A 108,629-nucleotide genomic window follows, 5' to 3' on the forward strand; every position below is an offset into this window, starting at 1 on the left:
TCCCAGGAGATCATAAAGGTAACCCGGACTGGCACTACACCCAGACGATTCCATGGATTGGAACACCTCCTGGACACTGGAAATCAGAACAGATCACACCAGAAAATACACTGTGAAGATTCAGGCTTCAAATTAAATAAGATATAGGTGGAGAGAAACACCTGGAGGTTTTTGTTCCAGGGTGGGAAGGTGTGATATAAACCTCAGTGTTGCCATTTGGTCAGTGGCTCTAAGGAAGGTCAAAGATCAAAGTTGTGGACATACACACCCTTGGTTAGGAAAGATACATATGGGGAAGCTGGGATGCATCCCAGTGGTTCAGGTTACCAGTAAAAATAATGACAATGCACTGGGTTTATGGTCTCCCTTTCCCAGTCCTTGAGACTAGAAATGACCATGTGAAATGCTCATATACCACATACAGTTGACATCATGTGATATTTGTCTTTCTCCTGACTTCTGTCCTTTCCATTTCCATCTACGTTTTTGCTAAAAAAGCAAGAGTTCATCCTTTTTTTTAAGTGCCGAGTAGTCGATTATGTTTCTATACCACATCTTCCTAATCCATTCACCTGTCTTGGGGTACTTGTTTCCATAGCTTGGCAATTGTAAACATCAGAGTGCATATATCCCTTCCAATTAATGTTTTTGTATTGTTTTGGTTATTTTGGTTAGATACCTAAGAGTGGAATTGCTGGGTTATATGTCAGAGCCATTTGTAATATTTTTGAGAAACTCCCACAATGTTTACACAGGGACTGGACTAGTCTACATTCCTACCAACAGTGGACAGTTTCATTTTTATTCACATCCTTGCCAACACTCGTTTCTGGTATTTTTGTCATAGGCCAGATGTATGAGGTGGTATATCTCATTGTGGTTTTGATTTGCATTTCCCCAACCATAAGTGATGATTAACATTTTTTCAGGCGTCTGTTGGGACAGCTGTAGGTCTTCTTCGGAAAAGTGCCTAGTTAGCCCGTCAACACATTTTTGATTAGATTGTTTTCATATCTGAGTTGTATGTATTCTTTTTTTTTTTTTTTTTAGATTTTTTAAAAATTTTATTTTATTTATTTATACAAGCACTGGGTACAGTCAGAAGCGCAGGAGGGTGAAAGAATTCACCAGAGCAGGAGCAGAGAGCAGAGCAGGCAGACTGAAGTACACTGCTGAGGGGAGCAGCAGGCGGCAGGAGAGGTCTGCGCAACATGTGGGACCCTCGCTGGTGTCCGGGGATCGAACCAGCGTTGAAGAGGCTGTGGGCAGCTTCGCAACACAGCGCTCAACCACTGCACCACCGGGGAGGCCCTGTATGTACTCTTCTTAAATGTTGGGTATCAGACCCTTTTTTGGATGGATGATGTGCAAGTATTTTCTCCTATTCAACAGGATGTCTTTTTGTTTTAGTGATAGTTTCTTTTGCTGTGCAGCAGCTTTTTCAATTGTTAATATTCTCGTTTCTCTTGCTCTTGGAGACAAATCTACAAAGACATCACTGAAGCTTATGTCATGGAGTGTTTTGCGTTTTTTCATCTATATATTCTATTGTTTCAGGTCATGTAAGTTTTTTTTAATTAATTTTTGTGTATGGTATAGAGTGGTGTATCTTCCTTCTTTTCACTAGGCTGTCCAGTTCCCCAACACCATTTGTTGAACAGACTTTCCTCTCTCCAATGTGCATTTTTGGCTCCCTCATTGTAGATTAATGGTCTATACAGGAATGGGCTAATTTCTGGGCTCTCAAGTCTATTCCATTGGTCCGAGGGTCTGTTTTTGTTCCAGTACAACACTTTCTATTTGTTTCAACTATTATAGCTTTGTCGTATAGTTTGAAGTTTTCCTCATGTATGCTCTTTGTACACAGGAGCATTTAAATGTTTCAATGAAAGAGTCAAAGGTATGAGACCAAATATTGTGGATTTAAAATTATGACTATCACAACTTGAGGTAAGAAAAATGTTTAGAAATACAAGTCTTCAATATACTTGATGTAACCAATTATATGATCTATGAATGTTTCCTTAAAAATAGTTAGAGAAATTCTATAATCAATGTAATTAGGTATGTTTTAAATACTTTTAAGAATACCTATGACTTCTTAACCCGCATAAGATGCATGCATGCTCTTACTGGCTTTATTTCCCTATTTTTGAATAATACTTCTACATATCTCCATAGAAGTTTGCCATCCATTCATCATTTGTCATGCATTGAGCTAGAAATAGTTTAAAAGCTGTTAATGTTGCTATTGTTTCTATGGTAATGTAGGGAGTCATATGTGCACTTAATTAATCAGATTCGACAATATAAGCCAGGAGACAAAGAGAAACAAAAACAGAGACATGCAAACAGAGAGAGAGGAGTGTGGAGAAACTAAGAGACTGGGACATTCATACAGAATGACAGAGAGGAAAAAAAAGAAAGGATGTATATAAGGCTGAACATTGCTTCTGTTGTTCTTCTCAGTAAATCTACAGGCCCCTGCATGACTTACAGGTTATAATTGGCTCTCACAAAAGTACATGGCCTAGGACTCTAGGTGTCTATTGTATAATTTTTTGCCAGTATTTGTCTTGGTAAATCTGACATAGCACATTCTATATGTAACACAAAGTTTCATTAAATGAATTCTGATTTTTATGGGTAATGTAAGATCATTTTTAACATATGGCTTTTTTATAGCCCACTTTTATATGATGCCTCTCTCCATCATGTGACTCAAACTTCGACCACCCATATTGAGTTTTTGGAGATAATCTGAGTTTTAAACTAAGGATAGCATTTAAACTACCAATGTTAAATCATAGTCTTAACTTTTTTTTAATTTGATCTTTTTTTTTTTTTTTTAAGATTTATTTATTTATTTATTTATTTATTTATACAAGCACTGGGTACAGTCAGAAGCACGGGAGGGTGAGAGAATTCACCAGAGCCAGAGCGGGGAGCAGAGCAGGCAGAAGGACCGAAGTACACTGCTGAGGGGAGCAGCTGGCGGCAGGAGAGGTCTGCGCGTCATGTGGGACCCTCCTCCGGTGGCCGGGGAGCAGCCGGGCATCGAACCGGCGCTGCAGAGGCTGCGGGCAGCTTCGCAACCCAGTGCTCAACTGTTGCGCCACCGGGGAGGCCCAGTCTTAACTCAATATTAAAAAATGTGGCAATCATATTTAGTCTGTGATCAACAAGAACATCACCATCCCTTAAACATTTATTAAAGTCCTTCCTCCTCTCCCTCCTCCTCAATACTTCCATCACTCATGCATTCATTTTACCAGATAAAAATCAACACTTGCTAATTAAGCATTTAAGTTAATTCATTTAACCTGCAAATAAATTCTATAAGCCAGGTATTATTTGCCTCAATTTTATAATAAGAAAATGGGAAAGATGAGCCAGATAGCTAAGGGATAGAGCTAGGCTCTGAATACAGATATTTCTGAATTCAAAGTCCATACTATTTTAGGAAGTTGCTTTTAATGCAAAAAAAATCTAGAATGAACAATATTTTAAAAGTGACAGAACATTGTTTTCAAAACTGTATTTTCATTTCTGTAGTTGGCATCATACTTGCCATTTAAATGTCCTCATTTATAAAGTAGTTTTAAAACTCTTGCATGTATTATTTAATAGAATGTCCATATACTTCTCTGTTGTTGTTATATTTGTCAGACAGCCATCAGTTATGGTTGTGTGTCTGATTGGAAGATCTTTCATTTCAAGAAAATGTGAAATGTTTCCATGGAGATCAGCTTGAGATAGCCCAGTGACGAACTTCTTAGCTATAATTTCACATTGGTTTCTATGGTTTCCAGATAGGGGAAGAAAATGAAGTTGCAGATTTTTTTGTAATGTAAAAGGTTATTGGAAAATAAGAGATACTGCTCAAATTAATGTCATCCCCTTAGGAAAGCAACTGCTGTTACAGCAAAACATGAAAGATTTTATGATGTATGTTATGCACTATGGACTTTTCTATACTTATAACAAATGAGGAACTATCGTGATACTTTAACAATTTCCAAAATTAGCAGAAGTGCCTCATAAAAGGGGTGAATTCATTGTTGAAATCTGTTTTAACAATGGTTACTAATGGTTGACTTGCAATATCCTCTTCATTTTTCTTCCATCACATCTTTAAAGAGGTCCCAAAATGCATCTGTTAAATCAGTAGGACATGTGTGACAAGTGATACAGATGTAGCTATTAATTGTTTATTCCCAAGGTCAGAATTATACATTTTTTTGCTAGTTCTTGTCACTGGTTATTTACTAATCTATAAAGCAAGAATTAGGAAAACCTGGAACTCGTATGCAAATTCCATTCAAGTGGCTGCACACAATTAGACTGCTCAAACTCGCTCTCTCTGGGGCTTATTTTCTAGCCTAACTCTTATCCTTATTAATCCTCCCAATAGTTGTAAGGAGTCACCCCATTTATTTATCAATTTCCCATTATCAGTTGAGAAAAATTCAGGGTCATATTTTCTTAGGAAATATGTGAAATTCGTAATGCCAAAATATATGGATTTACTCTATCTTAATTTTTAAGTGGCTTCCATTTCACCTTATCAACCCATGACAAATTATGTGTATACTTCTAGTCAAAAGGACACATGACCAGCTTAAGGTCTTTACAGGATTACGGTAAATTTAAATGAGGAAAAAAATTCAATCCTTTAACAGCTATATTAACATACAAATATGGAAGCAAGCAGTGGACAAATGTTAATAATTACAAATATTCTTTAAAATAATTGTTATTAAAATACATATGGATACATGCATCTATCTCCATGGCTATGTATATATAGCTATGTCTATATAAATTGATATACACATATGTGCATTATTCTCTCTACATATGCACACACATGCACATGCTTACATAAACACAGTTACACCTAAAGAGGTATTTTTTAATCCTCATTTTAAATCAGAAAGTACCAGGGTGAAGGTAAGAAACAAACTGATATTTTTATATGGTCACTATATACAACATGCTTTCCCTAACCCTGTCTCCTCACTGATATATTTTCTTGATGATTTTTTTCACTCTCACGGTTTTCAAGACAATCTATGATGGCTCCCTGTATTCTGCAGCTCCAGCCAGAATATCAAACCTATAGTATGACTTTATAAAGACCTCTATAAAGAAAGGATAATAGGTAATGTAACTTGGAAGTAAAAGAAAAGCTTCTAAAGTTTAAATCCTGGCTTTGTTGTTCATAACTTGTGTGTTTAAGTTACATGTCACTTTGAATTTCAGTTATGTGAACCTATGACTCCTTGGGACGTTTACTATTATCAGTTGACCAAGGAAGAAATAATTCAGATCTGCTTTTGCAAAACATGCTGGTTAAACCTAAAAACAGACATCTTCAGCAATTTCATTTCAGCCTGACCCTGACAAAATAAAACCTTCCTGGTGGGCAACACTTTAAGTAGTAAATGTACTTTTTTTGTTCTCTCTGGAAAGCGAAATGGCCAGAGGTACAATTCTATAGCAAGTCATGGAAAACAACTAATAGTCTGATAAGCCTGGTCAGAGAATTAACACTATTAGAAAATAAGTGATGAGAAGTTAGGGAACAGATAATGCAAGCAGACTCCTCTAATGGTCAGCTTGGGAAGATAACCATGGCTCATATACTCACCAAAAGGATACTCAGCACGGGAGAATTTAAATAATCAGATGGACAAGATAACCCATTCACATGCCTTTTCTTAGCCACTATCACTCTTTTTCTTAGCCACTCTGAGCTTTCCTAATGTCTCAGTTAAAAGAGATCATGCAGGGCCTCCCCAGTCGTGCAGCGGTTGAGCGCTGGGCTGCGAAGCTACCCACAGCCTCTGCAGAACCAGTTCAATCCCCAGGCACTGGTGAGGGTCTCACATAGCGCGCAGACCTCTCCTGCCATGCCCGCTGCTCCCCTCAGCAGTGTATTTCATCAGTGTGCCTGTTCTCTTCTCCGCTCTGGCTCTGGTGAATTCTCTCACCCTCCTGCGCTTCTGACTGTACCCAGTGCTTGTATAAATAAATGAAAATCTTAAAAAGAAAAAAAGAAAAAAAAAGAGGTCATGCAGCAGGACTGGAGATTATACATGGGCTCAGCGATATTGACATGCTCTCTTCAAGGTTAGTCAAGTCGATAACCTCTGTTGAGCCCTAAATCTACCAAATGGAAAAGCTAACACCACTCCTCCATTTATAGGCATTCCTGGGCTAAAGAAAGGTGATCAGCCAACCATCAGTGCCAGGTTGATTCCACTGAGTCACTTCCATTATGGGAAAAGAAAGCCCTGTATTCACACAAGAACATACTAACCACAAAAATTTCACTTTTCTTCCCTATAAAGAGTTTCACATGATAAAAAAACTGAGGTCTCTAGCCAATGTCCAGGAAGGTCCTGAAGCAAATCATCAGTCATATGAGTGAGTCTGGATGTGGATCCTCCTCAATTGTGCCTTGAGCTGACTACAGTACAGGAGCACTGCACAAGACAGTACTATTTTGATTGCAGAAATGTGAAATCTTTAGTCAGAGACAGTCAGCTAAATCATTTTCAGATTCTTTTTTTTTTTTTTAAAGATTTATTTATTTATACAAGCACTGGGTACAGTCAGAAGCACGGCAGAGTGAGAGAATTCACCAGAGCCAGAGCAGGAAAAAGTACAGGCAGACTGACGATACACCGCTGAGGGGAGCAGCGGGCAGCAGGAGAGAGGTCTACACGCCATGTGGGACACTCACCCGGTGGCCGGGGATCCAACCGGTGCTGCAGAGGCTGCGGGCAGCTTCGCAACCCAGCGCTCAACCACTGCGCCACCGGGGAGGCCCCATTTTCAGATTCTTGACCCACAGAAACTGTGAGATATGAATGTTTGTTGTTTCAAGCCACTGAATTTTAGGGTTATTTATAAATAGGCAATAAATAACACACTTTTGGGGCCTCCCTGGTGGTTTAAGGGGTTAAGATGGAACCTATGAAGCTGTTCGCAGTCTCTGCAGAACAAGTTCAATCCCCCAGCCAGCCAAGGAGCAACCCACATGATATAGTAGATCTCTCTTGGCTTGCCCACTGCTCCCCTAAGCAGTATATTTCGGTTAACCTGCCTGTTCTGTTCCCCACTCTGTCTCTGGTGGATCTTCTCACCCCCACACCTCTGGCCTGTACCTCAGCACTTGCATGCAAAAAGAAATAAATCTTAAAAAATAAATAACACACTTTTGAATAATCATTGATAACTCAAAGTAATAAAGAATTTTTTTTCAGACTAGTAGGGATTTCGAATCACCTAGTCACCCACTTGTTCAATCCATAATTACTGAAGGCCTAATCTGTGTAGTTCAGTAATAGGGAGAGTCATTTAAAAAAAAAAAGTGCCCATTCTATGCTTTTATGAAGTTTTGCACATAAACAATAAATAATAAAATATCTTACATCAGATATTGGCTATTGCTATGAAGTAGAACAATGCGAAAAATCAGGGTAGACTAAGGCCAATCTAAGTAGATTGGTCTACTGCCCTTTAAAAAGGGCCGTCAAAGATCTAAAAAGTCTGAAAAAGTAACAAAAAATCCTAGAAAGCATGTGTGAGTCATACAGGACTGGATAAGTTCATTTCAAGCAGAGAACAAATGAAAAAGTCTTATGAGGGAGTGAAACTGACCGGCATAGCATGTAGCGGGGCTGTATACTTTTACATGGACTTTTGCTTTAACTCTGGAGTGAAATGGGGAGTCACTTGCTTTTCAAAGTATTATAATCATTAATGTTTTGAAAAGTTCATTCTCACTACTATGCTTAAAAAAAATCGCGTGTGACAGGGGCCTCCCCTGGTGGCGCAGCAGTTGAGCGCTGGGCTGCGAAGCTGCCCACAGCCTTTGCAGCGCCGGCTCAATCCCTGGCTGCCAGCAAGGATCCCACATGGCGCACAGACCTCTCCTGCCACGCCCGTTGCTCCCCTCAGCAGTGTAGTTCGTCACTCTGCCTGTTCTGGCTCTGGTGAATTCTCTCACCCTCCCGCGCTTCTGACTATACTCAGTGCTTGCATAAACAAACAAATAAATATAAATAAATAAATAAATCTTTAAAAAAAATTGTGTGTGACAATCTTTTGTGTATGATGCAGGTTTGGGGAAACATGAAATATAAAAGAAGGCAACCGGCTAAGAGGATTTTATAATAATACTGAAAGTATGATAGTTAAGACTAGGAAAGATGAAGAATGTGAAAAGTGGCTAGATTATGAATAGATTTTTAAAGGAAGATTCAATAAGATCTGTAACTAATTTGTAAGGTATGCATAGGTGTATATCTAAAGGATGCCTAGTATAAATCATTAAGCCAGAAGAATATATTCTTTATTGACTGTACTTTCAAATGTTTGCTATTGATAACCCCCTGTACAACCCACTGCTACCGCCTTATTACCAGGCATTGTAATAACTATTTTCAATCACTTTTTAAATGTTTCATATGTATTTTATTTCTTCAGTTATGCTGTATTAAAAAAATAGCATTCTTTACTTAAATGGCAAGGTGATTTGGAAATAATTTTGTGTTACAGCAACTAAGTATGTTACTCATCATTCCATTCTTTTGGGGTGACTCTACCAACAGGGGATAGATTCCACTCTATACCAACCTGCGTGGTCATATACACCCACGCAGCAATACAGAAAACGCTTCCACTGGCCAGCACGGCATTACCATATTTGTCATGAAAATCTGGTGGGCGCTTTGCATGGCTTTGTCTTGCCATTGTTTGCTGAATGCTTCGAATCTTGAGACTTCCTAGTGCATTTCTGGTGAAGGAAAACATCATGAAGGTGTGACTGGATTGCAATTGACTGTAGCTGCTGGTCTATTTCCTAGCAAAGACACCTAGAAAAACAAAGATGGGCAATAATAACTTGTGATCTGTATTCACTTCCTCCCTCTTTGACTGTTTAATCCATACCACCCCGGGACATGGCCAGCACTGTGAGTTCTTGTATCATTAAGCCTGGATTTAAGTCTCTGCTCTGCCACCGACTGTTTATAAGAACCTGGGCAGTAATTTAAACTCTTTTTGTCTCAGTTTTATCAATGGCAAACTAAGACAGTATTATCCCATTCTAAGGAGTTTTGTGAGGATAACTTGATAATCTATAACAACAATGAAAGCCCACAAAAAGTGTTATCTTCACAGAAGATAACACAGGAAGTGTATTCTTCACAGTCATTGACTTGCTCCCCACATAGTCTCCAAACTTACTAGCGTGACTTATAAAGTAGCTAAAATTCCTACCTTGCCCCACTAATCCAGTAGCCTGCCCTGAAACTGGTTTCAGTCAGAATTATAAGGCATTCATAGAGTATGTCCTATCTCCTCCTGCTCCTTTTCTCTGACCTATTAACCCATTTTTTCTTGTTCCTTCTCCTCTAAGTTCTACCTTATGTGTTCCTACAGGTAAAATTCTTTATGTTTTTTAAATTTCACTATAAAAGTCACCATTTCCGTGAGGTCTCCACATTTCCCTAGGCTGAATAAGCCTCCTCTTCTCTTGGCTACTACCCTTCTGATGCTTCTTTTATAGTATTTAACTTTAGTCATTTTTAAAATAGACTTCATTTTTTTAGAGCAGTTTCAGGTTCACAACAAAAATGAGTGGAAAGTACAGAGTCCCCACAGACACCCTGGCTACACACATGCATAGCCTCCCTCTCCTGAGCCAGAGTGGTCCATCTGTTGCATTTGTTACAATGAACAGACAAAGCAGTCCTTTAGCACATATGTCTTATGCAAGTATTTCCTCTATGACTTGTCTTATCGTTTTCTTGAGGAATTTATCTTTATACTCTCCTCTGATAGACTATAACATCTTCAAGAACAAGAAATGTAAGATTGCATACACAATAGCTGACACAAAAACACAGGAAGAAATTTTTGAAATGAACTGAAATATATGTATGTTTTAACCTTATAAAATGTTAAAATGAACACAGAAAACAAGTAAAAAAAAATCATGAAATCATCTATACATGTCATAATAGCCCTAGTCATTTATTTTTAAAGTCATACTGAACAAGAGATGTAGAAGCAGAAACACATGGGGGATTCTGACCATTTCTTTGTGTGAACTGTCAAACACTGCTGTCTCTAGTAATGACACTGTGGTCCAAAGGCCCGCACAACATGGATACAAAAAGGCCTGGGGTCAGTACTTATAGACATAACTGTTCACTAAAATTTGAATAGTCAAAAGACTATTCCCAACTTAGAAAACAAGACCCTAAAGTTCTCTCTCATTTCTTCCAGAGGGTAAAGTGGTATTTTCATCATGACAAACTGGGCAAAACCAAAACAAATGCATTCCTTCTGAGATTCCAAATATTCGGGGTTTTTTTTTTTTTTTTTTTTCCTATTTAGAGGAATCTTCCCACCAAACAGTAGAAAGGTTTTTATTTGAATTGCATTCAGAGAGAATTTTGAGGGTGAAAATGTTCAAGGTATACCAGGTGCAGACTTAATCCAATACAAAAGCACTTGTCCACATATTGCTTGCAGCCCTTAAAAAGGCACATAGCCAGAGAATAATTTGTGATAACAGGATCTCTTGTGGATCATCAACTCATGCCTGCTGCTTTATGACAAACTGATTTCTTTATTCCTACCCTTACCATGTTAAATTGAGACTCAGATACCCTATCTCTAGTGACACTGATTACATCCCTTTGTAGCCTAGATCATCTTTAGCTATTTCCAGATCTGTAAGTTTTTCTTTTCCACTTAACCTGAATTTTTTGGTACCAAGAAGTGTGTCTGACAAGAATTTCCCGTTAGGAACTCCTTCTGTAGTTTGTAGCTAGTAGCTCATCCCATAACAAACAAACTGCTGCCTTTTCATTCCTTTTTATTTTCCTTGTCAGCATCAACTATGCAGTCTCAGTTACTTTAAGAATTATTTTATACTGTTTTTGTTTGCAAAACACATGTAAAAACTAGGTACCCACTGATTAGTAAAATTTTCCATATTACTGAACCCCACATGATTGATACAATAAAGTTTGTGTATTAGATAGCCCTATACCTATTACCAAATATATGAAGCTATAGGTTCTAATATCCATATGAAAGCATTAAAGACAAATTCAATACTATAATGCAGGGGAAGAAAATGCTTCTCAGAGTAGATACTTGCCAATGAAAACAGACTACAAAGTAATGGAAAAAGACAGATGTCTCTGGGTAATAAGAACAAAGTAGAGGTTCTCTTCAGCCTGTGGCAATAAAATTAAAGAAATATTTTCTGAATAAATATAAATAGTTAAAAGAAGCAAAATATCCCAAGAGAATAAAAAGGAAAGATTTATTGTATCATTTATTTTATACAGTAATAGTGAAGCTCAGTTTATGAAAAATAACTAATACTGGACTTCACTCTAACTGCACTAAGGAAGTATACAGATTTGAAGCTTCATTGGCAATGATAATAATTTCAAATCACTAAAGGCCATAAAAAGAAGTAAAGCAATAATGCAGGAAGAAAACTAATATTTATTAAATATGTGCCTATGTGCTAGACATCATGCCAGAATTTTGCATTTCTGCAAAAATCATGAGAGATGGTAATTATTTATCTCCAATTAACATGCAAGAACAAATGAGAGGACAAAATGTGAACTCAAGCCCTCTGATTCTAAATTCACTGCATTTTTCAAGTTTTCTTACGCATATTCAATTAGGAGTATTGGAAACAAAGTACAATCCAGAACGATTACCAAAGATCTTTCATTAACTAAAAATATTTTGCTTCAATTTACTACATATTTATTGAGTGACTGCTGTGTGTCATAGCTGGGTGCCCACAGTACCACCTCTACTCTCATGATGCTTAATGGTAGAATGAAGAAACAAACACACTGCTGTTCTAAGAGAGGAGTAAGTTAGAGATAAGCATAGGATGTCCTTAGTCCATAGAGGAGGGGTACATTTCAACCTAGATTTGTAAGAATACTTAGGTTAGATCATGAAGGATAATCAAGATACAGAAAAAACATTTAATGAAATCAGTGATGCAGATGTTTTTGAAGACCCCTATAGCAAAGAAAATAAAGGCAAAAATAAACAATGGAATTACATTATATTAAAAACACTTTTACACAGTGTAAGAAAGCCTAAGTATACTAAAATGACATCCTACTGAATGGTATAAAATAGTTACACAGTATGCAACAAGGGGCTATATGCAAGGTATATAAAAAGCATATAGAATTCAACAACAGAAAAACCACCCCGTTAACAAATGGTAGCAGATCTGAAAAGACAATTCACCAAAAAGGATATCCAGATGGTCAACAGACACATGGAAAAATGTTCATCATAACTTTTAATAAGAGAAATGTCAAGTCAAAACAATGAGAGTATGAGAATGGCATACACCAAAGGGCCAATAAAAATAAGTTTAATGAAGTTATTTCAAAGTGAAAAAATAAATGAAAAATAAGACCCCCAACAAGAATTACTAAGAGGATGAGGAAAAAGAAACCTCATTACAATGTTGCTAAGAACGTACTCTGGTGATGTCATTTTGGAAAATAATCTGAATTTAGGGCCTCCCTGGTGGTGCAAGGGGTTAAGCACAGCATTGTGAAGCTATCCGCAGCCTCTGCAGCAGAATTCAATCCCTAGCCAGCCAGGGAGCTACTCACATCGCAGTGCAGACCTCTCCTGATTCGCCCGTTGCTCCTCCCCTCAGCAGTGTATTTCAGTCAGTCTGCCTCTTCTGTTCCCCACTCTAGTGAATCCTTTCACCCCCTGCAACTCTGGCCTGTACCAGTTCTTGTATGCATAAATAAATATTTAAAAGAGTAATAATCTGAATTTACCTTAAAAACTAAAAATGGAAATCTATGATCTAGTAATCCCTGGCCAGCGGGGAATTGAACCCATGCTGCAGAGGCTGCAACCCATTGCGCCACCAGGGAGGCCCTCTTCCACAATTTTCTATATGACATGGATCTAGTCAAAAGAGAAGGCTTCCATTCTAAGAAACATATTCTCCCATTCCATACTTTAGAAAGCATAAAGATTGGCAATCAACATTTTTTCCTGAACTAATCTTAATTTTTAAAATGATATTCAGTATAACTTAGATTAATCATGTAATCTAGCTCGGTATATGATTTCTCATTCCAAAATAAAGGGGGTTGAACAATAATTTGGCTGTTCCCAAACATGGCTGATCCTAAGAGTCATCTGGAATCTTTGTCAAAATTCAGATTCCTGGGCTGTAAATCGAACACTGCAACAGAGTATCCAGAGAGCAGCCTGAGAATCTGTATTTTTGTCAACAAAAATATTTGGCAACATTTCAGAACATTAAAAGCAATACTGACACACTTAGAAAGCTAAGGTTTCCTAGACTGCATTACTCAATTGTACCACCTTCATTTCTACCTCCTTTTATTTCTTTTACACTTTTTACAGTTTCAGAATATGGACACAAAATAAGCAATAAAAAGGCAATCTTCTTGAAATGAAAATGCATATAAACTGCAGTGTCACTGGTTCATTTATGTATTTCTCAGAAGACTATGCTGCTCAAGGAGGGATTAAGTGTACATAGTTCAAAGTGTCTCCTATCACAGCTACTTAAAGCCTTCAGCCTTTTCCTAACAGGAAATATGGGAACCCTGCAAAAAAAAAAAAAAATGCTGCTGGTGGAAAAGCTGAACAATGGTTCTATATTCATAGGTAGTATATTCAGGTATCATCTCCTGAAACACTGAATTGATGGATGGTATGGCCATTTGCTTAAGGCTGTGTTATGTTCCTTTATTAAGCTGAAAAAGTTACATAAATGGATACTACCTGAACAAATAAAATGGATTATGGTAGAGAACTGTTACGACAGGAGGGAGAAATAAGAGCTCACAAAGAATTTGTGAGCTGATGCCCTCAAATAGCAAAACTGCTGGAAGAGAGAAGAGATGCAGGCATCTAACTCTTCCTCACATCCTTTCCACAGTCAAAATAGAAATGAACAGATCATTTTTATCCCATACAGAATGCTGAAAGTATTCAATGATGTCTGTCCTGGGAATAATCACAGCGCTTATTCAGGTAACTCCTTTTATGGATTTGGTTGCATTAATTCACGTCACTCATTTAATACCATTAAATTTCTCTGTTCATAAAGTGCTTTCAACTGTACTCATTCTCCCTTTCTCGTAACATGTGTAAGAGAGAGGTTGAAGGTTTTTTCCTCCATGTCACACTGGCTTGACTGTTCAATACTTATTTTGTTTTTATTAAACTTGGTATAGCCAGAAAACATCCTCAAAGTGGATGTGTGTGTTATTTTTTTTACACTATATCCTATTTTAAAGATTGGAAATAGGTGACCTTGTTATTTCAGACAATATGTTAAATGTTAGAAAAAGGGCTGCTGTGGTTATTCTCAAAAGATTTTATATTAACTGTATATCATGATGCCTAGGTTATTGTATAGTCAGGTCCTTCCAGAAGAGTCTATTTCAGTGGATCTGGCAAGTCAAAAAATCTGGATAAATGTACAGCATTTCTCCAACATAATCTTAGGGGGAAAAGAGATTATAGTTATGATAAATTCTAGTAACTTTGAAAACGTCATCTAGAAAATAACATGTAGTCTTGACATACATTAGGAATGTGAGTTACATTTCAGATTTGCAGTTTAGACACTACTCTGGTATAGGGAAAGATTTGGGAGAGAACACTACACAAGTGTCAGTGAGAAATAATGACCTGAGCATGGACAGTTCATCCAGTAAGGTTCCAAAATATGCCAGTCCCATATTGCATGCAGTCATATTTCTGCATGCAATCCATAGCTTTGCAGAACCAGACAATACCTTTGCACAAGTACCTAAAGCTGATAGGTCTTGAGGACCTACCTCATGCCAATGGAACTCTCAGAGCTTGATATAGAAACTAGAATGTGAAAAATTTTCATTAACTTTAAAAGAGGGGCAGTCCATGCTAAGGACTGGAATATGTAATTTATTTCTTAGCTTTACAAGCTTGACACTGATTCCAATCAAAAGTGACTTTATATCAGCATTTCCCAAAAATAGGAGACTATCTCTTAAGTTCTATGATGTCAGCAAGTATTACTTGAAAAGGGGGCTTCAATGTCATCTGACTTTAATAAATATGCATCTAAAAAGTAAATTCTTTACTGAAGTAGTTTCCAAACATCTATTGTGTTAAAAATGTACATAGTGAATTTCTGAGAGGGAAAGCATATGCTGTTTTCCTAACTTAGTTGAACATACCATGCCCGGAGCCTATCTCCATATTAATTCTTTCCAGAACTCACTTCAGGGAACATGAAAGGATGTCTCTGTTTTCAATGCTGTTGCATCATTGTACTCATTTCCAACGTGTTAATAGTTCCAAGGGTCATTTCACAAGCTAAATCACTTCCATGTGGGAACTTTTAACATATGACTCAAAGAGTATAGTGTGTGTGGTAAAGTCTAGGGTATCTTCATAACACTGAATAGCAATTACCTCTAGTTTTCATTATGTGATTCTAATTTCTGCAGTTTTAATATCTGTGTAGATGTTTCTTTCCTCTTCATATCTACCTTTATTCATTAAATGTTCCATGAATAGAAAGACTGGATGATTCTGCAGTGGCCAGTAAAGTTAAATCAATGACCCCTCATTGTATAATTGGAAATGTTCACTTAAATCTTGAAATGAAAACATACAAGCCATGCCGGCCTTTAATCTAAGCATGGTATTGTTATGCTCAGGTAAAAGTAAAGGAGAACATTAAAATTCTTAAATTTCAGATATCAAAGGCATTTTAATTTTGAAAGATATTTACCAAGTGTTTTCCATTTTTCATGAAAACTGTTTCAGCTGTCAACCAGAAACCAGGCTAGTAAAGGTATTCTCCAGAAGTTAATTTTGATCAAACTCCAAATTCAGATTGATTTATGTAGTACTGCAAAACAATCTTTTCTCCTTTTCTTTTCTGAAATCTCCAGATTTTTGGTTTCAAGTTGGGTACTTCTGTCGCCCCCTCCCCCCAACCTCTGCTCAAAATATATCTATAAATAAAATCTTTATGAGTAAGGCTTTTCTTATTGCGATCACCTGGGCAACTTAAGGAGTATTTGCAGAGAAATTCCATTTGATGAGAATAGCACTTCACAGCCCTCTAGTAGTAACTGTGATCACTTTGCAAGATGTTTTACCAAATTCTGTCTCTCAGGATATATATTTTTTCTTTCCACTTTCATAAAATCTTGGAAATGTTTTGAAAACTTTTAACAAGATGTTGACATTTTACCTGTTCTTTATTTCCATTTAGGATTATGTGAAAGTGAAAAGTGAGAAAGACTGGCCAGAGGGGCTAAAACTAATTTTTTTTCCCCCTGTAGTTGCCTCACAAGAAACAGTGAGACAGGATGTACTTTGCCAAACCTTGGGGCAGCATTCCTGCTTTAATGAACTGATATTTCAATTTAGCTTTTCTTTTAAGTTCCTGAGGCAAAAACTCTAGAAGCAAGCAAGTCTGAAAGACGCTACATATGCAATAGAATTAAGAGCAAAGGTTCTTATTTTGAAACCCTAAAACCTCCAATTAGAATTCTCATTTCATGGAGGCTACTTTCAGTTTCTTTTTCTCTATAATTCTATACATCAACAGGGTATTCTTAAACTAAATTAGCATAATTCAGCCATTTGAATATTTGATAATTGGAAAAGTAAAATTTCTTTTTTTTTTTAAAGATAGATTTATTTATTTATACAAGCACTGGGTACAGTCAGAAGCACGGGAGGATGAGAGAATTCACCAGAGCCAGAGCAGGGAGCAGAGCGGGCAGAAGGACCGAAGTACACTGCTGAGGGGAGCAGCGGGCGGCAGGAGAGGTCTGCGCGCCATGTGGGACCCTCCTGTGGTGGCCGGGGAGCAGACAGGGATTCAACCGGCGCTGCAGAGGCTGCGGGCAGCTTCGCAACCCAGCACTCAACCACTGCGCCACCAGGGAGGCCCGGAAAAGTAAAATTTCTATGCAAATAGGTCATAATTTTGATTAATCATATAATCTATACAGCTTAGAACCACTGGTGATGACAGAACTTCAAATTTCTCTATTTTTATATATTTATATATTCTATCACACTCATCAGATTGAACTCATCAGATCTGAAGACCCAAACATGACTTTAAATTTATCCTTTAATTTTTGTAGTATCTTTTAGTCACTTGCCATTTGAGATTTATAGTGTAAACACATGTTTAGAAAAGCATGGGCAGAAAGAGCAGTAAGGGGAGGGCATGGTAAATATGGAGATCTAGTTACTTCTTTCCTAGCTTCACATTTTAATTGAGTAAGAAGTAGAGAACCAAATTCACATATATATTTTTTTATTGCAAGATAGTTACAAAAGAGGCACAAAGATCTAATTATAGAAAACACTTGAGGGACCTGGAACCTCTGCCCTTCTCAAGAATGAGGACATTGAAAAAGGAACAGGAGTGGCCTCCTAAAAGCAATAGAATTCTGTTACCAGAAGAATGTGAACGGGTATTAAATGGGGAGAAGTGAAAACTGATCTGATTACTGGTCCACTTCGAATGGGAATGGACACACAGAGACTCATTAAATGACAGGGAATTGAGGGCTAGATACTCTAATTTTTCCAACTCTAACATTTTGTTTACACACACACACACACACACCCCACCCCACCCACCCCCACCCCTACCCCCGCTTCATATAAATTTACTGCACTGCCCCAGAGAAACAGGGCAAGGAACAATTAAGACTCAAATTAAAATAGGCCCATGTATGGTTTTTCTGGTAACTTTTTCCAGAACTGAAATATTCCTTTCAGGTTTTGTACATGATGAAATGATTCTCTAGAAAATTCTATACACTATATTGTAATATATATATATATTTTTTTTTCTCTTTCTGAAACATGATCCACTTTAGCTCCTATATTGTGATCGCAGCCTGCTAAACACTGAAGTTACACAAATGGATAAAAATGGTCCATTCATTCCAGCAGTGCTCATTAGCACAAGAGAAAGATGGGTAATCATAATGTTTAAGTGTGAAAAGTGATCAGGATGGTATGTCAACAAAATAAGAGACACCTTCTCCATCTGAAGAGCTCAGGGAAAGATTTCTGGAATAATGTGTGAATGAGCTAAGCTCTCGAATGCTCACCGGATGAAAAGGAATGGGGTAGAAAGGTTTATTTAGGACTTTTCTCTAACTATTAAAAGTTAAAATTTAGTTTTCAAACACTTCCTCTTTAAAGGTGACTTTATGTAAAATGATACACAATATCGAGAATCTCCTTTAATGTCAAATTCTTAACAACAGCACATGCAACGTGGCCCATATGCAACATCCTAGAATAAAGCTATTTCTGGCCTTTTGCCAATGCTATAATACATTTTCATTTTGATTTAATGTCACATTGTAATTATAAAATTCTGTTGTTAATATTTCTAAGAAATAATAACAGATAAACCTCAGAGAATACTTTGGATACAAATGTAGGCAATTTATAAGACTAGACAGGCACAAAATAATCAGAGTTAAGACAGGATCTAATTGTGTTTAGAATTAATATTATCCAAGTTGGAGCCATTCCCTGTATTAACTTGAGGATTCATGGACATTTGTAACACCGCTTACAACTTTAAAATTTACATTAAAGAGCAAGAAGAACAGCTACAAAAAAAAAAAAAAATGGAATTAGTACTAGGAAAATAAATAGTGGCCATGCTCCATAAACACCTGCTTCATCCTGGACTGGGCCTAACTGGATTACTAGGGAATTCTCTTAAATATGCCTGCAACTACTGTCAAGAGTCAGTTATCTAAGAGACTACAAATGTTAACTGCCAGTATATTGGCAAAGTTCAAAAATACTGATACAGCCTATACCAAAAAGTTCATGTTGCTAGGATCCTTGCATAAAACATTCATTTATTTGATTGCAGAAAACAATCCCAGAACAATCAGTAACAGCCAAAACAGCAAATTGTATGTGTGAAATGAATACAATGTGAGAATATGAGCACACTACACCATGGAAAAAAAGAATCCCATTTTGGACAACTATTTGACAAACCCTAGCCATTTCATGAATGTCCATCACTTTTCTTGCACTCTACCCAGTTTCCACTATATCATTCTACATAAATAGGTATTACAAAGGTCATTAATGCACTTTCTGTCCTTAAAATGGACATGCTAAATTACTTTTCTTAACTTTTCAATCATAATAACAACAGTTATGCTATCATAGACAACTGCATGGCTCCCAAAGGATATGACTGCATATAAAACCTAATCTTAGTTCCAGGGTGATACATAAAACTACTTTCTTAACATGTCTTCTAAGATAATTCAAATTCTAAGATATTCAATACATAATTCAAAGATAATTTAATTCTGCAAAAGCAATAGGCTTAAGTGTATAACCATGCTCTCCTACTCCTACACTTGGATTTACCAGTATTATCCAACCTAGTAAATATCACCTCCACCCTCTATTTGAGCCAGTGAAATTTAGAAAATCATTCTTGATTATGTAACATTTAATTTTAGATTCTTTTAATTGTTCATCCTCAAAATATCTCATTATCTGTTAACTTATCTTCATCTAAATTTTCTCCATATGGCCCAATTCATCTTTTTTGAACTCATTATCTTATTTTATTTTTTATTGCGGTAATACTGGTTTACAAAAGTATAATTGATAGGTAGAGGATATCACACCTATTCAGATGTATCTTACCATAGTTCTCCACATAAGATTTGGTAATGTTTGTTCTGTGTCTTTGAAGAATGACTGAAACTTTGACAGGGATTGCATTGGATATAGAGAGAGAGTGGGTGAGTCTTGGGTAAGATGGCCATTTTAGCAATGTTAATTCTTCTGGTGCTTGAGCAGAGAATCTTTCCATTTCTGTGTGTCTCCTATTATCTTTTAACAATGTATCATAGTTTACATTGTAAAAGTCCTTCATCTCCTTTGTTAGATTTATGCCTATATATTTAATTCTTTTGGATGCAATTGTATATTGTTTTCTTGGTTTCATTTTTCTTTATATGCTTTCTTTAAATAGTATTCCAATATCTCTGTCAGTCCCACCCCTCATCACATATATATACACCCCCTTTTGCTCACAAGAGATGTTTTTTTTTTGTTTTGGATCCTCTTCCCTAGCTTTACTGACATAATATTGTGTATGTTTAACATTTATAATATGATGGTTTGATATTTTTTTGAAAATGTTACAATAAAGTTTGTCAGTGTATCTGTCACATTATATGCAGTCATATGTAGACAATTTTGGTCAATAATGGACCATGTGTATTGAGATGGTGGTTCCAATAAGCTATGCCCTATAGGTTACAACAACTAGGTTTCTACAATCATATTCTATGACATTCTTACAGTCATAAGTCACCTAACAGCACATTTCAAAGAACCTATTTCTGGCATTAAGTTATGTAATATAGTAGTTCCTGGGGGGGGGGGGAGAGCACTTATTCCCTACTCTCAGCAAATTTGAGCATATAATACAGTACTGTTAATAACAGTTATCACACCCAACACCTGGGTCCAAGGACTTACCTGATAACTGAAGTCTGTATCCCTTAGTGGTTTTGATTAAGATTTCCATATGTAGCAATATGGCAGGTAGATGGAAGCATACATATTCTCGAAACAAAGAATTAGAGGAACCCAAACAAGCACATTTTTTTCCTGAGATATTTTCCCACAAAACTGAACATGAACTTTCCAATTATTATGTTTCTCTATATATGGAAATAAGCAACTAAAGTCCAGACCTGTCCAAAACAGGAAACCTATTTTCCAAACATCTTCAGGAAAAGGGTGGGCCAGAATAACTCACTCTACAGAAAGCTCCAAGAAAGCTAATGAAACCTTGAAACCACCTAGTGGGCACTGGTTGAATAAGGTGATTGAGATTTTAGAACCACAAACAGGCACTCTTGTGGGTTTATAGCCCAATTTCACACTGTGTGGGTAGTGTGAATGACTTAAAACTGAGAATATAATTTAGAGATCTTATACTCACAAAAGTAAGTATCAACTATCTCTAGAAGAAAACACTCCTATTCAAGATCTCAGTAGATTCCCACAGTTAAAAATCTATAGAAAATAGACATACTGAAAACAAGAATACAAGGTAGCACCAACAAGAACCAGAAGAAATGATTGAGAAAATCAACTAATGAGTACTCAGTGTAATTATCAGATACAGTCCCCAGAGTAAACATATTACAAACATTTTTTTTTAATCTTAAAATACAGTCCATGAAAAGGCAACTATAAAGGATGACTAAATTTTTAAAAGAAACTAAATAAAATCTCTAAAACTATAAATAATTTAAATTAAAAATCCACTGGATAATTTAATGGGGGTTAATCACAAAGGATGACAGAATTAGTGCAATAAGAGGGTAAACATGAGAAAATTATTCAAATTCAGCCAAAAAAAAAAAAAAAAAAAAAGAAAAAATCTGACAAAATGCTTTCAATGTGTTCAAAGAACTAGGAGATAAGGCAGAATCACAGTGGTGAGTGTGCACAGCAGCAAATTATAGTAAAATATGCCATTCACCTGAGCTTCCTAGGATATCCTCCTTTTGACCCTCAGAAGCTATTCTGGTCTTCAAGTTCTGGTCACTTGAGCTGGCTGCAAATCAAACACAAGAAAACTTCTTGGAAGGCAGGTGAGTTACTTACATAGCAAGTTAAGTGTTCTTTTAGCAGGGCCTCAGCCCTGCCCCATTCAGAGCCTTTTAAGTGAGTAGAAAAAGCTTTAAAAGGTACGCTATGCCAGCAGAAATCAGAGCTCCCTGAAAAATAGTGCTTGCTTCTATGTGTACAACCTGCTTGTCAGCAGAACCAGTAGCAGGGGGCCACCTAAATAGTAGTATCTTGAGTACAATACAGTTTCCTGCTGTTTTCATGAGGCCAAGGTATCCATTAGAGAGCTGGCATAGCTTCCAGAGGCACATTAGAAATGGCCTTTACTAAATATACAGTCTCCTCTTTCTTCCACATATAGATTATATTGCTTTAATTGATCAATCACTTTTATTGTGTTTTCAGGTCCCAGGACAGGGGGGAGAACTAAACTGTACCTGATTATGATGAGGTGCACTGTTTCTGATGAGGAATCATACATAGAATGAAGACTGAAAATGTATATTTCAGACAGTTTCAGCTTTATGTCTGATAACTGAATGTTTAGTATAGGTATCCCAAACTCTTTGAAACTTGAAGGTTCATTGCTTTGCCCCAGGGAAATACAGATCTCTGCTCACAAACATGATGGATTGCTTTTTATTATGCCCTTCTCAGATCTTTTGAAGTATTAGGGTTTAAAAATCAAGAAAGCCCAGGAGAAATCAGTAATTGTAACTATAGGTCAGAAGTTGTTGGAAAGAATTATAAGAAACTTAAACATGTCATCCATTAAGGGTACCTTACTGATCTCTTTAATCATGACTGTTACATATTAGCTTATTGCCTGTATTTTTAAAATCACCTTGGTGAGTCTGCAAATAATCATATGAACAGTTTGATTCTGGGTGCAGGACTCAGGAAATTCTAGTCTTAGCTCAGCAAGTCATTAACTGGCAAGTTGCAAAATTTCCATGCTTAATTTTTATAATATTTAAATAAAGATAATAATAACTAGTGTAGCCTAAGGAGAAATGACTTGTAAGAGTTTGAAGGAAAGCAGGAATAGATGACAATGGAATACAGTACCCAGCAGAAAATAAAAGAGCTCTTGTCTCTACAATTGCATATACCAAATTTTATTAACAACACCTGCCCTCTGATGTATTCCCACTTATTGAGAATACAAATGCTTTTATTCATATTTGAATTCCTACCACCTATGGAGTAATTTACATATGAAAGTTCTCAATAAATGCTTTCTGAGTGAATGGATTCTGAAATAATTAAGACAAACCAGATAATCAGGGATGGGGTAACATAAAGAAGATAAGGAAATGAGGGAGTCAGTTTTCGTGTTTGTTAAAGGGAAATATATAGAGATGTACTGATACAAAGAGAGATGCATAACTGCTTCTTTCTCTTTTCCTTTCTACAAAGGGTGTAACTCTTGCAGGATATTAGAAAGATAGAAAATAGTTTGCAGTTAAAAATATGGCCAATGTGAGGATGTGAAGAAAAAGGAACTCTCCTGCACTGCTGGTGGGAGTGCAAACTGGTCCAACCACTATGGAAGGCTGTGTGGAGATTCCTCAATCTGCTAAAGATGGAGCTTCCACATGATCCACCAATTCCACTCCTAGGTATTGACCCAAAGGACATAGAAACATTGATTTAAAAGGGCACCTGCACCCCTATGTTTATAGCAGCACTATTTACAATAGCTAAGCTATGGAAACAACCCAAATGCCCAAAAATAGATGACTGGATCAAGAAGATGTGGTACATACACCCAGTGGAATATTACTTAGCAATCAAAAAAGATAAACTCATGCAATTTGCAGCAATATGGATGGAGCTCGAAGGGATCATGCACAGTGAAATAAGCCAGAAAGAAAAAGAAAAATACCATATGGTCTCACTCATAGCAGGAATTTAGAAAACCTAATTAAGGGATCAGGAAAAAGACTTATTATAATAAAGTAAAAATCAACAAGCACCTATAAACCAGAGAAACACTGTTGGGGGTGGGGGGAAGGAGCAGGATCAAAACAAAGGGGGTGGGAATTGTATGGGGACTATAACCAAGATGAAAATGCATACATTGTGCAAAAAATGAAAAATGATGTTAAAAAAATACATAAAATTTAAAAATAAAAAATAAAAAAAATTAAGAATCATCAAAAAATATATAAGAATTATTAAAAAAAAATATATGATCAGGGCCTCCCTGGTGGCGCAGGCAGTTGAGCGCCGCACTGTGGGGCTGTCCACAGCCTCTGCAGTGCGGGCTCAATTCCAGCCGACCGGCAAGAATCCCACATGGCACAGTGGACCTCTCCTGTCTCCACTGCTGCAACCCTCAGCGGTGTTATTTCGTCAGTCTGCCTGTTGTTCCCTGCTCTGTCTCTGGTGAATCCTCTCACCCTCCCGCGCATCTGGCCTGTACCCTGGTTCTCGTATAAGTAAATAAATCTTAAAAAAAAAAAAATGACCAATGATGACACACTCAGGTCAGCCTCACTCACTGAGTAGCCCAATAGCCTACACCACTGATTGCTCTGGAAGACTACCTTTCCAAAAATATTTCCCTTTTCAAACTGTTAGTATGCCAGAATTCTTTTTTTTCAAACATTTGTGGTTTTTTTTTTTTAATAAATTTTATTTTTATATTCCCCATACAATTGCAACTCCCTTATTTTGACCACAATCCCTCCCCTCCCCGCCCCCCAGCCCCCAGAGAGTGTCTCTGGTTCATAGTTGTTTGTTCATTTTGATTTTCACTTTCTTATAGTTATTCATTTTCCTGGTCCCTTATTTAAGTTTTCTAGATTCCTGCTATGATTGAGACCATCCGGTATTTTTCTTTTCATTCTGGCTTATTTCGCTAAGGTAAAGTTGGTTTACATCATTACATCTTTGTGGAGTTGAAAACCTCCACAAATTCCTATCTTAACACCATGCTGATCATAAATGCCCCAATAATCTTTCACCATGCTTCACTGGTCCCCCTCCCTCCTCTACTCCCACTTCACCAGACTCTATTTAGGGAGATGTTGTTATGGTCTGAATGTTTTTGTCCCTCAAAATTCCTATGTTGAAATCCTAAACATCAAAGGTGATGGTATTAGGAGATGGAGTTTTTAGGAGCTGCTTAAATCATGAAGGCGGAACTTTCATGAATGTGGTTAATACCTTATTAAAAAAAAGGCTCCAGAGAGTTCTCTGGCCCCCTTATATAAGGACACAACTACACTGACACAACAAGAAGTCAGCAGTGTGTTACCTAGAAAAGAAATACCACCCCATAATGCCAGGACCCTGAGCTCAAACTTCTACCCTCTTTGAAGTGTTGTTTATGAGCCACTCAGTAGATGGCATTTTATTATAGCAGTCCAGATGAACTAGGACAGACATTTAGCTAGACAATAACTAAACTTAATTTCATGATTCACAGAAGGTTGTACCGTCTATGGTTCTACCTCTTACAGCAACTGGAAACATGTACCTTCTTAATTTCCTCATTCCATTGTTTTCTTTGAGATGACCTGGACATTTGCTCTCGGGTTCTGATACTCTTGGAATTCAAGGAACGTCCATTAATAGTTTCTTCTAGAAAGCTGAATACAGAATTAGCTTATGATTTTTTGTGGCTAATTTTTAGTCAGAAGTTTCATCCTTTTAATAATCGTATCTCAAATATGTATTATTCTCTCCTTAGAAGGTGCATCCAATTTCGCAAGATATTCTCTTTGAAAACCCTACCATCCTTACTGGCTTTGACTAACAAAACATATGCATGTGTATGCATGTGTATTTACACACACACATAAATAAATACAGAGCGGTACAGGATCACACCTCTGCACATATGTTACCACACCACAATCCTCCCCCATAATCCACTGGACCTTCTGCACATTTAGCTCTCCAACTCTCCATTCCCATCCTGCCTGCCACTGCCCCTCTGGTAGCCTCAATTTTATATTCAGATTTCTAGGGTTTGTTTTTGGTTTGTTTTTGTCTAATGTTTTACTTTATTTCCTACATTCCATTATGAATGAGATCATCAGTATTTGCCTTTGTTCTTCTGGTTTCTTTTGCTTAGCAAAATCCCCTACAGTTCCATGCATGTGGCAGCAAAAGGCCAGAGTTTACCTTTTTTAATAACTGAATAGTATTCTATTGTGTATACAGATCACATTTCTTAATCTAATAATCTGTCATTGAGCACTTATGTTGTTTCCATAACTTGGTTATTGTAAATAGTGCTGCAAAGAACATAGGAGTGCATATATCCCTTCAAATTAATGTTTTCTGCATGCTTCAGGTAAATACCTGGGAGTGGAATTGCTGAATCCTATGGTAGGTTATTTTTAATGTTTTCAGAAACCTCCATACAATTTCTCACCGGGGATAGACCGTCTACATTCCCACCCACAATGTATGTGGGTTCCTTTTTCTCCACATCCTGGCCAACACTTGTTGTTATGGGTCATTTAACACGTTTATAATTCATTATCTTATGGTCTAGTTCTTCTATTAATGGTTACTTTATATGATTTTGTACTGAATTTTAAATTTACCTGAGCGATTCCTCAAATTCAGAGAAATTATACAAATTCACTGTCTGACTATATTCAGTACTGCTCTAATGCTCTAGTTTTATTAATTTTCCATATATATGAAAACACTACACACCATCTTTTGTGACATTAAAATGTGATCCTGGAATTTAAAGGATAGTTAATATTTGTCTTTCCCTTATATTGGTACTGTTGTCTAGTTCCCCTAATTTCTTTCTTTTTTTTTTTTTTTTAAAGATTTATTTATTTATTTATACAAGCACTGGGTACAGTCAGAAGCACAGGAGGGTGAGAGAATGCACCAGAGCCAGAGGGGAGAGCAGAGCAGGCAAACTGTGAAGTACACTGCTGAAGGGAACAGTGGGTGGCAGGAGAGGTCTGCAAGCCATGTGGGACCCTCGTCCAGAGGAGCCACAGGGGAGGCCCTTGTTCCCCTAATTTCAAATGTAAAGTATCAGTTGTTGGTATTGATGGCTATATACTTTTTTATTTCTTTTCTCCTGTGTTATATGCCCTACTCCTTCTTCACATTTCCATCCATTTCGAAAGCTTAATTTTTATCTCAATCTTTCCCTTGCTCATATCTTACTGTTGGCAGAAGATGGTAGCTTATAATTAGTTTTCTTGGAAAGAGTGGGGTCATAATTTTTCCTATGGTTAATCCTGACTTCCAAAAGGAAACAATTTAAATATATCAGATACTTGACTACATGTAAAATTTACAATTTCACAATTCAATTAACACAGCAAGTCACTCATTCAAAAACATAAAACAGCTTATATTTACTTTGAAATATAAGTAAAGATGGTACATAGTCTATTCAGTTTTCAAACAGATAATTCATGTACCCTTATCTTTGAAATAAATTTAGGTTTTGTAAATTTTAGTATTCTTATTCATTACAACTACATAATTATCTCAAATCTGATATTATATGTAGTTACTGCTTGATACTTAAAAATAAACTGCAAGTGTACATGGTTTGCTAGACAGATTCCTAAACATTATTTAAAATAATGACTAAGAAAAGACAAGGTATATTCTTTATAGAATAGTACAAAATTGATTTCCAGTATGTTATGAAAAGCATATCTTATAAGACCATATTTTTTAAACTAGTATATCAGGCTTTTTGGAGCCAAATTTTAGTATTATGGTCATATATTACCACAGAATCATCTTTATTCAGGTTGGTGTTCTAATGCAATTGTAAAAAGTCATTGTACTTTAGGATGACTTTAAATCTTTCATCAGGGAAAGCATAATGCCCAGTGTGCAGAATTTTGCATTTCCCTGAAGTATATTACACATACTATGCACTACTTTTATTAGTATAATCTTTTAATGCTCAATGATACATATGTTGTTTCAATGCTTTTGTCTAATTGGATATTGCAATGAACAGCTCCCTGCATTATGTATGGATGTATTCAGGAAGCTCCTGAAAACATCTATTTCTCCACACACAAAGTAAAAATCTGTTATAGCAGCAAGACACATAGAGTGTCAAATCTTTCCATTATTTATGATGTCTGCAATATAGCAGAAGGGATACAATGGGGCAAAAGATAAATTAGAACAAAACTTTTAAGGTAGATTTTGGCTTAATATGAAGAAGAGGATTACAAGTACTAATGTTATCTTACAAAGAAATAGGCTTCCTTAGGAGTAGTGAGATCCCTGTTATGTGAGCTGTTAAAGGATGGACGGTGATAGAAAATACTAGGCAGCACAATGCCCAATATTATTTCCAAGTTCCTACCAAAAGGTGAGATGCCAATAACTAGCAATTTTTGAAAAGACAGAAAAATATTTAATTAAATTGATGTTAAGTATGTATTGATTGTATGTTAGAAACACTTCCATTGCCTACAGATTAAATTATGATTGCCATTTTTCTAACTTCACGAAGCTTTTAGTCCACTAGAGAAAACTGACAGTACACTATTATAGGGAGGATGGAAGGCACAAACCCTTGGTTCTACAAAACTACTGCCTAGGAGACAGAGTCTGTGCTCGCAGCATCACGAATGCAGGGGATCAAACAAAAGATCCTTTTAAAAATAATCTACATGTAACATAAATCAGCAAAATAGTACTGATAGCAAACTCTATTGGATTTAGGATTAATCCAAATATTTTAGCAAGTAATTTTACCAATTTTTCCTTTATCTGCTAAAATACTTATTTGGATTAAACCTAGTGACCATGAGGACTACTAAACAACTTCAAGCTGGAAAGTAGCCTGATGATTTACAAGTTACATGAAGATAGCTGCAAAAAGGGCAGACCACAAGCAAGATGAGCACTGCTATATAATAAACTCAGCAGGAAATGATTTAGAGTTTCACATTTGGCAATGGGAATGCAGAAAAGAGGAGGACTAAGAAATACTAGCCTCTTCTGAATTTGGTGACTGATCAGTTATAAGAAAGATAAAATAACTAATTTCTTGAATTTCTGCCTCCTTTCTTTGACCACTTTATTTCAGCAGCTGGAGATGGTGCAATATAAGAAGTCTTAGGACTTCCTCCATGCCCCCAAGAGATGCTTTTAAAAGGTGTGGACCACACATTTAACTTAAACTCTACAAAAGCAGGGTAGAATTTCTAAGTTCCAGCCCATATGCCCAGGTTTCTCTTGAACAACATACAGTAACTGGTTTCAAGTTAAGTGCCACACAGTAAGTATTTACTTAAGGTGTATCAGGTTCTTTGAAACTGCTACTTTAAAATGAAATATAAGGAAAACAGTACTAGGATAATGTCTTTTGGTTCAACATCAATCAGTGCTTTTTTTTGGGGGGGGGATTTCCATCAACATCATAGCAAAATTACAATTAACAAAATGAAGTTATTACAGGGCATGATATTGATGGTTTTTATTCTTTTAACCTATATAACAAAGCAAACAACCTATAATAGATAACAATAAGAGAGTCATAATTGGTTATATTTAAGTCAACATTAATTTGTTGCCATTTATGCTCTTCCATTGAATGTATATTACATACAAATATTTTTAAAGATGTATAAATACTCCTGAAAAAGAAAAATATTGGATGGTTTCACTTATAACAGGAATATAAGGGAATCAAGTAAGACATCAGTGTAAAAAATAAAAAAAAAGTAACAGTACAAAACACAACAAAGCAAAAACAGACAATTATAAACCAGAGACATACTGCAGGGGAGGAAGAGGGAGAAAGATCAGAGGGAGGGAGAGAAGAACCCAGGAGACCATGGTGATAGTACACGGGTGCCTTGGTGAAATTCTATAGGGACTCAATCTGAGGGGGCGGGGAGAAGCAAATATTGTTAAAATGTTAAAATAAAAAATAAAAAAATTAATGTAAAAATAATTTATTAAATTAAAATAAATAAACAAATACTCCTCCTGCATCATCCAGAGTGAATTTGGTGTATGTGTCTATTTGTAAACTAATGTCATAGAAAACAAATTAGTCCTATATGGAACTAAGGATACTATGGTGGCTTAAAAACACATTTTCTGACTCTGAAAATTATAATTTTGAATTACTACATGGGAGATGAATATGAATCTTTAATACCATTACCCTACTGTTAGACCATTACTCCTGTGCAAAAGACACCATTTGCTAAGCTAAAAGACATCAGATTGGGCTGTATTAACTCACTTAACATCTACATAATTGAAACTCAGAGTGTTTAGTAAATCTCTAATATATCCAAATACACTCTCTTGAAAGTGATCTTTTATTTATCCTCAGGATGATAAGAACAAAGTCTGAGGAAACATGTTACCAACTTAGAAGACTATGCAGTTTCACTGGCGTTTCAGAAGGTAAGACTTAGCTCAAAAGACTAAAAGAAAATGCAATTATCTAGGCAATTTCAACAGCAGATATTTAGTTCTCATACTTTTGGTGACTGGGAAGTCCAGGATCAAGGTGCTGGCTGTTTGAACAAGTTCAGAATCTCTGGAACGCGAACTTTACAGAAGCTGGAATTTTTCACTTATGACTCAAGTCAAATGCATATAACAATATGAATTATCGGTGGGGGAGGGAATCTACAGCACAATAATATAAACATATAATTCAACTGTCTGCAAAAAAGAGAAGGTAAAGGATCTCTTGGCAAAGAAGCTCAGTAGCCACAATATGAATTTATTGGAGAAGAGAATTCACATGACAATAACACAAGGATGTAACTCAATTGGTAACAGAAAGAAGAAGGAAAAGAACCTCTTGGCAAAGTCTGGGAGACTGATAAAGCAGAGCAGACAGGGCTAGCCCACAGCATTCCTGGCAGTCATTCACCCCCAAGAAGGGAAGCGCTACTAATCTAAACAAAGGCTTCCGGACTATAAGAGTAGAGTCCATAAGCATCTGAAATTACCACCATTTGGTGGCTACATTTATACCACTTTTCAGAGGCATATTATCAGGATCATCTATTCATTTTAATTTAGGAAGGTGCTCTAAGAAAGCCAGTTATTTACCTGACCTTGCCTTTTACATGTAATCAGTATCTATGTAAACAAGTGGTTGTTCTTTAATTAATAACTGAAGTTGTTCTATTTCAATTACCTCCACCTTTCCATCAAAGTTATTACAATATCAATATATTTAGCATCTTGATTAGTAAGGATCATTACAGTATCAATGGGTTCCTAATGAGCATTCTCATTCTGACTTTTAGATCACCTTCTTCTTGTCTCCACATGTCAAAGAAAATGAGAGCACTGTAGTTCCCTCTTCCTCTTATAAGGATGCTAATAACACCATGCATGTTTCACCTTTAGTACTTCATTTAAATTTAATTGCTTCCCCAAAGCCCTACCTCCAAACACCATTACAATGGGAATTAGGCTTCAACATATGAAATTTTGAAGAAACACAAACATTCAGTTCCATTCTGCTTCTGTCCCCACCCCGCAGCCCAAGTCCTTCCCACATGCAATACACATTTATTACATCCAACAGCCGCTAATGTCTGAATTCTTTTCCCCATCAACTCTAAAATCTAACATCCAAAGTTGCAGTTAAATATCACCTAATTATATATGGAAGGCATGCTTTATCGAGAGGCAATATCCTCTTCATTAGTGAATCCAGACAAGGTATGTGCTTCTAAATTATAATGGTGGGGCATTATAATAGGACAGATGTCCCATTCCAAATGGAGTGATGGGTCCCAAGAAAGCCCAAACCTATCAAAGAAAATTTCATCAGTACTAAGGGTGAAACATGCATGTATTATTGAAGAGGACATACCTTGTATGATTCAGGCAGTTCTTTGAAAAAGAACTTTTATCCAATGTAAAAACATTCTTTACCCATCTCAACAGAATGCACCTTGAAAGTCTTCCAGCTTCTATCCAAAGCCTCCACTTGTTTAGCTATGTGTGACATCAGTACTCCATTCTTAGTTCCAAAATCTGTCTTACTCAGCTTGAACTGCTATAACCAAATGCCACAGACTGAGTAGCAGGCATTTATTTCTTAGGGTTCTAGAGTCTGTAAAGTAAAAGATCAAGGTGCTAGCCAATTTGTTTCTTGGTGAGAACCTTCTTTCGAGCTTGAAGACTGTTGCCTTTTCACTGTCTTTACTGGAGCATACAGCCTCGGCCTCTTCTTATTGGTATACTCATCCTGCACCCTCATAAACTTCTATCATTCTAATTACCTCCCAAAGGCTCCACCTCCAAATGCTATAATATTTGGGGTTAGGGTTTCAACATATGAATTTTGAAGGGGCACAAACATTCAGTTTTTAACAGTGTGTAAGGAAGTATACAAAAGACCTCAACAATTCATTGAACATTTATTGTGCCTAAAATATACCAGGTACTATAATATAGAAGTGATCTAAACAGACAAATTTCTATAGTCTTATAGCAAACATTCTAATGGAGGAGAAAACAACCAACAAAAATATGTTCTATACAGTAACGGAAATGGTAAATGCTACAGAAAAATAAAGGGGGGTGGACATAGAAACGAAAAGGAGTGTATTGATTTGGAATACAATGTTGAAGAAATGCCTCTCTGAAAAGATAGTATTTCATCAAAGAACTAAAGAAGCTGAAAAAGTAAACCATGTGTCTAACTAGAATACAAGGATTTATTATATGACAGAATTAAAACCAAGTAAAAAATCATCAGAGCACAGTAATCTTCACATATTCCAGAACAACAGAAAGGTCAATGTGGCTGGCTGGAAGTAAACAAGAGGAAGAGTAGGCAGAATTTAGAAAGAAAATAAGAGAAAAGACTAGATCGAAGTATAAGTTACTTTGAGGATTTTGGTCCACTTCTCAATGAGATGGCGAGCTAATGAAGAGTAATAAGCAGAGGAATGACAATTTCAACTGCAAATTTTAAATGTAACTTCTTTTTAAATTTTTTAATATTTATTTATATATATTTTACATCATTGTTCTCTTTTTTCCCCACAGTGTTTGCTTGCATTTCTCAGGTGTAGTCCCCATAGAATTTCCACCACCAATTCACCTGTGCACCATCACCATAGTTCCTTGTGCTCTTCCCACCCTAGTTTTGATCCCTCTCCCTCCACCTCCCCTGCAGAATGTCTCTGATTTATACTTGTCTGTTTCTTTTTGTTTTTGTTTTATTGTGTTTTTTTATTGCTATTATTTTTTCCCTGATCCCTTATTTGGTTCCCCTGTATTCCTACTGTAAGTGAAACCATCGGTATTCTTTTTACCTTCTGACATTTCACTGAGCATACTCCCTTCTAGCTCCAAAAACAGCTTCTGTGTCAAAAGAGGTTATAAATAAGGGAATAAGGATAGAAGCAGGGAAGTTCTCTTTAAATCAAGCAATAAATGATTGTAACTTAGACTAGGAAAGTAGCAAAGGAAGTATTAACAAATAGCATATTGTAAATACACTTTCAGAGCAGAGATAATTTCCTATTGGGATGGGGTAATAATGATGAAGATAGGAATCAAAGACAATCCCATGTGTCTGATACAAGGAAGTGAAAGGATGGCATCCAGCGGGGAGGACTAGAATGTCAGGTAAAAGGCAGGGATTTGGGCTTTGGATATGTTAAGTTTGACACCTGTACTAGTTAACTAAGTTAAAATGTTGAGTAAACACTAGTTAACCCACGCTGGGCATCCATGACACAACTGAGCTAGAGATAAAAACTTGGGAGTCATTTGGGCACATAGATGCTATTTTAGATAGGTCTGCGGCAGTAACATGATTCTTCAAATCTTATTGGATTAAAGTAAAAAATATTTCTCACTCTCAATACTACTTGGTAGCTATGGGTTTCGTGCTCTATTTTCTGCTTCTGTCTTCCTATTTCAAGATCCTGGAGAAAGAACCTTTTCTGGAATATAAGAATCTTGATTCTTATGAAAAAACCAAGACGGCAAGATTGTTGACATGTAAAGCTTTTCTTAGACCTGACATACTGTCATTTTCACTCACATTTCATTGGCCTAACACAGTCAATCACTTGGTCAAGCCAGAGAAAGAAGTAAGGAAGTATAGTCCATCCACAGGGAGACACTGTTCAATGCCAATCACACTACAAAAGGAAAGGCTATGAAATCTTATTATAGGTACCCAGGGAATGAATGACTGAGTGCAACAATGTATTGTCAGATTATATAATTGGATTTAAAATCCCATCAAATAAGTGAATATAGCAATAAAAGGAGAAATTATCAAGACCAAGTCTTATATCATTCTATAATTAGAATGGTGAGATGAGAATAAATAAATGAGACTGGGAAAAAAAAAAACTACTGGTAAAATAAAAAAGCTGAAGAGTATGATTAACTGAAAGTCAAGTATAGAAGGAATTTCAGGAGAAATGGGTATTGTTTTGTTCAACATCAATAGTAAGTTAATATGAACTGACAAATGACTACTGGATTTAGAAATATGGAAGCATTTGGATTTAAACAAGGAAATTCCAAAAGCCAGAGTACAGTGGTTTTAAGAAAATATGAAAGAAATACAACTGGATATAGTCAGTAAAGGTAGCTCATAAAAAATTCTGCTTATACCAAGGAGCAGATAAATAGGCCAGTAACATAAGGAGAATGTGAGGTAAAGAAAACGTGTGTAGGGCCTCCCCGGTGGCGCAGCGGTTGAGCGCTGGGTTGCAAGCTGCCCGCAGCCTCTGCAGCGCTGGTTAGATCCCCGGCTGCTCCCCGGCCACCGGAGGAGGGTCCCGCATGGCGCACAGACCTCTCCTGCCGCCCGCTGCTCCCCTCAGCAGTGTACTTTTTCGGTCCTTCTGCCTGCTCTGCTCCCTGCTCTGGTGAATTCTCTCGCCCTCCCGAGCTTCTGACTATACCCAGTGCTTGTATAAATAAATAAATAAATAAATAAATAAATCTTTAAAAAAAAAAAAAAGAAAGAAAACATGTGTATGGGGGCCTCTCCAGTGGCTCAGCAGGTTGAGCTCAGTGCTGTGAAGCTGTCCGTAGCCTCTGCAGCACGAGTTTGATTCCCTGCCAGCCAGAGAGATACCCACATGGCACGGCAGACCTCTCCTGTTGTGCCCGTTGCTCCCCTCAGCAGTGCTTTTGGTCTTTCTGCCTGTTCTGCTCTCCACTCTGTCTCTGGTGAATCCTCTCACCCTCCTGCACCTCTAGCCTGTACCCCAGCTATTGTATAAATAAAAAATAAATAAAAATCTTCATTAAAAAAAAGAAAATGTATGTATGTGTTTGTGCATATTTAAATAATGGAGCATTTAAATAATGGACAGCATTCATGTCCTCTGATTTGGAGTGACAAGAAAAACAAAGGCCCTTTAGAGAAGGCAAAGAGAAAACTGCTAGAATGAGGCCCTTGAGTAAGAAGGAAAAAAAGATTCTGAGCACAAATGGAGGGGGTGACCTCAGAGTAGGACTTAGAGAATTAGATTTCATAACAAAAATGAAGTCAGAGTATGCGGGTACAGATAACTTCAGTGCTCTCAAGAAGTGCACAGGGTTGGTCATGAAAGCAGCAAGAGATTAGGAAAAGCAGAATATCATAACAGAGCTACACATCACAAACTTTAGCTCCTGGTACAACCCTTATTTAGCCATGTGACTTAAAGCAATTAGCAAACTTCTTCAGGCCTCAGTTTCTTCAATGGTAGTTGGAAGTAATAATGGTGCCTACTTTGTAAAGGTGAAATGATTACACGATATAGCTATCTTTCATTAATAAAATATAGACTATAAGGATATGAACTTCCATCTTTTTTTCCCCTTTTCATATCCCTAGTTATATCCCTAGTGCTTGGTTGTTTAACACTTAGCAGGCACACAACTGAAAGTGAATAACATATGAAAAGTACTTTCATTACCTGGTGTACAGTTAAGTGCTCAATAAACATGACCTATTATTATTATCACCTGTCACTAACTTTAACACCATCTTCATTAATTCAGAGAAGATCCCTTCTTTGACAAAGTCCTTGCTCACCTACAAGAGAAATTTCCTTGTGAAGTAGGTGCAAGATGATGGGAAAGCAGGTATGAGAGGTATGATTTGGAAATCACATTCTGTAATAATCATTTTGTAAATTTCTGGGTTGTTTCTCAGTTTTTATGAACAAGGCTAGACTCTTTCCTATAGCTAGAATTTCTGTTTATATATCTCCTGAAGGGAATTACACTATCTATTGTTCTCATTAATTTTTCATTCTCAATACACAGTAACTGTGAAAATAACATGCATTTGGCAAACCAGGTTATCTTCTGAATTCTCGATGCTATGGATAATTTTCAGTGGGTAAACCTGCAGTTACAGGTAAATGCACACAAATCTTCAGTTTCATTATTTTTCTTGACTAGCCAACCAAATGTTAGTTGACTAGTAGAACAAAGAAAATAAACACTGTATATCAAATTCAATTGTGAGTGACCTACTTAAACAGTTTCCCACTGTTACACTCAAATTAAAAAATGTTCATTTGATGCTAATGTGAGGTGAAGCATATAGAATCAGCAGACATTTTTAAATATAGCTTATGTCTTGCATATTTAATCACATCAGCTGATGATCCATTGAATAATTTTATATATCAATTAGCTCCATCAGCATTAAAATATTTGTATTTTTAGTATTTATTAATTTATCTAGTAATCAATGAAACTAAATGTCCACTGTAAAACATCAATAGTCCCTTGACCTACGTATTTTAAGTGTGAGACTTCCATTCTTTTTAAATAAGTGTTTTCTGTAGTATGCATTGCTCTGATTCAACAAAACACTAAGTTTTTATAATTGCAAACATTTAAAAATACAATAGTAAACATGTGACTCTTGCATTATAGATACTGGAAATGTTTACATTTATTGATAAAGTTCTTTTGACAAAGAGCATGGATTTTTACCAAGAACTCTTAAAAAGAGTTGAAAAGTCATTCTTAATAATCTACAAATGTTTATTGAATAACTGATGCCACTCTCTACAATTCATTTAAAACTTATATGCCAAAGACTATGATTAGAAATTTACTTATATAACACATCTGTTTCTCACACTACCCAAAGAGGCAATGTCATTTCCAAATCACAAACAAGAATTTAGCAAGCTTTACTAGATTAAATGACTTACCCATTTTTAGATGGCTAGAACATGAGATCCTGTGATCAAACACAACTGTGAACATGATCAAAGTCTTTGCTCTATATCTGTGTCTGTCCTACCTTGTTTCATCATGTCCCCAATTAAAGAACAGATTATGTGACTGAAACTTTTAGAAATCCCATTTCAAATTACAGTCCTGTTACTTAAGAATTATGTTTTAAAATTAAGCACTTATAGTGGCAACAGCCAAGTCAGTCTTGAGGGGAAATCCTCACTGTTGTACACACCATCACTTTCATACTCATCCTATTTTGCCACTTCCTAAGTGAACATTCCTAAGTGAATAACTTTTTGGTTGACTTAGGAGAGAATGACTGCATCTACAAATGAGTCATTCTATTTATCTTTTTATGTAGCACTTTATTTGAAGCTAATGAAAATTCATACATGGGCCCATTTCAAGTTTAATTCATGTTTTGTTTGCACATAATATGAATCAATCTCAATTAGCTTAAACTAAAGTAAAAGCTTTAGCTTAAGTAAAAAAAAAAAAATACCAATTCACTTAATTAGAGACGTTGGGAGTGATATCTCTATCAGTTATCAAGTAATTAGACAACATTGTCAGAATTCTGAATTTGTCAGCTTTACTCTTCTCTGTTGTTTCCTCATACTTTCTTACTGAAGGTGGGGGGAATCTCCTGTTGGCAGAGGACATGACTAGAACAATATCATGAACTTATCTTCTACTACCAGTGTCTGCAAATAATATTTCATCACAAAATTCTAACTCACTCATCTTAGGTTATGTGCTCTTCTCAGTCATGGTCAGATCTCAGTAATGTTACAACTCTCCTTAACCCCCTTATTCTTGTAAACAGAGTCTCCTCAAAACCTCATAGTACAGGAGCACAGGAAAAAAGTACAGAGAAGGGAGTGTTGCTACTAGTAAAACTGATACTGTATAGGCAAAAATCAAGATGTGCATTACAAAAATTGCTTGTTTTGTAAAATACATTAAAGATTGAAAAGCTTGGAGAAATAAGTTATGAGACTCAAGCAAATGATCTATTTTTGTATTACTGAAAACCAACTGAAGTTGAAATCTTAACTCTAGCATCTATCAATGTTAACCACAGAAGAATCAGTGTGAGGCTATAATTTTCCTGACCCAATGGATTCCTCACCATAAGAGCTGACTACTTTGCATTACCTTTACTGTCATCAGGAATACTTGCTCATGCACGTAGTATTATGTTTGCAAAATATTAAAGATGATCAATAATTAGTTTATCCTGATGGGATCATTGTTCTAATTTAATTCACACATCACTTTCTTATTTATTTTTTAGCTAAAAGCATTTAAGAAAAATAATTACATGGCAATATGCTTAAGAGAAATGAAAAAAATATTAGCATCAAATTATAAATAAAAATAAATGTAAAAGTATCCCAATCATCTCTCAGATTGAATTTCATTATTTTGAGTTTTCAAACCATTTCAGCATCAGTAAAAGTCACTGAATAATCATAAACTATCATTTTATGTCCTCACCGCTTCTGTTGTTATCTTGTCTGTTTTGAAAAATCAGTTACACTTCACTCACCAAAAAATTGAGTGGGCTGATAGTCTCTGAAGGAAAGTTATACCAACATTGATAATGGAACATCCTACTAAAACTTTAAACTAAAAATAATGTTGCTTTCTTGAGAAACCTCTACTCTTATGGAAAACAAATGAATAGGAATCCAGAAAAATCTAATGCAGCAATTAGTTTGCAATTTCTCAACAATCATCTTTAAAATTCAAATGTCGTCACCAATTTCCATATCTCAAGTCATTTTGCTTTCCAGTCTTATCACATTTAACCAAAATACAATAAAAGCAACACCAAGCATGTTATTAATCAAAGAGAAAGGGGAAAAAGGAGCTTTGATGGGAGAGTTCCTTTATACCTAATCATATGGATGAAGTAGAAGAGGGGCCACCACTACGAAAGGAATGTTACCTCACAGTAAGCATGCCCATGGAAAACATGGCTCATCCATCTATCAATCTGATTAGTCCTTCCCCAAGAATGGAAATAAACAGGAAACAAATTCCACATCTCTATACCTATTTTTCAGGATTGGTGAGAACAGAAATAATGTATGTAAAGTGCCTATCAACACACAATAAACATTTAGTAGATTTAAGTGATTATATCTCTTTGCAATTCAAAACTGCTCATTTTCGTGGCTAAAAAATACACTTCCTTGGATAAAAACGGAAAAAAAAAAATTAGTGAAGATAAAGTAGAGCTAAAACACTCCTGATTTCCCTCCAACCAGACTTAGTCATAACCACTGGTAGAACCTCGGTTTTCATTTTGACAAACTTGTTTATAACATTTTTTGCGCCTAAACATATATTTTGAACATCTTATCAATAGCCAAATCATTTTAATGCCCTTGTATGCAATGTATTTTATTTGAGGACTCCTCAACTGCTGCATATAATGTAGATTCCTTTTTTTCTCTCTGATATATGGTATGTCATAGGCATAAGTGTAGTTAGTGTGTTGATTTTTGTTTAGGGGGAAAATTCTCATTTTTTAAAGATTTATTTATACATAACAAGAGTGGGGGTACAGGCCAGAGATGCGGAGGGTGAGAGGATTCACCAGAGACAGAGTGGGGAACAGAACAGGCAGACTGACTGAAATACACTGCTGAGGGGAGCAGCGGGCAAGACGGGAGAGGTCTGCCTTGCCATGTGGGTTTCTCTCTGGCTGGCCGAGGATCAAACTCGCGCTGCAGAGGCTGTGGATTGCTTCTTAGTGAGGTGCTTAACCCCCTGTGCCGCCAGGGAGGCCCTGGGAAAATCCTCTTAAGTGTAATTGGATGTTATAATTATTTTTCTCATCTATAGTAATCACTTGTTCAATATCTATCTCCCATTTTTAACTGGCAAGTAAATGTCTATTAAGTTAGATATATTTTTTCTCTTCCCTTTCCTAATCTTAATAAGAAGATCTGACTTCATAAGTTTTCCCCTCATGGATTACAGCCTGACAGAGTGAAATCGACTTAAAAAAAAAAAAAAAAAAAACTGTCCATTATAAAAAGCCTAAAACTATTGGGATTATGTCAGATATCCTGGGGTGAAAAGCACTAGTAAGGTGGGGCTGCCTGGTTGGAGAGCTGTCTATAGGCTCTTCTCATAGTGCAAAGTATAGTCTCGCTAAGGATGTTGCCAGACTAAGAGAATATGATAGCAGGATATCACATGTAAGAAATTTGATCCGGGCCTCCCTAGTGGCACAGGTGTTTGAGCACCACACTGTAAAGCTGTCCACAGCCTCTGCAGTGTGGGTTTGATCCCAGCCGGCTGGCCAGCCGGCCGGTGAGAATCCCACATAGCGAGCAGACCTCTCCTGTCTCGCGCGCTGCTCCCCTCAGCAGTGTATTTCAGTCAGTCTGCCGGTTCTGCTCCCCAATCTGTCTGTGGTGAATCTCTCACCCTCCCGTGCATCTGGCCTATACCCCGGTTCTTGTATGTATTAAAAAAAAAAAAAAATTTGAATCCTAGCAAAGAAATCACACTCCACATGTAGAATGGTAGAGTTCTTAGACTCCAAACATCTGCTATGAACTTGAGAAGTATAAAAATACTAGTAACTATGACAGAGGAACAATTGGGAGCCTCTTTCCATCTACTAATCAATGCAAGTTCTTCTTGTGTGCTCTTAGGAGGGTGTGAGAAGCCAATAAAGAGTGATACAGTTGCCCCGGCAGAATGCCTGGCACACTACAGGTGCTCAGTATTTATTGAATTGAAATAGTAAGTAAAAATACAATGATACAATGGGAACAGGCCTCACTGGTGATGCAAAGAGTTAAGACACAGCTCTGTGAAGCTATCCCCAGCCACTGCAGCACCAGTTTGATCCCCAGCCAGGGAGCTAACCCACATGGTGCAGAAGACCTCCCCTGTCTCACCTCCTGCTCCCCTCAGCAGTGTATTTCAGTCAATCCACCTGTTCTGTTCCCCATTCCATCTCTAGTGAACCCTCTCACCCTTTGCACCTGTGGCCTGTACTCCAGTTCCTGTATAAATAAATAAATAAATAAATCTTTAAAAAATATAATAGTAACACTGGTAAGCACTGAAGTAACAATTATGGTAGCATGGAGGAGGCTAGAGACTTTGTTGAAGAGTCAATATCTGAGATGAGAATACTAGGAGGCAGTGTCTGGCAGAGCCTTGATACATGAGCCTGTTCAATAGGACTTCATTAAGCTGCCTAAGGAAGCTTGGAAATGAATTCTGAAAAGAGTCTCACAACTTGCCTTTGCTCTACTTACTCTGTGTTCTCCCATTTTCTTTCCCGGGACTTCAGTCTACTCTAGTTTCAGTGGCTATTACTTATCCAGGTCCTGTCCACCCATGTAATTCCTCCACTTGAAGTATGTTGGCCTTGTTCCTTACTCCATTTCCTTTGGCTGGCTTTTATTTTTTGTTACAAATACATGTATGTATACGCACACACACAAATTTCTGAATCTACAAGAATATTGCTTGCTCACGTACTCTTGTAATTAGGCAGAGAAATATGATTAGTTCTAATGAACAGCTTACGGATGGATATGACATGTGTTGATTTTCATTTAAAAGGTAATTTTTTTTTTAATTTTATATTTTCTCCCACCACTATCCCCTTGTGTTACACTGTCCCTTTCCTTCCCTCTCTCCCTTTTACTCTGAGCCCTCAGGATGTCCATTAATAGTATTTTTTTTTAAAGTGCTTTGAGTTCAAATCATTTGCATTTTAAAATAATCATTGAGATCTAAGTGCTTATTGCCATTTTGGTATGTTTTTGTTTCATATTTTGGTTTGTCATGTTCTTTTTTATTTTTTGAGTGCTTCTTTCTATGTTTTGTTTAGGTTTCATTTCCACTGCCTTTTTGCTCTGTTGTGCATGTCTGGAGGAAGTAACCCTGGTGTCATCACACTGCCACCATCTTGTGAGACTCTGGATGCCTTTCAGATCTAATGTGTATGTCTTGTGATCCTTAGCTCTTTTTCCTTTCTCATTTTTTTCTTATAGTGTAAGAACACTTAATATGATATTTGCCCTCTTAACAAATCTTTAAGTGTACCATATAGTATCGTGAAATGATACCTAAATCTTCACTATATGGCTCTCTCAATTGTAGGTTAGGACTTCAGAGAACAAGGCTTTCAACAAAGTGAGCTGGGGTACATCAACTTGCACATGATGCTTTCAGGTTAAGAAAAAGGCATGAGCGAAAGAGCAGGAAAGAAAAGTAAAGGTAAAAATTGTAGAACAGGACCTCCCTGGTGGCCTAGCGGTTAAATATCAGCATTATCACTGCTCAGCTCAGGCTCACCACAATGGCCTGAGTTCTACCTCCTGCAGGGAGCTAACCCACATATGTGCAGCAGACCTCTCCTTTGGCTCATCCACTGCTCCCCTTAGGAGTGCATTTCAGTAGATGTGCCTGTTCTGCTCTCCACTCTGTCTCTGGAGAATCCTCTCACTCCCTGCACACCTCTGACCTACACCCCAGCTCTTCTATGCAAAAATAAATAAAATCTTAAAAAAATTGTAGAAAAGAATATAGAATAAAGTATCAAATGGGAGAGAATTCCAATATTCAAAGTTTAACATGACTATTATCTTTTGTGTCACTTATAGTGAGTCCAATTATAATCTAAATTGGTACAAATGGAAGCAATGCCAGATATTACATAATCATTAAAAACTGGAAAAAAAACATTTTCATCATGACATAATGAAAACATTATATATAATAATACAATTCAAAAGTTTCCTTTTGAAAGTGTTAATGACATTAATGTGTCCTTGAAAATAGTTATCTTGTTAAAACTATAGTATATTTTAGAATTCAAGGTCCATTTCTCTATTAAAACATCCATCTCAAGTGAAATGGCTACTTTTTGATAGTCAAAAATCTAAAATAAGTTAGAAATTTTAAACAGATTTTTATTTTTTTTAAGAGGCATGTATTTTTATTTATTTGTTTGTTTGTTTATACAAGCACTGGGCACAGTCAGAAGCACGGGAGGGTGAGAGAATTCACCAGAGCCAGAGCGGGGAGCAGAGCAGGCAGAAGGACCGAAGTACACTGCTGAGGGGAGCAGCGGGCGGCAGGAGAGGTCTGCGCACCATGTGGGACCCTCCTCAGGTGACCGGGGAGCAGCCGGGGATCAAACCGGCGCCGCAGAGGCCGCAGGCAGCCTCACAACCCAGCGCTCAACCGCTGCGCCACCGGGGAGGCCCTTAAACAGATTTTTAAACTAATCTGACCTAAAATGGTAATTTTTAGAATCCTTTGAGCCACTAGAATAAGATACCTGATTCTTGCCATTTAATAAGTAAAACTTACTTTAAAACAAAAAAATAAGAGAATATAATTAAGACAAAAGTAATAGGGACCTCCCCTGGTGGCACAGACAGTTAAGCTCCACACTGTGAAGCTATCCATAGCCTCTGCAGCGCCGGTTTGATCCCAGCCGGCTGGTGAGAGTCCCACATGGCGCAGCAGACCTCTCCTGTCTCGCCCGCTGCTCCCCTCAGCAGTGTATTTCATCAGTCTGCCTGTTCTGTTCTCCACTCTGTCTCTGGTGAATCATCTCACCCTCCCCCGCATCTGGCCTGTACCCTGGTTCTTGTATAAAATAAATAAATCTTAAAAAAAATTCTTTATAAGACAAAAGTAATAGCTAATTCACATAATTTCAGGGTAATTAAGTACTACATTAAAAAAGGACACAAAAACATTAATTCAAAAGGATACCTACACCCCTGTGTTTATTGCAGCACTATTTACAATAGGTAAGATATGGAAACAACCCAAATGGCCAAAAAACAGATGACTAGATCAAGAAGATGTGCTATATATATACACAATGAGATACTATTCAGCAATCAAAAAAGATAAACTCATGTCATTTGCAGCAACCTGGATGGAGCTAGAGAGATTATGCTCAGCAAAACAAGCCAGAAAGAAAAAGAAAAATATTGGATGGTTTCACTTATGGGGGAATATAGGGGAAAAAAGAAATTCATGGAAAACATGATTTTATATATCTCTTAGTGAAAAGCAGAAAACTATATTGACCTAAGTCAGCCTGTAAGTGATCCATGGAACAAAATTATTTATCCTCAGGATTGTAGAAAGACTTAGGTGTGGAGGCTACCGGTTCTAACAAGCACCATGCTGACTTAGCTAGCTTCCCAAAAGAGCTGCTTGTTCTATTTTCTGCTTTAGGTCTTATGTTACTGCTCTTGTGTTCTAACTTAGTATCTGGATTCCAAACTTCACAAACTTATTTTCTTACTGGAAAGCAAAATTAAGTTGAAGTTTAGTTAGAAAAACTTTACAGGATTCCATTTCACGGCCTGTGAATCCAATCAACGCTCAAAAATTAGGAGGTTGATTAGCTAGTGTATGGATTATCAAAGCCATTTACTTCTCTTCCTGCGGTTCTCTCTCTTTTGACTATTCAATTGTCTACCTGCAATTCTACCAGATAAGATCCAAGTATAAGAAAGTCCAAAATAGGCGCGCAGACCTCTCCTGCCGCCCACTGCTCCCCTCAGCAGTGTACTTTGGTCCTTCTGCCTGCTCTGCTCCCCACTCTGGCTCTGGTGAATTCTCTCACGCTCCCGCGCTTCTGACTGTACCCAGTGCATGTATAAACAAAACAAACAAACAAATAAATAAATAAAACATGCCTCTAAAAAAAAAAAAAAAAAAGTCCAAAATAAAAGAAAATGTAACTCTCCGACCGGCAGAGAGGAGGGAAACAACACACTAAAACGACCAACAAGAACAAACGCAGCAAGTGGGACTGTGAGTGTGCAGCCACCACACCCCATGAACGGGAGCTGAGGCGAACCCTGCAGGATTCGCCGCGGCGGTGAGCGAACGGCTCCGGGCGCCATTAAAGAACAAAGACCCCGGGAGACGCGCACACAGCCGGGCTGCTGGTAAGCTTGCAAGGGAAAGCAGCGCGCTTGGCGCGCTTGAAAAGAAAACGCGGACCGGGATCCCGGCTGCCCAGGTCCCCGCGCCTGCGACCTAGGCTTGCGGGGAGACGCGCGGAGGTCCTCACTGAGGTGAAGGTCCCTCCTTGAGTAAGCAGGAACCAGGCGCCCAGGCACGTAAGCAGTGCAAAAGGCGCCATTCCCGCGCCACTGAACTGGGCTACAGCCCGCGTCCTGGACCTGAGGGCTTTGAACTGAGACCCGGGGCACGAAATTAGGGGCGTGGGTTCCCCACGACGGTGGGGCACAAGGCAGACACAGCACCCCAAAGCTGTTGAGGTTTACCCTACCATTCCCGCTCTGTTCCCTGTCCCACGGGGTGGGGGGGGCGAAAAACAGCCCCCCAAGGACAATAGGAGAGATCTCTGGCGCCACCTAGAGACCAGGAAAAAAAAGTCACTAACACCCCATAGAGCAGGAAATTTCTTAAGACTGCTTGAAAAAGACAGAAGGCTTCTGGAGGACCCAGTGGCCAGCCGGGAAGTTAGCCCACCCCACGCCAGGCCCCTTCCGACCAGCAGTCTGAGCCCACAGAGGGAGCAGGCACCCACGTCCGGGGCAGACCGGGGGCGCAGAAGAGTGTGCCTGAAACCGGAGGCGCAGGGACTGCATCCCGCTTCGCCATTTGAGAACAGGGACATTTCTTCAGTAAAAACTGCCTAAAACCAGCAGAAAGCTCCCCCAGAAGACAGAGATGGCTCCTGGAAGAGCCAGAGGGGAGCGGAGAAGTTCACCCAAGATGCCAGTCAGTCCGAGCAACACAGTGTCCCAATGCATACGACAAATTAGAAAACAGACAGTAGGGAGTAGAAGAACCACACGCAACCTAACAACTCCTCAGGAAAGAAGCACACCACAAAAAGAAAACCACTCCCCAGATTGCAACGACAGCAACTTGGAAGAACTTCTGAGCCTTCCAGAAAGAGAATTTAAAATTGCCATGATTAAAAAAGTGATAGATCAGAAGAAGGAAATAGAGTCCCTAAAGAGGGAAATAAAAGAAATGCAGGAGATCAAAGAATTAATGGAGGAACTAAAGAACTCTGGGAAAAGCAATGAAAGCAGAATAGATGAAATGGAAGAACAAATAAGTACTCTTGAAGACACAGAAATAAAAAGAACCAAAACAGAAAAGGAAAGAGAAGTACGAAGGAAAAAGAATGAAGAAAGACTTCGGGAACTATCTGACTCCATGAGGAAAGGAAATATAAGAGTTATAGGAATTCCAGAAGGAGAGGAGAGAGATGTAGGAACAGAGAAAATATTCCAGGAGATAATTGAAGAGAACTTCCCAAATGCGAAGAAGGAGCTGAAAATTGATATACAAGAAGCAAGAAGAACACCAAACTTCCACGACGAAAGGAAAAACACAGCAAGACACATAATAGTAAAGCTCCCAAGAATCCAGGACAAGGAAAAAATAATGAAGCTGACAAGAGGGAAGACACAGATAACATTCAAAGGAAAACCAATCAGGCTGACAGCAGACTTCTCTGAAGAAACACTACGGGCAAGGAGAGAGTGGAGGGACATAGTCAACAGACTTCAAGAAAACAGATGCCAACCAAGAATACGCTATCCCGCAAAGCTCTCTTTCCTCCATGAAGAAAGAATATGGACCTTCCCAGACAAAGAGAAACTCCGGAATTTCATTACGACTAAACCCCCACTCCAAAAAATACTACAAGGAATCCTAAAGCCAGAACCTCAGAGGGACGAATAACAACGAAAGAAGACCAGAAAAAAAAAAAAGTTATTAAAAGAATAAATAAATAAAATCAAAGGAAAGACAAACATAATGGCAAATACAGATGCTAACATATCAATATTAACTCTAAATGTAAATGGACTAAACTCTTCAATAAAAAGACACAGAGTTGCAGCCTGGATTAAGAAACAAAACCCAACCTTTTGCTGTCTCCAGGAAACACATTTAGCTACAAAAGATAAAAATAGGCTCAAAGTCAAAGGATGGAAAACAATCCTACAAGCAAATGGGCCAAAAAAGAAAACAGGAACAGCTATACTTATATCAGATAAAACAGACTTCAAACTCAAAAAAATAAAAAGAGACCCCAATGGTCACTACATTATGATTAAGGGGACAATACTTCAAGAAGAAATAACACTCATTAACATATACTCACCAAACGAAAGAGCACCAAAATATATCAGACAACTGTTGTCCTCTCTGAAAACAGACATCAGAGAAAACACATACGTAGTGGGAGACTTCAACACACCACTATCAACAATGGATAGATCAACAAGACAAAATATAAGTAAAGAAACTAAAGCTCTAAATAAGGACCTAGAGCATTTGGGCTTAACAGACATCTATAGAACACTAAACCCAAAAAAACGGAGTACACATTTTTCTCAAGCGCACACGGATCATTCTCCAGGATCGATCACATACTGGGGCACAAGACAAACATCAACAGATACACCAAGATTGAAATCATACCAACCATCTTTTCTGACCACAAAGGCATCAAACTAGAAATAAATCATAAAAAGAAGGCAAGGAACTTTCCTACCTCATGGAGATTAAAAGCAACACTACTGGAAGACCACTGGACTAACGAGGAGATCAAAGAAGAAATTAAAAAATTCTTTGAATTGAATGACAAGGAGGACACCAATATCCTAAATGTATGGGATGCAGCAAAAGCAGTAATAAGAGGAAAATATATAGCAATAGAAGCTCACATCAAAAAACAAGAAAGAACTCAAAGAAACAACCTAATCTCGAAACTCAAAGATCTAGAAAAAGAACAACAAAAAAACCCCAAAACCAGTAGAAGAAAAGAAATAATAAAAACCAAAGCAGAAATAAATGAAATTGAAACTAAAAAAACAATCCAAAAGATCAATGAAACCAAGAGCTGGTTCTTTGAAAAAATAAATAAAATAGACAAACCCCTAGCCAGGCTCACAAAGGAAAAAAGGGAGAAAGCACAAATACACAGGATCATAAATGAAAGAGGAGAAATCACAACGGACACAGCAGAAATCAAAAGAATAATCAGTAACTACTATGAACAGTTATATGGAAACAAGTTCAACAATCTAGAGGAGATGGACAAATTCCTACAACTCTACAATCACCCAAAGCTAGATAAAGAAGAAATAGAACACCTAAACAGACCAATTACAAGCAGCGAAATTGAAATGGTAATCAAAAACCTCCCCAAAAACAAAAGCCCATGACCTGATGGATTTACAAATGAATTCAACCAAACATTCAGAGACGAATTAGTGCCTATCCTTCACAAACTCTTCCAAAAAATTGAGAAGGAAGGGACAATACCAAACACGTTCTATGAAGCCAATATTACACTAATACCAAAACCGAATAAGGACAACACAAAAAAGGAAAACTATAGGCCAATCTCCCTAATGAACACTGATGCAAAAATCCTCAATAAAATTTTAGCTATCAGAATCCAACAATGTATCCATAAGATAATTCACCACGACCAAGTTGGATTCATTCCAGGGGCACAAGGATGGTTTAACATCCGAAAATCAATCAACGTTATCCAACACATCAACAAAAAGAAATATAAAAACCATATGATAATATCAATAGATGCTGAGAAAGCTTTCGACAAAGTGCAACACCCTTTCATGATAAAAGCCCTTGAAATTCTTGGGATACAAGGAACATACCTCAACATCATAAAGGCCATCTATGACAAGCCAACAGCCAGTATCATTCTCAATGGTGAAAAGCTGAAAGCAATTCCATTAAGATCTGGAACAAGACAAGGATGTCCACTCTCACCACTGCTTTTCAATATAATACTGGAAGTCCTAGCCAGAGCAATAAGACAAGAGAAAGACATCCAAGGAATCCAAATAGGAAAAGAAGAAGTCAAACTATCACTATTTGCAGATGATATGATAATATACATAGAGAACCCCAAAATCTCCACAGAAAAACTAATTCAACTCATCAATCAATTCAGTAAAGTGGCAGGATACAAAATCAACACGCCAAAGTCAGTAGCCTTCCTATACACAAACAATAAATCTGAAGAAGAAGAAATCAAAAAAACCATCCCTTTTATTATTGAAACAAAAAAAATCAAATATTTGGGAATAAATCTAACAAAAGAGGTAAAGGACCTATACAAAGAAAACTATAAAACACTGTTAAAAGAAATAGAAGAAGACACAAAGAAATGGAAAGACATCCCCTGCTCATGGATTGGAAGAATAAACATTATTAAAATGGCCATCCTACCAAAAGCAATATACAGATTCAATGCTATTCCAATCAAAATCTCAATGGCATTCTTCAAAGAAATAGAACAATTATAGATGAAATTCATATGGAATCACCAAAAACCCCGAATAGCCAAAGCTCTACTGAAAAAAAAAGAAGGAAATGGAGGCTTCACACTCCCAGACTTCAAACTATACTACAAAGCCATAATCATCAAAACTGCATGGTATTGGAACAAGAACAGACATACAGACCAATGGAATCGAATAGAAAATCCAGAAATAAACCCACAGATTTATGGTCAACTAATCTTTGACAAAGGAGCAAAGACTATGCATTGGAGCAAAGAAAGTTTGTTCAATAAATGGTGCTGGGAAAACTGGGTCGCTACATGCAAAAGAATGAAGCTTGACCACTACCTCACACCATACACAAAAATCAACTCAAAATGGATTAAAGAACTAGACATAAGACCTGAAACCATAAAATACATAGAAGGAAATATAGGCGAAACACTACGGGATTTGCACATCAAAGACATCTTTACAGACACATCACCCAAAGCAGTGATAGTGAAGAGAAAGATAAACAGCTGGGACTAAATCAAATTAAAGAGCTTCTGCACAGCAAAAGAGACAATAACAAAAACAAAGAGAAACCCCACCAACTGGGAGAACATTTTTGCACCCAACACTAATGATAAAGGACTGATCACAAAAATCTGCAAAGAGCTGATGAGACTCAGCAACAACAAAGAAAATAATCCAGTCAAAAAATGGGCAGAAGAGCTAAAAAGAAACTTCTCTGAAGAGGAAATGCAAATGGCCAACAGACATATGAAAAAATGTTCAACATCACTTGTAATCAGGGAAATGCAAATCAAAACTACCATGAGATACCATCTCACACCAGTGAGAATGGCACATATTAAAAAAACTAGCAACAACAAATGTTGGCGAGGGTGTGGAGAAAAAGGAACTCTTCTGCACTGTTGGTGGGAGTGCAAACTGGTCCAACCACTGTGGAGAGCTGTGTGGAGATTTCTGGACCTACTAAACATAGAGCTTCCATATGATCCAGCAATTCCACTCCTAGGTATTTACCCAAAGGACACAGAAACATCAATTCCAAAGAGCACCTGCACCCCTATGTTTATAGCAGCACTGTTTACAATAGCTAAGCTTTGGAAACAGCCCAAATGCCCAAAAATAGATGACTGGATCAAGAAGATGTGGTCCATATACACCATGGAATATTACTCAGCATTCAAAAAAGATAAACACATGCAATTTGCAACAACATGGATGGCGCTGGAAGGGATCATGCTCAGCGAAATAAGCCAGAATGAAAAAGAAAAATACCGGATGGTCTCACTCATAGCAGGAATCTAGAAAACTTAAATAAGGGACCAGGAAAATGAATATAAGAAAGTGAAAATCAAAATCAACAAAAAACTATGAACCAGAGACACTTTTGGGGGGTGGGGGCGGGAGGGGAAGGATTGGGGTCACAATGGGGCGTTTGCAATTGTATGGGGGAATATAAAAATAAAATTTATTATTTAAAAAAAAAAAAAGAAAATGTAAAAAAGTAGAGTATAACAGAAAATAGATCAATACTATGCCTCTTCAATGTGTTACATTAGTGTTGGCTGAAAACCATAACAACAACAAAAAAAAACATAGATTTAAAAATTGGTATTCTGTAGAAATGTTAAAAGTTTATTAAATAAAAAGATATTGTTATCTATCAATTTCATTGACCTACCACAATTTGCCAATACTATGGAAATCCTAGAATGAACTATTTCTGATGGGCATATAATGACTCATGGCATTAATAATGTTATGATCTTGGACAAAAAATGAAATAGGATTATAATTCTTATCCAGCCCAAGGAAAAAATACTGTCATCTAAATGAACCACTAAAGCTTCAATCTTCTGTCTTTCCTCTAACCATTAAGTTGAACAAGGAAAAACTTGCAGTTTTACAGAGTTTTATTTTTTTCCCCTCTGTAAACCTTGAATTAGTTTCTGTAAACTGGTTGGAGGTACACTGTTCGGGGAATTACTTTTGTAGATCCAATTAAAGTGTATCCCACTAGTATTCCAAAAGTTCAGGTTTAGCAAATGTTTCCAATGTAGGTGACACTTCATGGAATTTTAAAAAGAACATGATAGAAGTGAAATCCTCACTGGAATTGCCACTTAGTAACTAAAGGAAATAAAGGTTATTGTACAGTTTTCATCAAAAAAAACTTTTTGTAGCTTTGTTTTAAGAAAGACAGCAAAAATGTATTGGCTTAGAAAATGAGACATTAAAATCAAATATATTTCATGTGAAAAGGTGTAATGTCTGTAACTTTCATGCCTGCCATATAAGCATATCTTTACAACATAATGTCTAATTACAATTTAAAAAAATGAAAATTTAGGCAGGAATAGAGTAAGCAATTTACCTGTGTTAAGTTTTTTGCTATTTTTTTAATGTATTAGCTTATTCAGCAGCTGTTTATTAAGATCAAGTCTAAGATTACGCTCTATGGGTGATTCAGTTTATACTCTAAATGTATGCAGGGGTTTTAATTCATTTGAAAGGGGAAGTTAAACAGCTCCTGAAGAACAGGACTCTCAAGTCTTTTATTCATACATATAACGTGTGCGGTGTTTTGGAATGACTTTTTTTTTTTAATCAGTATGTTTGGCTGCTTCATTTTCAAAACTCAAATTTATGTATACATACAGGTATTTTATTACTTACTGTTGTCCTTTTTCACTGTTACTACTTATATAATAGTTAGGACCCTGCCATCTCAAAGACTACTAGAGCCAACTGAAATTATATTCCTTGACTTAGGTATCTCACTTTATAATACATTTGAATTTTTTTCAACCCATAACTGTTTTATTTATCTCTATCCTCCTGCTACTTCCAACCTCAACCTTTTACTATATCCTGAACTAAATGTGTCCAAGGAAAGCAATACATTAACAGTCTCACTGGGATCTGTCAGGGTAAACACTCCTGAGTGCTGGATGCCTATCTGATAATCTTTTGGAACTATCTATTAACCCCCTATTCTGTTGATAAAACACCTGACCCATTTTGCTTATGAATCAAACCCTAGTCTATTCTCATTTTCCTAATTTTTTTCCCTCCAAAATTTCCTCAGTGAGAGTGGAATTCCAGTTTGAACTCCATCCACTTCAAGAAGGTGCTTCATTTTAGACTCAACTAATGCCTAAAGTCCTAACACTAGGTACTAATTATCCAGGTTTTTAAAAAGAAATAGTATCAGGAAAATACAGAGGATATTTTGTAATATTAATGCTAAAATAGTTATTTTGAACAAAACTGATGATTTTATATAGATGTGTAGATTAAATAATGAATCTTGAAATTTCCATTTGTGTCTTGCTTCACATTAGATAGGATGATCTAGTTAATGACCTTGGGAGGTTCCTCTGGACTACTGTGTAGTTAGCCAGAACCAAGTGCTCTTCTTTGAAGCTGGACTGGAAGCTGCATCATCTCAAAGTGCTGGACAGCTGGTTTTCTGACAATCAGCTACCCATCCATTTCTACCCATACAAGACTCACATTTGTCTTATTTAAAGAAAACAACATAGGTGTTGAAGTCCCTCTCCTGGAATCTAAACCCATGAAGGATACAGTTGCACTCATCCAGGTAATTCTTTCTACATGAGACTAAAAGTAAAGGAGCACTTTTTTTGCTAACCCTCCTGCCTATGAGTTTCAAGGTGCACCCAGTGATGTTTACTGGTATCCACTCAAGCTTTTACTATATAGTACAAGAAAAGGTGGTATTACAGTTAGTAGTTATTTTCAAATCTACTTTTAAATTATATGTCAGTGAAATGAGATAATGAAGTTTAAATGGGTTTAGAATGAAAAACTAACTGAAATCTCTCTCATATTTATCACAGAAACCCAATAAAATGTTAAACCTAACTGCCTGTAACATCAACACCTGTAGCAAGAATCCCTAATGTGTTCTTGATAGATCAGGGATCCTTCTGAATGGCAAAGAACTTTATTTAGAATCTTTTAGGTTCCCAGATTAGCTATGGCATTGACCTTCAGATACTTAAGTAATTATCTAATAAGGGATCTATGATGATCCAAAGGAGATATCACTAAAATACTTTTATTCAAACCAGGTATTTTTGCAAGATAGACTCAAGATCAATTAATAGAATCCCATTCTAGATTCCAGAATACCAAGGAAAATATGATTCATTATTAGGTACTGGAATCTCCAACAGTACCAAATAAACCAAATGAAGTATTCGGCATTGAGGTCACTCAAACCAGATCTTAAATGCTCTAACATTCATTGCTCTCCCTTTTATTAATGAGTTGGACCCACTTTGGAAGTCAAGTTTAATAAGTTTACTAACCTTCACCACCCTGTCTGACATAGCAGACTGAAAATGAGATAGTATTAGATGGTTGAGGGAAAACCCAGACTAATTAATCTAGTACTCTTGGTGCTTCTGAGTTCCCCATTCGTCTTTTTAACTTCTAAGTATTGGGCACACTTTGCCAGGAAGATCAAGCTGCTTTAAAAAAAAAAAAAAAAAAAAAAATTGCCTCTGGGCCTCCCCTGGTGGCGCAGGTATCTGAGCACAGCGCTGTGAAGCGGTACTGCGAGAATCCCACATGGCGCAGCAGACCTCTCCTGACTCGCCCGCTGCTCCCCTCAGCAGTGTATTTCGTCAGTCTGCCTGTTCTGTTCTCCACTCTGCCTCTGGTGAATCCTCTCATCCTCCTGCGCATCTGGCCTGTACCCCAGTTCTTGTATAAATAAATCTTTTTTAAAAAAATTGCCTCACGAGGCTCTGAAAGTATCCCTGTGTAGGTCTCTAGAACTTAAGAACACATATGCTTGCTCTCAGGAAGCAAGGCTGAGACATAGTATTAATAGAGACCGCCCTTCCAATTAGACAGTTTAAGAGGACCTCTTGAAAAACAGCCTAGAAGCATGATTGTAATGAGAGCTAAGTTTGAGGTGTGACTGGAACACCAGGCAGGTTTATCAGTTGAAAACACCAGGACTTAAATGAGGAGCAGAATCCCTTCAGATTAAATGACTGATGGCATTATATTAAGTCATATTTCTGCTGCATATTACATGGGCTAGTCTACTACCAGTTTAAAGGAAGTATGCAGACCTAGACAAGAGAATTGGGTTAAATATGTCTGAAACATCTTCTAAGTCTCCTTCAGTATCCCAAGGACATTCTTATTTAGGTAGTTACTAAGAATTCTTTCATGGAAGGTCAAATGAACATTCGTTTTATAAAAAAGATTGGTTTAGGAAATTCACGCATAATAAAGAACTCTTGCAGTTTTCTAAAAATGCCTCTTTTGGCACACAACTCTAATTATAAGTCAGGGAATCATGCCCCAGCAACATTACTGTCATTTCATATAAGCTAATCAAGGAACAAAGAATGAATGACAGTACTGCAATCTACTTGAGGGATTCTACTTTGAGTTAGTTCTCCAAAGGTTGCCACAAGAGTTTCTTAACCACAGGAGAGGCTAAAAACTAGACTGTCACATTTGCTAAGTGTCTCATGGTTGGGTTATTTTGTACAGAAGGTATGTGAAAAGGAAATTAAAAGGATATGGGACTTGCTTAAATTATCCCCACAACTGTCTGAGTGAAGTTACTGGGACTTCAGGGATTGTTGAACTGAAAAACTTAGTTCTATAAAACTGTGAAAGGAGTATACCTGAGGGGAATTTTGGTTAGACTTTAAAATAAACTTCCTGAGCTTTAAAAATTATCTGAAGAAGTCCTATCTTCTGCCCCCACATGAATATGCCAGGGTTACCTCTAGGTGGTTTTGAATCACCTATGATAAAGGAGATTCTATAAATATGCCTACTAGTACCAGTATCTCTGGCAAACAACTTTCTGTCTCATTATTCTCTCTTAGAAAATCTAAATCAATTTTGTTTTTAAAAATTAAAGAACTATTCAAATGTTATATAGGGGTTCCTTTTAGTCTTTGAGTCCAAGGAACTTAGCAGTTTACAACTTTGTCAAAGGCCCAGAAGTCAGGTCTCTGAGTAGTTTTGAACTTTGCTGGCAATTTCTTCATTCTTGATTTCCTTACACTCCTTGAAAAAAAGGGCAAAACTTGAATCAGAGATTTTGGGGAATAAAATGTCAAGTTGCCCTTAGAAGAGGGTTACTAGATAAAATATTTGAGATATACTTTAATATAAAAATTACTGTTTATCTAAAATTCAAATTTAATTTGGTGATATGTATTTATTTTTGTTAAATTTGGTGACTCTGCTCTAGAATGAACAAGCCTAATCTCAATTAGAATTTAATGTTAGTAGGGAATTTAGAATTACTCTAACTCAAGCGTCCACTGAGTTATAATATTAACAATGAGACTACAATTAACTGGAATACTTACAAGATTGGAAGCTTATTACCTTCTGTCCCAGAACATCAGATTTTCAGTAATTGCTAATGTTTAGCATGACCCCTCTTTCACTGCGCCTATGTCTGCTTTGCGGCAACATTGTTTGCTGGTTCTAAATATGCTATGTGCAATTTAGAAATTCTGTTTCAATCATTTCCTACTAGTTAAAAAGATAGAATTCAAAAGAGACCACAATGTGTCTGACTTCTTGCTTTAGTGTGGTAACTTCATGACAACCATTAGATAGCTAGAATTTTTTCCAATATTTCTTATTACAGAAATATTCCTACTTCTTTCATTTAGCACTTTTTTTGGGTTGTAGCTTATTCTAAGCTCTGTTTGCAATCCATCACAGCTCTGTGGTTAACCAACCTTCCTTTCATCTTTTCTCTGAAACCTTTATTAATAATCTGAGTTCAATTAGAATACCTTTTCCAAAAACATGCTTCTGACCTCTCCATCAAGTATTTTCTTTCGTTAGCATTAATATTTTTACAGATCTCACCACTTTTGAGTCAACGTTCCTTTAAGAGTCTCAGACCGTACAATCGTATCTTTACCTTTTTCCCCACTTTCTTCCCTCCAAATATGTTTAGGGATCATAAATACAAAATGTCTTCATTCTCAAACAACACAGACACTTTCTATGTTCCCAGTGCTTGCTGTTCTTGCTCATTTGCCAAATTTAAGCCAGACTTGTCTGATTTTTTTCTACTTTCCAACAAATAAAGCTATCCACACAAAGAAAGTCAAGTGTTTACTATAATTGACACCACTCCTAATTTTTAAAAACTCAGAATGAGACTTTCTAAAGTTATCTTCCCTACTGAACTACGTTTTTGTGCTACTGTTGAGATCTCTGTTAAGAAAATATCAATATACTCCAGCCAAAAATAATTAAAATGTTGTATGTTAAAGAAAATACTACAAAAACTACCATTAGGTTTGTGGGACTATGTTTGAGATTATAAAATTTTTTCATATCTTATTTCATCTGCATTTCTATCATGCAAAGTAAAAATATGAAGAATTCTTGTTTATTTTTCATGGATGAAAATACTACAAGGCTGGTAAAATGCAAGGCTGCAGAGCTAACAAATGAATTGTTGAAGCCAGATTTAAAAATAGTTAAAATCTAATGTTTAATAATGTCAGTTTTATTTTTCTCTCCTTTTGGACTTGTTTGGTTCTCCATTTATCTTTATGCACTTTCCTCCTTTACTGCCATATTTTCAGCCACTTTGTGCATTTTCATGAATTGTTATGATTTTTACACACTGTGATATTTTTCTGCTTCTATTATTTTAAAAATAAAGTGAATACTCTTCTACAGGGGCCTCCCTGGTGTCACAGGGGGTTGAGGGCAGCACCATGAAGCTGTCTGCAGCCTCTGCAGCACGGGTCCGATTCCCGGCTAGCCAGGGAGATACCCACATGGAGCAGCACACCTTTCCTGTCTCGCCCGCTGCTCCCCTCAGCAGTGTTTTTGGTCATCTGCCTGTTCTGCTCCCGCTCTGTCTCTGATGAATTCTCTCACCCTCCTGCGCCTTTGGCCTGTACCCCAGTTTTTGTATAAATAAATAAATCTTTAAAAAAAAAAAATCTTTTATGTCTTCATGTTACTACTGAATACTTGAAGGAATGGGAAGATAGCAGCCCTTTACTAGGTGTCTTAAACATCCTTATATTTTGATCACTTTTGGTACAAGTCTTTTTCTTCCTCCTGTATCTTCCTAATACTTTACAGAGCATGTCTGCTCGCTCAATAAGGACAGGTAGATGCGCATGCGTGCACGAGCTCACACACACACACACACACCTCCCCTCCCCCTCTGTACCTTTGTAATTTACCTCAGAAAAAATGCATGCTTGATTCAAATTCAATATGCTTGTAACTATTCATCTCATCTCTTTGTATTGTATGCTACATGGATCCATGCTGGCTCTTTATATACTGGTCCTAATTATTCTCTTGCAAAATTTATTCTCTGTTTATTCATGTATATGGTAACAGATATCTGTATCTGAGAGTCGATCTCATTAAAAACAAAATCTTTATGACACAAAGAAAAATGTATATCTAAATTCCCCTATATCCTCCACTAATGTGAGTTACCCCTCAGTAAATTCACTGAACAATTTTATATATATATATATACATATATATGCATGTATATATACACTGAATACAAGACTGAGATTACATCCTGTGATTTCAACAGTATATAAAATCGTTGCACTCATGAATACATATGAAAGAACAAACTGTAGTTTAGTACTCAATGCATTTAAAGATGCAGTCAAACCTTAACTCATATCCCTCCTTTAAACCTCAAGCATACTGGATTTCTTTGCCATTATAAATGCATACTTCATCTTCTCTATCCTCCAATTCTTTACTTAGGCTGTTTCTTTGCTAGAACATCTTTTTTAATTTTTATTCCTATAACATCTATACTTTAATGGACATCTAAATGCCACCAATTTAAAAAAGATTCCACCCTCCCTTAAACCTTAACTGAAGTAATCATGTTATTCTCTGAATTCTAACAGTACATTAGAAACTCTTAAAATGATTTACTGCATATTACAATTACTTAGGTTACCATATTATAATCTCTGTGTAGCCATGACTGATGATTAAATCTTCTTTAATCCTATGCAATTACTAACTAAATATTTTTTGCAAAGTAGGAATGCAATCAAATGTTTAAAATATTTAATATTTTTTGAAATATTATTTAATTTCAAAAATGTTTATATTTCAGAATATACCATTTGCATTAAGATATCTTTCCACATGGAGAAAAATAATCTGCTGTGAAGAAATCATGAAGTTTCATAGTATTCACTAGAAGCAGAGTATTACCTCTCTCACTGTTTCATTTTCACTGTAACTGTTGATGTGTGGAATAGAAGCAGACCTATGTAAGGTCTGCATTGTCACAGTTTATAGACTGAGATCCTACTCTGAATGCTTTCTAGCTTGTTTGTAAGATTCTAAGAATTTTTATTTTAGGTGTAGGTTAGATTCTGGATTTTGCTTCATCTTGTCTTTTATAGCATGACTCAATCTTATCACAGGTTTTCAGGTAGCAGATCATGTGTTGGAAGTTGAAAGACAGACAAGAAGAAAGAATAGAGGGAAAAGAAGCAAATTTTGAACCTCATAAATACAGATTGTTTAATTGATAGCATGTTATTATTCTTTGCTAAATCTATCTTGTTTGGATGGATAACAGAAAGCATTACTAAGGAACTGACACATTAAATTTTTACCAAGAGTCAAGCATTAAGTGATGTTCATGAATCATTTTATTCCCTTCTAACAATTTGTGATACCGGTAGAATCATTATCCCCTCTTTATTGAAATTGAGGGTCTGGAGATTTATGTGCACTTACAAGGTCAATGGCCAAATCAGAGTTCACATTTCAGCCCATCAGTTTCCCATGATCATGCCACTATACACACTGAAAAACTCAAGTATGATGTGAACAGTGACATTTTCACTGGACCTATGTTTCTAGTATCTCTCTGACATCACTTAATTGGGGAGATTTAATTCCTAACAAATTCCATGCTCTATGGGCCTCCCTGGTGGCACAAGGGGTTAAGATGCAACCTACGAAGAGCTATCTGCAGCCTCCAGCATGAGTTCTATACCCGGCCAAGGAGCTACCCGCATGGTGCAGCAGACCTCTCCTGACTTGCCCGCTGCCCCCCTCAGCAGTGTATTTCAGTGGATCCGCCTGTTCTGTTCCCCACTCTGTCTCTGGTGAATCTTCTCATCCCCCACACCTCTGGCCTGTACCCCAGTTCTTGTACGCATAAATAAATCTTTAAAAAAAACTTCCATGCTCTAAATATTCTGAAAAAATTAAATAATAAAAGCATCATCTTAGGTCAAAGAGCAAATAGCATGTTCTCAAATACTTTTCCCTCTTAAAGAAACATGATGAAGTTAAAGAAAAAATAGCACGAAGGGACTGAGAGTCAGGTTGCAAAGTAAAGCTCAATGAATTTTAAAGAAAACCAGGAGATGGGGGGGGAAAAGCCTCAAACTATGGCAACTGAAAGGTCAGATTCTCTAATCATCTCAGTAGATGAGAGTTTTACTATCAAGAAGAGTTGTGGTGTCACCCTATTGAGACCCTCTTCAAATACATATCCCCCCAGCTTCAGAACCTGCTTTGTACATGAGATATTTGAATAATTCTTTGAACCTACACATTTCTCAGCAGAACACAGGAAAAAAGCTGATTAGAAATTCAAATTTTGGAAACATTCAAAACTGCAAAAGAGAGATTTCTTCCCAAAAGAGAGATTTCTCCCTGCCTTCCAGGGAGTCTTATTATGTTCCATAAAAAAAGGATAACTACATTCACATCCATGCCAGAATGGACTGTTTGAAAACATGCAGAATGGTTAGACAAGTGGGAATATGTAAAGAGAAAAATTATGTGAATCCTTAATTATTCAAAGACCTTTTATGTACTTAGTAATCTTAGTTGAATTAACTATCTTATTAATCATTTGTACACCCAGCAGCAGGTAACATCAGTTTGTCATTTTTTAATTTTAATTGCAGGCCTACTGTTTATATAGTACTGCAGTGAACTTAGTAAAAATTGCATATACACAGAAAACAGACTCCTAGACTTCAAGCATCTTTCAACGAAATGGAAAACAATTAAGTACATGGGAAAGTGCTTATTATACTACAAAGGCACACAGGTGCATTATCATCTGTATGAAATGTACCACAGGTGGCATATCAGATCTATCTGTACCACACAGATAGATGTTGCAGCGCGCATAGACTTTGTTTTAATTACGGATTTGGCTGTCTTTTCCCCCCAAATACTGTTTCAAGTCTGAAGGAACCATTATTTCTACCTATTAATGTACACATGGTGTTTTATATATTACAAGTGCTCAAAAACTATTTTTGAATGAATGACAGAATGTCTTTAGTCACTTTGACTTGTTCACAAATCACATGAAATTTGGTCCTTTGAAAAACATTTCTTGTCTACCCTTATTAGCTTCTTTTAGCTAACAAGTAGAATAATTTCTTGTATAATAGAGATAATTAAATGACTAGTCACAGGAAAAAAATGTTAAATGAAGGCAAATTTGATTGGAAGAGCTTGCCAATCCACCTTTATTCATCAGAAAGTCCTTTTCATGGTGTGACTTCAGGGTCACACATCATTCATTCTTTCTACATTTATGTATTAAACAACCACACTATATGCTGAAATTAAAAGAGAAAACTATTAGCTCATTTTTAGGGAGTTTATGGTCAGAGGTAGAAATTCAGTAAGAGCAACAAATAAAAATTACAAGCCACGATTATTTGCTAAAGTAAATTATAACAGTGACAGAAAATCCTTATTCAGTTCCAAATAGGGTTCAGGATGATCAAGGCCAAATTCCAGACCTTTCAATTAACTACACTCATTCCAAAATGCAACTGCAACATTTCTTCAAGGTTGACTGATAGGTATGCAAACTGAAATAACCCATTATCTAATAAGATGTCTTGGGCCTCCCCGGTGGCGCAGCGGTTGAGCGCTGGGTTGCAAAGCTGCCTGCAGCCTCTGCAGCCGGTTCGATCCCCGGCTGCTCCCCGGCCACCGGAGGAGGGTCCCACATGGCGAGCAGACCTCTCCTGCCGCCCGCTGCTCCCCTCAGCAGTGTACTTCGGTCCTTCTGCCTGCTCTGCTCCCCGCTCTGGCTCTGGTGAATTCTCTCACCCTCCCGCGCTTCTGACTGTACCCAGTGCATGTATAAACCAAACAAACAAACAAATAATAAATAAATAAATAAATAAGACATGCCTCTAGAAAATTAAAAAAAAAAAAAAAAAAAGATGTCTTGCCTTTTGCTAGATATAATAGTAGTTTAGGACAGTATCTCAAACAGTAGTCTAATATAAGCTAAAAATTAAAAATTTAGTTTCAATAGTATATCACAGAAAGTCAAGTAGAATTACTACAGCTAAAGCCAAGTAATCTTCAAGTAGGTTTTATGCATAATAAAGTTAGATCCAACACCTTATGCTGACCAGGTTTCTTAAAAAACCATCCCTGAGTTTCATACCTGGCTATTTAGTGGAAGTTCTTTTTAAGTTCAATTCCAATATGGATTTTCAGTTAATTATTTACAAGGTATCATATAAATTCAACAGAAATCACAGGGTAAAAGCCATAAAAAAAGTACTCTGAAAGAAACACCAGAAACAATTTAGTCCTCCTCATCAAAGAATATAATATTAGCATAGATAATGCTTGTAGAACACTACTTTTCTAGAAGAAAACATGAACTCTATTTGGCAGCAACATTTTTTGAAGTTTTCAGTGAATCCCAAACCTAAACATTTTTAGCTTTATGGATTACAGCCTATGTGTTAACGGACAAATTAAGACACAACAAAATAAGCAATGAAAGGTGGTCACAAGTTGCAGTGTTTTTAGTTATATAGGAGCTATACTTGGAATTACCAGACCCAGTAGTAGTTATATATATATTTTTTAACATTAAGCAGATCATTCAATTCCTATGAGCATTAAGTTCCCTAATCTTCACAATTTCAATAGTAGTACTAATGTCACACTTACAGGAAAAAACAGCAAACTGAATGAGCCTAACAGTATATGCTGAAGTTTATTTAAATATGTAAGTTGAATAATCATTTTCACAAATATTTTTTATCAATGTCAAATACTTGGTATTATAGTAGAATATTGGCGGAATCTCTGTTGATCATATTATAAACTAACCCTAGGAAACAGAAATCATACCATATCACATGCCCAAATAGCTGCTAATGTTTAACAGGAATGAGTACGAGTGACGCACAAAGCCAGAAGAATAAGTGGGGTAATTACGACAAAGAAAACAAAAATAAAAATAAAGAGACCTTGCACAGACTAGTTAGCTCCAACTGTTATCAGAGAAATACAATTTTCTACACATAAGGTAAAATACATATCTGCGTATATTCATGCTACTCAACATTTTTGTAATGGTGTGGCCTTATCCTTGTATCTGAGCTTTTATTCCTTTCTTAAATGATAATCTAAACTATGAAGCAATAGCAGTAATACATGAAGGTATTTCAGATTACTTTCTTTCTGGTTACAGAAATTGGTTACAGCAATTCTTGGGAAACATCAAAGGATTATTTCATCATCATGTTTTCCTTCTAAAGAGAATATATTTATTTTTCATGGTGCGTGACATACTGCCAAAACTCATTTTGTTTTAAATTGGTAAAATATGCCCAGGATCATGATTCAGTTTAGTTGAACATTATGAGTAATATTGTCTGTCATTTCACAACAATCCTTTGGTAACTATGGAATAAGTATCATGTTGCCTAAGAATAATCTATTTAAAGTCCTTTGGAAACCTATTTTCTAACTCAGTTTGCATCTACCTTTTCTCTTTTGTAAATACTGTTGATACTTTAATTTCAGGGAAAATTTCAATAGCAACAGATTTATCTGAATACCATCATGAAGTTCTTTGTCTAGAAGATAAAAATTATAGCTATAGGGCCTCCCTGGTGGCACAGAAGTTAAAGATAGCATTATCAAGCTATCACCAGCCACTACAGCATGAGTTCTATGCCTTGCTGGCCAGGAGCAACCCACATGGCACAGCAGACTTCTCCTCTCTCACCCACTGCTCCCCTCAGCAATGTATTTCAGTAGATCCATCTGTTCTGCTCCCCACTCTGTCTCTGGTGAGTTCTCCCACCACCCGCACCTCTGGTCTGCACGCCAGTTCTTATATGTATAAATCTTTTTAAAAAAATAATAGCTGTAAGAAAAGCAGTAAGACTCCACTCTTTACAGGATAAAGAAATTATGAAAGGATTAGAGATATTGTGTTGAAGAAATAACATTTTTTTGAGCTGGATCTTGAAGATAGGGAGAACTCAGACAGTCTGAGATGGAAGAGCAGGATATTCCAAATAAAGAGTAGAGTGAAAGTATAAGAAATATGTAAAGGAACTGCAAATATTTCTATTTACTCAATATATCATATCAAGAAAGTCTTACAAAATAAGAAAATTAATTTGAAGAGCAGATAATAAAGATGTGAACTTTACTATGCACAATTTTGGTAAAAGGTAATGGCATATGAGAAACAAGTTTGGAATGCTGCTCAGTAGCATGGGAAGAGTTTGGAGGAAAAATAAAATAGGGAGCTTAGTTAAAACACTATGACAATTGCCCTATTAAGAAATAGTACGAGCCTAGAAGAGAGGAGATGCTACAAAAATGAAAAGAAGGATAAATGTATGTAGGGAAGATTTTCCAGGAAATGTAAAGCAATTGGGTAAGGAAAATAAATAAAAATGACTTTTTTAGTATAGGTAACTGGTAATATACTTTATTTATTAAAAGGAAGAGGGACAACTGGGAATAAGGAAAAGGAGACAGATGGGGTGTTAATAATCATACATATATACAAGTATCTTCTCCTGGTGTCTGCTAATGTCTGGTCTTTGACCCCAGTTTTAATAGAATTCTTAAAACCCTTGTAATTTTGGGATAGGTAGGAGTGTCTGACACAGAGCTCTAAACTCTAAATCCCTTGGAATTTCCTGGGTGATGGAAATATATTTTGTTGACATGATGTGATTTTTGGTCAGCTCCTGATGGGGACTGGTCATTGGAAAGACAAAATCATGTTCAGAATTTGGAAATTTCAATTTCATTTACCATCTCTGGAGAGTAAAGAGTGACTGGAAATAGAGTTATTATTTGACCATGCTTACATGATGAAGCCTCCATAAAAATCCCAAAAGCACCCAATAGGGAGAACTTCCAGATTGTTGAACACATCAGCACTCTTTGAGGGTTGTCTATCCTAACTCCACAGGCTCAGAAGCTCATGGGCTAGGGTCTATTCTAGACCTTGCCTTATGTACCTACATTTGGCTGTTCATTTATATTCTTTAACATATCCTTTATAAGGAACCCTCAGACACTGTTGGTGGGAATGTAGACTGGTCCAGCCCCTAGGGAAAACAGTACTTTGAAAGGACAGATGTGCTTCTATGTTTATTGCAGTACTTTTTACAATAACCAAGCTATGGAAACAACCTAAGTACCCAATGACAGAGAGGTGGATTAAGATGTGATATATATGTAAAACAGAATACTACCCAGCTATGAGAAATGAAATCTGTCATTTGTGACATGTATGGAACTGGAGGGGATTTATGTTAAGTGAAAAAGTCAGGAGGAGAAAGACAAATACCAGATGGTTTCACTCATATGTGGAATATGGAGGAACACAACAAAGGAATGACACAACTAAATCAAAACAAACCCTATAAATATGACAACAGAATTGAGGATATAAGGGAAGAGCAGTGGGGCTGCACCCAAAAAGGAGAGGGAGCGCAAGGGCTTATGGAAAAGGGCTACAGGTGCTTTGCTGTGGCGTGGTGACATTCATCTGCAGAGGCATGAAGCCATTCCTCTAAATCACATGTATGTTATAAACCAATATTATCTTTATAATAAATCAGCAAAAACAAGCAGTGGTTTCCCTGGGTTCTGTGACTCTAGCAAATTATCATACATGAGGAGGGTGTCTTGGGAACCTCTGATACGTAGCCAAGTCGGACAGATACAGTGGGTACTCTTACTTTTGGGATTGACTTAAGACGTTGAGTGCAGTCCTGTGGGACTGATCCTTACTCTATCTGTGCTAACTCTAGTTAGTGTCAGAATTGAACTGAGTTATAGGACACCAAATTGACAATGGAGAATTGATTAGTGTGGCCACATATTTGGTGGTCAGAGCAGTACAGGATTAGAGTGAAAAAGGGAGAGTTTTTCCTTTTCATTTGTCAGATTTAGAAGACTGAAAAAATATATTCTAGGGATAATGAGTTTGGAGTTTCTAAGAAAACTTCAAAGGGAATGGTCAAGGAGTAATTGAACTAGTTGAGGTAATGTTAGCTGCTGTAACAGGAAAATCTCAATATCAAGTGGTTTAGCATAAAAAAGTTTATTTTTTGCTTTGTGTAAAGCCTAGTAAAGGTATACAGAGGAGGGAGTCTGCTCTATGGAAATTTAGGAAGGTTAGATAAAAAGTTTTAGGATTCTTAACACATGGCTTCCAATGTTGGTATGGGCACTGGGAGGAATATTCTGAAATGAAAGCAAATTCATAAAAAAAGATGACATTTCTGTGGAGAAAATACAGCAAGAGTACAGTGAAAATACAGGCTCCTCAAGATCATATAAAAGAATATACTCTGTTTTTCTTTGGCTTATTTCACTAAGAACAACATCCTCTAGGTCTACCAACATTGTTGCAAATGGCAGGATTTCATCACTTTTCTACAGCTGAACAGTATTCTATTCTGTGTATATTCCACATCTTCTATATCCATTGGTCAATCAGTGGGCACTCAGGATGTTTCCAGGACTTGGCTATTATAAATGATGCCGCAACAAATATAGGGGTGCAAACAGCTCTTCAGATTAGTGTTTTTGCAGTTTTTAGTAAATACTCAGAAATGGACTAACTAGATATTATGGAATTCATTTTTTTTTAATTTTTTGAGGAATCTCCATACTGTTTTCCATAATGACTATACCAATTTATATTGCCACCAACAGAGTATAGGGTTCCCTTCTCTCCACATCCTCTCCAATAATCCAATTAAAAATGGGAAGAGGATCTGAATAGACACTTCTCCAAAGCCAATAGGCACATGAAAAGATGTTCATCATCTTTAATTACAGAAATGCAGATCAAAACAACAACAATCAGATATTACCTCACACCTGAGAATGGCTATTATCCAAAAGACAAGAAACAACAAAAGGTAGCACTTTCAGTATTAAAAAATAATCATGAATGAACCACGCCTTACATTAAAAATAATTTAGACCAGGGGCCTCCATGGTGGCGCAAGGGGTTAAGCACTGCACTATAAAGCAATCCACAGCCTCTGCAGCACAAGTTCGATCCCCAGCCAGCCAGAGAGAAACCCACATGGCAAGACAGACCTCTTCTGTCTTGCCCACTGCTCCCCTCGGCAGTGTATTTCAGTCAGTCTGCCTGTTCGGTTCCCCGTTCTGTCTCTGGTGGATCCTCTCACCCCCTTATCTCTGGCATGTACCCCAGCTCTTATATGCATAAATAAATCTTTAAAAAAACAATTTAGACCATTTGTACTATCTTTGTTGTAATGTATTTCAAGTATAAATATATGTGAACTATTTAACACCTAGATAGATCAGAAAATCACTGCCAAATTTTACTAGATGAGGTAACTGGCATTCCTTATTATTAGATGAAAGTTACACAAAGAATACGTTCATAGAAACCACAGTACTTTATCTTCAGTATGTTAGTTGTTTTCTATTTTTTCCAGGAAGATTAGACTTGTACCATATATGAAAATCTTTAATGCTCTATCAGACCCTGGTTTCCATGCATCAAAGGGTAACCTACTCCATTAATCCTGGGTAGGGTAAAAGATGGAGTATTTTCTGACTGCACAATCATGTCTTGATGCCTTATTGGTATTCAGTGCTTCTCCTAAGTGTGTGGTAGACTGGAGATGGTCAGTCATTATTCAAACCTGCTTCATGAACAGCTTTCCCCTTTCCCCTCATTCATCTGGGAAAATCCTCCATGTCATATTTAGAAGAAATGGTAATGTGCACAAATTTACTTCTGTAGCTGATCTCAAGGCCTGAGAATTCTAAATGATGTTTGGCCCAATTCCAGAAATTTTATTCTACCCTTATTTTACCTTTCTTGGGGCTGTTTGTTTGCTTGCTTCATTTTAAATGTTGTATTTTAGGGGAAAAAAGAAAAAAAAAAACACATCAGGATCAAACACTGGCATTGGCCAATATCCCCAGACTCTGTTTAAATCACATTCTCTAGTGCCTTTCAAAACAAGGACTTATTATAATTTTTGTTTTATTTTGGGACCATTCTCTCATTTTTAACTCCTTTGAGTCTGTGATTTTTATAAATAGCATTCTTACAAAGTCTGCTTTCTTCATAGACTTTGCTGAGAGTCCAAGAGTAGAGCAGACTATTTTTGTGCTCTCTTGAGGAGGCTTTTCCCCAGCCCTACCTCATTGTGAGTTTGTTCCAGGCGGTTGGTTGCTTGATGTTTTGATGTCTCTTCTCTCCATTAACTAAGTCTTGCCTTTCAACCACTGAGCTTCAGTTTCTTGTTTACTGTCTTTCCTGTTATAGCTCTGGGCTTACTGCTTCAGTTTGCATGAGTCAAGAGGATCCTTGGAAACCCCGTGTGTCATCTCCTGCTCCTCCTCCACAAATTGTTTTTCACCAAATTGACTTTCTGAAGAAAAGCACTGGCAATTCAAGAGGTAGACTATATCTCTGGTCTCCTTAATGGTGTTCATTTTACTAATAGCAAGCAGTAGCAAGACTGATCTATAAAAATACCTACCTACACCGTGTCTTTGGAAAGGCATAAAGGTAATTCCTGTTCAGTGTGTCTGCCTGAATCTCATCTGTGATGAGATTTCCCTGATTTCAAAACTTTTCATGTTTTTAGAAAATCTTGATCCAATTGTAACCATATCTTCTATTAACCCTTAGTAGTTTGTTTTTGTTTTTTTGTTTTTTTTCCCAGTATACTTGCTCTGGTGCTTTCCCTATTATCTTGTATGTTATTATTAAGTTTGTGTTTCTGTGCCCCCACGAAACTCTAAGGCAGTTACACAGAAATAGTGTTGCCACCCACGTTGTACATGATGACAGTAGGTCTAAATGCATGGCTACTGTGCTAACAGATATTAAAGGTGGAGAAGTGAGAAACTTACACCATTAACTTCTAACGCATTCATTTACTAACCAGTATCAGGTTATCTAATCAGTTGATTAGATAACCCAAATTAGATATCAGAGATATCTAATTAGATATCAGAGAAAATTAGATTAATTCTCTGATTAGATATCAGAGAAAACCCAAATAACAATGATTTAAATACAATATGCAAATTTTTATCATTTTTATCAAGGGAAGGGAATTATTGGTACCAATTTGGAACTTCAACAATATCATGGCTATAACTTCAGTAATATTCTTGGCCTTGGAAGGTGGCTTCTCCAGTTCTAGTTATCTACCTTCTAGGAATGAGGAGGGCAGAAAAGGCAAGAGCAAAATAAGGCAACATCTACATCAAGAAAGTAGGACTTTCCCAGAACTCCATCACACTCTTATTTCACTGGACAGAATTATAGCAGAATGTCTTCCATAGCAACAAAGAGGGTGGAGAAGATCAAGGTGGTTTTTATTTTGCCTCCACAAATAAGAGGAGGAGAATGCATACTGAGTAAGAACAAGAAATCTCAATCACAGAGAGGTAGTTTGATATATTGAGGAATGTATGAGTGCAAATGGAAGAGAGAGCGAGCTTCACATTGAAGTCAAATGATGGCAGCTGTACCAATCTGTCCACCTGATAAGTGTGAGGCATTTTGATTATCAACTTTAAAGCCTGATGTAAGCATGGGCTTCAATATAACTATTTTTTCATTCAGCCTCTTCACTGACATCATAGTTACCTTGAGCACTTTCTATATACCAGATTCTGTGATACACTGAACTATATAACATCATTCTTGCCCTTAAGCTGCCCACTTTAAATAGAATTTTTTTTTAAGATTTATTTATTCATGCATACAAGAACTGGGGTACAGGCCAGATGTATGGGAGGGTGAGAGGATTCACCAGTGACAGAGTGGGGAACAGAACAGGCAGACTGACTGAAATACACTGCTGAGGGTAGCAGCAGGCGAGACAGAAAAGGTCTGCCGCACCATCGCACCATATGGGATTCTCGCTGGCCGGGATTGAACAGGCGCTGCAGAGGCTGCGGGCAGCTTCACAGCACTGCACTCAACTGCCTGCGCCACCAGGTAAGGCCCTGAATTTTTCAATAAGAAAAGTAAGCACATGGTTTTACAGTGGTCCACTGAAGAGGCACTTAATTGAGACTGGGTATGTACTTGAGAGTGGGAAGTTAATCTGGAAAGGGTTGTCATAGAAGGAAAACATGGAGCTCCACCAAATGAAGTCCAGATGGTATTACTGGCATAGAAAGTTACTGCATAAAGACAAAGGCAAAGAAAGTGAATAGCACTCTGGGATTTACTATTCTTTCAATGAAAAATATTACAGAGCTCAAAAGGTGAAGACAGTGGTAGAGTAGAAAGGTAGGCAAGAACCGAAGGGTCTTTTGGATAATAAAATGTTCAATGATTTTTAAGCTAGTATTGTAATAGGTCCCAGGAAAGGGGGAGGTTCCAGGTTCCCTACCCCACCCAAATGGAGGGTGGAGATGAGCAGAGAGAGAAGAAGATGCAGAGGAGACTGAAGAAGGAAGGAAGCAGGATGCAGAGCCAGGAGGAAACCTGGAGGAGGCACATGGAATGGAGAGACATGTGAAGAAACTGCGCTTGCCTATTGGTCGTGGACTGGGTGACACAGATGTGGGTGAGACCCGTGGGGAGGTGACAATGGCAGCTTTTATCTTGATTTTGATTTTGCTCTTTTCCTTCAGGGCTTGTCTGGTTGTTTCTGACCCTTTTCTGTGGGTCCCCACTGGAAGATCCTTTAGACTTGTGGCAGGATTTGGGGACTTGCTCTAGGCTGATCCCATATGGATGGACTTTTACCCACGAGGGGACGGGTAACTTTGAGTGCTTCATTTAGAAACTAGATTCTTTGCCTTTCCTGTATTGTTTCCTAGTTTTATTAACATTCCTTCCCATTAAAGTCTCATATGTTTTGTGTTGATGTGGCGCATGGCAGAACCCATTTAGAATAGGCAGGTTTGCAGGGTTTGGGATGCCCCTCTCCCTATCCTGTAACAGTATCAGTTCTATGTTTTAGGAAAATCATCCTAGTCCCACTTGGGGCAGTTCATTGGAGAGAGGTAACACTGGAGGGAGAGAATTCAGTTAAAGGACTATTTTACTTCCTACTTGTTCAAGTAAAAAATATGGTGGCTTAAACAAAAACAATATCAGAGGATTTGGGGCAAAAAAAGACAGCTACTCCAGAGATATGAGAGGAGTCAAAGTTAAAAACACACTCATCAAGGGCCTCTCCTGGTAGTGCAGTGGTTGAGAGCTGGGCTGCGAAGCTGCCCGCAGCCTCTGCAGCACCGGTTCGATCCCCGGCTGCTGGCGAGGAGGGTCCCACATGGCGCGACAGACCTCTCCTACCACGCCCGCTGCTCCCCTCAGCAGTGTATTTCATCAGTTTGTCTGTTCTGTTCCCTGCTCTGGCTCTGGTGAATTCTCTCACCCTCCCGCGCTTCTGACTGTACCCAGTGATTGTATAAATAAACAAATAAATCTTTAAAATAAAATGAAAAAAAAAGAACACTCATCAAATGCCAAGTGCTTGCATATGTGTAGTCAACCTGGAGGGAGGTTGAAAGAGGGTAGAAATTAACACAGAAAACTAAGACAACTCCTCTCTTTCACTCATTCACTAATTCAATAATGATAATTCAGCCAGTTGTCTGAAAGATAGTAGTGTGTGGTGTACTGTGTTACTTTGGTCAAACAAAATAATATATACACCTCCTGATATCAGTGCCTACACATTTGACCCAAGCACACATGAATCAACCTCAACAAGAAAACAGTGACTCAGAAACTGAGAAATTTAACAACAACATGCTCTTGAATCATGGTGGAACAGGCTACTTTCTAAAGCAAGAATCAAAAACCAGGGGACTAATATGAAACACATATTATTGAGCAAAGAAAGTTCTCCTCACACCATGTTTCCATGCTGAGTTACATAGTAGCATCTAAAGTACTTATTAATGAAATGAGAAACTTATTACATTGATCTCTGTAGCAACTCAATGATAAAATCTGGTACATAAAATATCAGGAAAAATTCTTATACCATAAGGAAAATTATGCAAGCTTTGCAAAGTCAATCCAAGTAATTAGATACTAAAATAGAAGAGCAAGGCACATAGGAATAGATTATGGTCCCAGATCCAGAGAAAATCAGCATAAATGGGTGCATTATAAGAATGCAACAGATTCTAAAATTAGCTTTCAATTATCCCGTTTCTATATTATGCTTAAAGGTGCCTTAAATTTCACTAACCCAAAATTCTTTGTCATTGCTGTCAGAAGCTCAACCATGCTAATAACAAGAAATCTCTAAAGGCACTGCCTAGTTTTGAAGATTATATAAAATATAAATGCCTAAAAGTAATGTCGGTCTTACTACAAGAAAAACACCCATATTAAAGCATCTACTGTCTCTTTCCAAAAAAGGTTTCTTCTATATATGTGCTTGAGTAGTTGGTTGTTTGCATGCCCCTTTTACAGAAGACATGAGGCTCTGAGTAGGTGTGGAGACTTGTCTAAGATCACAATGCCAGTAAATATAGAAACCAGGTTTGAAACACTAATCTATTTTATTTTTTTTTTTTTTTTTTTTTTTTAATAAATTTTATTGTTATATTCCCCATACAATTGCAGCCCCCCATTCTGACCCCAATCCCTCCCCTCCCACCCCCGCCCCCTAAAAGTGTCTCTGGTTCATAGTTTTTTGTTGATTTTGATTTTCACTTTCTTATAGTTATTCATTTTCCTGGTCCCTTATTTAAGTTTTCTAGATTCCTGCTATGAGTGAGACCATCCGGTATTTTTCTTTTTCTTTTTGGCTTATTTCGCTGAGCATGATCCCTTCCAGCGCCATCCATGTTGCTGCAAATTGCATGTGTTTATCTTTTTTGAATGCTGAGTAATATTCCATGGCATATATGTACCACATCTTCTTGATCCAGTCATCTATTTTTGGGCATTTGGGTTGTTTCCAAAGCTTAGCTATTGTAAACAGTGCTGCTATAAACATAGGGGTGCAGGTGTTCTTTGGAATTGATGTTTCTGTGTCCTTTGGGTAAATACCTAGGAGTGGAATTGCTGGATCATATGGAAGCTCTATGTTTAGTAGGTCCAGAAATCTCCATACAGCTTTCCACAGTGGTTGGACCAGTTTGCACTCCCACCAACAGTGCAGAAGAGTTCCTTTTTCTCCACACCCTCGCCAACATTTGTTGTTGCTAGTTTTTTTAATATGTGCCATTCTCACTGGTGTGAGATGGTATCTCATGGTAGTTTTGATTTGCATTTCCCTGATGACAAGTGATGTTGAACATTTTTTCATATGCCTGTTGGCCATTTGCATTTCCTCTTCAGAGAAGTTTCTTTTAAGCTCTTCTGCCCATTTTTTGACTGGATTATTTTCTTTGTTGTTGTTGAGTCTCATCAGCTCTTTGCAGATTTTTGTGATCAGTCCTTTATCATTAGTGTTGGGTGCAAAAATGTTCTCCCAGTTGTGGGGTTTCTCTTTGTTTTTGTTATTGTCTCTTTTGCTGTGCAAAGCTCTTTAATTTGATGTAGTCCCAGCTGTTATCTTTGCCTTCACTATCACTGCTTTGGGTGATGTGTCTGTAAAGATGTCTTTGATGTGCAAATCACGTAGTGTTTCGCCTATATTTCCTTCTATATATTTTATGGTTTCAGGTCTTATGTCTAGTTCTTTAATCCATTTTGAGTTGATTTTTGTGTATGGTGTGAGGTGGTGGTCAAGCTTCATTCTTTTGCATGTAGCGACCCAGTTTTCCCAGCACCATTTATTGAACAAACTTTCTTTGCTCCAATGCATATTCTTTGCTCCTTTGTCAAAGATTAGTTGACCATAAATCTGTGGGTTTATTTCTGGATTTTCTATTCGATTCCATTGGTCTGTATGTCTGTTCTTGTTCCAATACCATGCAGTTTTGATGATTATGGCTTTGTAGTATAGTTTGAAGTCTGGGAGTCTGATGCCTCCATTCCCTTCTTTTTTTTTCAGGAGAGCTTTGGCTATTCGGGGTTTTTGGTGATTCCATATGAATTTCATCAATAATTGTTCTATTTCTTTGAAGAATGACATTGAAATTTGATTGGAATAGCATTGAATCTGTATATTGCTTTCGGTAGGATGGTCATTTTAATAATGTTTATTCTTCCAATCCACGAGCAGGGGATGTCTCTCCATTTCTTTGTGTCTTCTTCTATTTCTTTAACAGTGTTTTATAGTTTTCTTTGTATAGGTCCTTTACCTCTTTTGTTAGATTTATTCCCAAATATTTGATTTTTTTTGTTTCAATAACAAAAGGGATGGTCTTTTTGATTTCTTCTTCTTCAGATTTATTGTTTGTGTATAGGAAGGCTACTGACTTTTGCGTGTTGATTTTGTATCCTGCCACTTTACTGAACTGATTGATGAGTTGAATTAGCTTTTCTGTGGAGTTTTGGGGTTCTCTATGTATAATCATATCGTCTGCAAATAATGATAGTTTGACTTCTTCTTTTCCTATTTGGATTCCTTGGATGTCTTTCTCTTGTCTTATTGCCCTGGCTAGGACTTCCAGTATTATATTGAAAAGCAATGGTGAGAGTGGACATCCTTGTCTTGTTCCAGATCTTAATGGAATTGCTTTCAGCTTTTCACCATTGAGAATGATACTGGCTGTTGGCTTGTCATAGATGGCCTTTATGATGTTGAGGTATGTTCCTTGTATCCCCAAAATTTCAAGGGCTTTTATCATGAATGGGTGTTGCACTTTGTCGAAAGCTTTCTCAGCATCTATTGATATTATCATATGGTTTTTATATTTCTTTTTGTTGATGTGTTGGATAACGTTGATTGATTTTCGGATGTTAAACCATCCTTGTGCCCCTGGAATGAATCCAACTTGGTCGTGGTGAATTATCTTATGGATACATTGTTGGATTCTGATAGCTAAAATTTTATTGAGGATTTTTGCATCAGTGTTCATTAGGGAGATTGGCCTGTAGTTTTCCTTTTTTGTGTTGTCCTTGTTCGTTTTTGGTATTAGTGTAATGTTGGCTTCATAAAACGTGTTTGGTATTGTCCCTTCCTTCTCAATTTTTTGGAAGAGTTTGTGAAGGATAGGCACTAATTCGTCTCTGAATGTTTGGTAGAATTCATTTGTAAATCCATCATGTCCTGGGCTTTTGTTTTTGGGGAGGTTTTTTATTACCATTTCAATTTCGCTAATTGTAATTGGTCTGTTTAGGTGTTCTATTTCTTCTTTATCTAGCTTTGGGTGATTGTAGAGTTGTAGGAATTTGTCCATCTCCTCTAGATTGTTAAACTTGTTTCCATATAACTGTTCATAGTAGTTACTGATTATTCTTTTGATTTCTGCTGTGTCCGTTGTGATTTCTCCTCTTTCATTGATGATCCTGTTTATTTGTGCTTTCTCCCTTTTTTCCTTTGTGAGCCTGGCTAGGGGTTTGTCTATTTTATTGATTTTTTCAAAAAACCAGCTCTTGTTTCATTGATCTTTTGGATTGTTTTTTTAGTTTCAATTTCATTTATTTCTGCTTTGGTTTTATTATTTCTTTTCTTCTACTGGTTTTGGGGTTTTTTTGTTGTTCTTTTTCTAGATCTTTGAGCTTCGAGATGAGGTTGTTTCTTTGCGTTCTTTCTTGTTTCTTGATGTGAGCTTCTATTGCTATATATTTTCCTCTTATTACTGCTTTTGCTGCATCCCATACATTTAGGATATTAGTGTCCTCCTTGTCGTTCAATTCAAAAAATTTTTTAATTTCTTCTTTGATCTCCTCATTAGTCCAATGGTCTTCCAGTAGTGTGGTTTTTAATCTCCATGAGGTAGGAAAGTTCCTTGCCTTCTTTTTATGTTTATTTCTAGTTTGATGCCTTCATGGTCAGAAAAGATGGTTGATATGATTTCAATCTTGGTGTATCTGTTGATGTTTGTCTTGTGCCCCAGTATGTGATCGATCCTGGAGAATGATCCGTGTGCGCTTGAGAAAAATGTGTACTCCGTTTTTTTGGGTTTAGTGTTCTATAGATGTCTGTTAAGCCTAATTGCTCCAGGTCCTTATTTAGAGCTTTGGTTTCTTTACTTATCTTTTGTCTTGTTGATCTATCCATTGTTGATAGTGGTGTGTTGAAGTCTCCCACTACGTATGTGTTTTCTCTGATGTCTGTTTTCAGAGAGGACAACAGTTGTCTGATATATTTTGGTGCTCCTTCGTTTGGTGAGTATATGTTAATGAGTGTTATTTCTTCTTGAAGTATTGTCCCCTTGATCATAATGTAGTGACCATTGGGGTCTCTTTTTATCTTTTTGAGTTTGAAATCTGTTTTATCTGATATAAGTATAGCTGTTCCTGCTTTCTTTTTTGGTCCATTTGCTTGTAGGATTGTTTCCATCCTTTAACTTTGAGCCTATTTTTATCTTTTGTAGCTAAATGTGTTTCCTGGAGACAGCAAAAGGTTGGGTTTTGTTTCTTAATCCAGGCTGCCACTCTGTGTCTTTTTATTGAAGAGTTTAGTCCATTTACATTTAGAGTTAATATTGATATGTTAACATCTGTATTTGCCATTGTGTTTGTCTTTCCTTTGATTTTATTTATTTATTCTTTTAATAACTTTTTTTTTTTTTGGCCTTCTTTCATTGTTATTCGTCCCTCTGAGGTTCTGGCTTTAGGACTCCTTGTAGTATTTTTTGGAGTGGGGGTTTAGTTGCAATGAAATTCCGGAGTTTCTGTTTGTCTGGGAAGGTCCATATTCTTTCTTCAAAGAGGAAGGAGAGCTTTGCGGGATAGAGTATTCTTGGTTGGCATCTGTTTTCTTGGAGTCTGTTGACTATGTCCCTCCACTCTCTCCTTGCCCGTAGTGTTTCTTCGGAGAAGTCTGATGTCAGCCTGATTGGTTTTCCTTTGAATGTTATCTGTTTCTTTCCTCTTGCCAGCTTCATTATTTTTTCCTTGTCCTGGATTCTTGGGAGCTTTACTATTATGTGTCTTGCTGTATTTTTCCTTTCGTCGTGGAAGTTTGGTGTTCTTCTTGCTTCTTGTATATCAATTTTCAGCTCCTTCTTCACATTTGGGAAGTTCTCTTCAATTATCTCTTTGAATATTTTCTCTGTTCCTACATCTCTCTCCTCTCCTTCTGGTATTCCTATAACTCTTATATTTCCTTTCCTCATGGAGTCAGATAGTTCCCGAAGTCTTTCTTCGTTCTTTTTCCTTCGTACTTCTCTTTCCTTTTCTGTTTTGGTTCTTTTTATTTCTGTGTCTTCAAGATTACTTATTCGTTCTTCCATTTCATCTATTCTGCTTTCATTGCTTTTCCCAGAATTCTTTAGTTCTTCCATTAATTCTTTGATCTCCTGCATTTCTTTTACTTCCCTCTTTAGGGACTCAATTTCTTTCTTCTGACCATTGTTTTCCCTCTCTAGGGACTCAATTGCATTCTTCTGATCGTTGATTATTTTTCCCTTATCATTGTTTTCCTTTATGACTTCTGTCAGTTTTTTAATCACGGCAATTTTAAATTCTCTTTCTGGAAGGCTCAGAAATTCTTCCAAGTTATTGTCTTTGCAATCTGGGGGCTGGCTTTCTTTTTGTGGTGTGCTTTTTCTCTGGAGAGTTGCTAGGTTGCGTGTGGTTCTTCTCCTCCCTACTGTCTGTTTTCTAATTTGCCGTATGCGTTGGGACACTGTGTTGTTGGGACTGGCCGGCATCTTGGGTGGGCTTCTCTGTTCCCCTCTGGTTCTTCCAGGAGTCATCTGTCAGTTTCAAGCAGCCTCTGGCTCCTGAGGAAGCCTTCTGCAGGTAGTCTTTACTGAAGAAATGTCCCTGTTCTAAAATGGTGATGTGGGACACACTCCCTGCGCGTCTGGTCTCAGGCACACTCTTCTGCGCGCCTGGTCTGCCCCGGCTGTGGGTGCTCGCTCTCCCTGTGGGCTCAGACTACTTGTTCGGAAGGAGCCAGGTGTGGGCTAACTCCCCAGTTGGCCACTAGCTCCTTCAATAGCCTGTGCTGGGGTCAAGTCGCTAGGTGGCGCCAGAGATCTCTCCTAGAGCCCTTGGGGAGCTGATTTTCCACCCCGTGGGACAGGGAGCAGAGCGGGGATGGTAGGGTACACCTCAACGGCTTTGGGGTGCTGTGTCTGCCTTGTGCCCCACCGTCGTGGGGAACCCACGCCCCTAATTTCGTGCCCCGGGTCTCAGTTCCAAAGCCCTCAGTTCCAGGACGCGGGCTGTAGCCCAGATCAGTGGCGCGGGAATGGCGCCTTTTGAAACCCGCTCCCCTGCCTGGGCGCCTTGTTCCTGCTCACTCAGGGAGGGCCTCCGCCGTCTCCCCGCAAGCCTAGGTCGCAGGCGCGGGGACCTGGGCAGCTGCGATCCGGTCTGGATCCGCGCCACTTTCCGCGCAAGCTTACCGGGCGGCGGGGGCTGTGTGCTGGTGCTGGTCTCCTCCTGGGGGGCGGGGCTCTCTAATGGCGCCTGGAGCTCACCTCCGCGGCGGATCCTGCAGGGTTCGCCTCAGCTCCCGTTCACGGGGTGTGGTGGCTGCAATAGTTCCTTTCCACTCACAGTCCCGCTTGCTGTGTCCGTTTTTCTTGTTGGCCGTTTTGGTTTGTTGTTTCCTCCTCTCTGCCGGTCGGAGAGTGCCGCCTCTGTGGGCGGGGGAGGGGAGCAGGGTTCTGCGCTTCCCTCCCTTCTCGTCCTCTTTTATGGCAACTTTCTTCTTCGGGCAGTTTGCTGGAGTCGTCCGTTTATCTTCCGTGTCCCAGTTCTCACTGGGACCTGCCGCTTTTCCTCCCTATTAACTTTTTTTAATGGGAGATCTTACTCGCAGCGTCTCCTCGCCGCCATGTTGCTCCGCCCCCGATCTCACTAATCTATTTTAAAATGCTCTGACATTCATGTAACTACCATCCTGAGTGTACAGCTTCAGAATTAGAGAGACAACTTATAGAAGAAAAAGAAAGCCAAGAATAATTCAGTATTATAATGCAACAAATGACCAAATTGAGCACACAGAACCCACTAGAAATAGTTAAAACAATCAAGAGAATTTAGTCTGGAGAAGAGACGGTATATAATATTGCTATTATCAGATTTCCAGAAATGTAGTTTAGAATATCATGCACACTTTCCCTTTGCAAGGCTAGTTTAAATTAATCCTAAAGACTGAAAATTAAAATAAAGACAAAATGCCAGTTATAATACTCTATAAGGATGGAGGTGATTTCAGGGAATCAATAAGAAATTCTATTTATGATTCATGGATGAATTATGATGTTTATATTTTCAAGTTCTATAGCTATGGGAGATGCTAGATTACAAGAAAAAACATTGGATTTTTTACAAGAAAATTTTTTACAAGAAGAAAATCTCAAAATTTGGATTTTTTCACACAAAGACAATATCTGAATTCCCATTTAAAAAAACTCAAAATTTGGATTTTTTTCCACACAAATATCTGAATTCTCATAATAAGTTCATGAGCTTAAAAAAAAACAAATTTATTCACAATTTGGCACTTAAAAAGTTATTACTACCAAAGAATTTGATTATCCTGCAAAATTTTATCTCAGTATAAAACCTCACAGTTACTAAATGATATATTTACTGGTCATTAACTTGAACTGAAGATATTTTGGGATTAGAAATTTCCAAATTCTACTTTCAAGTTGACCACTGACTAGACATAACCATGGATAAGGGCAAAAAGTAAAATTAAATACATATTTCTCAATAGTTGGTTGCATACCATACCATCCAACCTAACCTTGCTTAAAGAGGTCCATCCCCACCTAATAGCAGATCTTAAAAACAATGCCCACATTTCTTATAAACATGATTATACAATCACACCAGGGGGCGCTCTTAACACTTAAATGATGTATGACATTTTTAAACACGTGGTGGCCTCAGCTGGCCAAAATGAAAGATTTTTTTTTTTCTAAGCATACAATACCTTACAACAAGTGCTTATCTTTTGAAAATGTTTGCTGGCAACACATGCAGTTTATTTTGCATCCAACTGCTTTCATTGTCAAGACTACCAAGTTAGTCTATCAAGAACAACATTTCTGGAAACATTTGTCTATTTAGATTGGCATCTATCACATATTCTTTCTATAGCTGAACTAATTTGCAATAGTGAAGAGTGTTTAAGTGACAGTGGCTCACTGTCAATTCTTTTTTTTTACAAAATTTCCTATTAAATCTTTAGCTTTTTTCTATTAAAAAGGGGGGAATCTCTCATCTAAAATTGACATTCATTGTAAAATTCTCATATGAGCAGTAATGGGCCTTTCTATATTTTCTCATTACCTGGTAGGAACTCTGAAATTCAAACGTTCTTCTCAGAAAGTTGAAGATTCAGATTCCTGAAAAAATAATTGGAAAATTAGAGAGAAGCTTCAAGGAAATAAAAGCAAAAGGTAAGCATGGGCTATATTAACCAGATAAAACTGTCATATGCTACTCCAACTACAGTAAATGTTATATACATTTAAAAAAATTAAAATAAAAAATTTAATTCTTAATTTTAAAAATTATACAAGTGATACTTGGTTAAATAAACTTTAAGAAATAACATGGAAAGGAAAGAATCACCAAGTATGTAAAAGTAAAAGGACACAAAATTTGTCTTCCTATGAAGACAAAGGAATTTATAACCTATTTTCAACCCCTGGAGTTGAAATCATTCACTTTTTCCTATCAGCTGCCTTTGTGAATCACCATCCATCAGTGTTCAAACTTAAAAGAGGAGATTCCTAGCCAAGGTAAAACCCAATATGTATGGAGACTAGACAGCTACCTCTTCAACTGAGTTCAGGGAAACAAAAATGGACCTTTCAATTCTTTGTCCCTAAATCAAATTCACCATCATACTGCCTTAAGTCCTGTTGACAGGAACACATTCTCCATTCTATAACAAATGCAAGGGTTTAAAGTGAAAATACACCTGGATAAAATGATACATTTATTTATGACTTTAGACCACAGTATATGTGAATGTAAGTCCAACCTACCCAGAAGTAGATTTTAATGAACCTGGGAGAAAGTAAAAAAGAACATAGGATGAAAAGAGCACAGGTCACAAAGGAGAAAATTCATAGGAAGAGTATGTCAGGAGTGGCGTCACTGCCTATTTTAATCTGTCTTGATGTTTGACATGAAGCAAGTATGAAAAGGTTCATTAAGACAAATGCAATCTTATTTGGTGAGCAACGACAGGTGACACAAACTAATCTGACATTTGTAAAAGTTGTATGAGTTTCCATAAATAGCATTCAGAGAATAGTGGTCTTGGGGTTCCATGTGGTCCATCCTGTTAGAAGCAGGACCTGAGTCAGCTGTTGGAAAACAGTTTACTTCCCACTAGAATGGGAGTAGTTGCCAGAGAGCCATCAAGTGGCCTATATTTTAGATCAGAACAGAGCAAGAAATGTCAAAATTTTTAAAGGTTTGATAAACTGAATGTTAAGTATGAGAAAATAGGAAGAGTCAAGGATGACATAAAGGTTTTTGATCTGAAGGGATAAAGGGGCCGTTTTGTGAGACTTGTGGAGACCATGGTTAAAGCAGGTTCTTGGGGGAAAGTTATTTTGATTTTTGATGTGTGAATTCTGAGATGTTTATCAGACATATCCAAGAAGATCAATATAAATTAAGCAGCTGGCTATACCAGTGGAGACTAAAGGAAAAAACCAAAGACTTTAAATCAAACACTAAATATTAAACTGAGGGTTGTCCGCTCATTGACAATACTTAAAGCCATGAGATAAAGAAGTAATTGCAGAAAGAGAAGAAAGAGGTCAGAGACTAGCCTGTGGTGTGCAGACTTAGGTAGCTTCATTATCCCTGTTTCCTGATGGTCATGCCTTCATTATAACTGCCAATCTCTAGAGTGTGGGAAGGACCAGAAACTTGTTTTTAACTGATAGAACAAATGACAGAATATGGTGACAGGATGTTTATGAATTACATTGTATGATTACATTATTACAGCATATAAAATGGTAACACCAATCTTGCTGGAGTATTTCCCTCATTAGCTAACCTTTGTGAAGCAAGGTGCCATATTCGGAAAACAGCCTCTAGTAACTGAAGGCAGCCTCTAGCTGGCCTCTGGCAAAATGCCCAGTCTCCAGTTGACAAGAAAATGAGTCCTTCACTTATATCCTTAAGAAAATAAATTCTGCCAACAATATCAGTAACCTTGAAAATAAATCCTTCTCTAGAGCATACAGATGACACACAAATGCCGACTGCAGTATTATAGAAGACCCTGTTAAACTGCAGACTTCTGACCCACAAAAATTGTAAGATAATAAATCCACATTGTTTTAAACTACAAGTTTTGGTGATTTACTATGCACCAATAGAAGAGAAATGTAAGCCTCAAGTTACCACAATATTTTTTGTTTGCTTCTTCTGCAGATAACTGTAGTAAGGCATAGACTGAGTCGTATTCTTCTGGGTTAAAGATAAAAGAGGACGGACAACACATCTCTAAGAAAAGGGCACCAAAGGAATCTGTCCTTTGCAGCTGCTCTTCCCTAAGCCTGGAATATTCTCTTACACACACCACTTACCTACCATTCCCCTGTCAAGATTCAAATACAACCTGGTCTCCAGGAAAAGAAAAAGTTCCTTCTACATATAAACTCTCACACCATGCTTTCACATTGTATGGTCACCATTTCCCTATGCTGCTGGTCTGTTAGTAGGGCCAAATGCTCCATAGCTATTTCCATAGCAACTCCCTGTATCTCAAGTCTCATGTTCATGCGTGTGCAGAAGGTTGAGTTGAGGTGTCCCCTTAGACATTCACCAGCACAGGATGTCAGACCACTGGTATCCTCTCTCCTTCCCACAGAAGACACTCCATCTCAATGGTGTGCCCCAGGCCGTTCCTTGCTATTAGCATTAAGTCCAGATCTGGGTATTTTCCAGGCAAGTGGAGATGAAGGCATGGGCCTCCTCCAAAAAAAAAAAAAGTTAATGTCCCTTTCCAGTCAAATTCCAAAGGAACAATCAAAGCCATGTGCTTTTCCCGCTCTACTTACTGACCATACTTTCTCAATGCTGTCTTAGAAACAAGGGTTGTGATGGATGATATTCTTCCAGACTTAAACAGTCATCCAGAAGATAGAAATGTTTTCCAGTTGCTGGAGGGAGAGGCAAATCACTTCTGAGGAGGGAACTGTTCACTAGAGGGAAGCGGAAAGGATTTTCTCTTTTGAGAAGGTGACAAGTCTTCCTCATTTGGGGACAGGTGAAGGGAATAGAGTGTGCCTGTAGGATCCTTCTCCTTTGTAGGTTCTGAGGCCTCCAGTTTTCTGGGAAGAAGTCCCACGTTAGTATTTACCCATCCAACATTTTAGGTTGGGTTAAATTTGGATTCTCTTTATCAGGGGAAGGTTTTATGTTGTATTTTTTTTCCCCCACAGGTACTTTTTGGTTCAACTATTCAATGTTTATATCTGGCAACCCTCTGACCTATTCATTCTCTTTTGATTCTTCTCTTCTCACTCCACATACTACCCTGACGGATCCCATGAATGCCTGTGATTTCAGTCACCATCTATTGACGTAAACTTCGGGCTTTCAAATCTTTACCTCTAGCCCAGATTTCTTTGCTACTTCTTAAGTAGAAGTGAATATTATATGTATTACCTACTTGGATAACCTTCAGACCCTTCAAACTCAATATTTCTGAAACTAAACTACATTCCTCTTCTTCCTCCTGTATTTTTCTCAGCAAATGGCACCACCATCTAACCCAGCTGTTCAGAACTTGGAAATCATTCTTTACTCTTTCTGGTACAGTCATAGCCAATCAATCAAGTCATACACATTCTAGCATAAGCCACAACCTAAATGGTCAAGTTAACTACAATATTTAGAGGCCAGGGAGATATGGAAGGAAAAAAACAAAAAGCCACTAAAACAACAGTGACATAGAGGAGAAACCAAAAGAAATGCATTTCTCTGGAGCTTATCGCCAGCCTCTTCAGAAAAATCTGAAAGAAATGGGGAATATAACCAAAATGAAAATGCATACATTGTGCAAAAATGAAAAATGATGTAAGAATTATATAAAATATAAAATTATTTTTTAAAAAAGCAAAGGAAAGCTGAGTCTGCTGAACTGCTAAAGGCTCATAGGCAATCACTACTGAAAGACACAAGAGTAACCAGGTGGAGGTACCTCCATTGTAGCCTAGGGGTTCTTTGCCTCTTCAATGAGAGATTCTGCATGGAAATTAGTAAGACAGAAAGTGTTTCCATTCATTCACTAAAAATAATAGTTTTTGCATGGAAATATTTACACATTTTTAATTATTACTAATGACATGCCACTATTTTATATCCTCGTTTGTGTTTTCACAATATAGGATTTCTCCCCTCAGATGTGGTCAACCATAAGTTTCCCACCACCCAAGCTCCCATAATCCTCCACCACAGTCCACTGCGTTCTCCTTCCCCATTTTCTTTCCTCCTCCTCCCTCACCCTATTTATAAAAGTCACACAATCAAAAACTATGTTATGCCCTAATGTGATTAATATTCAATCTTTATCTAGATATATATACAGTGAGTATCCCATTTTCCTAAAATGCTTTGAAAGCAATTTGTTCTGTTCATTCAATGAAGATGTATTGAGATGCTGAGCACTTAGTTATACCGAGGAGCAATTGCTTAAAAAATAGACAAGTGGGCCTCCCCGGTGGCGCACCAGTAGAGCACTGGGTTGCGAAGCTGCCCCCAGCCTCTGTGGCGCCGGTTCGATCCCCAGCTGCTCCCCGGCCACTGGAGGAGGGTCCCACGTGGCGTGCAGACCTCTCCTGCCGCCCGCTGCTCCTCTCAGCAGTGTACCTTGGTCGTTCTGCCTGCTCTGCTCCCTGCTCTGGCTCTGGTGAATTCTCTCATCCTCCCGTGCTTCTGACTGTACCCAGTGCTTGTATAAATAAATAAATAAATAAATCTTTAAAAAAAAAAAAATAGACAAGTATTCAAAGTTCCTATTCCTTAAGAATGGTACTATCCAAAATGACATGTGCCTGGGCCTCCCTGGTGGCGCAGCGGTTGAGCGCTGGGTTGCGAAGCTGCCCGCGGCCTCTGCGGCGCCGGTTCGATCCCCGGCTGCTCCCCGGCCACCGGAGGAGGATCCCACATGGTGCGCAGACCTCTCCTGCCGCCCGCTGCTCCCCTCAGCAGTGTACTTCAGTCCTTCTGCCTGCTCTGCTCCCCACTCTGGCTCTGGTGAATTCTCTCACCCTCCTGCGCTTCTGACTGTACCCAGTGCATGTATAAACAAAAAACAAACAAACAAACTAAATAAATAAATAAATGAAACATGCCTCTATAAAAAAAAAAATAAATGTCTAAAAAAAAAAAAAAATTCTAAAAAAAAAAAAAAAAAAAAATGACATGTGCCTTTTCTTTTGTTTCCTCAGTATGCTTTACCTATGTACAGGTATAGTTAAGTGTGTGTCTATATTTTCTCTACCTAATACATGTTTTTACATTTAAGTATATTTACATATACTCTAACATAGCAATACAGTTCTGCCGCTTGTACCATGAGCTTTCCCCAAAGGTTTACTCCATCACCAAGGCTAAATAACTACATGAAATGTTCCTATGTTTCATTTTGCTCAGTTTAGCGCTCTTCATGACTCTCAGTAATGTCCTTGACACTGTGAAGTAAAGGGATGTATGAGATCATAGCATGAAGAGGTTTTCAACTTCTATTATCACTAACAGCTTTCCTTTTCTTTTTTTTTCTTTCCTGCCTATTCTCACTTGAATCTGAGTTCCTCCACTGCACAGACTCCTATTAGTTTTTCACTGATGTAGCTTTTAGTATATAGTATGTGCTCAATAAGCATTAGCTGACTGATCAGCTATTTCCAAAATGAGATGACTTTCATGAAAACAGAAATATGCAGATAGACAAGTGAAAATACACTGTTAAACATGTTAAACTACTAAGAAAGATGGCTCTGATACCGCCTTAGTCTAATGATCTCTGCAATAAATTCTTAGAATTTTTCACCCAAGAAGAAAGCTTTACCTTTGAAATAAGTTACTTCTTTAGTTAGAAATAAAATTACAGTCAATGTCTCTCTAATAGCTCTGAGAAAGCAGAATGCCAAATAAGATTTACAAATATAATTACATTAGCATATTTAAAAAGTTATTGTCTTTAATTCATTAAATTGTTGAGTGAAAACTGGGGGTAAGCATTATGTAGATCCTTTTTATTTAGCTATAGTTTATGTATAGTTATCTAACAAGTATCAAATTATGTTTTATTTTTCATTTTGTCTATATGTATTTTCTAAAGTTTTAATGATATCCTTAATTTGGGTCAGAAGAAAAAAATGTATGTTTTTTAAAGCTCACAAGTTTAACCTCTAAAGTCTAGATCTAGTATTGTTTCATAAAGAAATTAACAAAATATTTATCAAAACTAATTATGTAATTTTATTTCATTAATTAAATATTTATATAAAAGAATGTTCAGTATCTAACCATCATAATAAGACAGAAAAAGCGCAATAAACTAATCATCACAGAAGGAAAGATAATAAAGGCTTGTGAAACCATGTTTTTTGAACAATATTGAAAGTATGGCAAACTAATGATATTTACCGTGCTACTAATTTATGGATTCTGTGAGAAAAAAGGTAAAAATTACATAGACAATATGATCCTAAATTTGTTGACCTTAATATAGTGGCAACAGATCAATGTTTAGGCAGTTAAATACATGAATCCGGAGAAACAGATAATTAACTATTTACATTGAATTTCTCTGAGTGTGGGGTGACAATCATTTTCTTCATGTTTTTATAGTTTTAAAATTTTCAGTTAAGAATGATTTTGTTTAAAAATGAGAAAAAATAAATTTTTTTATATGTGTGCATAATACACACATAAATGTTTATATATGCATGTATATATACACATTTTATATATTTATACGCATGTGTGTGTATAAAGAGTACCAGCATCTGAATTATCTACTTCTTCCATATTCCTACAGATCAGAAAGAAATGAGAATCAGGCAGGGGATGTTACTACAGGATTAGAATTGATTTAGATTTAGATTAGATTTCCTTCCTTAACTAACATCACTTCACTCAACTATGCCTCACTCCACACACACAAGCTTAATACTACACTGAAGGACTGGGACATTGACTTTCACTGCTCAGGGCTACTTTATATGGACTTCAGTATTTCCCATGTTATTCATATTTTCTAATTTTTAACTGCAATATCTAGTTTCCATTCTTTTGTCTCCTCTTCCATACTGCTTCACTCAGCACTAGACATAGTTTTTTTGGGGAAAAAAGAACATTAAAAATTTGAACAGAAAATTTTTCCTTGAAAAAGCCTATTTATCAATCCTTAACAGTCACTCTTTCCATAAAAAGCATGAAATTAACAGTTGAAGCTCAAAACTACTTGGGAAAAAAGTTTGTGTTTTTTTTTTTTTTAATTGAGAAAAAGATCTTGAAACAAACCAAATAAGATTTTTTTAACCCATTTGAAGTCATCATAGCTGAAACATTCTGTTTGATTTCTGTCTTAAAGGAGGCAATCATCATAAGGTGTATTTGCAATGGAATAAGATAATCACTACTGTTAATTTCAGGATTTCAGATAGGTGAAATGGTGAATAGAAACAAAAAAAGAACTGGCACAATGGAGATACAGTTTGATAAAACTGTGTAAGGGAGGCAGAAACCTTTAACTTTAAAAGTTAAACGTCAAGCAATCATAGGTTTAAAAAAACTAAAAATTTTGTCAATACTATACCAGTTCTCACACATGGACATAGTGCAGACCAAAGAAAATAATTACATGAAGACAAGGCAGGTGGTCTTGGTTAAGAATACAGAAGCTGAAGCATCTGATGGCAAGACTGAAATCTTCCGTGCTATCTAACTTTCAACAAGCTACTTTTCTATCTTATATTTCCATACTGCAAGATGAGGACATCTTTTGCAATGTGGCTCTTAGAATAATTTGGGTTTATTTTATATATGTGTGTGTTTGTGTATATATGTATATATACACACATATATTATACATGCTACATATACACTATAAATCACATAGTAATATTAATAAGTATTGGATGATTTGCATTATAGGTAGAGAACATTATTTCAGTGTAATCCATTTTATTTTGTATATAAACATTTGAATTTCTATTTAAAATTTAAACATCAAATTGGAGTCATGAATGCTGGGTCTCAGTAAAGGTTCTATCTCAAGGTAAACTGTGGGCACACCACTTTCTTTTCTAAGTTTCAGTAGTGTCAAGAGAAGTGTATTGGATAAGCTTAATATTCTCTTGCTGCTTTCAAATTTCTATGATCTATATAGCTGGGAGAAAAAAATGTTTTAATACTGCTGCTTACAAAATATTTTCACAGTAGGAATTGAAATAGTAGAACATTTCTACATATTTATATAACAGTTAAATTAAACAAAGAGCTAGTACAATTTCCCAGTGGGAGAGTTACAGAAGTAAAAACTGATCAAAACAAAGAGTTTTCAGAATGTATGCTTAGTAAAGTTTTGGTGAATAGAAGAAAAGCTCTGGAAAACCAAACCTAGTGTTGGAAAAGGCAAAAGGAATAAGAAAAATAACTTCTTTTTTTTAGTATTCTCATCCTTCAAAGTCTCAGAGAAATGGATGCAATATTAACAGATGAAATATTTTCACCTCATAATCTAACTTGTATTTATTAACAATATGATATTGTTAATATCTGTTAGATGCTGATGGGAGTGATAATCTCATCAAGAAGGCTAGAGGAGGAGGTTTACTCCCATGAAGACCATGTAATTGACCAAAGGCTCACTACATTAAGAGTACTAAGGCTCAGGGTGAGATTGAAGCATCTCTTGCTCTTCAAAGGGTACACATTTCAGCGTGACCCATAAAGGAATCAAAAATGCTGAAAGCCCTTGTCTCTTACCAGAAATGTGGCTTTTTGAAATTTATTTATGCATACAAGATCTGGGGTGCAGGCCAGAGGGGCCAGGGTTGGGGGGGGGAGGATGGTGGTGGTGAGAGGATTCACCAGACAGAGTGGGGAGCAGAACAGGCAGATCCACTGAAATACACTGCTGAGGGAAGCAGTGGGCAAGACAGGAAAGGTCTGTTTGCCACGTGTGTCATCTACCTGGCCAGGGATGGAACTCGCGCTGCAGTGGCTACAGATAGCTTCACTGTGCTGAGACTTAACCCCTTGTGCCACCAGGAAGGCCCCAAATGTGGTCCTATCTTTTCTACTAGTTACACTGCCTCCATCTTTACACCCATATTCAGCCTTCACCAAATAAAGCAGAAAACATAAATCTTTGGTAGGTGGTCAATATATTTTGCTATTATTTGTTAGTAGAAGTATTATCATCTCATTCTTTATTTAAACCATGATCACATTCTGTTGGTTAATTTAACAGGGACTAAAATTGATGCCCAGTGGGTAAATAGAGTAAAATATTATTGAATCCAAAGAGAAAAAAAAAATCTTTCAGATTACAATTCACTGTGTACCTGAAATGGAATTGTATTAAAGCATCTTTTAGTCTGGAAACTTCAGGTCATCCAACTATTTTTTTTTTTTTTGAAGATTGTACTTAATTTTTTAAATTAAAGGACTTATTTTTATTCTCTGAAAAACAAATTCAATACATAATTTACAACATATGTCCAAAATCCAATATTTAATGTTTTGTTCAAATAAGAGCAACATATCTGGGAGGGGGATTATTTTAATATTTCATAAAATATACTTAAGGCAAATACACACACACACACACACACACACACACACACACACACTTAAGGCAAAGGCAAAGAGTTTTTAATTGCAATGACAATACAAGAAGATCCCAAAGGAATGAATTGGTAACTAGAATTTCACCCTTGAAATCTTTCTTTACTGGGGATCTACATACACACATATATATTTTTTAATTGTAACAGCTAATGTGCAGAACTGAAAATCACACTAAGTGCAACCTACTTGCTCTTCATTTTATTTTCCATTTCTCTACCAAAAGCCATGTGGCCCACACTGATTCTTTTGTGTTTTTCAGTTCCAAAGAAAAAAGATAGTGTTAGCCTTATTAATTGTATTTCAAAATTAAGTTTGTGTTTTAATATGTAAGTTTTATAGTTATTGATGCATTCCAAACATACATGGTATTTTTTTTGTGTATGTAGACATAGATATCTAATACTTTAAAAATATCAGGAAAATTGTAAACTTGGCCAAATGCTTGCAAATCTAAGAAATGTTTTCTGCAAATTTCTCAACACTTACACTTTGGTGTATTCTCTAAGACCTATACATACAATTCTTCCCCCTTTATTTTTCTGGGGCAGGATTATCATAACTAGTATGGAAACTTTTCTCCAATTCCTGTCCTTGTTTTAAGAACTCTTAAAAGCATAGCATGACAACTTCAGTCTTACACAGGCAACATAATAAGAGCCTTTTGCATCTCTGAGTTAAGTGTCTATTTTTCCTAACACACTATTGGATAAATTATACAATTCCCTGTCCTTGATTACTTCTAAGTATTGATATTACAATTTTAAAAATTGAGAAACCTGAAGCTCCAAGATTTTCAATTACTTGCCCAAGGTTAGACAGCTAATAAAGTAGTGATTCATTATTATATACGCCATTAGAAATATCTGTGTTTTTTTACTTTCTCTTCCACAATAGTATCCTTAATTTTTTGTTAAACAGAAGGTTAAAAGCCATTTTATCTCAATTTCTGGCAAGAATGTATTTTGTTCCAATTATTCCTCCATATATGAAATAAGTTGTTGGGACAAACATGTAGATAAATAATATACAACCACTCCCTTTAACAAATTTACAGTCTTGACTAAAAAGAGCAAAATTGTGCATAACTATATAGGAAAGAAGTTGACTTCTTTTTTCATTTATCTCAACACTTAACTCTTCCATTGGAGGTGAAACCTCCATAAATAGGCAATTAACTTTTAGGAAATTTGGTTTTGTGTCACATGCTATCATCAGTGGCCCAGTCACAAAGATGTAGCACACAAAGGTTACCAAAATGAGGATTTTTCCTAAATTGAGTTTCCAGGTCAAGAGATTTCTTTTTCATGTTGAAATAAGTGTATTGAATGAACTACTGAAATTTTCATAATGCAGACAATGTCTCTATCTACAAGCACATAGTGAGATAAGATTTTCAAAGAGTAATTGTGAAAGGTAAGGATTCAAGCAAAAAGGAAGACTGATAATAACCTTGAACAAGAATATGCACTTTTTTCCAGTGGTCACAGAAAAAATGTCAAAACCACCTGACTTCAGGTAAGCCTAAGGACATTAATTATCAATAGTATAAAAATGACATGGGAATCAGATTCCTTATTTAAAAGTGCATTAAAAATTTTCCTCCAGAAAGATATGAAATAAACAACTATGGAGACCATGAAAAGATTTAGTCTCATAACAACTATAATACTAGTCCACAGTGTCAATATATATTAATATATTGTTATATATTAATTATTTTAATATTAATTATTCATATATGTATTTGTTGTGATCAACCTGAGCTCAAAATTCAGTTTATAAGAACTCAGTGCTGATGGTAGTTACTTACTGCAAAGGAACCCTCATTTATACATAAAAATGTCAAGATATAAGCTATAAAAAAAAATTTAACTAATAATAAATTATATCTCAAACAGGGAATAGGCAGTACCACGAATCTATTTTCAGCCTCCCAGAGAGTAAACTGGTGAAACCAAAAGTTCAATATACGGAAATGCCTTTTCACAGATTTAAGGAACGCTTGATTAAATGGAAAAGAAAACCCTTATGTGAGCATGAAGATGCCCAACTACTGGACAGAACTGATAAATGGTTTAGGGGGAAAAACACAAACAGTTGTTTCATACTCCAGGAAGCAATCTCAGCAACATAAAAACATAACAGGTATTTATTTTTAGCGATCAAATGGAAGCAACCCAAATGCCCAAAAATAGATGACTGGATCAAGAAGATGTGGTACATCTACACAATGGAATATTACTCAGCAATCAAAAAAGATAAACACATGCAGTTTGTAGCAACATGGATGGAGCTAGAAGGGATCATGCTCAGCAAAATAAGTCAGAAAGAAAAAGACCGGATTGTCTCACTCATAGCAGGAATTTAGGAAACCTAAATAAGAGACCAGGAAAAAGACTAATCAATACAAAGTAAAAATCAAAATCAACAAGCAACTATAAACCAGAGACACACTACGGGGGGGGGGGGGGGGGGGGGCAGTAGGGGCGGGAAAAGGAAGCATTAGAGTCAAAATAAGGGGGGAGGTGCAATTGTATGGGGAATATAACCAAAATGAAAATGCATACATTGTGCAAAGATGAAAAAAGATGTAAAAATTATATAAAATAAAATATTTAAATAAAAAAAATTATTTTAATGAATGGCAGGAACTATTAAGTGTGTCTTGCACCTTGAAGCGCTTAATACAAGTGAAACTGGAACGAAGAGAGGAGGGCTTGGAACAAAGCCTCATCCCAATCTTCCTGCTTTTTTTTTTTTCCTGAGAAGCACTTTAGGGATAGATTTTAATGTGCTTTTTCATAGAAAAATATTGTAGTTACCTAACCTAAAGACATCGACAGGAGCGAAAAAAGGCAACAAATTCACTTAAGAAGCAAAACTTCATTCCAGTCCTAGTCAGTTTGACATCTGTCACGAAACAAAAGGAAAAGGCTGCCTTATATCCTTCATATGCACACTACCAAATACCAGAGCTCAGAGCTTCAGCTAAGATCATGTAAGTAAAACTATTTTACAAGGTATATGCCATGCTGGTATCACAAGAGGCAATCCAGTATTGTTTGGCAATTATACCTAGCAAGCAAACAAGTCACACTATCTGACTCTTCCCCATTTCTTCATCAAAGCAGATTAACCTCAGCACCCCACAGGCAGCGTGTACAAAGAAAACAAAGGCAGGATTTGGCCTAGTCAGGGATTCCTGTGCCACCTCTGGGACATGCCTGACACCTAGTTGGAGCTATTAATCAGGCCCAAACCAGTAGGTTGTCAACCCCTGCTGCAGGCAAGGATGTTTAAAATGGAAGTCCTGCTCGCTGTGCTGACACCACCCTTAATGATTCAAACATCTGGAAAACAACATTTCACAGTGAGTATCCAAACTTCCCTGATAAGCAATAACTCACAAGCTATGTATTGTGGATCAGGAGCACAACAGGAGTAGCAAAGTGGTGTCCCTTAGAAGGTGTCTCAAGAGTTCAGTTCTTTCCTTTGAAGCAAAGACTGATTCCTCAGAGGGGTGCCATGAGGTAATATATACTGCAGTTCACCAAGAATTTAGTGAATTTGTTTAGAATTATAGGAAATAAGACACATTTCAATACTGGGTCCTTTGCATTCCCCTACATGTCAATGTCAATTAAAGTATTTTTTAAAATAATAAATTTGTTTTCTAATCACAAAAGTAATTTATAACAAAACCATGATGAACAGGTTATTTACTATAATTTTAAAGATCTTAGATTTATATTTCTTCAGATTACATTTCTCCTTTAATGATTTAAGCTACAATGGTATATATCATTCTTATCTGATGTTGATACTTCCTCCAGTTTCCAATTCTATCTCTTCTAATTCACCAAAAGATATCTGAAGGCAAGTGGCAGTTACTCAACTAGCATTTTATCAATATACATCTATATTTACCAATCATCCATTCATTCATTAACAAACCCAGGGAGAAAGATTCGGTAGAACTAACTAAACCAGGAACTTAAAATAGCCCTCTATTTCCATCTCCACTATACTTAATACCTGCATTCTCTTTTACTAGGAGTTAACATTTCCTTGTTAGGTCTCACCTTGGATCTAGAAGTGTGATACTACCAGAAATATACCATCTGTTCCTTGGATTTATGTCCTGTCACAATCAGCCTTATCATCCAGCCTCTTCTACATTTCCACCAGGCCCGATGCCACAGAGCTATTTTACTCTTCAAATGAGGGGTAATCGTCATACGTATTTATGCTCTCGTTTTCACTGAGTGAGTCTGTTTTCCACTGTAGCTCTGATGTGTCTAAGCAGACTGCCATGGGCAAAGATTTATATTACTTTGGTGTGTCTGCGTAGAAAAGTAGTCTAGGTCTAGACCTACCTTAGTACATGCTGTGTTTTTATAATCACATGGATTTGACTTCTGTTCTAATCCGGGTTCACTGCTGAAAGGTGGAGGGATTTAAATACGGACATACAGCCTTTACCTATGCCAACAGAAGGATGCTGCTCCTAAGCAAGTGGAGCACCGTGACATTAATGATGCTTAATCATTCATCCCCTAAACACTAAGTGCTAAACCAATGACAAGATATTTTAGATTCTGGGAATATACAAAGACACATTAGACCATGTTATTTTCCATACATAACTTCCATTCTCCTGAGAAAGGTAGATAAAAAAGATACTAAGAAAAATAAGCAGGGCAGGGTTCTATGTTGAATAGTAGGTGAAGTCTTCTTTAACAAGCTAATTAATTCACTCAGAGACTGAGTGAATTAAACAATAAACCATGCAGGAATCTGAAGATTTTGGCCAGTGGGAAGACCAAATGCAAAGACTGATATCATAACCCTCCAGCACTGAGTAGCATGATGACCAGAGAACTGTAAGCACAGAAATTAGTTTGTCTGGAGTCAGATAACATTAAAGCCTTTGGAGTACAGAAGGGATTTTACTGTACAGGATATCCTTGGAGGATATCACTGGAGGGTTTTACTCAGAGGAAAATACGTATTTCCGTATTATTTTTTAGAGGCTCATTATGATTTATTTTTTCTATTTTTTAAGTTAAGGTAACATCAGTTTACAACACTGTATGGTTCAGAAATATAATATTTCACCTCTTCAAATGTATGTTACTACACCACACCACCATGAAGTCACCCATATTTATATTTTATTTTTTAATTTTTTTGAAGATTTAGTTATTTATGCATACGAGAGCTGGGGTACAGGCCAGAGATGCGGGGGGGGGGGTGGCGGTGAGAGGATTCACCAGAGACATAGTGAGGAACATAACAGGCAGACCGATTTAAAATACACTGCTGAGAGGAGCAGCAAGCGAAACAGGAGAGGTCTGCCCCGCCATGTGCGTTCCTCCCTGGCCGGCCAGGGATCGAACTCATGGTAGAGAGGCTGCGGATTGCTTCACAATGCGGTGTATAACCCCTTGCGCCACCAGGGAGGCCCCATATTTACATTTTAAATGTATCTTTCTGGCCAGGTGTGAAGTATAGCTAAATGGAGGCAAGAGTAGACACAAGGGATGGAGAGATTAGGTAAAAGTCCATGATAGAAATGATGGTGACTTGAATTAAAGTGGTGACAAAAAAGGGGGATGGGGAAGAAAAGCAGTGATATTCTGAATACATTTCAAAATAGTGAAACCAAAACAGTTTTGCTTATGAGGTCTGTGAAACAAAGAGTGGCATCAGGGAAGATGCTAAAATTTTTGGCCCAAACACCCAGATATTACCTTGTACTGGAGGGAGTATAATGGGAGAAACATTTCTGATAAAAAGAAATTGAAGAATCAAAGTTTGGAAATGCCAGATTTAAGTAGATATTCCATATAAGCCTGAAGCTCAAGGTCAGAAGTAGAACCTGGGAGACTTCAGTGTAAGGATAATAAACAAAGCATCGCCTAGGGAATGCTTTGTAAAAAAAGTCCAGAGACAGAGTCCTGGGACACATCTACATTTAAGGTAAGAAAGAGGAGGATCATCCAGCAGAGAGAACTAAAAAGGAGCTACAAGTGAGCCAAGGAGAAAATCAGGAGAAAGATACCCTCAAAGCCAATGACCAAAGTTTATTAGAGGTGCACCTTGAATATCACAACTCTGTAAAGTTTCCTTGTTCTGTCTCTGATCTTAAAACCCTGGAGAAAAACATAAGCTTGTAACAAATTTAAGTTTTCCTCATCCCTTCTAAAAGTATGTAGTAGTCTAAGGAATGCTGTGCTATCCCATTATGGGTTAGTTTGTTTAGCTTTGAGCCCACACTGGCTTCTTGCCTTCTTCTCCAGTCTGTGTCATTAACAAATGACACTAGATGCACTACAAGCTAAGGAGACCTCAGAATTTTTTCAGAGTAACATATTCTGAAAGCCTCACTTGATTTTGAGCAGCATACAACTAAATTAAATTGCAGGCATGTTATTCTCACTCAGTGAAAAGAAAAGGAGTCTCAGACATAATAGATTTCTTTTGTTCCAGCTCTGTATAAAAGATATAGTTCTATTTGTTTACTTCCCTACTCTTTCACCTTTTTCAGGTTATTTTTCGCTAAAAATTGCATTAGTTGAGCATCCTTCAGGAGAGGTAAACACTAAGGATTATAACTGAGTACAACCTAAAGATTCTAAACAGCCTACTTATCTCAGCAAGGTCAAAAGAAAGAGTACCTTTCTCAGGAGAGTCAAGGACTCCCTCTTGCTAACTCTGGTAGCCTATGAGTTGTCCCATTTTTAATATTAACTACAAAGACAATTGGTAATACTGTTATAGACTATACTATAAACTAAAAAGACTAGACTGCACCCTCTCGCACCAACTTGACGTGAAATTACTCATTAAAATCACATAGCTGGAAAATGATTCAAACTGGAAATGGAGCTACTTTTGGCTGCATGGATTCAAAGAATTCTTTCTGTTGCAGCAGCAACACCTTCATTATTTAAACCTCAGTGTGAATGAATTCCATGTCCTCTTGAGAATAAATAAATCTGGAAGGGAAAGAAAACGATGAGGCTCCTAGAGATGGGGATTTTATCAGACACCCAAAGAGGAAGCTAGAGGCATGCAAAAACAAACCATACACAATTTTGCCTAGATTTGCGCTGCTGGCTCTTATTATAGGGTTAGCTAAAAAGAATTATTGAGTATTCATTAGTATGAACTCTAATTTTGTCCTTACTCTTGCATTTCTATATATTTGACTATGGTTTCACTCACATAAGCATGCCCATGAGATTGTCTGATCAAGAAAAAAGAAAAATCCACAATAGACCCTTTGTTTATGGAAATCTCTCTCTCAGAGGTACCAACCTACTTTATTTCTGCATATATTTTATTATTATGGTGGTTGTGCTACTAGTAAATAGACCCACTGGCAATATCATGGCTTGCATACCTAATAAATGTAATAAATAATTGAAGCTAACGTTAAGCATGTTAAGAAATCTACTACATTGTTCCTAAAACAATGATAGCAATAATGTAAAAAGGGTTACAACAGGCAGATAGGCAGGTCAATCACACTGAGATTTGATCAACTTTATGAAAGACTTGCATTTGCTTTACTATTAATACTGGTAGGAAAACCTTCATTCCTCTTGGGACTATTTTCCCGTTTGTTTTGCCATGCCAGAACTGACTTAAAAAAAAAAAAAAAAAAAAAAAAAAACAACTAAAAGTACTAGGCTCTATAATGGGAGCAAACATCAACACACCTAATACACAGTTTTGGGCAATTGAATATTGTACTTTTTGTCAACAGCAAGCAACAGGCACCTTTTGCTTTTATTAATGCAGGTCAGCTGGTATGAGCAGGGAGCAAGGAAAGAGAAGGAGAATGTGCTTTATCATCTGTAGCCGAATTTCAATTTTCTCTTTCAAATACAGTTGAATGCATTTTCTTTGCTACCCAAAGACAGAAGATCTTGATTACCATTGCACAAATGATCTGTCTTTGTGTGAGATAGGGAAAACAGTCTCTCTGTCAGCTTGTGAACTTACAAAAAAAGATATATTCTTGGAGGTAGGAAAATTAAATTAAGGTGAAATGGTAGACCCATTAAAATGACAAGTGGAGGTTTATCTCCTAGGCCAAGGTTGGCTTAACAATTGTCCTCTGTCCGCAGCCTCACCCTAAGGGCACAGACAACAAAACCAGAAACAAATAGGGTCAACACAGGGACAACTGTCTGGAAACACAGGTCACTCAGGCTGTGGGTCCCTGTCATTAACTGGTAGCCCTTTTGTAAAATAAAGGCACCAACTTCTTTCTCCCGTTTTCCCCTAATACTTTTGTCTCAGGTCTTTAGAAAAAGAAAAGGAGTTGACATCTCTCCAGTTTTCTTCTCATGTAAAAAAGGTTAATTCAATACCAGCTCAACTGGGTTCTGTTCCCTAATGTAACACTGTGCATACACCTTCTTAAGTACTAGAAGAGTTGTTCTTTGTGTCACCTTTAATCCCATTCAACCGATGATACTTGGACTTCCGCACTAAAAGACAGAGGAGGACTCTGCCCCCCATAATTTATACTATAATTTAGATCCCCATAATTTAGACCCTAATTTATACTCAGAAGACACAAATACTCTAAAGTACTCTGTTTTCTCAAGTACACCTCAGGATGAACCACAGTGATGCCAGCTCAGCACTGCTCTCCCATCACCATTCCTCCTCCTCGCTTTCCACTGCTCAAATTAAATACCTAGTTCATTCCTAATTAACAAATCACTGGGCAATGACAGATGCCAGTGGTTTAAAATGCAAATATAGGGCCTCCCTGGTGGCACAAGGGGTTAAGCACTGCACTATGAAGCAATCTGCAGCCTCTGCAGCACGAGTTCGAACACCAGCCAGCCAGGAGCAATCCACATAGCGCAGCAGACCTCTTCTGCCTCTCCAGCTGCTCCCCTCAGCAGTTTCTGCCCGTTCTGTTCCCCACTCCATCTCTGGTGAAACCGCCCAACACCCACCCCCCCATCTCTGCCCTGCACCCCAGCTCTTATATGCATAAATAAATCTTTAAAAATGCAAATATATATGAGTATCAGAGTTCAGGCCTCCTCACTACACACCCCGTCCTTCTTTGGGTAATACTTTAAGCTAGACTTCATTTCCTTTCACATGGCATCAAGATTTGATATAGCTAACTACATCAGCCTGAAATCACTGTATTTTGGCTTCCATAAATATATACTGGGTGAGTTTTTTGACATTTACCTATTTCTCCTAACTTTCTACGAGCTAAAATCTACTCTTTGGCCTTCCGCCTCAAAAAGATTACTCTTATGCTGCAATCACCGTTAGGATGGTGAATACTAAAACTTTATCTTTTGCCTAGAATTCCAGTAACATGTACAATGTCTATAGGATTTTCCCCTGGATATAGTCATTAGTCAATACCGAAATATGCATGAAGATTAATCTGCCACTTTCCCTTCCAAATTTACACTCTTTTTATACATCTTGAAGCTACCTCTGAATTACTCTTTCCTTCCATTCATAGATTAAGTCTACAAGGCCTATTGTTTCTTCTTTTGAATTCATTGTCCCCAAAACCAAAATTAAATTAGATGTTCTCGTTATTTATTGCTTAAGATTATAATTTATCAGTGGCCAATGTTCATAAAAATATTTTCATTCTTTCCTTTTCCTTCTTAAAATTTGCATATATAGAACAGGTTGTTCAATAAACAACTAAAGAAGTAAAACCTTCAGGAGAGAGAATATTTGTCAATGTATACTTTCCTTATGTCACTTCAGTTTTGAACTATTAGTTTTTGAGTGTTGGATAAGTGGTTCAAAAACAATACTAAAAGAGAACATATAATTAATAAAATGGCCTCACACACATGAAATTTAAATAAAGATTCTAGAACAGCTATTCCCCAAACCATTTTGTTCTTAGAAACCATAATTGAAAGGCAGCTAAAGGAAGAGGGGACATAAATATTTCCTTGGTTTCATCTTCACCAAGTCACCCTGTTAGGGGAAAAAGGCTGTCCCAAAGCTAATTCCATACAGGCTTTGTGGACTCCACCCCCACCCCAGTGTTAGGGGGAAAAGGCTGCCCCAAAGCAAATTCCATACAGGCTTTGTGGACTCCACCCCCACCCCAGGCCAAAGCCAAAGACACTGGGAACTCTACATCCCATCACCACCCAAGGGAAGGTGGCTGGGACCTGAGGGTGGGGTTAAGCAGCCAGGTGGATACAAAAGGCAGACATGTGGGCTTTGGGGCTCTCTCCATTTTGGGGCCCTCGGCCAGCTCGCGGCGTCCGTCTAGCTCTGAGAGTGACTTTGGGTTTCCAGGTCGTCGGATCGGGTAGGACGCATTAAAGACTTTATTTCCCTATTTTCTCCCTGAGTTGTACATTTTCCTTATTTCTTTTTCTCTTGTAAATAAACCTTTTATTAACCCTTTTGCGTGTGTCTGTAGTAGAGTATTCATAAGTCCCTTTAAAGCGCGCGGGTGAGGACCCACAGCCAGGAACCCGTTTAATATCGGGGTTGCTCTATAACAACCCGATTTCCTTTTGTCAGTTTTGGGAGTTGCATAGAATCCAAAAAATTTCCATGAATACATTCCATCAATATAATTACACAACTCTGATATTAAGGACTCATCATATATGAGTGCAAAAAACACTTAGCAGACTGTTTCCTCTCTCAAAGAATAACACTTTTTTTAAATTCCAGAAAATTTTAAAAATCTGCAATCAAGATCACCAGATTTTATTTGAACTATATTTTCCCCTCAGCAATCGATTTTAAAACCTATTCATTTCCATTCCATCCTTAAGTCCCCAGTTTTTGGCTCTGATACAGCTGGGAGTGGACTCAATCTTACAAAGCAGGGCCTATCACCAGTAAGCAGGTATTTTCAATCCCATACCCCCAGGGCTCTTTCCACAGCTGCTTAAGAACTGTCAAGTAGATGAAACCTCCCACTTAGGGAGAGTTTCTCTCTTACTCCATTCTTTTCAGCTGGAAAACAACTCTCAAAAGATCCCTCAATTGAAGTTGTAATTGATACTTCTGAAGCCTAAACCCCTAGAGACCTAAAGAGAACTAACATCCGTTTCACATGCTCCTTTAGATACTATCGTTCATCAAATGTGCCTTTAGTTTTTACTTTTTATATTTTTCCGACCCTTGGAGGTCAAACAGCAGCAAATACTTAGTCAGGATTCATTTAATAAGTATGTCTCAGCACTTCTGGTCAGAGTTCGCTTGCTGAAACTCCTCAAAATTACCTGCCTTTGCTTTCTGCCCAAAGCTCGTACAGAAGTGGCTTGTAGCTTTTATAAAACAGCCACTCTGGAAAAAATTGCTACATGCTCCCTCTTGAAAACTGCCATTCACTACCTCCGAAAATAGGTGATTAGTACCTAGTCCACCACATTCAAAGCTTAATATTCCAAACTTTGGCCATGCCATAAGTATAAGTATACCAGTCGTTGTTATTTTTTGCGGGGCTGGCGTACAGGCGGTGGGAGGGTGGGAGGGTGCGGGGGGAGTAGCGGGGGAGACTGGAGAGGTCTGCTGCGCCATATCGGTTGCTCCCAAGCCGGCTGGGGATCGAACTCGCGCCACCAAGGCCGCCGACAGCCTCACAGCGCTGCGCTCAACCCCCTGCGCCACCAGGGAGCCCCATAAGTATCCCAGTTTTACTCCACGAGTATTCCATTAACACAGACTTTCCCTCCTTTTCGTTTTTGTTTTGCTTTGTTTTGTTTACCACTGTGCCCTACACATTACAGTGTGAGAAGAGTCGAACAAGTTAACGTTTTTCCTTTACCAAAAGAGAAAAAAGTGCCCGAAAACCAAAATGTTTCCACATAACACTACAGAGTATCAGGAAAACCCTGGCTTATTTCTGCAGATTTACTGATACTGAAGCAGAAAATTAAATATATTTACCAACGACGTCACAGGCAGTGTCCAACAGAAGATGGCGGGCAACGGGCAATTCCGTCCCAGTTATACATACGCACGCGGGCGGGGTAAAATGGACACTTCCTGCGGGCAACTCCTCTTTAAGAGAAAAGGAAGGGGCGGGTCACGCCGATCAATTTCGCTTCCCAAACTGACCAATCAGATAACTGATCGTCAATGTCACCGGAAGAAGAAAGGAGGCAGGGGCGCATTAGATGTGTTGTGCTAATATATGTCCCTTCAAATGAAGGAAACAATAACACTAGGAGTAAGTGTTCCTGGTCCCTAATGCAATGCATAGCCTCTCCTTTTTGGGATCTTCTTACAGGTGCTTGGTCTTACATGTACCTGGCTCTTGGGAAGCTTATTGACTTCCTAATGCATTCTCATCCTACTAAATAACAAAGAAACTTTTCAAATCTCCTGTAACACAGGGCAGCACGCAACAAGTGTTTTATAGTGTATCTGAGTTCTCTAAGCATGCCAAGATTTTAATTATGGGAACCATGTATAGTTCAATCTAGGAATTTCACAGTAAAAGAAGCAATAATATTAATTGAAATTACAAAGTTTTGAGATTGTACATTGGTTACTGTAAATTTTAGAAATAATTTATTTTGTAAAATGAAATTATTTATAAAATAACCCATATTAAATATCATTATATTATTACTTCACTGTAGATTAAATTTTAATTTAAAAATAAGTTCAGAAAATATATTAAGAAAATATTTTTATAATGAAAATTTGAATTCATTCAAAAATTGAATTTATACTGAAATATGTAAATTTTCTGCTGTAATAGTTACACAGGTACTGCCTTTAGGGCTATTCAGTATACCAATTTTCAGCAAATATTTGTATAATACACACTGCAAAAAAATAAGTTTGCCAGCGCCTCCCAGGTGGCGCAGCGGTTGAGCGCTGGGCTGCAAAGCTGCCCTTAGCCTCTGCAGCGCCGGTTCGATCCCCAGCTGCTGGCAAGGGGCCCCCATGGCGCGCAGACCTCTCCTGCCGCCCGCTGCTCCCTTCAGCAGTGTACTTCGTCATTCTGCCTACTCTCCGCTCTGGCTCTGGTGAATTCCTCACCTTCCCGCACTTTTGACGGTACCCAGTGCTTGTATAAATAAATAAATAAATCTTTAAAAAAAAAAAAAAGAAAGAAAATGCATACATTTAAAAAAAATAAGTTTGCCATTTTTTATTTTTTTGAAGATTTTACAAAATCTGAATTGAAAGTGTTTTAAATTTGATTTAATTTCTCTAGAAATGTGGGTTTATTCAATCATAAGAGTGCCATCAAATGACACTTCATTATAGAATTTTTAAATTAAATTTATACATATTTAAAATGCAGTTGATTTGAGGGAGGTTACTACTTGATTTTGTGGCATAAATTTAAATATCTTCCTGTGTCCCAAAATTTATTTTTTTAATAACTACAACCTTCAGATTCCGAATTTTATTAATACAATTGTTGAATTGTTTTATTAAATATCTCAATTATTTCTAACACAATACAACCAACTTTTGTAAATCTTATTCATAAAAAGTTCACTTAATTTGCAGATCATTTAAGTTTGTTTATAAAGCATATTTTTAAAGAATCAAAATTTGAAACATTCTATTTAGAGACAATAAACAGAAAATGTACTTTTATGTTTGAGTCTTTCTTGGAATATTTCATTCTCATTTTGTTACCAAAATATTTCCATAGTATGGTTCATCCAACTGTTACATATAACAATATTTGTGAATTTTGACTACTATAGCTTATATGACAAAGGCAATTTGGATGCATTTATGAATTATGTACATAACATAGTCAATTCCAAAAATATTTGTATGCCAAAGGCTTTCTCAATAAGAATTTTTGCGTGTGTGTTCTGGGCAATTTAAATTCAGAATTTACTGCAATAATTTTATTTTAAATACAATCTCTTTAACTGAATATAAAATGACATTCATAGCAATCACAGATGTTTTACTTTTGAAGAATGAATTTTCCGAAGTTTTAATTCTGTTCCATAAGTTGAATTTTAAAAACTTGAAGTTAATTAACTGATTTTCCATTTGAAGTGTCTGCTAACAGTGACATAAAACTGGCATTATATAACAATCAACATGAATCAACAAACATGCTTTAAAAAACTTGATATTAAAATAAGAAAAATTCATAGGAAGTCATTTAATCAAAGGGAAAACTTTGATTCTACAGTATTTTATATACTTTATTTTCATTGTATTTTTTTTTTTATTGAGGTAACATTGGCTTACAACAATGTATATTATTTAGAGGTTTAGGTTCACAGTTCTTCAAATGTATGTTACCACACCACACCCATGACCAAAGCACCCATAATCCTCCACCACATTCCACTGAGCTGCCTTCCTCCTTTGCCACCCATTCCTCACACTCCTACTCTGGTAGCTTCAATTCTATAGTAAAACTTCTAGGGTTTTGGTTTATTTATGACTATTTCTTTGTTTTCTCTATAGTTCCACAAGTGGGTGAAATGATCTGTTATTTGTCTTCTTTTGACTCATTAGCATATCCCATCCATTTCCATCCATGTTGTTGCTAATGGCAAGAGTTTATCTTTTTCTTTTTTGTAGCTGAGTAGTAATCCCATTGTGTATATTTATCAGACTTCTTTATCCACTCATCTGTCCTTGAGCATTATACTTTGCTTATTGTAAATGGTGCCACAGTGAACATAGGAGTGTATATTTATATCTCCTCTAATTAGTGTTTTTGTATTCTTTGGGTAGATACCTAAGAATGGAATTGCTGGATAATATGGTGTAGTTATTTCTAATGTTTTGAAAATCTCCACATTATGTTCCATAGATGTTAGACCAGTGTACATGCCCACCAATAGTGGACAAGGATTCCTTTTTCTCCACAATAACCTCAACACTTCTTGTTTCTGGTTTTTTCAACATGGGCAATGGTCACAGGTGTGAGGTCGTATCTCATTGTGTTTTGATTTGTATATTCCTGATGATAAGTAAAGTGAATATTTATCTCAAAGGACTCTTCATAGGCCAGACAACAGTTGGAAGGTGTCCCAAGTGGACAGCAAGGAAAATAGCATCAGCTACTTTGGCCATTATCACCTAAGACTACAAGGAGTTACCTTTCTAGCTGTCCTGATCTGCTAGTGTCCTGAACCACCTTGCTTTATTAGTAAATGACATATGTAATGTTCTTATAGAATGATAGTTGTTACGTTGGATTTGAAAAGGTGAGGAAACTAGAGACAAGCTATAGTCTTTCATGTTTGACTATGTGCTAACATTAAAATTTTGATTAGTACACACATATCATACATTTCTAAATTAGATCATGGCAGCAGTCAGAAGTATAAGGTCAAGATCTAACAAATCCACCCTGACTTACTGTAATGCAAACATGAATATTAATTTTTCAACAGGAATTAAAAATCTATAATAAGAAGTGGGATATACTTTTTTTTTTAAAGATTTATTTATTTGTTTATACAAGCACTGGGTACAGTCAGAAGCACGAGAGGGTGAGAGGATTCACCAGAGCCAGAGCGGGGAACAGAACAGGCAGACTGATGAAATACACTGCGAAGGGAAGCAGCGGGAGTGGCAGGAGAGGTCTGTCATGCCATGTGGGACCCTTGCCAGCAGCCGGGATCTAACGGTGCTGCAGAGGCTGCGGGTCGACCTGCAGCCCAGCGCTCAACTGCTGCTCCACCAGGGGAGGTCCGGATATGCATTCTTTTGTGTGACATGTTTCTATGAGCCTGACACCTTCAGAACTCACCAGATAAAGACTAGAAACAAGTTCCCATGTGAGAAGATCCACTCTAACTAAACATGTTTTGTTTGCCTCAAGTTCTTAATTTTAATCTTAGAAGGGAAAAGGAGGCACACTGTCTTCATATAAGTCTGTCTCTTCCATCTTTGAAATGCCAACTACTCAGTGCCTGTAGCGTTTGGAAAGATTAAATAAAATGATGCCTATGAAGTGCTTAGCATGCTGCTCAACAGATGACAGCTCCAAGTCTAATCAGTCATCTCACTGCCCAAATATTGTAGAAGTTCTAAATAAATGTTATAATATTTTATAATAATAAGTTATATGTAGCATAATAATAAATAGTACTACACTAGTAATGTCTATTTTGAAGACAGAGAGATGTTGGAGGACATCACACTTCCACTCAAAATTCAAGTTAGGGGGAGGGCCTCCCTGGTAGCACAGCACTATGAAGCTATTCACAGCCTCTGTCCAAAAGGCGCAGTAGAACACTCCTGTCTCACCCACTGCTCCCCTCAGCAGTGTATTTCAGTCAGTTTGCCTATTCTGCTCCCCACTCTGTCTCTGGTGAACCCGCTCACCCCCACACCTCTGGCCTGTACCCCAGTTTTTGTATTCATTAAAAATTAAATCTTTAAAAGAAAATTCAGGGCCTCCCTGGTGGCGCATGCGGTTGAGCGCCACGCTGTGAAGCTGTCCGCAGCCTGTGCAGTGCCGGTTTGATCCCCTCCGGCCTTGGAGCAACCCACATGGCGAGCAGACCTCTCCTGACTCTCCTGCTGCTCCCCGCAGCAGTGTATTTCGTCAGTCTGCCTTTTCTGTTCCCCGTTATGTCTCCGATGAATCCTCTCACCCTCCTGCACCTCTGGCCTGTACCCCGACTCTTGTATAAATAAAATAAATCTTTTAAAAAAATTTTTTTTTAAATTTTAAAAAATTCAAGTTAGTGGAAAGAGTTGTTGAATTTTGTCTGTGGCCAGCTTGGTCCTTTTCTTCATTATGAAAAATGAGATAAAAATAAACTGACGAACTAGAAGGAAAACAGAAGTTTAAAGGATGACAGGTGCATGTTATGGGTCTCAGGAAGACATTTATAGAGATTTTTTTGGAGGCAGGTATATGGCAGTAACTGAAATATGAGAAATAAATGGAATATAAAGGGAATTTTTAGATGCGTTCATTTATATTATATATTTTTAATATGTAAATTTTAATAATATTTCTATTGTAATGTATTATATATACTTCATATTGTTTAAGAAATCCAAGTAAATAGGGGCCTCCCCGCTGGTGCAGTGGGTTGAGCGCAGCGCTGTGAAGCCCTCCACAGCCTCTGTAGCACGGGTTTGATTCCCAGAGGGTGAAGGAGATTCCCACTTGGCCTAGCAGACCTCTCCTGTCTCACCCGCTGCACCCCTCAGCAGTGTTTTCAGTCTGTCTGCCTATTCTGCTCCCCACTCTGTCTCTGGTGAGTCCTCTCACCCTCCCATGGTACAGCCCCAGCTGTATAAATAAAAAATAAATCTAAAAACAAAAAGAAGACATTCAAGTAAATAAATTAATTTATCTGGAACTTGCTTTTTTTATTGCTGTGCTGTGATTCTATGACCACTATACTGTAGTCCTATAATTTCAATAATAAATCATAAAAAATAGAACCCCAAATGGAACTTAGGAGAACATTTCATAAAATGACATGTCTTGACCAAGAAATGATTCAAGTTTAAATAATCTGGCTATACAAGCACTGAAAGATGTATTTAGGGTATATAGCACTACAACCATCCATATGATTTTATGAAAGATTCTGCTTCATCCTGACAAGTTTTAAAAGACTAGTGATTTACAGATTATTTGATGGAACTGACATCTCTATTTATTTAGATGATAAAAACTGCTTGTTCATGTAGACGATCTAAATTTGTGAAACCACACCTCAAAAGGCAATTTCAAAATTTCCTGGTTTCCAAGTAACATTTAATTGGCTCAATTTCCAGCCCACTATCAGGTCTGAAACCAATTAGCTAAATAAAGAGAGTGATAAAGGATGTAACATCTTTACTGTCACAACTTGAAAGCTTAGAGTGCCTTTACTTAATTTTGCTGCTATTTTTAACTAAGTTTTAGGAAGAAATCACTCTGTCCTGACAATTCTTTCACTGGAACTTGAGTGACCTCCTATTTTTACATCCTGCTGAAAGAAACGTATGTGACCCAGTTCTCCAATAGTCTTGTTTCATGTGTTATAAATGTAAAGAAACATATCCTCTGTGGCTTTATTGAAGGATAAATGTTTCTTTTTATATATCGCCACCTCTGGATTGGTGCTTGACTTTTAAGTAGTGGTAGCAGACACATAGTTAACCAAAGGACACAGGTCAAAGGGAAATAGTAGCTTGGGCTATTTTTCATAGAATAAAATTCTATATTGACTATAAAGCTAATTATTTAGAGACTATTTTCTTTCGCTATCTTAACATGGAGAATCTAGAACTGAAGTATCTGAATTCCTCAGAAGTGTTCAACTGCCAAGATAATTTGAAATGATGGCATTCACAAACAGGCAACTAAATAATGTTGATAGGTGTGGCAAATTAAAGGTAGCTTCTGTTCTTTGATACTCTTCACATTGAGAGGCAAGGTTAGTGCTCCCTCTCCTCGAATCTGAGTGGATGCTGCAACTACTTTGACCAAAGGAATTTGGTACAAGAGTTGTATTTGTACCAGATTTGTAGGATGGGCATCAGCAAACTTGGTGCTTCAATTTCCTACCTTTTGGAATGGTTGCTCTGGGGAAAAGTCAGTTGCCCTGTAAGAAATATGATGTTTGAGACTGCCACTCCATGAGAAGGATTGAGGTAGGCACATAGAGATATCGTCAAATATCCACCATGAACATAATCCTTCTGTCTAGACATCAGTTCTAAGAGTAAGAAAACACTCTTACTATGCAACAACATAAGAGACTCAAAAAAGCCACTCAAGTGAGCGAACAAGACAATGAAAAAAGTAACAATAATGATTTGTTATCAGCCACCAAGTTTGGGGAAATTTGTTAAACAGCAATAAATAACCAGGCTCACACCCAACATTTATTGAGCACTTAAGTATATGCCAAGTATTTTTCAAAACATATGCACAAGAACCAATTCATTGAAACATCAAAACCCCTAAAGAGGGACTCCCCTGGTGGCGCAGGCAGTTGAGCACAGAGCTGTGAAGCTGTCTGCAGCCTCTGCAGCGCCAGTTCGATCCCAGCCCGCCAGCGAGAATCCCACATGGCGCAGCAGACCTCTCCTGTCTCGCCTGCTGCTCCCCTCAGCAGTGTATTTCATCAGTCTGCCTGTTCTGTTTCCCACTCTGTTTCTGGTGAATCCTCTCACCCACCCACGAATCTGGGCTGTACCCTGGTTCTTGTGTA

General features: G+C 37.2%; 1 protein-coding gene across 3 annotated transcripts; it reads right to left on the bottom strand.

The window, feature by feature from the left end:
• Positions 1–8,359: 8,359 nt before the first annotated feature.
• Positions 8,360–101,522, bottom strand: LOC119261139 (cytochrome c oxidase subunit 7B2, mitochondrial). Of its 3 annotated transcripts, XM_037530361.2 has the most exons (4): positions 101,401–101,522; positions 79,915–79,970; positions 21,668–21,742; positions 8,360–8,888 (listed from the first exon to the last, which is right to left on the bottom strand). In XM_037530361.2, exon 4 carries the CDS (start codon positions 8,827–8,829, stop codon positions 8,584–8,586), a length of 246 nt encoding a protein of 81 aa, XP_037386258.1. In that variant the 5' UTR covers positions 8,830–8,888; positions 21,668–21,742; positions 79,915–79,970; positions 101,401–101,522; the 3' UTR covers positions 8,360–8,583. The 3 variants fall into 3 exon arrangements, with proteins under 3 accessions (XP_037386258.1, XP_037386259.1, XP_037386260.1); XM_037530362.2 differs by lacking the exon at positions 21,668–21,742; XM_037530363.2 differs by lacking the exons at positions 79,915–79,970; positions 101,401–101,522 and adding an exon at positions 31,583–31,667.
• Between the last annotated feature and the right edge of the window lie 7,107 nt (positions 101,523–108,629).

Source organism: Talpa occidentalis, unplaced genomic scaffold (assembly GCF_014898055.3).
Source record: "Talpa occidentalis isolate TD23 unplaced genomic scaffold, MPIMG_talOcc4v2.1 talOcc4.6, whole genome shotgun sequence".
Classification (NCBI taxonomy): Eukaryota; Metazoa; Chordata; class Mammalia; order Eulipotyphla; family Talpidae; genus Talpa; species Talpa occidentalis.

Coding starts and splice junctions, on each gene's coding strand:
- LOC119261139 (XM_037530362.2), bottom strand. CDS start 8,829: ATGATGTTTTCCTTCACCAGAAATGCACTAGGAAGTCTCAAGATTCGA.